At 38.0% G+C, this 113,175-nt stretch overlaps 2 protein-coding genes across 18 annotated transcripts; one reads left to right on the top strand and one right to left on the bottom strand.

Annotated features, from left to right (window-relative positions):
* The first annotated feature begins 10,136 nt into the window (after positions 1–10,136).
* LOC139138984 (crystallin J1C-like) lies at positions 10,137–19,447 on the top strand. 2 transcript variants are annotated; one of them, XM_070707642.1, is made up of 7 exons: positions 10,137–10,569; positions 13,928–14,104; positions 14,597–14,782; positions 15,173–15,329; positions 15,528–15,718; positions 16,586–16,725; positions 17,506–19,447. In XM_070707642.1, the coding sequence occupies exons 1-7, from the start codon at positions 10,500–10,502 to the stop codon at positions 17,593–17,595; spliced, it is 1,011 nt and encodes a 336-aa protein (XP_070563743.1). In that variant the 5' UTR covers positions 10,137–10,499; the 3' UTR covers positions 17,596–19,447. The 2 variants fall into 2 exon arrangements, with proteins under 2 accessions (XP_070563743.1, XP_070563742.1); XM_070707641.1 differs by lacking the exon at positions 10,137–10,569 and adding an exon at positions 13,270–13,565.
* A 4,357-nt stretch (positions 19,448–23,804) lies between these two features.
* On the bottom strand, positions 23,805–107,798 carry LOC139138985 (polypyrimidine tract-binding protein 1-like). Of its 16 annotated transcripts, none has more exons than XM_070707645.1 (17): positions 107,674–107,798; positions 106,604–106,637; positions 63,770–63,892; positions 50,262–50,411; positions 48,627–48,773; positions 47,194–47,401; positions 46,713–46,771; positions 46,346–46,514; positions 43,959–44,054; positions 42,313–42,437; positions 39,340–39,373; positions 38,185–38,277; positions 36,166–36,263; positions 35,477–35,595; positions 34,747–34,821; positions 29,005–29,068; positions 23,805–27,767 (listed from the first exon to the last, which is right to left on the bottom strand). In XM_070707645.1, exons 1-17 carry the CDS (start codon positions 107,682–107,684, stop codon positions 27,699–27,701), a joined length of 1,674 nt encoding a protein of 557 aa, XP_070563746.1. In that variant the 5' UTR covers positions 107,685–107,798; the 3' UTR covers positions 23,805–27,698. The 16 variants fall into 16 exon arrangements, with proteins under 16 accessions (XP_070563746.1, XP_070563744.1, XP_070563755.1 ...); XM_070707643.1 differs by having other exon boundaries at positions 42,313–42,458; XM_070707654.1 differs by lacking the exon at positions 63,770–63,892.
* Positions 107,799–113,175: the final 5,377 nt, after the last annotated feature.

Here is a 113,175-nt window from a genome sequence, read left to right on the forward strand (position 1 = left end):
CCCAATTTACACAAAAAGGTACATAATGTCACTTTATAATCATGCACCAAGTAGATCAAAATTAAGGTTTCAAGGCGGATTGAGTTCTTTGCAAACATGACTTTATCTATTAATGACAGATAATAATATTGACGAATTCACAATGTTACTGTAGTAGGCTATGCCTTCATATAATCGCTACTTCATGTTCACCTGTGTTCTTGTATGGAGGCCTTGAAAGCGTCGAAGTCGACAAACAACGATAACATTTGAGGAAAATGATACTTGTACATTTTGGTATCTACATCATCTCCTCACAGCTGTAATTAAAAGTGATCAAAACCAACCTGGCTCTGAATTAGCTGTTAAGACTTTCAACATTTCTAAAATTGCATTCACAGATGACTCAATACGCTCGATATGATCATCATTATTTGAACAAAGTTGACGACGATGGTCGGTGACCGTTGGCTGGCCGGAGCAAACCATTAAGTAGACGGCAACCAGTATGAAGAAAAGCAGATCCGATATCTTGAGATTTGTCATCTTGAATTCAATGTCGAACGATTTCAGCTCCTGGAAAAGGCATGAGATTTGATCAGCCCCTGAATTGTGTTTGAAGTAGTATGCGCCTCGACTCTGAAAGACTTAAACGTTTCCTCAAACTTTCCTCAATGAAACTTTCAACTAACTCTATGGGGAAAAATAAAATTTTAAATTTTCGAAAAACTAAGACAGTGAAAACTTAATTTTCTTACATCAAGAACTTTAAAACCTCAAGTGGTAGATCAGAATAGAATGTGATAAAATTTGAAAGTCCGAATATCTGTCCCCGAAGCGCGTTCTGCCTTAAAGGCCCATCATTTGAAGAGTCCTGTCGAAATGCCAGCGATCAACTTCTGAACACAACCTGTGTGTAATGCCTTGTGTTATTGTCGACAACAGAACTCATCTATCAAAAGAAACACAGCACACTGTTCATATTGCATTTCAAAATTCAACACACGGAAACGTGTAGACAATTGTTTTAGAGAACTCAGAAGTAATGAAATTATTGTCAAAAGAAATAGTTGGTGTGCTGCAAAGAAATTTAATGTGAATACATACAGAATAAGCGTCAGAGGGAGCCATCATATGTCTAAATTTCATAGACTCGTCTTCCATGTGATATGCAACAATTGTAAATCTCGTAAATTGTGAACATTGACCGAGATCACGTTTTAATGGATGTTTTAAACATAAATCGGTAGTTGGAGTTTTGTAAAAGGATAACAATGGTTCTCCAGATTGGCATTTCAGTGAAAATGATCTTACCAGTCAAAGCAAGTTATGGACTGTCAATGCTTACCTTGCAAGTTTAAATCAGAGGCTCTCATAAAATCAGACAAGTTAAACAGTAGCCAAGGTAGAAAGTATCTTAACGTCAATTGTTTGTTCTCTTATTTCCTTATTGACCTTTTTCGTACGATAGGTCAAAAGGAACGTGAGACTTGTATTCAAATTGAATTGGCGGATACCTTTGACCTCCCCAACACATGGCTTTGTTGGCGGATACCTTTGACCTCCCTAACAGATGTTTTATGAAATAGGTGAGTTCTTTCCATGATATATTGGTTAAATAAAATTAAATACTCTTTGCTACTACCGAAAAACGGGAGCACAAATTCAGCCAAATTAGACATGAGTTGGCATGGCTTTGTCCCGTCAGTCGTTTTGGGCACAATACTGTGTTGAAACCATATTATGTAGGCCGAGTCTATTGACACCCGGGTGTCAATAGCCATATAGAGCTTCTCCTGGCTATTGACACCCGGGTGTCAATAGCCAACCGGCACTCTATTTGGCTATTGACACCCCTCCCGTTTTTTCGCCAGTCAGCCTCCAAATTCAACCAAACTTAGTTTAATTATTCTGAACAACATATAGGTCTACACCAATGGGCCATGTACAATAATCTTCACTATTTAAGTTTCATGATATCAAGTCTACTTCTCATAGTAGTGCAAACCAAGCTCACCAAGAATTGCTTCATTTGATGTATAGCTGCATGCTTTTAGGATGATTTTACCCACTAATCGTTGCATTCTTTGAAGACTTTCTAAGTATCAACATTTTTCCCGCATATTTTTGCTCTGACGTATAATATGATTCCATAATGTCAAATCATAATCAGTTCCTTTAATGTTTGCAAGATTTCCAAGATTGCTTTCATGGGAGGAAACAAACTGTCAAATTTTGATCTTATTCCATATTATTTCCTTATTTCCGTGTGTCCATATTCCATATGAGTATGGTGAGAGAGATTACGTGACGTCCATTAGCCTAGATACTTATCACCGATGATTATTTATTTTTAACTTCACCAATCGTCCATTTTTGTATTTTTAACTTTCTTGTATGTAAGAAATGTAAGAAACATAGAACAAACAAACCGAACCACCAAACGGATTCACAACGAGATCAAAAATTAATATACTTGCCTCGCTACTCGAAGAGCAAGACCACTAAAATGCATTAAAATTAATTTTCACAAACACAAACTAAGGAAAGAATCTACACTGCGACTGATGAGAAACCACACTCGGGTTTTCGAAACGCAAGCGTCAAAGGGCCACTCCATCAACATTGTAACACCATAGGGCCGGCTGCGTCTCGCCATAAGCTTTCCCCACACAAACAAAACATTACCGTACACACTAATCCAAACTTCCCTACAAATATCCGAAGCGAAACAAACATTTCATTAACACAAACAATCGGATAAGAATGTAGGAACACATTTTTGCAACGAATCAAACACAAACTCGACACAAAAACATTTTGGATAGTTAGGTGGGGAGCCTCTTTCACATTTTTTACATTCGATTTTACTATTTCTGCCTAGCAGATTTAAGTCGAAAGTGGGCAAACCGAGAATACCCTTCAGTATCCCTCATCTATCATCACGAACGCAATAACAAACCATCATTACAACAATACAAAAAAGTGGCGGAAAACATGCTATGGCTACGCAAAACCGAGTCACCTATCTTTCCTTAAAACTAAAAACAAATATCAGGATCATCGGATCCGACACACCAACCAATCAAATCACTTGAAATAACAACCAATCACACAGAGCCTTGATGTGATAACCGACCAATCACAACACACTCCTATAACAATAGCCTTCCTATCTATCTACCATAAACTGAGTCTTAATTTGCCTCCTCCGACATACATTCGCTAGAATGTAACTGAATCAACTAGATACACTAAACCGATCATCGGATGACGGAGACCCGACCCTCATCCCAGCAACTCAGCCGAACTGCAGAAACATCAGCAGTAAGTCACCAATTTTAACATTCTCAAACCCTTGTACCACCACAGATCGTGTCAGCAACGAAATCTTCAGCCACATGAAAAAACAAGAAACCTGCTTCAACAAATGTACATAAACCAACACAACATCGAACAACAACTGGCATCAATCCATAGTTGTCTGCAAGAAATAGTGGTCCCACGAAGCTTGCAATTCAACGTAAGAGCACAACTACCGGGCCATAAACCAGACGAAGCTCTTACAACAAAGTGGCGTCAACAAGAAAGACACAGTGGTTTTAAATTTGTTGAGTCAATCAACAACTGTCTTCCACTGCATCAAGAAGAAAACAACACACGAATCGACAACACGATCCAGGCAGCCAACGATACAATCAACGAAATCAGCGACGCTGGTGAGAAGAAAAAGGCAAAACAGCTACTCACCAAGCACATCGAATCAGCGAAAAGAAGCATAAACAAGGCACATCGCCAAAACAAACGTACCAAGAGTTACACAAAAACCCATACCAAACGGCCCTTTTCAGGGCCACCAAATTCTCCAAAAAGAGAACTACCGAAAAAAACAATAAATAAACATCCATAAAATTGGACTCCACGAACAACACAAAAAACAAAAACTTGAAAGCTATCTGAAGCTGCTAAACTCGCACTTCTAGAGATACCCTTTCAAACAAGGAAACAAATCATTTCGCGTGCCCAAAGAATCGCGATAAACCAGCTTGCAAACAATAGACAAATTACCATAAAAACCCTTCGACAAGGGTAGGAGTATCGTCATTGTCAACACAAAAGATTACGTACACGAATGCGAAAGGCAATTACGAAACATTCAGTATTACACACAACAAGACAGTGACGACACAGAACAAACAATAAACAAAGTACACGAACTATTTAACAAAATGTACGACAATAAACACATTGATCATGATACGTAGAAGTGTCTTGATCCATAAAACATAAAAATCCGTACCCCGCAGTGGTACTTATTGCCCAAAAAATCAAAAACCTTCGAAAAATCTAAAAGACACACTAGTCAAAAACAAAATTTACAGAAGTAAAGAAACATAGAACAAACAAACCGAACCACCAAACGGATTCACAACGAGATCCAAAAATTAATATACTTGCCTCGCTACTCGAAGAGCAAGACCACTAAAATGCATTAAAATAAATTTTCACAAACACAAACTAAGGAAAGAATCTACACTGCGACTGATGAGAAACCACACTCGGGTTTCGAAACGCAAGCGTCAAAGGGCCACTCTATCAACATTGTAACACCATAGGTCCGGCTGCGTCTCGCCATAAGCTTTCCCCACACAAACAAAACATTACCGTACACACTAATCCAAACCTCCCTACAAATATCCGAAGCGAAACAAACATTTCATTAACACAAACAATCGGATAAGAATGTAGGAACACATTTTTGCAACGAATCAAACACAAACTCGACACAAAAACATTTTGGATAGTTAGGTGGGGAGCCTCTTTCACATTTTTTACATCCTGAAATGTATGTATGTTTTTAATCACACGCCACAACTTCCCTTTGATTCCATTATTCTACAATTTGTACCAAACCCACCTCTCCAAAAGCTGTCATAAGCTTTCCAAAAGTCTAAAAAAGCAAATGAAAATTTGATCAATGGTTCGCCCATTTTTCCAAAATCTTTGAATTTCACCAAAAATATTTAATTCAACTAAATTTGTTACCTCTTTTTGTATGATTCTATTGTACATTTTTCCAATAATTTAGCCCAATAAAATACCTCTATAATTATTGAGATTTCTGGTGTCACCTTACTTATGTAGTTGTTTAATATTTTCCCCCCATTCTTTCCTTCACCCACTTGTCTGTTTCCTGCTTGATTTCTTTCTTTCATTTATTGCCATTTTAATTCTGTACAAACCACGGTTTGGATAAAGTTTGTATTTGTTTCCTACCAAAAACATTATGGTAAACTATGATATTCTTCACATCATTGGTGCCTGCATGGATAATGAATGTTATCATAATCCCTCATGTAGACTGCCATATTCTGTACTAGCTCCATTTTTCACATCAGGAATGTATTGAAATAGTATGTATGGTTGACAACGAATAAAACAGGAATGAGCTCACTGTAAAAAGGGAGAGTGTACTCACATTGTTAAACAGGGAAAATGGCTTTGAATAGCTTAGGGAACCGTGTGTCGATAGTTTTGATATAATTTGGAAGATGTAGGCAAACAATTGTACTGCACATCTCATTTAAAAATTCACAGTATTAGATGTTTAAGAAAAAACAATTCCATATAAAATATTTGTGGCATTTTGTGATCTTATGCTGATGAATATTATTTCAATTGGCTCCTGCTGCATAGCTTGGTGACAATTCAAAGTCCTTTGCATAGGACTCTCAATCAAATAAGCAAGACTGTTCGAAACGAATTAAACACAAACTTGACACAAAAAACATTTTGGATAGTTAGGTTGGGAGCCTCTTTCACATTTTTACATTCGATTTTACTACTTATTTCTGCCTAGTTAAGTCGAAAGTGGGCAAACCCGAGAATACCCTTCAGTATCCCTCATCTATCATCACGAAAGCAATAACAAACCATCATTACAACAATACAAAAAAGTGGCGGGAAAACATGCTATGGCTATGTAAAACCCGAGTCACCTATCTTTCCTTATGACTAAAAACAAAAATCAGGATCATCGGATCCGACACTCCAACCAATCAAATGGCTTGAAATAACAACCAATCACACAGAGCTTTAATGTGATAACAGACCAATCACAACACACTCCTATAACGATAGACTTCCTATCTATCTACCATAAACTGAGTCTTAATTTGCCTCCTCCGACATACATTCGCTAGAATGGAACTGAATCAACTAGATAGACTAAACCAATCCTCGGACGACGGAGACCCGACATTGTCTATATAATGGACGCATTTAGTTCACTTTCAACTTTAGAGATGAAGTCAAGAAAGGACCGACAAGTGACCAAAAACTCATCGACAAGTTAAAATAAAAAACGATTTTTCGAACTTTCGCCATTCAAACACTACTTTCTACTTTCTTTGTAAATATAAACAGTTTCGAAATAAAAGAACAGTATCAAAATACAGCGACAAAGAGATCTGAAGCTACGACAACTAAAAGTATAAAGAAAGAAACCGACAAGTGACCGAAAAGTCATTGACAAGTTTAATGGGTTTTTTTTTTGGTTTCCGGCATATGTGACACCTTACTTCAAGATACGATTTCATTGTCGGCCAATATTTCGTACAGTTTCTTCGTTCTGTTCAGTCGATTGTGTTAATATTCACCAAAATAGTAGAAAATGACATTTTGAAGCCCAAACATCGAAAAAGAATGATAATTATCCACCTTATCGATCACTTGTCGGTCCTTGTTAGTATGGCCAATAGACCTGCTTCAATACGCGATTTACTTGTCGGCCAATATTTCGTTTAGTTTCGTCAATTCAGTTCGGTCACTTGAGTAAATATCACAAAAACAGTAGAAAATGACATTTTAAAACCAAAATATCGAAAAAGAATGGTTTTAATTCAACTTGTCGGTCTATTGTCGGTCCTTGTCGGTGTTTAGTATGTCCGCATGTTTTAAAAGGTTCCGCAACTCGGGTCAAATGTTGTTCGACAAGCTTGGCCCGCGGATAAAAATTATTGACCCTAAGCTGTCGATATGATTCCACAACATTACACAGTTACTTTACCCCATTAAAGCTGTACCCACGACAGCAAAAAAGTCGGCATCAACTTGTCTGAAACAAGAAATGGACAACGTAACTTAGCTCCGTTTTGAAGCTATTCGACTAGGGTCGCGGGCCGAGGGGTGTCAATAGCCATATAGGGCAGCTCCTGGCTATTGACACCCGGGTGTCAACACAGGGTCCGGCGAGCAATATTCGTCTAGAAATTATGAATATGATCAATAAATGTCTTGTATTAAACTTTTTTTCATTATACAAGCCTTACCTGTGTCTAGTGTGTGCCTATTACTTTACCCTAGCTATCTGTGTATAGTATTTCAAAGAAAACAGTCTATATCTGTTAATTGCCCTCCCTAATCCCCTTCATTAATTTGTTCTGCCGATCGCCAACGCGGGGGCTTATCGCCCTGACCAAATACCTCGTTAGCAGCTCATAAGGTAGTCCGTCTACTACCTTATGAGCTGCTAACGAGGTATTTGGTCAGGGCGATAAGCCCCCGCGTTGGCGATCGGCAGAACAAATTAATGAAGGGGATTAGGGAGGGCAATTAACAGATATAGACTGTTTTCTTTGAAATACTATACACAGATAGCTAGGGTAAAGTAATAGGCACACACTAGACACAGGTAAGGCTTGTATAATGAAAAAAAGTTTAATACAAGACATTTATTGATCATATTCATAATTTCTAGACGAATATTGCTCGCCGGACCCTGTGGGTGTCAATAGACACTCCGTATTAATGTAACATGCAGAATGCTGTTTGTTTGTCTTGTAGGCACTGTTATTGCCTTCAAAAGGAGTCGAGTGCGTAGGGTTATGCAGGAACAACCAACTGCAGCGTATCATTTGACATTGGTTTAAATTCAATTTGGCCAATCAGCATGATTCACAACGTTGACATGTGTGATGTATTCGGAGAATATATTGACCGAAATCCTGTATATTGTAAAGGCTGTGAAACTATTCATACGGTGACATTTCGAAGATGACCTTTAAATAACGGGCCTTTCACTAATTAGGGTTGGTGGCTGGACCGGAGGAAATCGGTGCATGTCAGAAGTTTGAAATCGTGTCCTCCCAATTTCTTTTTGCCTTTTTTCTTAAATATGACCCTCTCCTTTTACCAACTTGTTGAACATTACCCAACCCTATCACCAGTTTTACTGTGCCCTTGAAAAACATTTCGATTTTGAAGCATATAATGTCGCTCATGCAGTTACCAACCACTAAGTTATTCCAGACACTAAGTTATTTTGACGCAGGAGAATCAAACAATCAAAGTACATCATTTAATAATGATACAGTGATTTCCAAGTCGTACGCTCTTAAAAACTTTATAATTCGCATATTTGACACCCCCTCGCCGACAGGTTTTTAGAATATGACCCTCCTCCATTCCTCCGGCCCACCCCCATAATAAATGACAGCTCCCTAAAACTCGCGGGAAAAAAAATACATTTTACAGTACATGCAAAGAAAGGCAAGTGTTCCAATAGGCAAGTGTTCCAATATTTAATCACATACAGAAGTGGACAGTATTTTCTTTTGTACTTCGGTTATCCTGCTGGCAACATTTCCATTTAACTCCTTTGCACATGACAACTTGCTTCGTTGGCGCAGCTATCCTGGAACCCTTAGGCTCTGATCGTGTTCGATCGTATTGTCTGTAAACTCGCTCAAATTTGATTCTACGCAACCTTGTGGAATTTAAGACCTCGCCTCAACATCGAACTTTGAAACAAGGTATGTGTTTTTTAAGTTGGCAGAAAAATCTAATACGCTACAGAGAAGGTATTTGCTATCGTTTATAAAGTGGTGTTCCTTCGTTAGGGACATCGAAGGGTTCTTAGCAACGAAGTTTCAATTGTTCTGGCATATATGGAATGCAGTTTACTCCCAAACTTGTTATAAAATAGTCTGCTATGGGAATCTTGCTCCTTAAAATTCCTCAAGGTCAATGATGTCTGTTTATAGTTACAGTAATCCTTGTGATGGTATGTGGATTATATTTTAAGTGAATGATCAACTGCCATTTTAATCGGTTTTTAAATTCAACATGTATCGAGGCCATCGAGTTGATAAATATTAACCTTCCGTCGTAAGCTTTGCGATTCTGTATACAAACTATTGAGATCTCAGAATTAACATATTCATGAATTATATTTCACGTTATTCAATCACCGTAAACCCATATAAACGTGAAAGATGACCTTTGCCCCGAATTGGGTTTATATCACATAGATACTCAAGAAAAGGAAGGGCCGCTTTTTTCGAGTATCTGGCATCAAAGAAACACCACACATACAATTTTATATATATATAAAGCGAGAATATTTGGCGTTAAAGATACACCACTCATCCAAGTTTTATGTGAAAACCGTTTTTAAGTTCGGGGAGAGTGAAGCATTTTTCGGGGACTTAAATGTTGCAAAACGAGTGTGTAGGGGATATTTGCAAATTCGATGACTGCATCATTAGTGCTCCCAAACACTGCACTCTCTCAGCATATTCTGCTGTCTACCTTCTGAAGAAGTCTGTAACTGCGCTTTCTTGTTCAGATTATTTTGTCATGAATATTCATGTCTGCGTAGGCTTATTTACCGTCTCCAGAAATAGGTTTACTGTTATTTTCATGACAAGATTGTGTTTTTTCTTCGGCCTGTGTGTTTATGGTAATCGACCAAAACCAAAAATGAAACGAAATAAAATGACGCACTCTGTCTGCAGAATTTCCCGTCGCGCGTTCCGTTATGATCGATTGCATGCAATGAAGCCAGGACCTAAGCAGCGCCCTCTATCGACATTGATAAGACACTTCTCGTTCCCGATAAAGTACACACCTGAATACATCCTGTATTTTATTATTTTAATATCGTCAAGAATTACATGCCAACGGGTTCAGAGCTGAATATCCATTTTTCTCTAACTGAATTGATAATAATTCCCGACAGGCAGAGTCTGAGAAAACATTCCACGCTTTGTCGTCAAAGTTTAACATGCAATTCGTATGCGCTTCATATCGTCAGTTCATGTGAAAGTGAAACAAGGACGATCATAGATTTGCCATTCGTGGAATTCAGCTGGGGTATTTCCAACAACTATGGCAAAATCTTTTTCCCCTTAACTTTTCATGTTTAAGCTTTCGGATTCATGGCTGTGACACCGTTTAATAACTGAATATAGCTGCGTCAGCTACTTCAGTTTTTTTTGATAGAGAAGGGGAGTTCCATGAGTAGCTTGGTTTGAAAAATCAGTTCTGATTGGTCAAGGTCGACGTCGTGAAAAGTCTAGCGCCGCACGACGTAAATACGCAGAATCGAAAAGCTTGGGGAGCAAATCGAAAGTATGCGCTAGCAAGCCTATATATAGGTGTGTGAGTGTATCATAGTTCAATTCGGACCACGACTGAGAGCCAGACGGATCGCAGAGCAGCTACTATCACTCTAAAGGATGGCCGATCAAAGCGTCCAATCTCGACAAAAGTCTGCCATTATCGGATCGGTGGTTGCCGATGCGGCCGGTACGTATGTGGTAGCGGTTTATTGAGTACCTTTCTTCAATACTGAGATTAATATTCTGTGTTACTACATTTACAGCCTTGATTGTTCTAAATATTGGAAATTTGAAAAAAAAAATGGAATCATACTTTCATTTTCAAGCTAATGTTTTTTCCTGATCTTACAATCTCAATCTTGTTATAACTGGATGTTCCGTGGGAAATTTGTTCAATACTGAAAGTTTCACACACTTTGCCGTCTATGGGGAAGCTTCGATAGGGTATATATAGATACATATGACATAATGATCTAGGTGATCTTATCTGATCAGCAGCAGCTCTCCGTCCCTGTACGCAGACTACTCACAGTTGGCCGTCCCGTCGCAAGTCCGCACGCAGAGCGCCTTTAGCACACAGGTTTTGCAGGTCTCTGAGTTTTGAGTTGAATCATTTGTTTCTACAACTCTCCTCCCATTGTCCAAACCAGGACGCTATTTATTTCTGTTCGTAATGTCCTCAGTGACACCAGTGAACTCTGAGCTAATAGTGCTGAATATGACAAGTACTATAAGACTCGGAGATGGACCATCCTATCTTGGGAGGGGTGGTCATACTTAAGGGGAATAAGTCTTCAGAGCAAACATTGCAAAATTTTTGCAGTCATTCTGATTGTTCACAAAAATAGGCAGCATGAGGGCGGGCTAATATAACTGAACGAAAATATTGAAAAAAATGTACGTATGTATGGCAAAGTACAAAAAAGACAATTTGTATGTAAGAATTATGACCGCCTTCCTCTAAGATACAATGACGTATCCCTTACTCGCGATAGATTGTTTAAACACTGAGCTTTACCCTGAAATGATAAACAGTGAATTGTAATAATGCATTAATAAAAACTCCCTGAAGTAATACATATGCTTTTGCTGCAGCAAGCTCATAACCTGTTCCTTTCGTTTCAATGTTTCCAACATGTGCTTGTCAGAAACGTACAACTATGAATATCAAACTGATTACAAAATAACTGTCCCTTCATCATTGTCTCGGTCTTGGAATCAGACGGACGTTTGAGGCGATAGTCTCATCTCTCCTATAATTGTAAAGTCATCAACTCACATTTTATCGGAGTATGTTGCGACACCTGGCGGGAAACGGTTTAAATCTGCATACTGTCGCGGTAAAACGACAATTTTTACGAATACTTCTTATTCTACTTTAGACGTTACTTTTCGCTTCAGATACAGCCATGAACTTCAAATAATTACATCCTTCAATGTGTGAATATGAGGGAATCGGCTTTTTTTGCTCGGCAATGTCACAAAACAGACCAGATCACGGCAATGATTCTCTTCGCGGTGGGTGTCGCAGAACGTGATAATTTGCATACGACTCACTTGACCTGTGACGTCACCATTGAACGGCCGGGGACGTTTACAGAAATGATGTCACACTATATCACCCATCTCGTACAATTTAACACAATATCTGCCCACACCTGTCCGTAGACAGGTACAGTTGTCCAACTTCACATCGAGCCAAAACAAACAAAAAGGGAGAAAAGAAAATGAAAATAAATACCATCACTTGAATGTGTTTCCTAAAAAATGCATGATAACTGGCCGATAGGTTATATGAGCAAAATTGTTTGCAACTAGGCGAACAAACTTTGATTCTCATTAAACCAGCCTAAGGAAATGCATGCTTAAATTTCGCTTTAACTCGGCTCGTCGCCATACCGAATTGTGAACAAAATAATTTATCGATTTTTATTTAGAATATAAATATCCGAAATCGTGACTAATAAATAAATCTGACGAGGTCGAAATGTTTCATGTGTATTTAATACTTCGTAAAGGTAAATGTTACTCTAGAGTAACCGTGGTACAGGGTAGTACTAGGTTGCTTGGACCCCATCTGCAGACCCAAGGTGAGTACAAGGCGGGCGCTGTCACATTTTCATTCCAGCGTCTTATCTGACTGAAAGCTAGTGTATCGTTTTCAATTACTATACACGGAGAATATTATTGCGACAAGTTTCCCGATTGGCGTTACGTCACAAACCAGCACATTTCTTTCAAAATCGAAAGATGAAATCGGTGCAGCAGATAAAAAAGAAGAACGTGAGACACCTGTGACTGCTAACTTCAACTTGGTAAAAGGTGCATGACTGTAATATGTTTGAATACAGTAGATTCCGTCTACCGTTTTACTAAATAGCCATGTTTAGCCGTGTAATAATCTCCTGTGTGGTATCTTTTGCGCAAAACCGAATCGACGTGTCATGTCTTTCGCTTCCTCGCTGACTCGCCGTTTAGACCTAATACATTCGCAGTCGATCGGTGATTGCTTAGCTTCGACGGTTGTGCAAAATTGGCTCAATGAGGTGTACAGTGCACCGCGTCATTCCAACATTTGCAACTCATAACCAAGACAATGCAAGTTTGTTAAACATTAAAGGGTTATTGAGGAATAAGGGTTGAACTATCAATTTCTCCTTACAATTCCAATGGTTACCTGTTCAGCGAAAATGACTCAATCTTTATTTCGGTTTATGATGTGATCATATGTGTTAGTCAGATTTTCTAATGAAAGACATGTAATGTTTCTCTTTCTCTTTCTCTTTGGATAAAATTCACAGAGTGCATATTATCATGTATCTCTTTCGAATTTAACATCGTGAATTCCCCGATAGCTATTTTTAGATGGTACGTCAAGGGTCATTATGCATAACGTCTTTTACTTTCGGTTCAAGTCGCAGCCACGTCATCATTAAGCCACTTCTTTACCAGCATTCGACTTCGACTGTTATCACATCGGAGGACGGACACTGGTAGGGTACAGGATGAGGTCCCATCACCGAGTACTTGCTCAAATCGTTGTCGGTCCAGTTGTTTTGGCTTACCTCGGTCTTTTATTTTATATTTACTCACCCGACGAGTCATCCGCATTTCAAATAACTGAAAGTGCTAAATCTAGGGCTAGGGCATCGGTTCTCGGGGCTTTTGTCGGTGACGCGGCCAGTAAGTGGGGTTTTTGATTTTTTCCCAGTTTTTAGCGGCAATCCTATAGTAGAACGAAATTCTTTTGTGTATATAGTAACAATAACATGGATGATTTTTCCATCTGTCAGTCGTGTTAGTGTATTGAACAATAAGCTGTCAAGGGATACAATCAGTACGAACAGAAAGGGTTGTTTTTTAAAATCATGCACCATTTGTGCAAGCTTACTTCACCAACCACGGTCATCGTTGCACTCTACTTTTTATGCAAACTGTTATTAAGTCAGTGTGATGCCATGATGTTGTATATAATGCGATACTTGTCAAAGTGAAAACGAAAGCAATTAAATAACCTACATTTTTATCCTCATTATTGTCAATAGGTGTGCCATTGCATTGGTTCTATGACGTCAAGAAACTCGACGAAGTTCTAGAAGGACGCAGCAACCCTGAGTTCAGGGAACCCTCAGCCAATCCCTTTTATGATATTCCAACCGGAAGCAGTAGTCTCTATGGAGACCAGGCTCTAGCAATGTTGGAGTCATTGGTCGAGTCCAATGGTAGGTTTGCAATTTTCTTCAAAAAATTATTGAATTAAAACTGGATAATTATAATATGGAAAATGTACATTGCCTCATTTGCTGAATTATTAAGGTAGACTGCGCCTTGCGGACAGGTATTTTGACTCAAATTGTTTCAGTTCTTTTCTTATCTACGAATTATTGAGGCTCATTTCAAAGCTCTTTGAGTAAGAAAATTTTTACCGTCTTAGTTTTCCGAAAGTCGAAAATTTTATCCCCCATGGAGTTAATACAGTGATGACGGCCATAATGAATTTCAAACGTCGGTTAATATTAGATAATTGTTTCTCTAGTACCACACTTTGCACAATGACCCCTGGTATTTACTCTTGATTCAGTGAGAAAATCGTTTAGCAAAAGTTTTAAGTTTTTCAGTTCCGGAGCGCATATTCCCTCTATGTATGCTGATTTATGTAAATGATCGCAATCCTGATTTCTTTGATTGGTTATTATAATGATTTTTTCACAAAGGTTTGGACACAAAGGACTATGCTGAACGCCTTTACAAGCAATTCGGTCCAGGCACAGAATACGACAATCCTGAAAATGCAAAACACGGCACGGACCAGGACATGCAGTTGCCAATCAAGGGACCATGGAAACCACAAGTTATCAAACACTTTGAAGCAAACTTCATACAAAAGAAAGCAGTCACAGGTGAGGAGTGTCCTTGATTCACATGTTGACAGCACCAGATGGTAATGAATGTTTGTTCTCTTGCGGGCATAGTACAACAGCTGATCAATTATACCAATGAAGTGTTGACTTCCATTGAAAAGTCCGAATGTCAGAGAATCAGAAATGTTAACTAGACGACGAATTCCGATGCCGAAATATCTGTTATCGTTTTTCTTTTCATGAAACATAAGAACCGCAGGATCAAGAAAATGTCGCGCCTACTCATAGAAATGTGTTACTTTTGCTCAAGGCAAGTATGCCATATTCATAAATTATTTCCACACAAAGTAGACTTTAAAAAATGATCGAGACGTGACAAGCTAGAAACACAATCTGGTACAATATCTCTTCCTTTTAATCGGTCAACAGGATCTGAAGTGAAACGAGACATGCATGCAGTTTGTATCGTACCTCCACTGGTTGCGAAATATGCAGGTGACCCTGACCTCCTGTTAAAGGTCAAGTCGGCTGTTGAAGTAACCACAGTAAAGGAAGAAGCCGCGGTCGTTGCTATGGCAGCCACCAGGTGAGTCATGAGAATCTATAGGTCAGAGGTCATGCGCTAGAAAAACTTTTTTGATGTGACTTAATCAGGAAATGTGAGAAGAAAAAGTGTATATATGTTAGCCGATAAAAAAAGCTAATGGTACAAAAACATGCAAATGATATAAACCCTTGTGTCGACTGACAAAATGGTTTCTATTTTCTTTTAAATGAACTCTAGACTACTGGAACATTACGTCTTACATGGCTCCGACGAAAAAGCTGTTGACAAGGTGATTGCAGAGTTGAAAAACCCCGATAGACGTCATCCCCAAGCCAAAGATGCCGAGGTAGCTGATGAACTGGAGATTGTCTTGCAAGCAAAGGAGAAGTCCAACAGAGAAGTCGCTGGTGAATTTGGACGCAGCTGTAGTAAGTACATTACCTGTTACAAACGTACAGCTACATTAGATAGAGGTGGGGGAGTCGATTCGCGAGAAATGTATCTAAACGTGTATATAATTCGTCTCCAGTCATGGCATGAGTCGTCGAATATCAGATTTTTTAGGAGTTACGTTTTTTCCCAAACTAAACTACATCTACTTGTGAATGTGTAGTCCGTACAAGGCAGATAGCATTATAGAGTTTTATAGGGTTGTTGATGAAAATTGTTGAATAACAAGAAACTAGTAACTATTAAAGTTAACACACCACTGTACTGAAGTGGAAATCTTACTCTGACAGAATTTCTATCCCGTATTCGGTACCTTGATTTTTAGGTAATTTGATGCTGCAGCTACGCTGAAAATCTCAAATTTACATATCTGCCCACTGTTCTCAAGTGCCGATCGTACTTGCACAAGGCTAAACTTATAAGGTTTTCTAGTTGGAGTCGATATTTTTCCAAATGAAACCATTCTTTATTCAAGTTGCTATTTTGATAAAAACATGTCGCATTCACGGATAGTCACGTATTTTGATATTAACTTAAACTATTTAATAATAAAAAATGTAGCTTCATGAATCAACGCTTTCACTTAAAGTATAATCGCAGAGTGACTTTCCTTTGTGCTGTTGATTTGCCACCCTCCCAAAAACTACCCCCAAAACAAACACGAAACAAAAACAAAACAAAACAAAAAACCTCCGGTTATCCTGAGATATCTTGATATCTTAAATGTTCAGGCACGTTTATAACATAAAAACCGTAAAATTACAAGTTCACTTTGTCAGATCTGCGTATATATACCTAGACTGAAATTACCCATAATAACTCCCTTCATTTTCTTATCCCGCTAGATGTGCCTGACGCATTCAAGGTAGCCGTCCATGCCTTGATAACAAAGCCAGATTATACGTCGGCCATTCGAAGCACCCTGTACGCTGGTGGAGACTGTGTCAGTCGGGCTGGTTTCGTCGGCGCATGCAAAGCCGCTCAGGTGAGTGTTCATCGCCGTTGTACAGATTGACTGGTCTTTCCATAGGGAACCAAGAAATCTGGTTCTTGTTGTTGTTATTGTTGACCAATACAATTCAACGAAGATAGCTGCTTTGTTTTGGTTGTTTCAAACGTAATGTAGACGTCATAAGCAACGCTGCAAGGACACTATCCAGACTATCATTCTTTGACCCGATGTAACTCTATGCCAACGTATACTCTCTTCATAGTTTACAAGTCTATGAAGAGAGTGTACGTTGGCATAGAGTTAGGCCCCTACATCGGGTCAAAGAATGATAGTGTCCTTGTAGCGTTTTTTATGACATCTACATTACGTTTGAAACAACCACAACACACCGTTATCTTCGTCGAATTTTATTGGTCAACAACAACAACAACAACAACAACAACAAGACTAATAAACATAAACAACAATACAAAGAACAACGACAACAACCAGATTTCTAGGTTTCCTATGGTCGTTCAACACGCTGCAAGAAGATCGGTTGTCCATGCAGAATAACGTCATTGGAATATCCGGCCATCAAATAAAAACTTTACTGGCATATCATGATACTGATCTATACAATGATAGAATATTGTCACTAGTATACATTATCTGCGCGCACCGATGTACCAATGTTGGTGACGCTAAACATTTAATAATAAAGATTCAATTTTGTGGAACACCCGATCCGATAACAGTTGGCTTGTGCTATGATGTTGATGTGTATGTAGATATATTGTAACGATCCTTGGGACTTCTGGTTTCTTGTTTCAGAATGGAGTTCAAGTTATCCCTGAAGACTGGAAAACGAAGACATTCAAGTACAAGAAAGCCCTGGAGTTAACTGACAAACTAGTCAAGTAAACGCACTATATGCTTCCTTTGGGTGGCTGTAACAAAGAGTGTAGAACATGGATGTAATGTCACTATAAACATATATCTCACAGTACAGTGTGTAAATTTGTTATAGAGCCGCAAATTATACAAAACCAGAATTATATTGCTCATTTGTTATACTGGGATACTATTTTTTTTCTTTTGCTTTTTTTAAATTTTAAATGGCGCATATCAGATATTCAACTGGCAGGATTTTGAATTCAATGCAACATAATCATTGTAAAATATTGATCGTACCTATTTGATCTGTGCATCATGGCCGAAGTAACAGCGTTCAGACGTTGCCATTGAAGTTTAAGACAGTTTTAAGAAGCTTTTCTACACATTCAAAGAACTCGAAACAGCTAGAACTAACAATACCCTGCACAAACTACCTCTGCTCTCGAAAACACTTGAAGTCATCAGTGATGTTCTTCATGTCTTTTTTATGTTTTTTGTGTTCTGAGGAGTCAGAATAAAAACTTTGTATTACCAATTTCATCAACCAGTTACGATATAGACAGTGAAATAGTATTTCATCTTCTTTCATTTGCAGATGGAACAAATTGAAATTGGTTTCGAGACTTTAGTCTATGTCACAATATGTATATGCAAAAGTTTACAATGGCATTTTTTCATTGAAAACACTCATGGCTCACATGATGTAAGATATCACCATGTAATTCACTCAAACACTGCTCCTGTAGCAAGCAGGTATAATAAGAGATAACAAGATTAACGAACAAATGGATCGGTGATAGTTATATATTTTCTTTTCCTTCGAATTTCATTCCTGTAATCCTTGGAATAAATTGTTCGACGTCTTGTTATGATAAAAATAACATATGATCAACTTGCGCCCTCTTTCCACTGCTTTGTTACACCCTTCGACAGAAAGTGGCCTGGTGGTTTGGTAAAACCCATCCGAGGATGGAATGAAAGATATATTAGACGTGCTGTTTGTGCACTGTTACTGCAAATGCTTCATTCTGTCAACTGTGTACACAATTTACGTGTTCAGAAACAACATTTACTGTTCAGTTTTTCTTTTTTTTTTAATTGTCTTACGCGACTTTTTTAGAAAAAAACGGTTGATCTCCGACATTGTAATGTCTTTTCGTTGATTAGAGTTTGTGTATTCAAAGTGTCTTTAGAAATCGATGACAGCTCCACTAGCGTCAACTTCTGTCACATTTTGCGTTAGTATTGTACTGTTTACAAAACGTGATGTTCTGTTTCCAAAAGCATCTTTAAATGCCTGGTGTTCAACTTGCAAAAACAGCCCGAACGTAAACAATAACCAATGTCATCGTTTACAAATGAATTCTATACCAGATTAGAACTCGTTTGCCAACAATAACGTTACATATTGTACGCAATGGACTGTTTTTCGCAACGGTAATGTTACGCATTTAAACATACTTGAGGGAGACGAATATAGACGAATATAGAACAAAATTAAGGACAAAATCGCCGAAAGTTACAGCTACTGAGGGCGCTCTTTCAATAACCAGCAATATACAATGCGGACAAACGACAATACTGTATTTCATTCAAGCTCTATCAACTTAAGACAATAAAACTTCAACTTAAGACAATAAAACTATTTCATTCAACTTCTGTCAGCTTTGTTTATCATACACTTGAAGGTAAAAAGAGTATATTTACACATGTTATTGGCAAACATAATTGTAAAAAGAATGTTAACGAGACGCGTTCAAAAATATCAAACTCTGAAACCAGCGTAGCTCTGAAAGCAAGAAAAAATAATGTAATATGATCGATGTAACTTTTAGTTTGAACGAAAATGTTGATGAATAAAGTCGTTAAATTCACAGCAGTACTTCAACAGACACTTGTCTCTTGCTTCTTTAGCTAATTTGAGAACAGTTTTGGATTATGCCTTGTCAGTGATGGTAATAATAAATAATGATAATGGGTTCTTATATAGCGCTCATATCCACAAGTTCATGTGATCAAGGCGCTTTACAATTATTATTACCCCTGGTCACTGGACCTAATACGATACCATTCAACTCCCTTGGGAGCAAACAACAGCTCACATGTGCAGCCAATAATCGCAGCAGAGCTAAACGCACACATTACAACCACTGTCCTACCAGGTACCCATCACTCCTGGATGGGGAGAAGCAATGAGGAATAAAGTGCCTTGCTCAAGGACACAACACCATAGCCATGCCGGGGATCGAACTCACCATCCTTTGATCGTGAGTCCACTGCTCTAGCCACTAGCCCATGATGCCTCCCGTGACACATGGTCATGATGGTGACACAGGTGTCAAAAGTAGCCAGTATAATAAGTCATTCAGCGATTAGAAAAGGTTTAGCTTCAAAAATGCCATAATTTAATTTGTCATTCAAGTTCATCAGTTTGTCTTCCAAAAGTTGCAGTACAGAGGCAACCAGTTGTAGCTTTGCGATCTCGATTTTCTGACGTTTACCTACACTCAGCTTGTCTATATCGGACTTCGTCATACCTTTACTAATTGCGGTATTATGATGTGTACTTGCTACCTTCAAATTCATATCAAGGCGAAAGTTCATAATGGTGTACCGCAAGAACGAATATTGTAGAACCAATAAGATTTGACCATACAAAGTTCTTGTTAACTTTTAATGTCAGTCCGAAAGTCCAAACTACCATAATTATAGTGACGAATGATCACATATAACCAGGATGTGGGAAATTTGTCGGAACCTTAAAAACATGCCTTAAAAAAAAGTTTCATCTTATATGCCCGTAAAATGAAACGGTACGTTATGGTTAGGCTTTGATGTCCACAACAACGCCAGAAAACCAAAAACGAAAGTCAAAGCTGTCTTCGATATTGTGGCGCTGTACTAATGACTGTGTTTACCATGATGGTCTGTCATTGAAGAAAAAATTAATGCACTCCAATTAAAGTGGCTTATGAAATTATTTGAGAAAAATCCAGATAAAGGGACCCCTAAATGGGCCAGCTTATCAAAATATTTCATAGCGAATTATGACAATAAACTGAATAGTGATTATCACTACCCCATCTCGATTTCAAAGTGAACAACAAACGAACCCCAATGGTGTATGGGGATATGTTAAATATGGTCAAAGAGTGGAATTTTAAGGATTAAGGATATCTGGAATGATGACAGAAATGACTGGCTCCAATAATCAACAATGGGAAATAATTGCAAAAATTAGAGGAGGTACAAATAGGCATGTGTAAGAGGAAATTAAGACAGAGTATGAAACACTCCTCAATGCTATTGCAGATTCCTGGAAACAAGTTATCACTTCTAACATCCAAAATGAAGAGATCTATGATATTTTAGACTTAGAGATTTATGGTCTGACAAAAAAAAAGTGATGTCAAAACCAAGTCACTTTATTTGAAATTAGTTGATAAGAAATGGCATGCAGTCAAAGGTCAAATTGGTCAAAAATGGGTTGCGAATCTAAGTCTCACTGACAGTTACAAAGCTACTCTATTCAGCCGTCTTAATTCAACAGGAATTGTCAGCAATTTAGTAAATGATTTAAATTGGAAGATTTTCCATCGAGGCCTAGTCACAGGAAGCTTGGCCAAAACTTTCAATTTAAGTGATGGGAAATGCCATATTTGTGGCCAAGAAGAAACACTGGAACACATCTTATTTGAGTGTAAATATGTAAAAGAAATCTGGCAGAAAAGTATTTCCTTCTTTGTCAGAAAACACAACTTTGATAATAATATCAATATATCAAAAGATTAGCAATTGCAGGAATCGAAAATGATAATAATGCAACATGTGACATTATTTACTGTATTACTTCCTTTGTAAAATATACAGTTTGGAATATTCGAAATTCGGTTACTCTTGATGGGATTAAAGTTTCCCTTCAATCCTATGTCATGCAATTGAAATGTCATCTCTCCTCATGGATGAATACATTGTATTTCACTTATAAGATGATGAACAAAACTGAGGATTTTATCACAAAGTTTTCAAGCCTTGTAAGACTTGAAGGAGAAGAATGCATCCTGAATGCATTCATATGATGATCTTTGTAATTAAACAGCTAATTATTTGGCTTTTTGTTTTCAGACAACACGCATTGTAATTTTAATGCATTCACAGTTATGTAGATTTGTTTTATTTATGACTATGTGGAAATAAATGTATCTTTTTCAAAAAAAAAATGATGGTCTGTCATGGGCACCACGACGCGTCCCCGTCCGTGGCTTGGTACAAGTTGTTATTACGGTTGGATGAAACCTTAGCTCATAGCGCCTCCAACGTTGATATGAAGATGTTCCCGATGTTAAAGTGGCACTCCAACTTGGTAACATTTTTAAAACACAGGGGTTCTCTCTGTGGCCTCTCAGCTAGGCGACTGATGCCGTATGTTGTGGGTTCGAATCCGATTGAAAACTAGCGGTATTTAATGCCAAGGGTCGATATTTGAAGTGGCGACTGCGCGCGGATCACGAGATATCGATAAAAGCATGTCCTCAAAAAAGTAAAAGTTTGAATTCCGGTGGCCCGCCTAAATTCAGCTTCCGAACATCGAACATTCGGCACTGGGGCCATTGTCAACTAAGCCATGGAGTACGAGTCCGGGGTACGAGTCTACGCTCACGCTGCTGTACGCCACAGTACCACTCGCATCGGTGATCGCTCATGCCCCGTGGGCGAGAGCTGAGTCTTACTGACTGGGAGAAAAAACGGAAAACAAAGTTTGCTGATTCCACCAGAATTCGCATAGGTGACTTGCACAGATACGTGCGGTTGATACATAGCGGCCGCTGCGTGTTATGCACGCGTATCACGTGGCGGCCGCCATGTATTGAATCACGTGTAACCGTGTGGCAGACGACAAAATGTAGTCATCATAGGCGGCTAATATTTTACACGTAAAAACTGATGCCTATGTGGTATTGGTTAAAAATATAATAGAACTGACTGAGAATAATGAAAACGACAAAAACTGAGGAGAAGTTTAAAAAAAAAACTTTCCTGAAGTGAAGGCATAATGCTGTATATAAAGTCTTCGCAGTGGGAGGTAAAATTGCATTGTTCAAACTTATTATGGACTCCCTAGAATATCGTCAATCAGCACAACAACAAACCTTCGGGGGGGTTTCGGGTCAAAATCAGAAACGATCGTAAAACTTCGAGATGTGAAAAATACGCTCGGGAAATGACATGTTTTTATCGATATCTCGCGATCAACGCGCAGTCGCCACGTCAAATATCGACCGTTGGCATTAAAAAAATATGTTTCAAAAATGTTACAAAGTGGGAGTGCCTCTTTAAAGCATCGACTTATAGGATTGCGGGAAGATTGTCAAAAAAGTTTGTGCAACAAAATTAATTGAAGAAAAGCTGCTGTCTAGCTGCTATTGTGAGAGAATACTTGAATTCCTGGACACAGAGAAAGTGTGGAAATATGTAAATATCTTGAGCTGTGGATGTGTTTACCATTATAGTTTGTAAAAAAATGGGCTGTATACAATATTGCATGTTCTTCTTCTCATCATTCCCTCACATCTATTCACTGCAAAAATCCCCCTGACCTGAAATATGGCTGAGTTTGACGCAAGCTACTTTCGTTTACAGACCTATACACTAGAGTAATCATAGGAAACATGTACATCCTTTCATTCAGTTAAAGGTATGCTGTCACCTGTTCCAATTTTGCCAGTTACCATGGAAAGAGAAAATCTAACCAATCACACATTTTAAGCGGGTGGCCGCTTTTTAATAACAGCGCCCTCACATGGGCATTTCGAATACCAAGTAGTGCTCCTTTGACCATATATGGGCATATTTAGATTAAAGATGACTGTATACCTTTAACATCTCTAATTCAGGGGATTCATCATACATCTGCAATATCATTGATCGCAATTTCAGATTCGTTACTAAGTATAGCTGCATATGCGCAACATTTGACAATGCATGCCAAAAATTCCGACAAATTTTGTTGTTACAGCTTGTAGTCCAAGCCATAAATTTATATGAATTTAAGTGTGACTTTTTGAAGCCATTGTAACACTAGCAGATTTTATTTTCATTGTTTATGCAGAAAATGCAGACAAATATTTATTTATGCATATTTATTATAGAAAAAAATGACGTCATTTGCGATCAGCGCTATTCAAGGAAAAAGCTTCCATCCTCCTTTAGTGAAGTACAAATGCCAGACACCAAGGTTACAAAAAAATCATATTTACCATTTTTATTTCTTTTTTTCCATTATGCAACTCATATATCAAGTTGTAAAATCTCAAGTAACATAAACTATGCAGATCACCAAATCGAGGAAAAAACACAAAAGTCTTGTGAATATACACAACTAATGATCAATAAAATCAGATCTTTTGATTATACAGAAATCTCTGCTCTCCAATGAATACACAGACAAAAACAAACAAAACAACTTATCAAAAAAAAAACATCAGTTGCTCGTTGTCAAAAGCCATATAAAATCTCCATTTTGTACATGATATACCTCATTTTCAAATATCCAGATTCTCAAAATAAATAAATACATACGGGTCTTTCTTTTTTTTGTCCATGGTTTAAGATTTAACCGCTGACTATGATAACATGAGATCAAAGATCAATAAAACAGTAAGAGAGCCTCATGTGGATACCCATCGTTCCTCAGCTGAGACCAAAGCCTCAAAGCATTTCCTTCAATGATATGTACTCAGTTATGTAGCTTTGCTTGACAATTTAGTTTAGTTCAGAGAGAGAGAGAGAGAGAGAGAAATAGATAGAGAGAGAGAGAGAGCTTGAACGAACACAGGAAAGCGCCTAAAGGTATATAAATGAAAAATACGAGAATTTGAGAGCTACTCAAAGTGCCAGAGAAAGGTGGCACATGTGAAAAATTGAATGACATCGAGACGGTTCGAGAGAGACTACAGCACTTTAAATTCAGAGAACAACAAACAAAAGAACATTCAAGAGTAAAACGCTAAGTTAAATCAAGAAAGGGAAAAAATTCTGTGTATATGTCAATTTTTATCAAATATCTAACATTATGACAAACAAGTTAAGATTCTCATTGGCGAGATTTAATTATCTGGGTAAACACTAAAAATTCTTATACAAGACAACTAGAGAAAGATAAAGATGCCTAAACAGAAATTCTTGAAACAGTTTCAAAAAGCTTTGTAAGAAGTCTACGTACAGAAGAAACTTTTGACTATCGTACGATGTCTGTCACCTTTAACCTCTCGGGGTGAACAGACAAAAGGCCCCGTTTAAATTTACACCGCGTAAGCAATAAGTGCAGAGACTTGTCTTCTTGTCATGGATTTTGGTGTCGCACTGTCATTATTCAGTGTTTGTCATTTTCAGGATTTGACTATCTGACCTCCTTTCATCGGCAGAGTTCAGTTTGTATGTAACAGGATACTGAGCGCGAGAGTGTCATTTCAAGACATGTTGACTAGTTACTCAAATTGTGAAACTATGATCACTTTTTTTTATTCTCGATGAAAATTGCTCATATTCTATCTCATTTACCAACTTATCTTGGATTCAAAGTAGGCAAAATACAGGGATATAAAACTCAAAACTTTTTACCATTTGGATTTGGTTCAGGTTTAATGATATGACTGGGAGGTGGTTCATAGGTGACAGGAGGACAGATGGATTGTTCACTTTTTAAAAGTTTAGAGTTGGGTAAACAGCTATAATGTGCTGATAATGTGATTGGCACAATTTCAAAAGTCTTGTTGCCTGAGTAGCAAATATTGCCTCGCTTTTTTTCGCCCCTAGCATCAGCTGATAAACTATTGAAGAAGCTGCAACAGTGTAGCAAACAAAATGGCCAGTGTAGCAAACAAAACTCAAGCAAAGCAACAAAGACTAGTGTAGCCAATAAAAACTGCTACAGTTTAGCAAAAATGTTAAAACAAACTGATGCACTATAGCACATAAACTTCTACAGTGTAGCCACTAATTTGCAACAGAATGGCAAACAAATTCAGCTGACACCCCTACTTCAGTTGCTGCCCATAAACTGATGTAATCAATAAACTGCAACAGTGTAGCAAACAAACTGCTACATTGTAGCAAATGACAACCATGACAGACAATGCGACACAAGTATCTCCATTCAATGTGTAACGTGGCCACAATTTCTCTGAGTGACATCAATCTTCAAGTCAAAAAAAGGCACTAGAAATATTTGGAATTGAACTGTTTTTTTTTTTTCGCAGCACTACTATTCAATAATAGAAAATCAGTCCTTAGTATTAATTACAAGAAAATGACAAATCTGAAACATACAAGAACTACCAGTAATGATTCATATGACTAGTGGTTTGATATATATAAATAATATACTCCCATAACATACACCAAACTTTCAAAAATACCAAAATATATAGTCAAGCCTTGGGATAGTTTTTGTTTTAACTTGAAAAAATCTCATAAACACGAATGAATGTGTTTGCCCTTATGGAATAACTGAAGAGATCATATTCAGCAGTTCAGTGAGTAGAATTTCCACCTTATGGAATAAGATAATCCCCCTAGGAAAACAGTAGGATTATGTCAATATACATAGGGGTGAAGTTTGAAGATTCAACAGCTATGGCAGCCACTTGTTAGTTTTGTTGCTATTTTTACTGTAAGACTTTGTTAATGTCAATCTGATAAAACTATAATCACCGACCAAACAGACTTTGAAGAAGGAAGTTGAAAACATCTTCAGACACAAGAAAATGGACTCTTTTCAGATGTGATGGACTGGTGGAAAACACCAGCATACATGATTGTGAATCCTTGATGAATAAAAAAAATCACTGCATAAAAATTTTCCACACTAGACACAGAGAAACACAGAGAAAGGTCACAACAACTCCCCCTGTTGTGAAACACGCCATGTTGTCATTTTCAACACTTATCCCCCCTTCATAGAAAGAGACATGTCTTTACGCAAGGTAATCCACTGATCTGGCCGGAATTTGTAAATGCCCTTTTCGCATGTGTCTCTATTGCTCACCTCCCATGGTAAATGATAAAAAATAAAGTGCTCATAATCACATCGACAGTGAAGCCCCCTCACCCCTTCCCCCTGCATATAGGTTTCCCCTCTTCAATTGAAATCAGTGGGGCTAAACCACAGTGGAGGGGTGGAAGGATTGATCACATACTCAACATTTGTTCAAGAAATATTTTCACGTAAAAATGGCTGCCTTAGCTGTTACTCACTACAAAAGGGGAAACCTACAATGTTAAGATACACACTGCAAAAAAACTGACAGAAGAAACAAATAAAATTGCAAAATACAATTTATCCAAATATAAAATTCTCCTATTGTTCTACTCTGAGTGGAAAACTACTTACACTATTCCATATTACCCTCGTGACAGAGGGTGTGGTAAAAATGACACAAAATAGTTCTCTAGCAGTCTATGGAGATTTGGATAGGGGGACAAAGGTCGCATGCACACTGACCTCATGACGACCTATCGGCATCTAAACATAAACAGTTCTGTGTAAAGTTTATCATTATTTCTTATTTTTTACATCACTTTTACTGTACAATATATATCAGTCCCCCGGTAAAAACATGGCCAAAAATCATAGCCTTTGGAATGGCATACAAAATAGTAACTGTGATCCCATCAACATTTTCACTGACCACTGTATGAGGGCGCCAGACATCCATCATGAAAAAAACACAACTGCAAACAGACGATACAGTGTATACTCGAGAATATTGCTTGACTTTATAAGTATAATTTAAAAAGGGAAAAACGTTAAACCTACCACAATTATAGTCCTTACTACTATATCCCCAATTATAAAGGAACCTTTCTTAATTCATTATTGCTGGTGAAATTTGGATAACCATTATTGGTAATCAGAAGCTTATTCTACGTATGATGACAAATATTTTGTAAAAAAATCAAATGAAATAAGACATTGGGGTCCAGACACAGTGGTACGGTAAAAATGTTGATATTTGGTCTCTGTTCTTTGGTCTACATAGACTGACTAAACTACCGTCGGTCACATTTCAGCCTTCATCTTGTGTTGTTTTTTTTTCTCAAAAGGATGCACATTAGAAAAAAGTTATCTTCTAGATGGTGGCTTTTGAAAACGATACCCTCAGGTGACTGGAATTGCTCAGTTGGTAATTGTGCATAGCCTGTGAGGAGGACAAGAAATGACAATGAGCGGTCACACACACACACCGATTCACATACAACTATGAACTACAGTCAACTACTATGAATCAACTACAGTCCCTCAGAGGGACTGTAGTTGAACCCCTTTATTGTGTACATCCACAATCTCTGTGAGGCACTGTGCTTGAACCCTTTTTTGTTTAGGCACAGTTGGACTTGCACATTTTGCATGAAGGATAAAATGTTCTCTTGCTCTATAGCTTTGCATACAGCCAGTTTTTTACAGATTGATAAATATTAAACAAGTGATTATTTTTGGACAGTAAAAAGTAATGAATTATTCTCATGGTAGTGAAATCTGTTCATTTTGTATTATCTATTAACAGATAGTTGCACGGCCAATCAAAAATTTGCTTTGTAAACAGTATTTTCATACAACATTTTCCACAGTTGATGGTTGCCATGTAAGTCTCCCTGTTTCATTCTTTATTACTGCCTAATATTAGTCACTATAATTTCTGCCACGGTATAGATAACAAAATCCCTGTTTCATTCCTTATTATTGTCTAGTATTAGTCACTGTAATTTCTGCCACGGTACAGACAACAAAATCCTGTCTACCAGCCTCATTATTTCTTTCCCCACAGCTGTGGCAAAGCTACTCTCTCTCTGTTTTACAAACATGTCCCGACAATTCCCTCATCTCTGAGTTCTTATCTCCGCAAAGCTGGGATAAAACCCTTCCAGTGTTCACAGCTGTCACTACGGCTGTAGTGTGTATACATAAAGTATACATAAAGTGTTTTTACAAACATTCAGATCAAAATAAATCTTATCGTACAGTAGTTCTGTTCCTCAGGTGTGGCAAAAAGTCAGAGAGGAGGTAAGCTCTTTAACTGTAACAGCTGTTACTGAAATCCGTATTCAAATGATTGTCAGTAGTTACAGCAAATCTAAGTAACTGATTCGCTTGAAAAAATCACAAAGCACTAGGTTTCAATAAGGTTTCAATTCCAATATCATTTTTTACTGTTTTTGACAAATTTTTTTTTGATATTCAAATTTGTGAAGTTTAATTGTAGGCATAACCTTACAAGGAAACAAAAAAAGTTGTCTTGTGTATTTGTTGCTAGAAAAATATCTTTAGCAGATCCTTCAAACTTCAATGGGATCATAGTATTGACTTCAAAAGATCTTTTTGTGATCAAATTTTAATTTTAATCACATTAATTTGGAGGCTCACTGAGAATGACTTACCACGAGTGCCGTCACAGCTTCCTCTACTGATCCCATCTGTATTAAGGCCATTTTACGATCTTTTCTGTATAGGGATGAAAAAGAGTGATATCAGACATATGACTGGTAATTTTAAAGCAAATGTACCAAAATATTAAAGAATTTTCCTTGAGTTAACCAATAGACCAGTGGCCATCTTGAATTTGACTTAAATAATGATACATTTTACGCACTGTGATTTATTGCTGGCGCAAATAAACTTGGAACACCGAAGTCCCTATATACATAGGAAAACCGCTGGCGATATCCCTATATCGCCAAGTGATTAGCCAAAGCGGTATCGCTAGTGAGTTAGATCATCTTACAGTTTGTTTATCGAAAACACTGCGGGGTGCCCATACTGCATGTGTTTCATAGACAAAAAGGCATAGCAGAGGCCGTTCAATTTGCGTGAATGATGGTACAAGAAAGGATTGACGTTTTGAGTAAAGTTACTTGGGTAAATTTCGATGAGCAGGGAACCTGTTGAAGCAACCGTTTTGACAGACTTTCCCTCAAAATGAAGAAAGAGTGTAGGTTAGAAAACGGTAGGTGTTGTCATTGAGCTCGCTATCGTTTGGCTTCGTTTCGTTGTGCAGGCGTGTCATCATAAATGCCGTCATTTCCACTATCTCACAAAAATTGTAAATTACGCCCGGTATTGTGGTTAAATCTGTATTTTTAACTTTCATTTTTATAAAGTGATCAGCTTACGTTGAGGTTTACAATGTGCGTCTCTTTCTTATATGTTGTACATGGACCTTTATTCACGTTTTACACCCATCGAGCGATGTAATATCTCGAGCATGTACTTCGACAATATCCATTCAAAGCGACAGTGTTTCCTTGAGTGAAATTCAAAGTCGCTAAATTTCTAATTTCGTTTCGAAGAAACCGGTTTGTCCTTAGACCCTCGTTTCTCAAGGATCTATGGTTTGTCGACCGGTGTAAAGTAGATGCGTATTCTAAGTGAGGAATAGACGGTTGTGAACATAACCAATCGTACCGGTACGTTGTACCGGTACGTTATCGGCCGTGCGAGTTGCTGGGTAAAACTTCCTGGCTTTGACGTTTTTTTATCCGACATGTCGTAGCGAAATTCTGTGAGAACTAATACTGGCAAGGTTTCGGTTTTCGGAGAATTTCAGTGTATCAGCTGATTATCAAGTTGAAATAAAGCGCGAGCGTGGATGGTCCGACTTGTTGCTGCTGGCGCACGGCGTGGTGTGGCGGGGAATCTCTGTTACAAGCATCCAACTGTCGGCCATAACCTCTACGGTCGCCATCGACGGCTTTCGTGATTTTGAAGAATAAACTAAACCGTAGATAAAGCTAGACCTTTTCTCGGCTTTGTTTCTGAAAACCTCTCCTCAGAGGCAAAGGCCACAGTCGCGAGTGGAGTGATACGTACCGGCCGCCGCGTAAGTACTATGCATATAATAATTGGAAGTTGGGAAACGGAATGGCCGTTTTACGCACCCCTCGCCGAGTTTGGAGGCCGATTTCCCTCACAATAAGCCTCAACTATATACTAAACCAGCATCGATGGCCTCCAATACATCTTAGAATTCATACCTACAAGCCTCTTTGCGTCAAAAACGACCTTCTGTCCGTTGTTGGGTGCGATTTCTGTGTTTTTGACGTGATGGAACACTTTCATTCTACAGCTGTGGGCGGGGTCAGACCAGCCGCGCTGTGATTGGCTAATTTTTTTCCGATCGACCCCATGATGACCTCTCTTGTTTAGATCGCTCACGGCCCGGTGGTTTCAATCGGGTTCGAACTCACAACGTATGGTATCTTGTCACCTAGCGGAGACATTAAAATTAGGCTATAGAAAGGGATTGCTGATAGGCATATTCGAGAAGACTGTTACAACCACTGCGGGGCGAAACTATGCCCGAGTGTCTCATATTCTGCGAAGCATATTTTTACCTCGGAGCACTTTTTGGCCGGTTGCTAGTGACGACAGCGAACACATTGTATCAATTTATTTTCGATAGAATATCGATCGAAATCTGCTGGCGTATCGGCTCATGCGTTCAGGTCACGTCATCATGAATATGCCCACAATAACCCGTATATATTGACTTACATACCATAGTACCAACGTATCCGTTGGTTTCTTGAACTTAAATTGAATCGTCGACACTCTTTACAGTTTTTGTGATGTGTTTATGTTTCAGCACATTTTGGCGCACATTTCATATCAATTTCCAATAAACAATATCGATCGATAACGTTCACCGCTCGATGACAGTGGACACTTTGCGCCCGTTTGCCTCCGTTCTGTTTTATTTTTTCAAATTTACTGGAATTTTTATCGTTGATATTCGCCCAAATTTGGTCTATATTACAACAAAATGACAGATATTTGGGCTGTACAACTTATGAGACGCATACTCTGCATATGTACACGCCGTAAGATCGCCAAATTATGGACGGCAACAGTCCGTATATTTCAGTGATCGGAATAAAAAAATGCAAATAAAACATTTTCATGGAGAAATTCATCATTATTCATTCAATTTCATCATTATTCGTTCAAAATTGAGGAATTTGCACCGGCGAGAAGTGTGCAGCCTGTTCGGTGTATTATACGTCATTGTTTTCTATGGGAAATCAAGCCTATTTGCCGCGTTGTAAAATGAAAAATATATCTGAAAAAAAACCCCCAAAAAACATTAATCTAATTTTTTCATTTCGCTTTAATTCTTAAAGTGTTTGAGATAACACAGCTGATGAAACTTTCGTTTTATTTTTTTGAGTTTCCCTCTTATTTTTATGAAATGACAAGTTAACGATCGTTTGGCTGTTGACTGTGTTTTTCACCTATTGTGTATATGAATAATTAATTATCGCATAGCTATTTTCAGATGCCAAAATGTCATAATTGAAAGGTCAACATATAAGGAAATTGAATCTGCAACGCTTTCATCAATATTAAACTGTGCAGGGAGAAAATTTGGCGAAATTTTAAACATAGAGTTGAAGGCGGATTTGACTCTCTGTGCCCGTTATGATGTGTGGTGAAGACACTGAATCATGTACGGTGCTCACTGCGAATGTACTGTGATGTCGAGTTCTGAGACGTGAAGGTACATTTCACCAACTGTGTTTAACTTGAGACTTCCAACTGTGTGGTTAAGTTGCCGCTCATCTGTGTTGATGTATCAACTTCGTTCGGTGTCTCTCGGCTGTCTGTTCTGTACAAGCATTCTAGTGAGTCTGCAGTGTTTTGTTGGTGTTTTTTTTCTACACAGGATGTGTGTGTTTCGCACTGGGACAAGCGTTGTGACAGGGAGGACGGCGCGCTTGGAATTAAAATCCTGAAATCGGTTCTATATACAAGACAGTGAAACAAAAATTACACATTACTATACATTAAACGCAAACCACCAATCTATGGACGCGTCGCGGACGATGTGTACGTGTGGAATTGCTTTCCCTTTACTATATTTATACAGGGTCATAGCACTATCGATTTGCCAGTGTCTCGCCATTTATTCCAAACAAAATAACTACAATGATCCTGTTATTCACCATATCGTAATATAAAACAACTTTGGTAGAGCAGGTGTGAAGTAGCCTTCATTTCCTATATGAGTTCGAACCGATTGAAACCACCGGGCCGTATTTATGCCTCAAACGAGCGATCAAAACAAGAGAGGTCATCATGGGGTCGATCGGAAAAAAATTAGCCAATCACAGCGCGGCTGGTCTGACCCCACCCACAGCTGTAGAATGAAAGTGTTCGATCACGTCAAAAAACACGGAAATCGCACCCAAAAACGGACAGAAGGTCGTTTTTGACGCAAAGAGGCTTGTAGGTATGAATTCTAAGATGTATTGGAGGCCATCGATGCTGGTTTAGTATATAGTTGAGGCTTATTGTGAGGGAAATCGGCCTCCAAACTCGGCGAGGGGTGCGTAAAACGGCCATTCCGTTTCCCAACTTCCAATTATTATATGCATAGTACGCGGCGGCCGGTACGTATCACTCCACTCGCGACTGTGGCAAAGGCGACGTAAACCGTGTCCGAGTCTCGGCCTTGACATGACACAAGAAAGTCATAGTTCAATCACATTTATTGCGTGCGTCATACAGATGATATCATTATTCATAGGGGTATCCGATTGAAGTGGGTACATACTATTCTCAAGAAACGTACGATGAAAAAGGACAGGCTAAATAAAAATGTTTCAATCATATCATCAATTGCAAAGAACGCTGAAATGCTGCAGATTTTAATCGCTATGGCAAAGTTTGTTTTTTGACCTCAACGTTATCCGATCGAGAACGTAAACTTAGTTTGACCCAAAGTTTGAAAATGTATTTTCTGATCTCCCGCGGCATGGCCCGCAGCCCAGCCAGTGACGTCGACGTTTCGTACTTCGAATTCTGAGAGCTACATCAAATCGCCACGGTCAGCGGACAAGAAATTACTATTTTCAAATCGCTATCACCAAAAAATTACAGAGAAATGAGACAACACGGTGAGAAAAAAGGCATATCATCAATGATGTTGATAACCTACATTTTGCTTCAAAACGGTACCTTTTCAAACCACCCAGATTCCCGATACCAACTCGCCCGAATTCATTGACATTTGTTGGGCGAGCCAACGATATATTTTTCCTGCAAACGTAAACAGACTTGCACTGAGCACTGAAAGGAATAGTTGGCGATATCTTTACCGAAACTGAAAAAAATAGCTGAAGAAGTAGCCATCTCTCAGGCAGTACACGGCCAAGGTAAACCTGAGCGTTCATATTCGACTAATGCCAAATGGAGCATTTTCAACGAAAACGGCGATGTCTAGGCGATGACTTATTTTTAAAGTTGAAGAAAAATGCTTAAAAGTTTGGTTGTGTTAGTCACTCTATCGAAATATTTTTGTTCCAACTGATAAAATCATAGACAGCCTCGATTATACCATCCATAATTAATATACAGTCGGCAGGGGGGATGTGAATTTTAACACAAGGAACGCGGTACGAACGAACGTGTAATCTCAAACAACGAGCGAGTTAGTTTCGGGCCAATATGACTAAAATCAGATGTAGGTTCCCTGGTCATTGAAATTTACCAACGTAACTTTACTCAAAACGTCAATTCTTTATTGTACCATCGTTCACGCAAAATGAACGGCCTCTGCTAAGGCGTTTTGTCTATGAGACACAGCATGGGCACCCCGCAGTGTTTTCGATAAACAAAGTGTAAGATGACCCAATGCACTAGCGATACCGCTGTTGGCTGATTACTTGGCGATATAGGGATATTCCCAACGGTTTTCCTATGTATATAGGGACTTCGGTGTTCCAAGTTTATTTGCGCCAGTAATAAAAAACATCAGCATGAGATTTACTCTTGATTTCAAAGATTTTAAATAATCAACAAAGAAAGGTCTTCTTGCCATGTATGCTTGGAGCTGCAAGTTGCGGTTAAATATGATATAATATGTATGCAACGCAAGACGGATGGTTTACTGAACTAAGTAGCAATGCACACTGTGTAGCAGCAATATTCATTTGAATGTAAATGTTCAAGAAGACGTGAAAAAAGTGGTTTAATTCTAGGCACATCGCTACTAAGAGCTACTTTGTATAAATTTCGATATGACAACATTCAGCAGTATTTTCAGCTTGCAGTTTTTCTATTCTATATTCATCAGGACCTGTCCTGGGATTTTATTTACATAGCTATATTGACAAATGACTTACTGGAAAAACTTGAAGGCTTTCACCGACCCATGTCTACTGAAGGCACTTGTGATATCTTGCTCTGTAACATTTGGACTGAAAGACAAGAGTATAGAGATTACAAAGATATTCTTGCGGCAAATCTCTCTGGGTGAATCTACAAAGACAGAGAAGTGAGCCATAAAAGGGATTATAGCTGTCACTATTCTCAAATTTTTTCATTTTGGAAAACATCATTTCATATTTTTCTGTTGAAAATACAAAGTATTGGCCTTGCACACACACATCACAGTTTCTAATATACGCACTGTTATTGTTGATAGATTAATACTATTCTTGACTAAAATTCAGTTGTCCATGATAAAACATGACATTAAACACATACAGACTGTGTTGACGAGAGGGACGCTGGGTACTTCGATATGACTAAGGCAGAAGATTAAGAAACTGTACTTCAAGAAGATTACAAGAAAACGGAAAATAAAAAGGAAGTTACTGCTGATGGAGCTTGATCGACAAAGCACAAGCGAAGAGCAAGCAGACCTGACTGACATGAAAATACACACACACACACACACACACACACACACACACACACACACACACATATACTGCAAATGAGTAAGTCTACTGCCCTCTACAGTCCAAATAACAACATTGACAGTTGGCGTTCACTACTGCAATGCACAGCAGAAATTATCTACTCCCTATGAATATTTGTTCACACATACATGAGAAGGACTTGACTTACGGAATGTTTGAAAGATGCAAGGTAGCTGAGGGTGGGTAAATGTTCATGAAGTTCTTTGACCCTGGTTTCTTAAAACGATGCAGCGGAGAGCTTGTAAAGTCTTTTGTCAACCCTGCGTCCTGTGTCCAAAGATACAATGATGGAGACATTATTAAGCCAAGAGTTCAGCGTCATGTGATTAACTAAGTACCCACTCTACTGAATCATTAACAAGGTCTTTTTTTACACTCTTTGAGCACATTTGGATTAATGGCATCCCTTCATTCTTATAGATAACTGGTATTTACTGGCAAGTAAACATACAAACATTTGACAACTCAATCTAGTGTGATCACTTTCTTGATTAAACACAAAGTATATCTTTCTTCATATCACAGCTTCCATTGATGACATCCCCCTTGTCCATGACTGAGTCATTTGCATAAATGTACATTCTGAAAGCATGATTGGCTGGGTCAAAGTCTGTCCTGACCAATGGGCTCTCTCAATCAAGTCAACAGTCCAAGTACAAGTAATGTATTCTGAGGTGTAACAACTAAAGAGATACACAACTAAGGACTGAACAGACACACTATCTAACACACACAACACATTAAATACAATAATTAATTGCAATAGAAGTCCAATAGGAACTACCTCATTCATCACTTGGCAAGTATTTTCATGAGTGTGGTGAGTGTTCTACTTACCGGCTGTCCCTCTTTGGGTAGCTGTACCAGTTGATGTTTTGACAGTGTAATCCTGAGTGGCTTGCCAAACATTTTCACCCCGTTCAAATGTGTCATTGCTGTGATGGATGCATAGAAAAAAAGGAAAACATAAAAGATCAAAATTTCTACAAATTTCACGTGAAAATGTCCCATGTTTAATGCATGCACTGTGCAATATGTGAACTGGGAGAATGCTCTTTACAATAATCTGAATATTACATCTGATTCAATAACAGAACATATTTGTTAGATATTCCAAAAACATCAACCCTTCTCCTAAACTACAATACAAAGCTAATTGCACAAGGAACTATATCAGTTGCTAAAAGACACTCTGCTGCTTCCCTGAAGAACTAAATTTACACATTTATTTAATCATTCAGAGCTATTCACATTTTATGTAATTATTCTGAGGTACCCTCCATAGTCACTTTGAATAGCTTGTTGAGCAGGAACCACTCAGCATAGCAACTGTTATTATCTAGTTATTGTACTCTGTGAGTACCAGAGTGTAAATACTACCGACTGTGTGGAAGTACACAATGCTACCAATTGAGATATTTTATATCATTTTGTCCGCTGTGACGTTTTTAATTACACTGTTTTTCTTGTCAATAATTTTGATGCTACAAATTACTCACTCCACTATTTTGGATTGAAATATATCTCAACGTTCCCCGGATACCGATTTTGACTTGGTCTTGCTTGAATAATAATCATAGAAGTAAGCTTATGTTAAATTGGAAAGACACTTTTACAGGATGGGACAATATTGACAGAATCAATGGAGAAACTTTTACATATAAGAATGGACATACATTACCATGTTATGAGATTACCATAGTAAATCCCTATGTTTAATACTAGTAGACATAAAGTTAATCTTCATGCCTAATGATATACTTAGTTTTGAGTTAATCTCTCAAGAGCTTCTCTATGGATTAACTTGATTGTTTGTGGCCATTTGGTTAAACTTTGTTTATGAGAACTCACACTGAGAAATCCATGGGCCCTGCATGAGTTGTGAGAAGCTGTGAAGCAATCTATAAGGTATAATTTGGATTGCTAGAGTGGCAGTGACAGAGGTTCATGGATTGTCAATGTGCGGATGTTGAGGTCAATTAAGCTCACAGCTTTGTTACAGTTAAATGCAAGCCAGCTCATTAATACCAGATACAAATGCACTGGAACGAGACATAGCTCTGTATAATTATGATTACAAACTCCCTGACATTACTGCTGCTTTGAGATTCAAAAAGCAAGTGTTCTGACAATATATCAGGATTATCTGATCACCATGAAATACATGACTTACATTTCAAGTGTATGTGTATTTATAAAGAGTAATTTAATTTACACCGTGGAGTTACATATCACATCTACCAGCCTGGATTTTCTTAAACAAGAGCTTTAGATCTAATGCATTCATCATCTGTAAACTCAACTATCACTCTCTCTCCACATTTTTGTTAAACACCACGTCAATGCAATACCTCTCAAAATGTGCAGTCAAGTGTTAATTTTTTGAACGATATAAACATTGCCCTAATATGATACAGTTGTTGTAAACTTCCAGGGTGAATAGGGAAAAACCCATGTCATGTTTATTAAATTAACCCTTTCATCACCATGGTTTAGCCAAAACCCATTGTTGTCAATGGTGATTATGGACCCCTTAACACAGAATTGGGGTGAACAGGTTAACTTGGTGAGCCAAAAGGTAATATTTTTACTTTTCCACTGTTTGAATATTATTTTTTAATATAACTTGTTATCTATAAATTATTTTTACTACAATGTACATTTACTTCAAAAGTTGTTTTCTGCTCAGCACTGCAATTATTTCAAAAAATATTACAGTATGGCTACTAGCATTTATATCTCAAGGATATTATAGATTAATTCATATTTGCATGGACGCTACAGTCCTTTGCACTTGTAATGTAAAATGTTTATATTAACGGTGATAAAATAAATAAATGAAATAATGTTACCTACCTGTCTGTGCTTGGTGTGGTTCAGCCAACTGTACTAAGGCAGTATCTTTCTTAGCAAATATGATTTTCACACGATGGACATCACCGTAGACCCCTAGTAACAAGAGGAAATTGTGGCACGTTTTATGAACTATCTGGTACTGGGCTCTTCAGATGAGATGGACAAAGTAAACGACAAACAAACAAACAAACGAAAGAGACATTCTCGGTAGGAATAGGTCCCCTCTCTGATAACAACATGTCTGACCATACAGAAAGAATATCAATGCCGAAATAATAAACAAACTGTGACAAAAACAGGAGAGGGGGTGAATTCAAGATGGGTTTCAGAAATTTGGTTATTAAAGTGCAATTTTTTTTAACAACAGAAAATGAAGAGATTAATTTTTTTTTCTTTGCTCTAGTGAATGTCAAAAGCACACCAAAGACTAAACAATTAGTTTTTTTTTTTGATGATGATAGTAAAGCGCAAATAAACAGCAGGCCAAAACATAAAAAATACATCGAGGTATAAATATATAGAGAAGTTAATCTTGTTGAAAAACAGAGAGAGAATGACCAACGACAAGTTAATATAAAATCATGCAATAATAAATACAGAAAAAAAGATAAAAGTGCAGCAGTCCAACTTCATGGTGCGAAAATGGCTCGGTAACTAGATGATTCCATCAATCTTTGGCTCAGCAATTCACAAAAATTTTCTTTTGCAACGTGTATTGCAAATTTCTCTCTACTGACAGGAAAAGTGTGGTTTATCATATTTCTTGACATGTCATGCAAAATCCACACATTTTTGGAAATTTTTTTTTTCAGTCCTCAAGTGATGGCAAGTGCAAAATAAAATACACAAACAAAAGCGAAACAGTGCAGCAGACTAAAAATACTCAATTCTCACTTTGTTTAATATCTGGTTTTCTTTTTTTTTGTACAGACACTCATGCAGTTGGAAGCATGCTAGTCTTAATCTAGACAAACCCCTACAAGATCAAACTAGCATAGGCTAATCCAAATTCCGCATGCAAGGTACTTTTCTTGTTTTTTTTTAATATTCTTAAAAAAAAATTTGTCTTAACACAACTACAATAGCTATGAAAACTACTATAACTACTGTTGTTAAATTATGACTCGAGAAAAATAACATAAAAAGGGTGCATACCAAAGAGAGTAAAGAGAACTTCAGGCGTGACCAGCTACGTACGTACGTACGACACAACACAGGTAGAGGCAGAGATGGGTAAGGCATACAATATACACAGGACACAGTAGAAGGCATAGAGGAGAGATGGAAAGATGAATTGAGATGGTCAGTGTCAGCTCATTCCATAAGCCATTCCATGTGTGGAAATATGGAATTATTAGCAATTTGGGGGGGTGGGGGGTTATGGGGGTATAAAAGGTAGTCTGGATCTTGATCTTTCTCGTTCGTTGTAAAAAAAAAATGTAAGTAAGTCTTTTGGAGAGGTTTGTAAATTGGACATCTGTGCCAGAGCTATGACCATGTTAAACCGAGGGGGAAAGATGTGACCATGGCATCCAAAGGAGCAGTATGTGGGAGGTAATATTGATAATGATTATTTATCAAAACAAAAGCGAGAGTTTGTATCCATTTCAATGCAATTATATGATATTTTTTCCCGCATGTTCAGGGAGTGATTTGCTGTGTTTTTTGTTTTCTCCAGTTAAAAGAAGCAATGTCAAGAGTGTGTTGAACACAAAGTAGTAGAAAACTCGGTTAGATACTACGCTGTAAGCTGTTATGGATTGGTTAGCCAAATGAAACTGGGTTTTAAAACACTGTGTGATAGACAACAGAACAGCCATAACAAACTATCCGACATGCTAGTTTTCTATAGAGCCCCTGGCAAAAAGCACTATGACATCTATGTATGCCCACAAGCATATGAATAGCATGTACACAAATGTATATGACAAAATTAATCAAGAAATGTACATAATAACAAATATATCAATGTATAGTTAGTAAAACTAGCATGTCTGAGTTTAAGAAGCTGTTTTCTTTTTCTATTAAGCCTCCCACATACAGCCAAGTCAAGCTATTAAATTGGGTTCTTGTACAACTTACACCAAAGGATGCAACCATTTGTGAGATTTTCCATTTTATCTATGACTAGTTTTGCACAATGAGACGAGAGATTTAGTGTGAAGATAAAAATTACTGATTTGTTACGCCAGACAAAAACAGCACAATGCCAGTTACTTCAGGGGGAAAATTCCGATACCGGAATGTGAAGGAACACATCATTTTACTGCTTGCCAGAATTTAAGAAGACAAAATGAGCGATGGATATAACCCTGGCACAGATGATAAAAGTGTGTGTGATCATAGACAGCAACACCTGTTATATTAAACATGATTTTTTTTTGTAGTGTGTATAAGGCGTCAGTGACAAACAGTATAAAAAGCAGGGTGGAGGGAATCAGTGAGCAGGCAGCGCACCATACCTAAAGAGATAGAAAGTTGGAAAAAAAAAATGATGGAAAATGGTGTGCCGGAATACAAAGAGAAATAAAATACATGCTGACGGAAATAGACAGATGTCCCTATTTGAAGTAAGCTGAAAAAGTGATTCAAATTTAATAACATGTTATTGACAAACAAATGAAAACAGCATGCTGATGGCACAGTTGAAAAGCTGTATGTAATCATTATATAATTAACAAATAAATGGGGTGGAATCACCAAACAAGAAACACTCAGTAATGGTGAACAGTGTGTTGTGAGGAAGTTAAGTAGGCATGCGCAAACCCTATGTATGGATCTACAAAATTGAGGGAAAAAAACTTGCAGCAACATAAGCACAGAGGTGATTTTTTTACATGTTTTAATGAATAGCCCCATCTCCTTACATAAGCAAAGTAACAATCACGCTGAAATTTAGAACTTTTTCACAGCCTGGTGTGTTAATCTTTTTATTAATTTCAGTTATTGGCATTTGAATGTGACCATCATTGCAATTATCATTTTGTTTTGATCTATGTAAACTTTGATATGTTCTCGTTCCAAAGTTATAATCAACACACAGCTTCTGACAGATTTTTGCTTGAAAGTTTATTCACTGGGATTGTTTTCGGCCGTGAAAAAGGTGTAAACTAAGACAAGCAGCATTGTTATGTTAATCCTAGATGTATCTGACTGTCGTTGTTGTTGTTGTTGTTAACTGGTGAAGATATATGGATCATGAGGAGGCCGTGAAGCCTGGCAAGATTGTGGCAATAAGAGACGGTGAAGCGTTGTAGTCATGGAGAAGTCTGAAGGAATCGTGGATAGCCGGGTAAACTCCATGATGAGTAGAGGAGCCACTGAAGATAATTCATAACAGAAGATCCACGGATTTTCATGCAGGAAGACTCAGGGATTACGAAAGCGGCAGTTCAGGAATATTCAATGTGTCAAAAAAAACATAAAATAATAAAAATAAATATGAGATTTTTAACACATGAGAGAATTCTGGAGTGAGTTACATGAAGTTGCAAACTGGAAGAGAGAATAAAAATTGCATGGGAAATTATTAAGAACCAGCAATTATATTCTACAAGGCATGATTATAATATTGGGTATTTTTTTAACAATACTAATTATAGAAGCCAGAGTAACAAAAGCAACACAAAAAGCAAGAATAAAAGGGGGGAAATAAAAAAAATACGAAGAAAATAACAGTAAAAAAGAAAACGAAAAGAACATATGATGTGAAAAAGTTCCATCACAATGGGGATATCTAGTTGTGACGTGAACGATGAACATTCACTATAGCACCATGAGTTCTGATAGCAATGTTATGAACTACTATGAATAAAGAATATAGAACAGTCTACAACAGCTCCATTTTAACCGAAGGTTAGATATATCATGATAGTATGCACACTCTTTTCTTGTTTTTCTTTCATTTTTGTTCTCTTGGAGAATCACATATACGACTTTTATCACTTACTCTTGTTGTCACAAGCACTGCACTAAAACTCCCAACAATACCGCTACGACAGAAAAGAAAAGCTGTCCCCGAAATACACATCTAAACTAGTGGCTAGTTCTCTACATAGGAGTAAAGAATAAAAACAGAATGTCTGATGTGGAGAAAGATTAAAAGGAATGGGTACTGTGATGACATACCTCTGCGTTGAGATTGCTGACTAGGAGCACACATCCCTGCTGCATCTGACCGGCCATCCGGAGTCCCGCGGCGGCAGCCGCAGCTGCAGTTGGCATTGCCGGGAATATCCCTGGCATTCCAGGAACTGAAAAGTATTGACAGAGATCTGGGGGTCAGTGTAGACTGAAATCCGACGCTATTAGCAGGAGTTAAAAATAAGGTACAAATACAAGAGCTGTAAAAGTAAGAAATATCGACGTGATCTTAAGAGCAGAAAAATAACTTTCGAAAGATTATCTGAAAGTCACAGGAAAATTGTTTTTGACAGAACACTTATAACTGATTTGATTCGCTCACACAGTAAATAACACTGATAAAAAGGTGTGATCTGATCCTGCGTTATTGCTCTTACAAGATTCAAAACACTGCTTGAACTGGTTTGAATTACATGGATTTGAAAATCTACATCTTGATGGGCATGAGGCTTGAACCAGTCTCAATGTACATGCTAACACAATTTTCAAGATAAACTGGTGCAAACTGAATCAATGTGTTTTATCACAGAACACAATTACAAACATCTTCTGGTCATTAAAGTTTTGAAGCAGGTAACTTATCATTGATGCCCATTGTCATATCATGAGACCAAGCATGTTTGATCTGATTTTAAAGACTCTGTGTTGCATCCATGAACAATCTTGTAACTTTTATCAACTTCCTCACTTTAGTTCTATCAATTATTTCCACTATAAACTTAACTAATGAACTTACTTAAACATTTTTTAATACAGTGCACAAAGAAAGTGCAGAAATTTTCACAATTTTTTCTAATCTCTGAACTGATTACAACCGATTGATAATGTCTATACAAACACACCTTGAATTCACTCTTTGCAAAATCTTAGCAGAACAGACTTCTTTTGACTCTATAAACCTGACTGAACCAGTTAGAACCAGTTGGTTCCACCTTCTCTATGATACATCAATTTTGCAAGTGGTCATTTTGCCAAACCTGACTGAACCGGTTAGAACTAGTTGATCCCATCTCCTCTACAACACATCAGTTTGCAAGTGGTCATTTTGCCAAACCAGACTGAACCGGTTTACCAGTTGGTCCCATCTCCTCTACATCACATCAATTTGCAAGGGCTATTTTGCCAAACCTGCCTGAACTGGTTAGAACCAGTTGGTCATATCTCCTCAACAACATATCAATTTGCAAGGGCCATTTTGCCAAACCTGCCTGAACTAGCTAGAACCAGCTGATCCCAACCACGCTGAGAGCGCAGTATTTTGCGTCGACTATTCTTATAAGACCTGTCTGAACCAGTTTGAACCAGTCAATGCCATCTACACTACAGCAAAGCAATTTTATTTGGTCAATGATTTGCACCTGCGTTAAGTCCTACAAATGGGTATTTGCGCAGTTTGTGTGACATGCACTACCGAATCAGAGATGACAGTTGGAGAATCGTTATGAACAGGTGAGAAATATTTTATAAGCCACTTTTCCTGACTGGCCTACAGAGAAAGAGAGAGACAGACAGACAGATCTTCAGAGGTTCTTTAATCTTCAGCTAAAATTCAAGGAAGGAAAAAAGACAGATGAGGAAAAAAGAGGCTATAGAATGCCTACTGAGTTTGTTATTATGGAAATAATGAATACCTGTAGCACCCGCGTATCCAGCCAATGCTGGGTTAGCAAAAGCAGCCCCTGTGGCGGTAGCAAATGGGGTGGGCAACATACCAGGCGCTGCACTGCCTGAAAATACAGGGGTGGGGATAAGTTAGCAAGAAAAAACACATGTCATATGTTGGAAGAGAAATTAACAAAAAAAAAGCGAAAATTTATGATCAAATGTACAATGGTCTGAAAATCGAAGGTGTGTATATGTTGCAATGTTGCTTCGATTCGGTGAATGTTAATGAAAATCACAGAAAAAAAAAGTGCATATGAAAAAACATTACAAGATGACATTCTAAAAATGTTAATACTGTGGTTATACAGGTGTATTGCGAATCCTGTGCGGGTATTTGTTATATAATGAATGATTGCAAACCTGTTGGAGAGAGAGAAAGAGAGAGACAAAGAGAAAGAGCAAGAGAAAGAAAGAAAGAGAGAGAGAAAGAAAGAAAAAGAAAAAGAGAATAGAAAGATTCTTTATAACTTTTACAGATCATGTATGTCTCTAATCCTCTATTTTTGCATGTTGGATGGGGTGTTTTCACAACACACATGATGCTGAAATAGGGAGTAAGTGATGTCATGGCAACAGAGGAACAAGTAAAAGAACTCTTACACTATAACAATGCATTGGAAATGTTGAGTATATGCAGATAAGCAGTCATCTCTGGGGCTATCTATTTCACAAAGATGTCATCTTTCGGATATTTTCACAGAACAAACATTTTTAGTTACTTGGTTTTTGATGCAGACAAAGTGAGCACTACCAAATAATTCCTACGATGAGATTGGTACTAACGCCAGAGATGACTGTCGGTGCAAATGCTAGCGTGAGCATTTGTGCTGATTGTGTACAACTTTGTGACTCCCTCAACTTTCTGTAAAGCCCATCCTAAATTTTGATAATATTCTTGCTAGATTTGAGGAACATGCTCCGTATGAAGACTTCCTTTGACCAACTGCATGTCAGACTGTAACATTTGCTATGTAGTTTACAACTATGTTTCCTGATTACAGAACTGTCCCATGATTTTGAAGTTTGGATTTTCAAAATTCAAATTAGGCAGAGAACATCAAGAGCAAGTGTAGAGTAAAACAGCATACAGGACAACGTTTCTTTCTGTACAATATTATTGTCTATTACTTTTACTGATCTACAACTGAGATGGAAAATGGAGTGGAGCTGCAATTATAGCAAAAAGAAGCTCTTCACATTTGCAAGTATCAGACCATGTCAGTGATTGAAATTCCTTATCCCTGGTTCAACACAACGCAAAACACAGATAATATCTCTTCATCACTATGACCTGTCACAGGACAGCGCAGTGAACGCAAGTGCATGCTTGACTGATTCGGATATGTCATAACAGTCTGAATATTGGCCCTTTACAAGAACATTGTGTATTAAAATTTGTTTTAAAACAAAATTTTGCTTTTTATCAAGAACCTTTCTCTGTTATATCTCGAAAGTACTCACCCCTGGAATTAAATAAATATTCCTGAGTTATTATGCCCTAAACTCTCGCTCAGTTGCTTGGTTTTTTTGGATATGTATAATTTTCGATGACTTTTGCTCAATAACAATGTTATTGGAGGAAGGACAGCTTTTAGCTGCAGATCAATATAGGGCATTGCCTTACTAGCTTATACAGAGGCTGAGAAAGTCAGAAAGAGTGTACAAATGCCATTCTCCCCACTGACGGGTGAAATGGAACATTCCACCGAGGTCATCAGCAGGGGTGAAAGTTGCATGGTTTTTACAAGTAAGCATGATGAATGAAAATGCGAGTGGGACATGTTTAACAAGCTGTATGTCATTCTAAATAGACAAGCAAATGAACTGAGTGCGGTTTGACTGTGCAGGTGAAAATACAATTGATATGAGAACAAAAAGCACAGAGATCAGTAGAACTGCAAGAATACATAGCAAAAGAGAGAAAAGTAAGTATTTTCAAGTTCAAGATTCCATGAAAGAACTAGGTGTAAATATCTGTCACAACATAAACCATCACCAGAATATCACAGAATAGATTTGTGTGATCAAGCAGTTACTCAGTTACTAGTTCAGTTGTTGAAATGTTAGTGCCCACTAGTGCATATACAAGTCAAGATGGACATCAGCGGTGAGATAGAAAGAAGTTAAGATTTTTGTTGAGATACACTGAGAACCAGTTCAAACCAGTCAGATTGGGTTAGAGTTTTATTTTTTGCCTGTAGGATTCACACTGCTTCAATCTGGGGGAAAACCAGTTCAAACCAGATGTCTGGCTCATCGACTGCTGGGGAATGTAACTGGCTCCAATCTGATCCGCTGAAACCTGTTCAAACTGGTTTCATCCAGATCGAAGCCTACCGTACGGCAGACCTACCATAAGCCATTGCGGGGTCAATCGGAGGCTGTCCGTCACCTGAGGGTAGATCTGGCCTTGTGTAATCACGACTCTTCTCGTTGTTGTACTTCACATTGAGGGTAGTCAATTTGGAATAGTCAATGCGCAATGTGCAGCAAGCATTGTAGATATTCTGTCCATCGAGAGACTGGAAGTAAAATAAAAATGTTAGAAGCCTCTGCCTCTCTGAAGTACGATCATTACATTTGAACATTCATTTATTTTTCTGCTTTGTTCAATTCGCCCACCGTGCCTTGCTTGCTTTACTTTGTCTTCCAAGACTTCCCAGGAGTCATTTCTTTTCGTCAACAAACTTGCCACGACTTTTCAAGAATTCACGACTTACCAATTTGGCAGCTTGCGCAGACACTGAATCTGCAAACTGTATCAAGGTCTGGAAAGTGTCTGCACAGGGAATAAAAAGACATGCGAATTTCTAACAATTGCTTCTATAAAGAAATCAGCATTTATCACTGCTCATAGAAAAGTACAAGAGACACTGTTATACATAACCAAATGCTGGTATATACCAATAGTCAAATGTAATTGAGTCCAAAAATTCTTTCAAACACAAAGAATAAACGCATCAAGACGAAGAACATAATTCAGCTGTTTCCTGCATCAAGGTCACAAATTCGAAGTCTGGTTCCTGGTAGAGCGCCCTCTAGTGATGAATACGCTCAGACACTGACGATATAACTGTCATGGGCAAATTTATGTGGAAAGTTTTCATTGCTAACAAATCACTGGAATCATGAAACAAAAAGCCCACATGCAAAACATTGCACTTCATTTTGTGACTGGCATGCCAGAGTGATTTCACTTACTATTTTTAGTGAATGTGATGATCTTGAGGACAGCGCCAAACTTGGAAAAGATCTGGTGTAGGATGTCCACGGTGACTGGATAAAGCATATTTTCAACAATAACTCTGAGAACTGTGTTCTGCCCACCCAGGGTGTCTCCCGGCTGTGCACCGTGTGATTGAGGCATGAGTGACTGGGCTGCCGCAAGCGCAGCCTGAGCTGCTGCCGTCTGAAAGAATACAGGACAACATCTATGGTATTGATAGTGCAACACACTGAAAGTCACTCTGCCAAAAACATCAGTTTACACGCTTTCAATTTTCTGTTCAATGCCAAAATAAATGTGTTCACTGACAGAGCAGTATGTCATGGTAAGAAGTTAAGAAATGGCTTTCATTTTTGGTCGTCCCTACCACTATCATGGTATATATGCTGGCACTCCAGGCTAATTCAGCACTCCTGTATATATTTCATCAAACACTTTCATTGGCATAAAGTTAGGATGTGAATTAGAAACGGATGTTTAGACTTTGTACGATACTTTTCTGGTCTACTGCTTGTGGGGGCTCATTTTAAAGCTCTTGGAGTAAATGATGTTATTACTGTTTTGTTTTTAGTGAAAATCAGAATTAAAATTTTTGCCCATAGAGTTAACACAGGGATGGCAGCCATTTTGAATTTCAAACACTGAGGCAGTGGTCAATGTAAGGTAATTTGTGTATCTCCTAAATCTGCATGGTAAGCTCTGACTTTTATGTTTGATTTGGAAAGAGAATAGTTCAAAGTTTACTTAAAGAAAGTTTGAGCAACAATTTACACCTTTTAGTTAAAATAGTTTGATACGCTACTGCAATTTTAAATTCATGTGTCAAGGGAAGAAATTAGGTAGTGTTGAACTTGAAACTGTTGGATTTCTTGCCTTTTCTTGTATACCTAATGTGATAATTTTGCTTTCCTCTATGAAATGCATCATTGAGGAACAGTGCAGCCCTCAAGGATAAGCTGTAATGCACGCTGCCGGAGGAGAAACTGAATTTGTGTATGTAAAGGTAGAGTTTCATTTCCACTATGGATGAAACACAATGATTTGTGGGTAGTTGAAAACCCCTGCGATCTAGTTCTACTGAGAACTGCCATGTTAAGCTCTGACGAGGAATAATCGAGTTTCTAGATGTAGTAGGTATACCATCATTGGAGTAAGTGAATTACAATCAAGGGAATAACACACTCCTGATGCGATCTCCTTGATGTAAATGAAATTTACACAGATTGTCAAGAGTGATAGACATATGCCCATTAAACCAATTCACCCTATTGCCTCATTCAAATATACAAGACTGTATCAATCAGATGTCATGATCTGATTTCAAGAATAAATAGATGGATCACATAATGCTACGGTTAACATGGCTCACAGAGTTCCAAAATTAATTGAAGCGTAAATCAAGGCTCACCTGTTGGGCTGGTGCATTTTCTGTTTTCAATTCTTTGTGATTTGAGAACTGTACATAAACCGGTTTACCCCTGACGTTGGCTGTGACATGGGAATAGTAATTCACCATTGTTGTGGCTGCCGTTTCATTCTCCATTTCTAAAAATGCCTGTACGAGTAAAAAGAGCAAACATACTGTATTCTTGTTTGACCTGCATGAGTTAAACCAGAACATGTACATCACACATTCTCCTTCCAATATGGCCGTTTACAAATGTCATTGTTCCCTCATCTATATTCAAAAATAAATATTTGTCAACAAATTCAGATTACAAATTTGGAAATTACACATTCAAGAATGACAAAAATACAACTTGATAGGTGACTGCTTATGTTACAATCAACATAAATGACATGACGAGCTTATACTACACGCTGCAACAACAGCCATGCATGCAATACTGAGAAAATTTGTCCATATTTCAAGCAGCGGTGTCCGATGTCGTGCACCTGCAGCTACATTTGGTAATAAACTTGTACCTCTACCCTGAATTGTATAATTGGACACAGGTTTAATTACAGATGTACAAATTTAATTTTGTGTTTTGCAATAACATGAACAAATCTGAATAAAACATCTAAAAGCACCTGAACAAGCTGTTGCAAGGGTAATTCTTTTCTGAAAATGTTCAAAAAGACAATATTTGCACTTTTTCACATTTTGAACCAATCAATTCCATACCTAGTGGCACAGTGATCAGAGAAATATTTCTGAGATGATTGTTGACCAAATACGACAAAAAATATCCTCAGCATGCAAATTGTTAATTTCATTGAGATATGAACCAAATTTGAACATGACCTTACCTATGAACCTTTCCACTATAATTTTAAAGCTATTTGATGAGCCACTGATGAGATCTTCAAAACCCAAAGGGACATAAATATACACCTCATAAATCGCGGGTTATTTTAATATCAATGACAGCACTTAGGAATCTAAAAACTGTCTTGCAAAACAATTGGATATGCAGCTTCTGATATTTTTCTAATCCAAAATGAACAACTGTACACTTTACCTAGCCCTGTAAATAACAATTATGCATGGCAAATGAAAGCTTAAAATGTCAGAGATGAAACAAAGAGCATGTTTTTACACCCTGAACTTTGTTTCATTTCATTTTGCATTACCTGTACCTGTTGAACTAGCGAAGTTCTCAGAAGCTTTTCTGTGGCTTAACTTAAATAACCTGGAAAGACTGTACCACAGGAATCAGAATCCAAAATGAATGGAGTTTTTGGAATTTCTCTCTTAAGAGGAAATTTAACCAATGACATATTAAAGACAGGTTTGCATGTTAGCTACTTCATGAGTTCCTCTTTTTAAAAACTTATCTACAGATAATGTAATTTTGCGCTACACAAGGACAGATTGAGACTACCATCACAAAGGTTTGTCGTGTTCCGCTGTCCATTTTCTAGTATGTCTATATTAATCAAGACTTCTCATAACTAATATCAACAATGTTCAAGGTGTTGCAAGTCATGTCAAGTCAATAATTCTCTATGCCTGCATGGACTTTGGAATTGCCAAAACTAAGGCAGGAAGAGATCCACAGTCACTGTCACTATGATGATAACTGAATAAAGAGCTCACCTGGTTTTTACCCTTCAATAGTAGAATGTTGGTCACCCGACCGAAAGGCACACCCAATGATATGATCTCAGACTCTGTGGCGTCACTAAGTACATTACGAATGTGAACAACACGCGAGGCTTTCCCAGCGTTCTTGTTATCAAGCTTCACCTGTGAGAGAAAGATGAGAAAGAAATGTCAAAAACAAATATTCTCTGTATCCACAAACTTACACGTGTCAACTTCAAATAGTTAAATTATTGAATCTTTGACTCAAGAGAGCACACTTTGGTTATAACCTGTGCACCCCCGTTTCTCAGCGAACAGGTTCAAAACCACCATTGATAACAATGGCTATGCACCAAACCAGGCTGATGAAAGGGTTAAATCATTTGTCCCTAACTCAAGTTTCATTCCTTTTGATACCAATTCAGCACTTCCTCCTGTAAATGAAATCTTCACTGACTACACTTGAGATGAACTAATTGCAGTAAAAATAGAAGCATTTTAAGTTTTCTACAAATTTAGTTTCCTATGGATGCAGCAATATATATGTGTCTGTGTGTGTCTATGTGTGTATGTGTGTAGGTAGGTATGAGTATACTAGACAAGTTGAGAAATTTACATGAGAATTTACACATCACAAAAGACTGGCTACTCAAATTACCCAAGGTGCAATTAACTTTAGCACATGACAGAAAGACACTGATCACTGATCAAAACATCTTTAGTTGAGAAACCGAAACCGATCAAATGTATCAGCACAAGACAGTACATCCCATTGCCATAACATATGCCTAATCACCATGTTAAATATGTTTTTTTACACATTTCACATGTTGCCTTTTCTTATGATATTTCTATTGGGAGTAATCATGTGTCTATGCAACATGTGTCTATGCGACTGAGGGGCTGTTGTTCATCAAAACTGTCATACAACAAAATGTAATTCCTTCATTTTGGAGGGGAGGGAATAAGTCTCATATTTGTTTTACATGTGTCAAAACTGTAATAAGGATTGTGCTGTAGCCAAAAACACAAACAAACAAGCAAAAAATCAGACTATGACACCATACAAATATGATATGATGGGTCTCTTCACTGATGTTCTCGGCAAATAACCCAAAGTGTGATACATTGTGTGACACATTGCAAGCTTATTTGCCTGTGGCTTGCTACTATGGTCATTTTCAATGTAGAGACCCTGGGTTGTTTTCAATATTCACAAAATGATAGTCAAGCCAGAATTTTTAGATGAGTTTGATGTGGTTCATCAAGCCGAAAGGAAAACAGAAGAGAAGACAGAAACTCGACAGAAGAGAAAGAACAACAACACAGAACACGGGACGTGTATTCATGTGCGGTTTTAAAAGTACGGACTCAACTCAATAAGATTATACAGTTCCGACACCGTACTATCTCTGCGTTCATCAAGAAAAATATGTGACAAATTATGACAAACTAAAAATCAAGAAACAAAATGTGATCTCTGATAGAAGAATACAGACCACCTGGAATTTTGACAAACTGTAAATGCTAAGTTTATCTATAGTATATTTATGTGGAGATTATAGCACTAATTAGCATTGAAGACTGGTTGGTTTTCTCCATACATAATAAACCAATTTTGCATCAAGGAGTTTCATTTGGAGAAAAGTATCAACATCACAACTGAGGAATTACGTCCTGTACATTGGCTTTTATGATTGACAACCCCTATGAGTCTAACGCAACAGGTGTCTTTCGACAAACAATTATTTATAGTGATCACAGACTACAGACGTCAATAGATCTAGCAGTCTTGATGGCCAAGAAAAGAATAGAATAGAAAAGTCTTCAAATTAATGTCGCCGTTATTAATGTTTGGAAATGGTAAAACCAGGGCTGTATTTATTATGCATGTATGCAAGCATGAATAGAACGGATAATGGAAAGTGGAGGCCAATGCTGCATTTTCAATGGCAGTCCCACCCTTATTTGCATTTTGATCATTGCCCTGGTAGATACACACATACATACAATGCAACAAAACGTTTTATGCAGGTCCATTGTTGTCAATTGCTCTGCAACAATACAGATGTGGCGCACAATTGCTACTTTATTTACTCCCAATATGGAATTGTTGGGCCTGCCATTAAAACACAACACAAGATGGCCGGCAGCCCAGTTAAATTAATTTGCTTTATTTCATTCAAACAGCTTCATCCAGACCTCACAAATGAAATCTAAATATTGTATTAATGTCAACTGGACACGTGTCACCAGTTGATCACATTCATTACATCCCTCGTTGTGTTAAAATGACTGCAGTTAATGATGTGGAATAAGCCCAATTTACAACAATGTCTCCATAAAAGCCCCTTTTTTTCCTTTTTTTCAAGGCATTCAATATTTGTTCTGCTCTGTTGCAGAATAAAATGCGAAAGGCAAAAAGAAAATGTCTACCCATTTTTTTCATTCTTTTGGCAAACCTGAAATTTGAGGACCAGCATATTTATGAAAATTGCATATTTGATTTAACAATATTCAGGGTAAGACGAATTGTATTTTATAGTCATAAATTTGACTGATAGCTCGATGAAACAGTTCAACTTAACAAATCCAACAACGGTGGACTTTCAACATATTTAGCAGTCAAAGTATAAATTTCACTTGATAACTAGGGATACACACTCACAAATTACTATGTAAATATCATGGCATCATAATACATAATCGATACCTATTAATCAAGAGGACACGTGCCACAAACCCCACTTACACTGCAATCAGATAATCTGAAAAATATTGCCGAATATATTGTGAAATATTTATTCCCCAACTCACGGGTTTTGTGTGATCTTGAAGCAACAGGTGTGATGCTGGTTACTTTGCAAAGAGACAACTATGAATGTTTGGTGATAATAAATAGACATTATTTTCGTAAATGCACTCAACCTGAAAAAACCTCGTTATAATTCTTGCCCTCATAATTATACCCAGAATGTATTCCAAATTATCTTTTCACTGACAGCCAAGCCAGTCCAGTGTTTTGTACTGTCTGGGGGGAAAAAATAACTCTGCTGTCCAGCAATGGGTTGTGATGAAGCCCGTGAGAGGCAACATCATGGAGTATTACACTGATTGGATTCAACAGCATCTTTCATTCCTAAGAGCTGACAACTTCTATTCACCGGATCACTCTCCCATATGGAGTGGCCGGTTACACCCTGAAAATGTGGCAATTTGCGACAGGTGCTGAAAATAGCTAACCAGTTGACAACCATTCATCTGCACATATGCATTCCACTCAACTGCCCAGACTATCCCTTTCTTTCTGGTGAACACTCAAATCTTTCAACGCAAACATAAATTCCCACCATTCCCCTGCAGGTGATGACAAAAAAAATAATTTTGGACAAAAATATTTTGAAATGAATTTACCTCAGTGTAATTGGCACCACTATCCTCCAGCATCATCATTTGGACTCCTTAAGCTGTAGTGAATTAATCTTTACTACCTATCTATACCAAATTTTGTAATACTGCCCCATTCCAGCACAACTGTGTTAATGATTTATGTTATAATTGTCCTATCATTTAAATGTTGCTAGACACACACAGGCTTTTTTTGCATATAGTGCCAAAACACCAATTCAGAAATCCACCACAGAATGACTGATGCACTTTGTTGACAAATTTTCAAGCCTGCTGTCAGTACGTAGAGACAGACGTGGCAGTGTATACAATGCACAAGTCAATGACAAAAGCCACACTAGCTGATACCGCACAGCTATTCATTCACAACAGATCTCATTACATTGTCATAAATAATCCCCATCTTCTTTCAAAGCCCTAAACTTTTCCATGGAAACGTTTGACTTTTTTTCACACAATTGGCAAGATTTTATTTGAATACTAAAGTGTCACTTTCATGATTTGTTCAATGTGCTAGTGTTTTTATTTTTACAATTAAAGCCATTCACGTTTTTGAAGGCACTGACAGTGTTTGCAATACTTATTGCCTGACATGAGTTGAGATGAATTTCATCACCATGGAAACAGAAGTTTGTAATTTCAAAATGTTAATATTTTATTTGATGATATTTTTGGCAAATTTGAAACGTCACATTTTTGTTGGATCTAGTAGAAGTATCCCTATGAAACACCGAGTTCAGAAGATGGTTAAATTATAATATACCATTTTGGGGCAGTTTTGTTGAAAAGAATGCCAACATTACACATTTGACCTTTCAAAAAAGTGTGGATTCTTGACAAAATCTCTGGTTTATCGAAAGGAAATATATCCAATAATTCAACACATTTTTTCTTCAGAAAAAATTTTAGCAAGTCAGAGACATATGGTTGGCATGTCTGCAAATGTGCACCTTCGTATTTGTGAACAGTGTTTTACTGTTGAAATGTTTGGCTGAATTATGTCAAAAAAAAAGTCTACAATTGAGAAAATTACAGAGTGCAACATTGAAAACAGTTTGTTTGTTTGCAACATTTGTTAATCCTTTCCTAAATATTTTAGGTGACACAAGTATTTGCCCTGAGGTGCTCTGTATGAATCTTGAGAATATTGTTGGCCATTGTGGCTCTTTTAGTTTTACATTTGAAGATGGTACGTCTGGCTAGCTCTGATAACTTTGAAGGACAAACTACGCTTGATGTTGAATCCAAGGTCTGGAAACACCTTTGTTGCGTGTGAACACGTTGCACAATCCTTGCCCACGCAGAAAATGTTATGGAATCGGTGACCTAGAGGGCACACTGCCTCTGAAATGGAGGTTGCCATGGCGGATCAGCCGACCCTGCTCAAACATGTACCCATTTAATACAAAAAGTACAAATAAGCTGCTAGGGCTTCTTGGTCATAGCTCATACATGTGCTGATGAACGGCACTCATCCGCGGTTTTATTATCAGTATTCCTGTCTTTTACAAATTCTGCTGGCTTCAATATTGAAGGGCCACACAAATATTTCATGAAGCGGAACAACAGCACGTGTAATCAAAAGCCCATCTTACGACGACTTTTTCCCAAGATGGAATTTATAAAGTGCCACATAGTCCATAAAGGGAGGCTGTACGTCTATCTCAAGATGGTAAACCAATTTTGCAGCAATTGTGCACAGCAAGTGGCCTATCTCCATCAGGGTAATGAGCCATTTGGATATACATATGCTGCTTGTAAAGAAAGAAACTAATGACCTCTTCTTGGTTGTTTTACATGTATGTTGTGCGGGTCACATCAATATGCCTACGTCACACATCCGAGGACCCTCACTGCCAAAGCCTCATTGAATTTGAATGCAATTGGACTTTCTATGTTACTATCCATCAACTGACAACAGCTGTGTCATCTTTACGAATGACTAATGAGCCCGCTGCCAGCTGGTGATTTTGTCATGGTGTACACCTCAGGCCTGGTGGCGGCAGCGACTGCAGTAAAAGAACTACCAGCATCAGCTGTCCTGCAGGCCCTTATGCACTGAGCTTCATGACTTTGATAGCTGTCACTTTATGTTTACAGTTGCTACAACAGAACTGCTCACACCTTCCTGACTTAAGCTGCCTGTGCGAGTCATCTGTGGCAAATTAATTACACAACCATTTGAGTAAAAAAACCCAAGCTTCTGTCACATGCAGGCCTTCTGATTGGTCAATGCAACATGGTATCCATGACAATAGTAAACAGCATCCTGTGGTAGATTTGAAGCATAAAGACACTGCAATTGCAGTGAAACATTACACCTCATGCAGTTAGCAAGGTGGTGACCCTAGCATAGCTGCTTTTTAACTGCATGTGTTCCAATGAAAACTGATCTGTTATAATCTATCCCGCAATCATACAGTGATAATGCAGACAGACATCGTTTAGAGAGGGCCTAAATTCACATTTATACTTCCTTATTATATACATAAAATCTTGAGGTCAGACATTATTTCTGCCCCTGGTAGATTTTGTCTTCAATAATACAACTAGACTCAATCAACTGACAACTGATCATAACACTATGCTGTTCCTTTTCCAAAGCAAACCTGATATACCCCATTGTGGTGACTTGGTGTCATAAATGCACTGGTTTGTAAGAATTATATCCCTAGCTTGCCATTCTATAGTCTTCCCAAGAAAATCCGAAATTTGAAATTCTTGTTGACTTTGTATCAGTGTATGCAAACAATTTCACAGGAATCAAGAAATGCATACAATTGTATCATAATAGATGTGCTTTCCAAGCTTGCATAAAATACACATGTAAATATTGCACAGCAGGTGCACCAGCATCCTTCTGAGCAGATAGCTGAAACAGTTTTCCAGGTACCTAAACGATTTCTGCACTAGCCTTGGTAAAGTCGGTTCATCTTTCACGGCCGAATTCACCTGAATGCAATACACATGAACATAGCTAATCTCCATACCCATAGGCCCAGTCTTTCGCTATGCTAAAAATATCACCTGAGTACCTGGCCTTTGAGGTCTGTATGACCATCTGTGAGCTTTCAATCATTACTTCTTAGTGTCAGTTATTTTCTGGTATATGTATGTTCTATTCATGCATATATAATATAGCTGTTAAAATTAGCCCTAGCTCAGTTGTCATGAGATATCCACACTGTGACCTTACATAACAAGAGCATCTTGACCTTGTATTTACACATTTATATGGACACGGAAACTTACGTATTTAGTACATATAATACAGCGTATACAGTATATTCTACACACGTCCATCTAATATCACAAATGTATGTGATGACACTGTGTATCTACATTTATTGTCAGTTATAAACAGAAATCCACACTGACAGTGATATTATAATCAATAAAAAATTGCCAGAATTCTCTCCAAATCTGTTTAGAGACACAGGTCACACAATCTCCAATGACTAATGACTTCACGTAACTAATCATGAACAAGCCCTTTCGTTGAGGTTCAAAGAGCAGAAACTACATACGTCTTGACTTGTGGCATCCATGTAGCGCTTTCATGTTATGAAAGGCAATCACCCTGTACTATAGAATGTACAAGGTTGAGAATCCATTGCTGAGGGACAGGGCAGGGGTGATAGCACTGAGCACCAATTAGATGTACCTGAAGTATACACCATATGGCTGGTACTGGTGGGTGTGTTTACCTCTTACATAAACATATGAGCAAATGATCTTTCACAAACTGGAAAGGGGAGGGGTAATCAGCAGTGTTGAAAGACTAATCTTACTGGTTACAATCATCATTGCACCTGGTGTACATCTACCATTTTCACAATGCATGCCTAACTAAGGATAATTATTGTCTGATGTGAACTTTATGGGTCGGTATGGACCTGTGAGGGCAACTCAACCTAACTGCAAGTTAACTTTCTCTACTTGTAAAAGCTTTTATATATCAGTAAAGGCCATGTCTACACTTATGACTGTGAAGATATGCTGTGATATCTCACCGAAGCCGAAGGGACATTCCGACAATGTAATGAATTCTCAATAGTTGTGACTGCCGGTGATAGATTCCAAACTAATGAGTCAGCATTGCCTTGGCAACAGTTGCTATGGTTACATTTCATTTAAATCTGACCACATGGTTACCCAAGAAGAAAATTCTGCAGTTACAAAAAGTTTCCTTTCATATTTTCCTTTTTATTTCCAGAAGTTTGCAGTTTTTTTTCATCCCTGCATTGTAGCATAGACCCCATTCTCAAAGATCATTCACTGAAAGATTGCTGCACGATGGGGTCATATACAAATGCTATCAAATCGTTTGGTTATTGAAATAAAATATTTTCAAATTGAGGGAGGTGTGGGTAATGTACCTTGGCAAATACACTGCTTCATAGTCATTTACTAAGGTCCTTGGCTGTATTTTCACGACTAAGATTAAATCAAAGCACATATCTCATCTTGCCTCATAATGTTTTGACTTCTTTTCCCCTATCCTGTTAAAGGTATACTGTCACCTGTTCCATTTTTGCCACAGTTACCATGCATAGAGAAAATCTAACCAATCACAGATTTTAAGCGGGTGGCCGCTTTTTAAAAATAGCGCCCTCACATGGGCATTTTGAATACCAAGGAACGCCCCTTTGACCATATATGGGCATATTTAGATTACTGGTGACTGTATACCTTTAAAGACCCAATAGCTCTAACTTTTGATGAATTTTTGTCTCATAATTTTTTTTCCTCAAAAATTCCCTGTTCTAAAAGCTCCCATCCCCAAAGTATGTTGAGATACACAGAGTTCAGCTTGTCAACTCAGCCTGTACATGTGTAGGTTGCATTGTTATTATTGACTGGTCCTCACTAAAATTCAACTGTAAACAAAAAACAGTGCATAAGTGTTGACAAAATAAATGGTAACGGTTTCAACCTTCTTCAGGTAGTTGGACAAGAAACTGTTGTTAAAAGACCAAAATAATTGTACATAAAAATCATCAAAACTTACAGCTACCTCTAAATCTTTAAGAAACTGGTCAAAGATGCTCAAAACAGCAGGACCAATCAAACTAATGTAAAAGTAATGATGTTCAAGTTTGGAGATGTCGATTTCTACATGTGTACAAAGGCAATGCGACATGGTACCCTGAAAAAAGCCTTCCTGATGTCATGATAATTTACCTATGAAGTGAGCACACCACCCCTCTTCCCTTCCAACTGAAATGAATTCACTGGACAAGGAATCAATATGCTGCTCCCTCATACAATTCCTGGTTGCATTCCACTTGCACGGTTGCAAACAGTGCATACAGCTCCGTGTGACTTTTCCTTTTTTCTATCCGCCGATAAATTTACCTTTTTTAAAATTTGGGCGTGTAGCAGCATGAACAGAGTGTCACTAAGAGTTATTTTCTCGACTGATTATTCCTTTTGAAAACGCACCATGGGGTGGGAGGGAATTGAACATGTGTTCCAGCACTTTGTAGATTTTGCTGGGTCATGCTAATTTTATACATGCTTTGTGATGCCTGGGCTTGGAACAGATGGACAGCCATTCTGATCAAGGATACAAGGACTGACCGTCCGAACCGTCTTTCATTGCCACTGTTGGGCTGCCATGTCAATTTGCTGGAGAGTGATGCCCCAGTTGATGTGCCAAAGTGCTGTACGGATGAAGGATCTTTCTGTATGCATACCCTACATCAAGTACCACCAAAATTCTGGGCCTGCCTTCACAAATCCAAAGTGGCAGATGGATTCCACAGAGGCTTACATATGGCTGGCTATAAAATTCATAATTATATCAGCCCTCTTAGTGGTGGATTTTGGAGTATAAGACTGTAATGCCTCCTGGTCTGAAAGCTTGTACATTAAATATATAATAGAGCTGAGCTGAGCTGAACAAAATCAAATTATTAAATTTACAGTTATTTCATTATTCTATGATATTATGACCTCACACACAATGACAATTTTTATGCATTTTACTATCTGCTCATTGAAAATCAAACAACAGTGAACGTCTAAACTACTCTGAATTCAAAAGCCTCAATGATCTACATACCCTCAGGAAATCGAAACTTTCAAGGAGGTACAAAATGTAAGTTGTGACTTCATAAAACACATTTAATTTCCTTCCTGCAAACTAATTAAATATTTTCTTTTCTCCTGTGTTTTGTTAAAGCAGGTTGAAAATGACCTTACCGACAAGCTGGCTAATTAGAATTCAATATGTTGGCTTCCATGTAATAGTCTAAATCCAATAACACCACACTACGGTTGCAGAAAATATTCCCAACATTTGTACTACACGTGTCCTGTCTTGCAATTCTGTTCAATAAAATTTATAGTCATGTTGTGACTGTTATTGATGAACATCTTCAATTCTGCTGAGAGGATATTAATCTTAGTCTCCAAGAATGAGTAAAATAGTTCAATCGATGTACATTCCTCCTTTCCGACTGTCACCATGGTAATTAGAATCGTATTTTCATGAAGCTCTGTTGTCAGCGTAGGATACTTATTATGGCTTTCACAGACGGGGAAATGAGATCAATACATTTTTGCAATTAAAACGGAGTAATCTACATGCTTTAATACTCGGCATGAATATGCAAATGTGCAGTTTCAGTTTCATTTCAATAGCATGTTTATTCCAATTTTCTGTAAATTTGTAATCTCATCTTGATCAGCCATATTGCCTTGCATGTGATCGGCGAGAAAAACTACCCCATTCAAAAATACAAACGGAACAGATGTGGCTGCTGAAAGGAACTGGCAAGGAGAATTACTCACAGATGTGTACCTGTTACTATACTCTACAAACACCTCACTCTGATAACCCTATTCTGCATCCTGATACATAGTGAATGACTGATCCTCAATGTCATTGTAGCAAAATACATTTGTGGCATATGAAAATCTGCAATGGCAAATGCTACATACAAATTATCAAAAAGAACAAGCTACAACATGAAAGTGACTATATATATATGTGTGTGTGTGTGTGTGTGTTTGTGTCACATTAAAGTGAGTAACCATGTGCATAAATATGTGTATGTAATTTATGCATGTATATGAGTGCACATTTTTAACAAGACATCTTTTTAACATATATATATATATATATATATATATATATATATATATATATATATATATATATATATATATATATATATATATATATATATATATATATATATATATATTCGCACACACACTAAAAAAATTTAATTTTCTCTTTCACAACATGACTACTTTCAAGTACCAAGTAAACTACATATCACAGTAAGCGGACAACAACAAAACACACACACACACTTTCACTATACTACACTACGCACGACTCTTTTGACAGCCATTCAAAAACTGACTTGGAAAATAATCAGATATAGATTAAAATAGATCAATAAACAAAATAAAGGAGGAGCAATGTTGATAAATGAATGAGTTTCTGGGAAGGGTGAGAACGAAGCATGAAAGGCAGAAAGTGCAGCACAGAAATTGTGGAATCGAGAGATTTCAATTTATGGACAAATTGTTGAATGGATGAATGAATGCTTGAGTGTCCTGTATATGAGTGAGACCACTGTAAATAATTCAAAGCGTATTTTTTCTCCTTGAACCTGCGTGGATTTAGTTTAGTCCATGCATTACTGTATTTCTCAGACATATTACACCGTGTGGATTTCAGGTGATGAGGCGTACAAACATCATAGCCGTGGTGATGCTGTTGTGATATGGCTCTGGTACTAGTTGAGTTGCGTGTATGTAACCTTTCGCAACTTCTCACTAGATCTGCAGATGAAAAATAATCCTGTACAATGCAATGTGATTGGTGGCTTGACTCTAAACTCTGAGTGAACTGTTTTCACTCCAAAGTCTTATGCATGGCTGAGTAATTCATGTCTTGTAGAGTTTCTGAAAGAGTTCACCCTGGAATACCGTTACTTGAGTCAAAATAAACTTGGTTATTATAGTAAGACATGCTGTGATAGCTCATGATAAAACGGTATCCTGTCAGGGGGACAAATTCTCCACTCTGCTCACATGGGAAGGGCTGGGTCATCATTGTAATCATATATTCTGTAAAAATACACCACGATGAATACAGACAGTTCTAAATGGACAAACATGAATGACACGTTGACAATTCAATTGCAGAGTTATCTCAGAGTCTGCCAACAGTGGAAATGTTATAGAGTATTCTTTCTTTTTCTGAGTCTTTTCACAGATTTTTCAAAAACCAGATTGGCAACATACCATACAGAGAAATTATTCTGCCTTTTTTGTAGAATTTACATCATCAGCAGCAGATATAGCTCAGGTACAGAGCACATCATTTTCATCATTTGAAGGAGTATTATACAACATGTCATGAAACAATACAGCAACATTTGTCCTCAAGTTGTCATGGTGATGAACTCTAAGTTGTGTAACATGAAGAATTTTACCAGCAAGGATGATAAGTCCAAACAGACAATTTCGTTGAAATTAAAACAACATGGCCAACTTTACACCTTAAGTAGATTTACAAAACCATAATTTACAGGGTTTCAATATATGGCTTATGCTCTCCATTGATATTTGATTGTATCCTTCTGTTTGTAGTTAGTCAGCAAAAGATGCAATCTCACTGATTTAGGTGCAATAGCCAAATTCATTGAAAAAAAATTGAGGATTTTTTTTTGCCAAACCTTCACAACTATATGATTTCGGAACCATAGTACAATTATCCTTATTGTTGTGTTTCAGGACAATAACTTGCTATAATTAGCATTCATTTGTGCCGGGGAGGAATAAGTACAAAATAACTGTTCAGATATATATAATGGGCATTGATCAATGTAGGTATTATAATATCATCTCATTATAGACTAAGTAAGTAACTGTTAAATACCTCTTCATTAGTTCATTTTATTTACTGTGAATATAAAAAATTTGAATCTAATATATAATTCACGCCTGTTCACCATACACACATGACTATTCCCTGTCACCCCTGATGTGACAGAAAGCAAAACCTGCAAGCAGAAGTGGAGCGGTCAGTACGGTCTCTGTGAAATATCATCCCAATTAATAAGCCATCAGTGGACGATTACCCAGTACCACCAGAAAAATTCCAAATAACTGAAACAAATTACACATCGGAAGTTCGCATTACACAATTGCAGTCTGCACTATGTGTGAGTAACATGATGCTGTGAACTGAAATACAAGATGTCTGTAATACTAGATCTGACAATCATGTTGTGTAGTTGCTACAGAATTCTTTAACAACTGTTCACAATTAATAAAATTGCTCGATTATTCTGGTCAGCCAACTGTCCGACTGTCTGGAACTTCTCTGCAGCTTTGGTATGATGACTCAATCGTAAGTTTTAAATTCTCATGCCAAAACTACCGAGAAATTCTATACAAAATGTTGTATTGTCAAGGCAACTGTTACAGACCATTATTGGCAAAACCTTAAAGGGCAGTTGGACTGCTGGATCCACAGAAAGGGGATGGAAAGGTGGAAAGTAAAACAAGAAAGGAGAAACTGGTATCTTGGCAAGGAGGAAAAGGGAAGATGTGTAGGAACATAGAATGAGAGTTACACGAGCTGTCCTGCTCAATTCCCGATAGACTTGCTGTGGACAAAAATCAAACTTCAGTATATTTACCTCCATATAATTTTCATGAATGTTACTTTATTGCAGTGAGTGATAAAGTCGATATAATTGAAACTGAATTGAAAAAGATATCTGTCTGGTTTGTGACATGTCTTCGAAGCATAATTGACCATGAAACACTTGTTGTAATGTCGGACGGCTAATATTTGCATGAGAGAGGTACACATGCTTCTGAAAATTTGAGTAAATTTTTCCTAAGCTCCAGTCAGATGTGTATACAGTGAGAATAAATAAGATAATTTGGTAGCCAAGACTTTGCTATATGTTGGAAAACTTAGACAAAAATCTATGAATATTTAGGCAGATTCAAAACCTGTGCACTATTAAGAGACATCTCCATGGATTTACAGATCAACGAAGTACATACTGTAGCATGTACCATTTATGCTTTCCATGTAAGAGATGCAAAATTGAGTGGAAAGGCAGGCTCACCTTTTTGGCATCGTTTGAATTGGTAGGTGATATTGTGCCAGTGGGACTGGCTGCTACTGCATTTGCGATTGCTGTGGCTCCGTTCTGTCCAGTGGATTGAGGTAACAGTTCATCTGAACCCCTCTATAAGAAAAACAACGACAAAAGAATGGAGACCGACTTCAACATTAGTAACAAAAACACTACTGAGCATTTTCACCATTGCTACGTTACACTTGATTTTACCCTGTGAGAAAAATAAATTAAAATACAGGACAGTCCTTTAACCAGCTCTAGCATTCACTTGGTGCAGTATGCGGTGGAAATCATTGGTGGGAGGGTGTATGAATTCAAGTTTATGATGAACAAGATTTCACAACTTGTCTTTTATTAAACGCTAAAGACAATAAATAATGGAGCTGAGAAGTGATTTGAGTTCAGATCAGATCAGCAGATGGGCATATTGCAGTATTTGAAAGACTGCCTGTGACTTACAGTAATTAATTCCACCAATATTGAATGATAGGGCTGGCAAAGTACTGCACATGAACAATAATAACATTTCCTATATTGCATTATACATTAAACCTGCACATTTTGAATCAGATATATGTGCCTCACCATAACATGGTATACAACATCAGTGATCTCTTTTTACTGTGTGTATGCTTGTTAAAAGTAGACACACTTTTTTGAGTCTTGTCATGAGTGTGTCGAGGTGAAAATTTCCAGGACAACTTTTTTGCGCGGTTGTCTTCATTTTGTATTTCACTTAGTATGGCTGTGTGTAGAGGAGCGAATCATGCGGAAGAAAAACAGGACAGGCTAGAGACAGCTCAGAATACATAGCAAGAGTGACAGAGATAGTTGGGTTGAGTTAAAGTTCAGGACACAATGTGATGATACTGACATTTTCACTTCGGTCACACAGACGGGAGACAGACACACAACACAAACATATTAAATATACAAACCCACATATCAATGTGGGTTGCACACATTGGACACCGATTGTAAAGCTCATCTTCAATATATGTATATGCACATCGACAAACCCTAACACACGCCAAAACATATCTCTTCAGACAATTATACAATTCAAACTCCAATCACCCATTACTAATGCAATTCAACACACCATGGCAGTATCATACTGATTTCACTTCATATTCATGCCAGGGAACAAATTATCACAAACTCTGTTTTTTTGTTTTCGTCAAAAAGTCTGAGTACCTCACTCAGAATGCATCTTAAAGGTAGTGTACACTCCACGAAATTACTTGCACTTGGTAAAGTAGTTTCTAAAAGTTGCAAGAACAGAATTCCTATACACAACTGATGTCAAACATTCAACAGCTTGCAGTGTCCTGATGTGCAGTCTGATGTTATCTCAGGAGATCACTTTACAAAAGCCATTTAATTGATTCATATCAATTTATCACATGACCATGACATTAATTACAAATCATCCTGCAGAATCTCTGATAACTTCTGAATTTTTATGGGCATTCCTTGGAAAACCATGACACCAGTGAATGTCAAGAAATTTATGCATACTGCACATCTGTTCTATTATTTGTATGCAGATTTTACCTTTGTGACAAAGATCCTCCATCATCCAATACTATTTATTATACCACATTTGCAACACCATGCCACAGTCCCTCCACACACCGGTTGGGAAACGCCTGGGTCCCTATTGTTACGATGCACCTCATGGTTTGATAAGACGTCTGTGTTTGTAATTGTAGGGCTTCATTTCGGTTTGAATACAATCCACCCCCACACCAAAATAAACACCACATTTCATGTGATACCAGTCGGAAAAGTTTATTATCAGGCACAATTTAGACTTGGATCACACATAAAAAGATTCCATACTTCTGGAGGGACTGTGACTATGCACAATATTTCAAATTTGTGAAGAATGCCTCAAAAAAGGTGGAAAATCCTAGCACCCTGGTGCAACACAAGCTGAGAAAGCTATTAGGAATGTGTTGTGACAAATATTCAGTCACTCTTTTACAAGCACAAAAGAATCAGCTGAAAACGAACAGCAATTGATGACTTGGACCTCCCCCCACGGGAGACCACACAACAACTGTGAATCTGACCACCAGAGACAAGGAACATAAAATCTCACTGAACTAAGTGTCATTATTTCTTAACCATGAGTACTGATATTGACAGGAACACCTGTTAGAAATTCTCTCTACTCTACTGATCTATGACACTAATAGTTACCAAATGTCTGCACAGAGACATACATCTGCCTTCAGACTGTTTGGCACACGTTACACTACATGTGCGTTCCCAATGTGGAAATTCTGTACATGAGACAAATTGCCACTGCTTGCCATGTCATTCTTCGATGATATCACTAGCCTTTGATGACACCATCATTTTCATTTCATTACTGAAACTGACAATACAGTGAGCATGACCTTGACATACAGACAGCCTAGGGTACAGCTGGGACAGCCATGAAGCTCTGGCTATGATCCTGTATCAAATGAATGTACACACTCACACAACCAGGGCACTTTTTTTGCAAGCCTCTTGGGCAATTGCTAATTCATATCAGGTGTGATCAACACTGCCCTTACAGTTCTCATCTTGTAGGATGTTTTGCATGACATGTTTAGGATAATTCCGATGCTTTGCATGTTCCCCGAGGGGTTCAGGTATGAGACTGTAATATTACATGTTGCTGATGAAATCAAAAACCCTTGGAAAATATACAACTGAAATGGAATCACATTTATATCTATGATTGCATTCAGAGTCATCAGTGGACTGACAAACATACATCATTGAAATAGAAAACTCATTTAAAAATGAGAAAATCCTGTAAGTCTAAAAAGGAAATAAAAAGGCACCACAACACAAAATGCAAGATACTATAGCTGTATTGAGAGTACCAAATGACAAAGTTTGTTGGAATTGTCAGTCTATTTTTATCTTAGTGCTATGAATCTGTGCAACCACTGATATTATTTGGTAATACCTATATAACACTTTAGCAACAGACTGAAAGTTATATTACAACAGTGCTTAAAATCTCCTTGCCCTAAATGCAGCAAGTGCCATTTGCCATGCACATATTCAATCTTTAGCCTCTGAGGATGGAGCGAAAGTTTTTTGACGATTTCTTTACATGGTATCGTTCATTCATTTTGATAATTGAACACATGTACATCCTTTAACTTCACATTCCCTTGCTTCTTGACTTCAAGTACATTGACAACACTGACCCCCATCCCCTCGCATCCTAACTCTAACAAGTTTTTGAACATGGCCTAGAGGGGTGGACTGAGTACATTGATGCTACCCAGGTGTCTGCATAGACTAGCTGGGTAATCCCATTCACCTCGGTTCAGGTAATTGAACATAAACAGTACAGGCAACACACTGCAATAGATTGCTTTCCGTATTCTATTTCCCATCCACCTGCTTCCCCACTGGAACCATGGAAACCAGATATTGCTTCCGTTACCACCACTCATTTTCATATGAATAATGACAGATCTCATGGTGCAAACCTCTCACCTTATCAAACCAAGCTGAGATGCAGCAATAGTAAATTGTAAATTCCTGTTGTTGAAATGGTAGTCACAAAAAGCTATTAGGGTAAGTTACCAGCTTGCACAGACAACTTGCACACTTCACAGTCCATATACGAGGCTATAAAGTTCATTTTGCAGAAGGCTTTGTTTCCTGCCGCTTGTGGAAGAATATATTACACTTCCATCTTCATGCATTTTCTGGTAACCTTATGGATTGACTTGGATGGAGCAGAGGTCGCTCACCTAAACCTAAGCCAGTACACGCCACATTTCATGTTATCATTTGCTTTTCAGTGACTAAATATGAGAGGTTTACAGGAGCTTGGCAACAGCACGATGAAAAGCTGGTTAAGTTTGAGTAGATAAATCACAACATTTGTGCATCTGCAAATCAAATTTGACTGTCACCATTCCGGAACCAAACTGGGAACGATTAATAGGTTTGGTGAAAAAAAGAATCATTTTTGAGCAAAGCGCAAATACACATAAACCTTACCAAGACAGTATTAGACAAACACGTTGTCAAACTCAAGGGGAATGTTTCTCATCAGCAATCAGCATTGTAATGATGGCAAATGGCCCATCAATCTAATCACACATTATTGGCATCTTGATGCTATCAATTGAGGTAATATAGCAGCAATGTTACAGCTGAATTCAAAATCACTGCATTTCTGTTCCCCATCCTTTACTTAACCCTTCCACAAAGAGACATTGGTACACCCCTATTGTATTCAACTAGATGGTTGGACCTACGTACAGGGAAATGGGAGTGCAAGGGGTGATGGACATAGTGAAATGAGACATGTGTAAGCTTAGCTACTCATATTTCTCAAGTCCCAATTGCTTTGCACTATAGCCTATCAAATAAACAGACACTGGGTTTATTATACATTCAACATTCAATGCTGACAGGCCTCCTGAACTGAAACTTAACAATTGAATATATAGAAGCACATGAATGCTATGTAAAGTTTAATTACTTGCTCCTTTTAGTCCTATGCAAGTACCCAACTACAAGAAAACACACTTCAAAAAACTTGCGTCAGCAAATGGTTATTTCCCCAAAATAAAGCTCTTCCCCTTCAGCTTCTAATTTTTAATTATTTTTGCCTGTAATTTTTGATTGGGAGAATGAAGAATCAATATTAACAGCATTTAACAGATTCATCTGTTTATTAAAAGTTGGAAGATTTCAGACAGACCAGAGAAAGAAATCACTTCAGAAAACCAGAAATTTGATACGAGGGTTTTTTCTTAAAATGAAAGTGCAGCCTTGCGTTTTATCAACCTGGAGATATGGACAGACTTGAAATGAATGATTTTGTGACATCCGTGCTTCACCATCCTCTTAGATAACCAAGCCACCATCAAAATAAATTACACAAATTGTCTGGAAACAAACCAGCATCATCACTTGAACACACACACATCATTAAGGGATACAGTATTATTCCAACAGCTGTAAATCATAAGGTATTGGGGCCAGAGCAAATCTGGGAAATGGGAAACCTTACCAAAGTTCGCTTCCGAGAAAACAGGGCTCCCTTTGTGGGATACAGTTCCGAAATGTCAGCGGAAAGCATCACCAGGGGTTTCTCTAAGACCATCCCACAGTGATGCAAGAATACCTTCAGAAAATATTCAACAAACTGTAGGAGAAACCATTTCACGTAGGGGGAGAACTTGAGAAGGACGGGAGCCAGGGGGATGATTCCATACATGATCAAATTTCATTACATTTACATGAGATGTAAAATTGCAGTGGTTTATGTTTCTTTCTGTAAAACAAAATGTGATTTTATTTACCCTAAACCCCTCAATGCTTGTACATCAGATATGCTGCAATATTGGAGATAAAATCATGCAAAACTGACAATTCACTGAACATGTGTTTTGAGCTGTTCCACTTTTGTAGCTCCATTACTGTTTTATCTCATGGGGTAGATATGTGAATGAAGCAGGATATAGGATACAGTTAGGTATTCAATGTGCACTTGGGAGAAAAAAGCACTCATACAAGATTGAAATATGCAAATGCAACACTCCCAGAATGGGCAAATAATCAAGCATTTGGCTTCAAATAAACCCGCTTGTGCATCTATTTATTGGTAATTCACCCTGGAATGGAAATAATGGTGGCCAGAGAATGGCATTTTTTTCTCTCTCACTTTCTGCTAGTCCTCATCTTTCGTTTAGCAGGAAGGGGCCTCAACAGAGAATCACTAAAACACTTTCTTTGTTGCCATTTACACTAGTTTATCAAAAATTCTGATAGAATTGAAAATGAAACTATTCATGCTGGATTGCTCGGATTAAAGACAAGCTTGATTATGATACTAATTTTTTTTTAGCTAGTCATTTCAGATATTGATAATGAAATGCAATTTTGGCATTTTATGAACGACAGCTACAATCTTACTAAAATAACAAAATATCAGATTTTCATAATGAATGTTATCCGTTTGAGGTCACGGCAGCTATGTGGAATACTGCAGTCTACGTTACTGCCATGACAGGGGTTGCCATGACAACAACCAAGATGCTATCAGGTCTGGCTTTGTCGATACAATCTTGTTCTCAAAAGAACCCAATCTTGTTCTCAAAAGAACGAGTTTCAATCAATGGCTTTTTTGCAGCGCACCAATCCTGGAGAGAGTAAAAGACATCAAACTCTGTGACTTGGGGCATTTGCCAAACAGACGTACGCTGGGGTAGAGAGGGGATGTTTGGTTGGAACTCATCCTTATTATTCAATGTGTGACATGTGGGTTCAATTTGCAACAAGGGCACTGTGTTTTTTTCACTACCGCCGTCATTTTGATCATACCACTTAGGGAGCTACTGGTTTCATTATCTCAACTTTCAGGCAGATTTACATGTCAAACATATGTTGAGACATCATATCAATGCATGTCATGTAAAGACCATTTTTTTGGCTGTAACAAGATTGTGCATATGGTTGTTCACCGCATCTGTACATTTCAAGTCACTATGAATATCACATTTTTCGAAAATTTTGCAATACATAAATTTTCATGTAATTAAATGTGTGCAGCGCAGTATGTGAACAATTTGGATAGACTCTGCCAGTGTGTAAAAATTGAAAGTTGAAATATTCAAACAAACAATGCATGATTTTTTGGAATTTTTTCCGCTAAATAACAGAAGACTGATGTCCCTCAATAAAAGAAAGGTCTTCACTTTATTGCAAGATCACCATTGCAGACCACAAAGAGGTCCCGATACAGCATTTGATTTGAATATGTTGCCCTTGTGTCTAGTTGCAGTATTTATTTGCAGGCTGTATGGCTGCACCATGGTTTGATTGAAAAACATCCAGTTTAACTGTCATACTCCTCATCAAAACACAACTATCCCTTGAAATGGCAGAAGGATGGGGTGTCAATTTAGTTATTTGGACAAAATGAACACACACGTGTCAAAAATATTTACACTGTTATCCATGGCAACCAGTGATGCTGTCCATATGTCTGCAGGAATGGATTTCTATATTGCCTACATGTGGCAAATCTACATGAGTACACCCAGAACTCATCTTGCTATATTTCACTTAATATCGTTCCCTTTGTGTGCCAATATTAAGACAAAACCAACCGTGATGCAGATGGTGTTGAGCTATCCAACCGACGCCTTGCTAATATGTTGTGACACTTACAGTCTTTGTTATCACTCCATCTATTACCATGGAATGTCCACCAGATAAGTATTCTAACATGCTTCACAAAACATCCTCATATACTTCACAGGGTGAGATTTCTTCTGCAAGACAACAGCCACTACAAAACACATTAACTTTCTGGACATCTTTCTACAAATATGCTATTTTCATATGTTCATTCTTTTTAAAATTGTCAATTCAAACAATGTGTGTTTTGCTCGTGAGGAATTTAATTTTTGTTAATCTTCCTGCCCGGCAAAACCCAATTTTCATCAGTTTTGTGTTCTAAATTAATAAAGTAAGGAAATTTTACATGGTCAATAGGCTTTTAGTACTCCCTTGACAGCAGTTAAACTGACTCTTAAGAGTTATTCGGTACATTTCATCAATTAGCAGAATTGAACCTTAGTAATAATTAATGACTTCAAAGTTATCTGTGTTCGCAAAATTACCACTGCCCTTGAAGTCTATTGACAATTTGTACATTTTTGAAGGACCTAAAAAAGTATAACCTTTACATGGATATTCCATTTCCAATTGTGATAAGACTATTTCTTTTCCTTTTCTGTTTAATTTCCCTTGGGAAAAGCGTAAATGTGTCAATTGTGAAAGGTATCTTTCTCTCGCACAAAGAAAAACATTTTCATAATCCTAATGACTTTAATTTGTTCTTAATTAGTACTGTTAGGTCAAAGAGAGATGATGACATCTATGGCATTAGCATTTTCCCTGTTACCTTTCAAAATATTATTATTATGAAAATGTCAATCTGTCTTGTGACATCGTTCATCAACAAATGTTATCACAATAAAATGGATTTTTTTGACATTTCTCGCTTTCATAATTCTGGATTATTTGCAATGCACGCTGTTCGCGATACGGCAGAGCTATACAATGAAATCGACCGTATTCACAAATACCTATTCAAAGGAAAATTCCAGTTGCATTGCAAAAACACAAAAATCTACTTCCATGTCCTTCTCAGGCAATGTAGGAAGTAAAAGAAAGTTCTCACTGAAGTGATTATCATTCTTCCAAAGGAAAATAATATAGAGTATTGAATGTCTATGGATATTAGAACTCTTAAGGCTGTTTGTATAGCCAGTGTCAAAATCAATATTACTCTTTGCTGCCAGAAAGAGAGAAAAATTACAATGAAATGATCAATGAATGGATCTGAATTCGATCTCCAGCATTCATTTATTGTGTGGTTTTACCTTTTTGATGGACGGAACATTTACAAGTTACTTTTTTGTTAGTTGAGAGTTGAGCTTCAATTTTCTTAAAACATCAAGTTTGGTTTGTACTTTTGATAAGGGCTGGACAGACACATGGTGATGGAGACATGACTGGCACATATTGAGACCAAATGTACGAACGCCAATGAAATTCTGAATGTTCACTGTATAACTCTGTTGGACTAGATCAGACACTTAGAGAGATATAATTCATAATCAATACCACACACTGATGAAATAGATTATTCTAAACTGTTGCATCCCTTCTTCCTGCATTCCTTCTTCGTAATTTTGAATTTCTCTGAAATATACCACTGTGGAAGCAAAAAGTATTTTCAAATGCTTATAATAACCAGAATGGCTTTACTGAGCCACAAGTACAAAAAGATTATTTAATATTTCATAAATTATTAACAGACTGTGAGACAAGTGATGAAATTCAAAGTATCAAGTTAATGAGTATAGCATGAACTTGTGTGACTTAACCTGGGGAGTTGTTTATTGAAATTTTATTTTTATGCGGCATACCTGAGTCTCTCTTATTAACTCTCTCCAAAAGTGCACACTTTGATAGTTCAATGTACATTAAATTTTGTAGACTTCTCTCAGGTATGCTTAGTTTCTCGGAAGCAGGACCACTTTTCTGAATCAACTTGATTGTTATTGCTCACCTTGGCTGGATTTGATATCTTAAATCCAGGAAAGCAAGGAGATAAGATCCAAGCAAGGAAATGGTGCGGAAGATTTGTTATGGAGAGTATTTCTCTAAAATCCAACCCAAAAACTACATCTCTGTGATTTGACCTCAAGTAATTACCTATCATTACATTTTCTCACCCTATTTTCAAGTAGAGTCCTTAAACATGTCAACAAGTTGGTTACTGTTCTGTATGGACAGGTTCACAGGGTCAAAGAATCTTTGGCCAACAGACTAGTCAATATATGTGACATGCAAAGACAATTACACCAACACAATGCTTACATAATTTTATACCATACTTTTGGAGATCCAAAGCTCCCATCGAATGTCACTATAGCTTTGTGTGTTCCCATCTCAACCTCCCTATCATCTTATGGTTTCATCCACTTCAGTCAGCTGTCTGTTATGGTTGCCCGCATTTACTCGATACACACCAAATGAAAATATTTCATTATAGCTATTGGTTATGGTCTGTTAACATTCTGAATAGGTTTACAAACATTTCATGCTCTCACTGAAATTAACTTTGTTTTAACAATGCACTATTCTCAGGGGGACTACATGTCATTAGAACCTAGAAAATGGTCAAATAACTGCATGCCTGGTGCAAATTAAAAGAATTAAAAGGGGAAGGACTTGAATTTCTCTGAAAATTGGCAAAAGGACTGTCTCATTTACATTTACAACAAGGGCTTCTTCATAGTACGAAGACTTACAAATGTTTTCCAATCACAATGTGTGTGTATACAGTGTATATGTGTATATATGTATACAGTGTGTGTATGTGTGTGTATATATATATATATATATATATATATATATATATATATATATATATATATATATATATATATATATATATATATATATATATATATATATATATATATTAAATGGATACCTGAGCATTTTGGTTTCTTGCAACAGTGAGGTGTTAACAATGTATAAACAATGTAAATGAAAAACAATTTGTGTCTGCAGATGCTATTGTTTACATTTTTTGCCTTTACCTCCCATGCCTAGCCTGGTCTCTCCTTTTTCTAGTCCCCTTATATAAATTTGTTTACCAATATATGAAAATTAGTGCATTGATGAACTTTTAGTGTTTGGTTTTACCAAAAATTCTACAGGACCAACATTGGTGAGATGGGCTCCCATTAATTGTACACACAGCAGACAGACAACCACACAGTTCACCTGCAGACTGATGTCTGTTGACAAACAGTCTTCATCTCACAAAGGTAACATGTAATGGAGATAGAGTCACACCATGGTAATATATCTTGTCACAGTGAAAGGATGCTATAAGTCATGTCCCATACCAGCCTGTCTTCACAAAGGCTGTTACATCTCAAAAGACTGCTAATGCTTTCTACAGACAACACATAGATAGTACCCAATAAACCGACAATAGCAAGCACTTTCTTTTGTCTGCTTCTAACACTGATAGGGTGGTTTTTATCAAGAGTTCCTATGGTCATAAAGTCACTTTACCAGTTCCCCCTAACCTAGCACACCAATCATGTGATGGCAGAGCATGCAGAAATGTTGCCACAGCTTCCCACCAAGTTACCATGGCTACAGAATCTTAGCAACAACGCAGAGGAGGAAAGCGGTGAATGAGATCCCACACTGAGCACAGATGAAGAGAGTTAGGAAGAATTAATTATCAACACAGATTATTAAGATGATCTTTCTTAATCCTTGGACATCAATTTCATTATAATAACTGTTGGAGAAATCTATTGCTGGTTGCACAACTAACTGCAATGTGGTGGAATTTTACAACACAGTCTATCGCACTTGAAAATGATGGTGACAACTGTCGGAGAAACACGATAAATTGGACAATTTGGTTGCCAGGGTTTAAGTGTATGTGATATTTACTATATTGTGTATCCACAAATGTGCATAACTGACGGCTAGAAATGTGTAAAAAGTCAGTATTTCTGTCTGTGTATAACAGTTGATGTTGATTAAAAGTCATCAACATGTCCATGTAATGGAGATGGAGGCAAAGTCTTTCTTTCCAACATTGTATCGCCTATAATACAAAGATCCCCAATGACAGTTCTGGTTTTATAAATGTTGCCATACAGTCACCTTTTCACCTACACCATTAGTCTGACATCAAGTGTAGCCAAGGGTTGTGAAATCTGAAACGCCAAGTGCAAACAATGACCCACATTCACTCAATTCGCCGCGACACAACTGAAGCCCCAACCTGCCACTAATGGAAATACAACCTGCACGGTCAGAGCTGGACAGTTTCCTCCCAGGTTGGTGTGGGTGTGTCACCTTCCATTTTTTGGGGGTTGATCAAAAGGTATTGATGTGGGAATTGTGGCTCAATTTTGCAATTTTGTATGATACTGATGTCATATGGTTCAAACAAAACAAGATTTACATGCACACAGCAACACTGCTGTCCAGTTATCTTGATATACTGTCATGATACATTTGTTCACCAAGTATCATGTTCTCAGTGAAACTGTATACACACAACCACTTTCACACTGTATGTGAGAACACTGTACATATGAAAAGTGAGGTAATATTTTGATCCCCTTCAATATAAATTATGCCCGCCATTGTCAGCATTACAATCATTCCCTGATGTGTTGTTGTTTCTGAGTGAAGACATCAAAGAGGTGAAATAAACATGAACGTCCAGCGAAGCTGACGATAATGGGTGGTGCAGTGTTCACAGCTATTCTAACGTATTCTGACCTCACAGATATCATTGCACTTTGCCAGGTGCACCAACCACAGCACAATGGCTATGCATTGAAGCCTTTGTGTCCCACACTCCAAATTTAGATAAAAGTGGACGTTAAAAAAATTGAGAGAGAAAAATTCACCTACCATTTCAATGACGGTGTAGACACTCATGGCTAATTAGAGAGTCGCTGAATTTACAGCTAGCGATTCAGAGAAAAGCAGAGAAAGGCCAGGGGAGTGGACCAGCACGCTGACATAAAGTGGGCCAGATGATAAACTGTGAAGCGTTTGCCGTACCAGCACCAGCAGGGGGAAGTGTGGAAGAGAGGCTATTACGCCGATTATTTGTCTAATTTGATATGCATGTTCGCCTTTTCTAATTACAAAAATGTTGCTTGTTGGACACACAGGTGGAAACCCATTTAAGAAACAAGGGGGGGAAATAAATTGGCTACCCTGTCATGCATGCAGCATCTACTTTTATTAAGAGCTCCTTACAAAAAAAGGAATACAATACAATCTGCAAGCTGAAGGACACACAGACAATGCTATTTTGTATATGTCATTTCCCTTGTCTAGTCACTTGGATAATCTATTTATACCTAGAACAATCTAGAAACAGACTTGAACAGACCACTGTCGTATTTATTTCTAAGCCTCCCATTCATATTTTCGTGATTTTTTGGGGATGTGTAGCGTGTGGTGTTCGTTGTCAGCACACCACAAGGTATCGTGTCGAGTACCAGGTCAACAGAATCGCCTATGAATCAAAAGTGACACACCATCTGCCAGAATATGCATTGGCAGCATGCCATCAAAGGGCTTCTACTTACCCAGAATATTCAATTAAAAGTCGCTCAGTTTCTGTGCGTATGAAAATTAATGATCACGGGGACATCTTGTTGGGATATATCACCATTTGGTGGGCAAGGTCACACTTTATTGAAATTCGGACATATTAAACCCAGTGTCTTACAACTCTGATGCATCTAAAACTGATATTATAGCCTTTTACGCAACTTCTCTTCCAATCCAACTTATGTTCTACCTTTACAGACAGACATAAAATAACTTTCCAAACACATTGTTGAATTTTCTAACTTGAGCTAAAAGTTGTTGAAAACATGGCACCTTTTCTTGAATACCTCCTTTTTGGCTTTGGTTAGAATATCATACAAGTCTATTCACGTAGGGCCGTTCCCCCCTATATTACATGCGGGTTCAATTAGTAATCATGTCAATATTTACTCATTATCATATTTCGGCATTTTTTTAAATTTCTGATATTGCTCAACAAACTATCAAAAGCAGGTTGATAAAAAATAAATATATTTGCCCAGTAAAAATTTTATGTCTTTTGAATTTCACTGATTCAATAACTTTTTTATTCGTGACTATTGAATAATAGAAATTGTATTCAAACAAGTTAAATACCAGCAGAAATTTGGAAGGTAAATTTACATCCAATTTATCAAATGCAAACTGAGTACCTTTATTAGTTTTGAACAACATAACTGACTTTTCCAGTGAAATGAACTGCTGGTTACAGCAAGTTACACAAGAGTGCAAAAAATTCGTACTTCTGAGTGATAATTACTAATTCTGTTCTTTGACCTTGGCAAGTCAATGATTGATGGAAACTGATAACTCACTTTTTTTTTAAATTCACAGAATGGGGTAATTTATCTGGTTTGGTATAATGCATTGGACAGGGTGTAAAACTCTTGTATCAAATTTTGGTTACAATGAACAATGAATATGCAAATTCCTATGTTAAAAAACTTTGCATGATAGATGAGAAACAAGGCCCACCTAGCTTGACCTTTATTTCCTGGAGTGAATTGGAAACCCATCAGGTGTCTTTCGTCATGGTATTAATGTATCAGTAATGAAAAACTCACTCAGTTCAAATGATCGTGCAATCAATCATGAGTGCATTATAAATTCCCTTTGGACGTCCGAACAAAGAAAAGCTGTGTATGCAAGTGGCTGCTAAACCACAATAAAGAGAAAAAAAATTACTCCAGTAAAAAATCCTACACTGAATAATAAAAGCGTAATTTGCATAAAACCATAATTACCATAAATAATAATAACAAAATTATAATAGATCATAATTTTTGTTTAGAATATTTCTTTGTAAATGATATAATAAATAAAATTCTTGAATTTCTTTTGCAATATAATATGCCAATGTGTTTTTTTGTTATGACAATTAATTTTTGCAAACATAATTCTGTTAGATAACAGGCCAAATCAACTGGGAGCCGTTGGTGTCCCTCACTAAAGCAACCCCACAAAACCCTGGAAACAATACGTACAAATTATCACAAAACAGAGGGTTCATTTTCCCATAATAGACGTCCTGCTACCATTCTAAATAGCAGGCATGTAAAAGTAAATTTGTCCTGGTCTTTGTTGTCATGGTAATTTATTTTTAGCCAAAAATATACATAATCTGTCACGTTTTTTCTTGCATTTGTTTGTGCATAAAAAGAGCAAATACTGAATTTATTGATGGCACCAAAAATTGTTTCCTTTGTAAAGCTCTGTATTTACTACTTCAATGGGATGTTTTGTTTGTTTGTAAAATTCAAGTGAACTCAATAAATCATTTGAAAATTTCTGGAAAACAATGCATATACATTACCAAAGTCATAACATGACCTTGTCGACATATGAAAGTGGAAAAGGCCACTCCACTTGCAAAGTCTGGGAAAACTATGGACAAACCATTAGATCTTTGAAGGAGGGGTGGTCAGAAAGGCCAGTCTGTGTGAACACCTGGGGATAAACCATTAGATCCTTGGAGGAGGGGTGGTAAGAATGAGGCTGTAAATTAAGTCTGTGAAAACCTGGGGATAAACCATTAGATCCCTGGAGGAGGGGTGGTAAGAATGAGGCAACAATGTTTTCCCAGTCTTCTGAGAATTTATCTTTTTTAAGAGTAACAGAGCATTCATCCTCTTTTTTCAGAACTTGGGAGCTCTCCAGGCCTTTATGTTTTCAAGTCACAAAAATATTCTTCACAAGAGAGAGCCCATTTCAGTCTACATAATATTTTGGAGGCTGGTTTTCAAGTACTTCTGTAGATCTGAATCACCATCATGATCTGCGACTAAATTTAGCTCTATTACATTTCGCTCATAGGCATCTGACAGTCACACTTTTTGTAAAGATGAATTTACTCTCACATTTAATAATATAAAGAAGTTAAATATATCTGAATGACTAATACAGAAATCAACTCAATACAGGAATGAGAAAGTTTCGTGGAGTTACAACAGAGTAAATTTGACTCTGATTTTTTGTTCATCAGCAAGACTTTGACATTGATGGGTCAATGACCAGAGGGAGGTCAAGTTCAGAAACTCTTGAGACTGTGTGTTCAAGATAGTGCCTTAATTTTGATGGCTCCAATGATTATATTGAGAAATCCACATGTGGAGGCAACGTGTCATACATAATTATGTAAACCATGTCTCCATGTAAAATCTAGCCCTTGCTTACAGGGTCTGAGAATTCTGGGTTCCGAGAGTGCAAAAATGATAGTTTAAATTCCCAATAATATACAAGTTAGAATGCTTGACAAAATATTACAGACAGGTCAAATAAATTCTATGCAAACTGGACAGATGTGTTTGTAGCATGCCATGCCAAAAATACAAGCTCTTTGGAGGGACACAAGGAAAGGGTATGCAAACAAGATAGTGACAATGTCACTGGTCGCTCCCATATAGTTATCAAAACAAGCTAAAATCAAGCTAAAAGATTTTTTTATCACAAATAGAAACAATTCCCCCAATAAAATAAAATTATACAAATTTCACCAGAATTTGATCAAATCTTACTGACGTCACCCGTTAAAAACCTCTACACTAAGTTTCAACTCAATCGGACGTGTGGTTTCAGAGTTAAAAAAAATTTTGATCAAAAATGAAAAAAAATAGCCAAAAAATGCAAATATGCAAATTTCACCACGATTTGCCCAGATTTGAGAAAGGTCACTCCTATGCACTTCCATACCAAGTTTAAATCAATCAGACTTGTGGTTTCAGAGAAGAGATTTTGACCAAAAATGGGAGAAAATTACAAAAAAATTCATGAAAAATAGCAAGTCCAAGATACTGACCCAAGATGTGCACAATCATTTAAGATCAGCCCAAAGTACTTACATGCTAATTTTTCATCTAATCTGCTCAGTGGCTATTGAGATTTTCAATAAAATGTAAACTTGTAAACATATATACATATGGCTATGGGAGCTAACAAACGACCCAATGGTCGACAGAGCTCTGCTGTGTTATGAAGAGAGCAACGTTTTGTGACATATGTATTGATGAAGAAGGTTGAGATCTTTGATAGCTCATTTCAGGATGGCCTGACCTAAAATGGCAAAATTAGCTGCAAAAATACAAAATTGATGATTTCATCATAATTATGTATAAAAATGTATACCAAATATCAAAGCTATCACATGAGTAACTTTTGAGAAATAAATATTTTGACCAAAAACGGCAAAAACTGACCTAAAATACAAAAATTGAAGATTTCATCAAATTTCACTATATCACACTAAGAGAACCCCCAGGAACCTGTATACCAAATATCAAAGGCATCAGACAAGTAGTTTTTGAGAAACACATATTTTGACCAAAAATGGCAAAAATTGCACCAAAAATACAAAATTGCAGATTTCATCATATATTCTGTATATCATATTTAGTTTATCTGTAGGAACCTGTATACCAAATATCAAAGCTGTCAGACGAGCGGTTTTGATGAAATAAATTTTTGACCAAAAATGACAAAAAAATTCCTTAAAAATACAGATTTGCTTATTTCATCACAATTTGAACAAATCCAAGTTGGACTATCCCTAGGGACCTGTATACCAAATATCAAAGCTGTCAAACGAGCGGTTTTGATGAAATAAATTTTTGACCAAAAATGACAAAAAATTACTTACAAGCGACCTAGCGGCCGATATAGCTCCGCTGTGTTTATGTAGAGAATAACTATTTTTGACACATGTTGATGAAGAAGGAGGAAATCTTTGATAGCTCAATGCAGTGGCCAGAAAAAAGTGGCTAAAATAAGCTGCAAAAATACACAATTGAAGATTTCATCATACTTTGAATATATCACATCGGATCATCCCTAGGAACATGTCAACCAAAGCTATCTGATGAGTAGTGTTTTGAGAATAAAATTTTCTGACCAAAAATGGCAACAATTGCCCCCCCAAAATAAAAATTGCAGATTTCATCATAATTTCAAAAGATCAAATTGAGTTCATCTATAGAAACCTGTATACCAAATTTCAAAGCTGTTAGACCAGTACTTTTTGAGAAACACATATTTTGACCAAAATGGGAAAAAATTGCCACAAAATTCAAAATTGCAGATTTCATCATTATTTCAATAAATATCATGTAGTTCATCTATGGAAACCTGTATACCAAATTTCAAAGCTATCAGATGAGCAGTTGTTGAAATACACATTTTTTGACCTAAAATTAAAATTGCCCCAAAAATACAAAATTACAGATTTCAGGAGAAATTAAATATATATTACTTAGCTCATCTGTAGGAACCTGTATACCAAATTTCAAAGCTATCAGACCAGTACTTTTTGAGAAACACGTTTTTTGACCAAAAATAGCAAAAATTGCCCCAAAATTACAAAATCGCAGATTTCATCATAATTTCTACAAATATCATTAAGGTGATCTGTAGGAACCTGTATACTAAATTGCAAAGCTATCAGATGAGTACTTTTGGAAATACACATTTTTTGACCAAAAATGGCAAAAATTGCCCCAAAAATACAAAATTGCAGATTTCATCATAATTTCAATACATATCATTTAGTTCATGTGTAGGAACCTCTATACCAAATTTCAAAGCTATCAGATGAGTAGTTTTGGCAATACACATTTTTTGACCAAAAATGGCAAAAATTGCCCAAAAATACAAAATTACAGATTTCATCAGAAATTCAATATATATTACTAAGTGCATCTATAGAAACCTGTATACCAAATTTCAAAACTATCAGACCAGTACTTTTTGAGAAATACATTTTTGACCAAAAATGGCAAAAATTGCCTTAAAATGCAAATTTGCATATTTCTTCACAATTTGAACAAATCTTAAATAGATCATCCCTAGGGACATATGTACCAAATTTCAAAGCTATCTGACCGGTAGTTTTGAAGAAGAAGATTTTTAAAGATTTTTTTACCAAAAATGACAAAAATTGCCTTAAAAATACAAATATGCAAATTTCACCACGATTTGAAGAAATCTGACTGAAGTCACCATAAGTAAACTGCATATTAAATTTCAAAGCAATCGGACAAGCGGTTTGAGAAAAGAAGATTTTTTTACCAAAAACACCAAAAAATGCCCCAAAAATACAAATATGCAAATTTCACCACGATTTGGACAAACTTAAGTGAGGTCACCCCAAGTGAACTGCATATAAAATTTCAAAGCAATTGGACTTGCGGTTTCAGAGGAGAAGGCAATTGTTGACGGACGACGACGACGACGACGACGACGACGACGACGGACGACGACGGAAAATCAACCTATTTGATAAGCTCCGCGTCGCTGACAGCGGAGCTAAAAATTCCTTAAAAATACAGATTTGCTTATTTCATCACAATTTGAACAAATCCAAGTTGGGCTATCCCTAGGGACCTGTATACCAAATATCAAAGCTGTCAGACGAGCGTTTTGATGAAATAAATTTTTGACCAAAAATGACAAAAAAATTCCTTAAAAATACAGATTTGCTTATTTCATCACAATTTGAACAAATCAAAGTTGGGCTATCCCTAGGGACCTGTATACCAAATATCAAAGCTGTCAGACAAGCGGTTTTGATGAAATAAATTTTTGACCAAAAATGACAAAAAAATTCCTTAAAAATACAGATTTGCATATTTCATCACAATTTGAACAAATCCAAGTTGGGTTATCGCTAGGGACCTGTATACCAAATATCAAAGCTGTCTGACCAGCGGTTATGAAGAAGGAGATTTTTTACCAAAAACGCCTTTTTTGGCACTAATTTGCATATTTTTGGCAATGACAACTTAATTTGAACAAAATCTCATCTACAGCCCATCATCCATGTACACACCAAATATCAAGATGAAATGTGCAGAGTTTTTGATGTTGACGGACAGACATACAGACATACAGACATACAGACATTTTCCTAGCCTATAAGAATAGCTTCCATTGCCATATATACATATGGCTATGGTATGCAAACAAGATATTGTCAGGGCAGTGTTACCCATCTCAAAGTGAGCTGTTTGCATGGAGAAATAATGTCTTTGGATTGCTGTGTGAGAGAGGTGGATAGAAACAGTATGTACATGTATGTCATATAATGCGCCATTTCAGCTGATGAGAGTGCTTTTTCTGTTTTTTTTTCTTCTGTGAAGCTCTGATCAGATCTTAGCTGACCATTTTCATTTTGACTTTTTTAAAACGAAAAACATACATTTGGAGGTGACACTAATGTATAACAACCTATTTGATAAGCCCTGTATTTATATTGATGACACCAGTGCTAAGTATGTTGAAACTACTGAGTGAGCACACCTATTTTTAGTCATCACTAAATGATGTTATTAAAAGGGTAATTTCCACTGTGTGCTAGTCACTGTATCTGAGCTTTGTGCCAATGTACAACTCAGACATTACCAATTTCAGCTTCAAATTCCAAGCCATAAATTTCTTTAAAATCATGAAATAATGACTTTTGCCATAATGTACAAAATGAGACAATGTTTTCTCAGATTGCCTGCATCAATATTAGAATTGATAATATGAAGAAATATCTACAGTGGCATAGATTGATAACTTTTTGTTGAAAAGTCCTCTGCAAATATAAAATGTACCAGACTGTATTTAGCAAAACCAGCATTAGATAGTTTCAGTTTTGTCCTAATTTGTACAAGCTACAGGAATCATTTTTCAAATGCATATGACATACTAATTTCAATCAGTCTTTCTGAGAGGATCACCATAGTACATACACACCTGATCATAAAAACTGTTGATCTAGAAAGCACTAATGAAATATTCATAGCATGAGCAAATTGACAAATACAAGTATCCATTGCCATAGCAACAGGTTTGTATCTTTCAAAGTGGCAGTAGCAGGGAGGACATGATCAAGAATGATGTTTCTCAACGGAAGATTTCAATTGATGAGAAATTCACAAGTTGGAAACAGCTGTCTGCATCAACACATGGCAATTTATTAGGATTGTCTGCCATGCATCACAACACTCAAACACAGGCATCTGATTTGAGATCCGTCTCTGCAGTCAGTTTCCATACCTCATCCGGCAGAGGCATAATGGTTTTGAATACAACAATGACAATATCTGTTTTTTATGTTCCGAGTCCTATATGATCACTTCAAGTCTATAACATGTGTTGACAAATGATTGATGAGGGCGTTTTGTATGCGATGCAGTGAAAATGTTCCCTCCCAGTGGGAAAGAAGTTGAACTAAAAAAATACAAATACTTAGCACGCCATCCCTTTTTCCACAAATTTTGCAGATCCAGCAGAACCAAGAGACTTGATCAAAACAGATAAGATGTGTCTATATTTCCTGGCAATAGGAGAAAGCCATAGCAACACTGTTGCTAAGACAGATTCATTATTCGTGTTGTAAGTGTAATTTTTCTCTCTCTCAACTTAACATGCTTTACTAATGATATCCAGTCGGGCAAATATTCTTTTGTGTTTGAGTGACAATGAAGACTTGAGTTTCCTCGTGATGTGAAGGCAAAACGTGCTTTGCATGCAATATGCAAGAAGCTGGGTACAACAACCTCAGCGAGGCTGAAACCTGTGCAGTGTATTCAAGATAAAAATAACTGGCATACCCACTCTTTCCTACAACGCCATGTTTTGTTCACTCGTTGAGCTGGCACAATAGTGCCTTTGTCAATTTGTAAAAGCCAGCATTCTTACTGGGCTTAGATGGTCACGCCTTGCAGAGTATACAGGGCTTTTAGAATCGAGCATACGGGGCAGGGCTTTCAGTCTTTCACAGAGAGCAGCATTGTTGGCTTTGAACAGATGCCTTGTCAAACTTGTGTTGAATGTTGACCCAGCGATGACGTGACCGTACCAGCAACTTGGAGCCATTGAAGCAGGAAGTCAATATGTTGTGCACTGAAATGAATTGACTTGAAAATCTGACGGAATATTGTTTTTTGTATTTTATCGAGGAAGGTTTGCCGAAAGCACTATTGAAACAGACTCAATAGAGGAAACAATGTATGAATACACATTGATAAAACATCAGCAGTAATATTGATTCCATATAGAGTCAATGTCACCTGTTTGGACAACCGTTTTGAAAAAACCCTATTTCTTTTTTTTCGTTCCGGCTGGAAGTTACACTTAATCAGTTCCAGTGAAGAGATTTTGCACTGTCCATACTGTGATATCGTTTCAGATAATACACTGAGGATCAGTGATATGCCAAGCACTAGGCTATTTCACTTCCATGGTATCAACATCATGGACTTTCCAGTTATCTCAACTTGCAAGTAGAGTACTTTTATTGTGGGCACTGCCTATCAGTTACAGTGGTTCACTGGTAATTTCATCGGGGACATTCTCTTAGTACAGTGTACATCAAACTTCAAGACAACCATATTAGAGGAAAACAGGTTCTTCATCTTTTACGTTCCTGAACTTCTAAAAAATATTGAAGTAAATTATGAAGTCCCGCACAAATTATTTAGATTTTCAGTTGGGGTAAGAACTAATCGATAAAAGGGCGGGCAGGGACATTAACTGCTGTCAAACTGGATGGTTTTACCTTTTGGATGAGATGTCACAGCACTAGCCCTGAAGGCACTTTATACTGACCACATGTTGCTAGGTTCTATTCTCTTGGTGACCTTTGACCTGAAACACATGACCTTCAGGGCTATCATGCACATTTGGCTGAATCCATGGGAAAAAAATGCCCGGCTCTCAATAAACACAGACACACAGACATGTACTGAGAACAGACACATGAAAGGACATGTAGCAGGGAAACTAAAAGCTATTCACCATGTCTCCATACAAAGCGGGTAAACAACCTTGCGGAGCCACTCCACAGCATGTCCAGGCATGCATTTGCTTTACTCACTTTCCCATGAAGTCTTTTCAATGATACATGAATTTTTCATAGACTCATTTGCTAGCAAGTGTCATAGTGCATAATAACATGACATGGTGCTGAGGTCATGACCTTTGGTTTGGCTGGAACAGAAAACAACAACTACCATTGCTGTAGTATAACTGTGTGTACAAGTTTTGCGTGATCTCTGATGAGTAACATATTGAAATAACTCTGAATTAATTCTACTGTTTCTGTACAGTAACAGATAGGAGGGGCATCATGATATTAGACTCAATGAGAATTTCCCGCGTTTTTAAGCAAGTTTCCTGAAGAATTCAAAGGTTTGCTACCATGGTTACAAAAACACCCCTGAGTGCCATGTTTACACACTTGATTCCCAGCTTGTCATCCATCTTGAAATATTTGCATACAGCACGCCACTGCCATCTCTGTGACTCAAAAAACACCTGATTTTGAATTTCCTTGCAAGAAACGGTCAAAGTCACAACACAAGGTTGGCAATTATTACATAAACACATACCCATTAAGAAAATTACTTTTATTTTCTTACTTTATTTTTTTTCAACAGAGGATGTAATTTAACACTGGGGTGACATTTTATCACATCCACTGCAAAAACGATGCAATTAGCTTACGTAAACAAAGCACTGTGAAGCCCTAGCAACAAGTTGTCGTCAGTGGCTGCCAGAGCTTGATGAGGCTCATTCAAGGGAAATGTATCGTACATCTCTGAGCATCTGATAATCTTATGCCCAGCAAGTGAAGAAAGAATGAAAAAATTCAAGCCATTTTTATATTTTGCTCTGATAGTTTCTAAATATGTATATGCGCAACATAATATTTTCCCCATTTGAAATTTGACCTGCATACATGTATTGAGAGACCGGGAAGCACTGTGCAAATGCTGTTGGCTTGCCCCAATTGATCCCTCTATGCAATATTTCCAAGTTGCAGAAGTACCCAGGGCTATTGCTCAATTATCAGATGTAATTCTAGGAAGTAGGCTCTTTTTACCCTGCCCTGGTATCTAATGATTGCTACATCCATGAACCACAGCGATTAGATAACAATGAAGCAGGCCAATGAACTGATATCAGGCAGAATATTGACTGAAGTGTCAGGCCATTTCCCTGGGAGAGGAAACAGGACAGAAATTATTAACTACACGGCTTTAGTGATCGATGCCTTGCTCTTCAGTGCCTGGCAAACTTACTCACAGTCAAACAAACCCAAAGTGAATAATTAAACTGAAATGATATCCAGTTCTCTAAAGAAAGAACAAAGTTTAGCTTCTCATAGCTGACCCTTTGAATCAAAGAGTGGTATCATAATACATTTGGCAAGATCAACCCTTCACTTCCCCATCTGCCATGTCAGTGTTACAACTGATATTAAACAAAAAACTCTCTGTATTTCCACCTTCTTGGTATGGTGTGTTACTGTAGTCTTTCATTGGCCTGTAAAGTTAAAGTTTTGTTAAAATGCAACATATAGGGACGTGGTATGCCTCACTGGATTCTAACCAAAATGACTGAACATTGAGATTATGAACTTGGCAGGATAAGGGTAACAGTGCAATCCCAACTCATTCCCTGGTTTGAGGACATTCAAATCTTGCATCCATCCATATACAAGGTGTTAAAATCAAGGTTTCAGCTAATCCAGGAAGTGATGTACCAGATAATTCTTGAAAGTAGAAGAATATCAATCATTCTATCGAGCGAGATGACCTTTGTGATAAACTCAATTCTGCTCTCTCAGATTCTAAAATCTACTGTTCAATGTACTTTTTCCTCACGATAAAGGCAGTCATTGCACCAGCTGCCTTTTCCACAAATGTACTTCCAAAAACAGAACTGCAAGTCGTGGATCCACTGCCTAGCATATGTCACATACTGTACACAACACGATCTGCACTTCCCCGTACTAGAGCTGCAACAAGTATCTGATGACTATTTGACAGTTTCATACCTTTATCACCCCTATAATCAAAAGACTGCTTTTTTACTGTAACCGTAAAATTTTTATTCGATATAATTATAAAGTGTGTCATGAATAAATGAAAATTCTTCCTTGAATCTTGAGTCCGGAGTTCAGTAATCTGACTGAATAACATAATCAATCTAAAGAAAATCCATATTAAATGAATCTTGAGGCAAAATTATTGTGTCTGTGTATACAATGACAGATGTCTCACACTGAAGCAGTGTAGTAAATGAGCTAATTTACGAAAGTCATCATGTTGACAAACGAGAAACCCATGAGTGACATGGTCTAATACGGCTGTCATATCCTGCACCAATACATAAATACACAGGTCATACATGTACCTCCATATTGCGCACAGTTACTCTTGTGATGAACTCTGCTTGGAATTTCTCCGCAAGTCAGCAGAGAGTCAATCATCCAACTGACTTAGAGAAATGACTGTTTGCTGACTGAAAGCTGATCAAAGTCCTTGGTAACTCCAAAAGAATCACAAGGCCAATACATACAGCAAGTGTATGACATCTTAGTTGTTGTAGGCGCCGTACGGTGACAGGACAGGATACGCCCAGACGTTGCTGGTCATTGAGCATGTCCAGAGCATAAGTAGACAAAAATACATGCACTGAGAACTCAAAACCAGCAGTCAAATTGTACATCAAGGGTAAAAGATAGAAAGGTTATTCATTTCTCTCTTATTTGTTTACAAAAATTTTGTTTATTTTCATGGTTGACTCTTCACATTTTTCAGATATTTCACTTGCTTATCACAAAATAAACATTAAAATATGTTTTGGAGGAATTCAGATAAAAAGGAGACACAGAAATATTATCTATATTATGATCTCACATCACAGGAGGTAGCACTATGATTCATATCAAATTTGATATGAAATTTTAGAACAGATACAAGCACCAGTCTGCTATCCTAGGGACACTGACCTACTTGATACATGTGTCCTAATTAGCATATTGATTGTGACATCATGTTGATAATATCTGTCCTCATCTGCCAATCAAATTCACTCTTGTGTCCGAAAGGGCAAGGGGGTGAAAAAGTGTCGTAATCTTGCATCATGCAATGAAACAATGAATGATTCTTCCATAGGACATCCATAAGACCAGGTAGAATCCTCAATTTGCATATAAAATATGACACCAATATAAATTCACCCATGCTATCTATGTAGTTATCCTAATCACATTCAATATCTAATTACAATAATGATTTCATATGTTTGTACAAACACAGACAGTAATTTTCTTCTTTGAGCTCACACATAAAGAACACACACAAAAAACACATAAAGAGAAGAGATAACTGGGAACATCAGTCATATGAAAATATGACTTACTTTAACCCTTTTCCTGCCAAGTCGGTGAAAATCCGCTTGAAATTCGGTTGTAGCTAGAATCTGAGCAGCCACGGCCGTTATCCTGCCAAGGCGGTGGAAATCGGGCTACTTTTTGGTACCCCTTTCCTGCCTAGTCGACGGAACTACGTGTAGCAAACCCTTGCTCGCGCTAGGGGTCGTTCGAGGACAGGTTTTGGGCGTGGAACGGCGTTTGCTCTCGAAATGGGTTCACAGAGAGTCCAACGACAAGGAAAGGTGCGGAAGCTACCCAGCAGTCCCCCACCCCGGTGGGGGACTGGTTTTTTTTGGGGGGACGAGTAGCGTACTTGGCAGGTTAGCACGTTGACGTATTCTAGCGGAGTTTGGGTTAACTTGGCTCTGAGGCACTACATAGATTGCGGCCGAAATTGACCGTCTCGGCAACGCTAATCTGTAAGGCAACCGCCTAAGACCGCCTCAGCTGGCGGTGCAATTTTTGCCAATGGGGCGAGACGAAACTGTCGGGCTTGGTCCTGATTGACGGGAGGCGCGGACGGATTTGCCGGACTCGGCTTTCTGTAAGGCAACCGCCTAAGACCGCCTCAGCTGGCGGTGCAATTTTTTGCCAATGGTGCGAGACGAAAATCACGGACTTGGTCCTGATTGACGGGAAGTGCGGACGGATTTGACGGACTCGGCTTGATTAGTCCCTGACATGGAACTGATCCGAACGGACTTGAGCGACATTTGTGAAGGGTAACCACCGCTTTTAACCGACTTGTTACCTTCTCGAAAAGACTACCCACTCAGATGTCGGACGTTGTCGGCTGCACTTGGCTCTAGACGTTCAAGCCGTGCAACGAAACACACCGCCTCAGCCTTGCCATTCAGGAACATGGCCTCAAAATTTGATACCATTGTTCACCGACTTGGCGGCTGTGGTTAGGTGCGTGAACCGTTGTTCACCGACTTGTTACGCCTATGTTGTCCCTGTGAAGTTCGGCTAACGGCCGAGTCTAACGGGAGTTGGCAGACCTGTGTTTGGTTTATACCGTAGTATGACCGACTCAGGTAGAGGTACCTGTCGGTATATTCCGAGTTTTACGCACTCGGGCGTCAATGACGGGTCGTCATCACCGCTGATGACGTAGACGTGCTGGCCACGTTATTTGAAGGAGCCATGTTTGCCCAACGGACGAGGCCGAGACAGCTGTTGACAATTTTGGCATCCTTCATCTTTGACCGCCTTAGTTGGGTAAGCCGCTCGGCAGGCGACGGTTATGACCTAAACAAGCCGCTGAAGCACTGTTCGTTGCCGTACAAGAACGAGACGGCCAGTCCATTACTGCTTAATGGGCGATCTGTCGGGTTGGCTTGTCACCGACTTGGATGACAATACGCCCTGCGCAGGCGTACTTAGAAGGGACATGAGGTTAAAGAGACGGGTTTCCCATCCGTACTAAACATGGGCTTGGGCCAACGTCCTTGGATGGCAGGTGCGCATGCCACGTACCCAGCTGGACGGAATGTCAAGTTGAGATGCTAATGACATTGACTATGTTATGCTAAGTGCTCGAGGGATTTGCATCGCAAATGAGTATTATTAGCATATCAAATGGTGCGGACAGGCAATTTACATGACGGGTAGGAATGTCAGCGCCGGTTGGTGGACTGATTGCCGTAGGTCCATTATAATAACAGGTGGATGCATATATTAACACCCCTGCGTCCAATCATGTCCAGGGCTTTGTTTCCCTGTGGCTTTAAAAGGGAGGGACCTGCTAGTCTGTCGACACTGTTCCAGACATGAGCTTGACGGACCGCAAAAGTTTTCTGAAGGCGAGCAGACGACTGAAGCTCAAAGATGCAGAGTCTCCGGCGGTAGTGGTAGCGATCGTTGTGATTTCCCTAGTAAACGTTCTAAGAAGTCGGGCAAGAAATGCTCCCGTAAGGCAAAGCCATCTCCGGCTGAAAAACCCAGTGGTAAGCGTAAACGTAAGAGCGATCGTTCTGCCGATGAGGATGATGACGGGTCACCGGTTGCCAGTGGTTCTCACCCGGCTGCTCCGGGAGAGACTACTTCACCTGCAGAGACTACATCTGCTCTTGTGGGAGATACTTCACCTGCACAGACTACGTCTGCTGCTGCTAGTGAGACAGTGAGTAATGAGACGGCTGATGCCATTGGTTCTCCCCGGCTGCTCCGGGAGAGACACCACCTGTTGCTACTATGAGCCCTCATCCTGCGTCAGGAGAGGTTCCTGTGCCCAGTGCGAAAGAGCTTGAGTCCTCGTCATCAGCAGAGGCTGCCGAGCCCGCTCCTGCCATAGTTTCGTGTGCTGCGATGTCCCCGCCGAAAAGATGGTGCGGAGGGTTCGTTATCAGGATAGCCCACCTGATTTGAGCCAGATATGATCCTTGATGCCGCTACGGGCGAGTTCAGGCCCAGACGCCCAGACGACGGTGATATCACCGCTGAGTCCGACTCGGAGGTTGACGAGAGGATGCGGCAGAGGACGATGACTTTTATGACAGGCAGTATGTAGGTGAGGCAAGCTCTGACGACGATGATGACGTTGCTGCTGTGTTGGCGGAGGACGACACCCCTCCTGTCTGGCGTATGTCGGAGACTACCGATGCTAATATATTTGAGGAGACCGATTTTGACCATGAGAGAGGACCGACTTTCACCTTGCCCAGCCACGCCCGTGAGCTCGATTACTTTTTTAAGTTTATTCCAGCTACACTGATCAGATTGGCCAAGGACGAGACTAATAAATACGCCAAATTCCACCAGCGACATATCGCTAGGAAAATAGATAAATACTGGCGTAACGCTGACTACCGAGAGGTGCAGGCGTTCATTGGCGTCTTAGTCTGTATGGGTATCGACCGTAAATCATCAGTGGAGGATTATTGGTCTAGCGATCCCTTCTGAGAAACCAGGGTATTTCTACTGTGATTACCCGCAGTCGCTTTCAGCAGCTTATGCGATACTTTCATCTGGCAGACCCAGAGAACGATCCACGTCGTGATCCTGATGAGGCACGCCGCCGACGTCGGTGTCAGGAGGATCCCCTGTATAAAATCAATCCATGGATGGAGCCCATAGTTGACGGTGCGTAAATAATTATAAGATGGGTAGAGAGATCTCCATCGACGAGGGCATGGTGCGATTTAAGGGCCGTTCTAAATTTAAGCAGAGATTACCGCATAAGCCTGATCGAGACGGTTTCAAGATATGGCAGCTGTGCGACTCCACCACTGCATACATCGCTAACTTTGCACCGTACCTAGGTGTGAAATATCGGGATCGGACTGATGGGAGACGGCAGGAGCGAGGTGTGGTGAAAAGAATTACGATGGAGCTGGTCCAGCCATTCTGTGGATATAATCACAGCCTATTCTGTGATAGCCTGTTTAGCACGGTCGTTACTGCTAGAGAGCTGATGGAGACCGGGATCTACATGGTCGGGAGTTTTAACCGCCGTAATCGTCGCACCATGCCCCCTCAATTACAGTTATGCTCAACGGAAAGTAGACGATGAGATTAAATGATACCTTACTCAATTACTAATTACATCAGACACTTTATTTCTAAAACTACACTAGTACCTCACAATATTGCTTGCGAGCGGCAAGTTCTCAAAGACAAGAATAACAAATACCAGACCTAAATGATTCCTTAACATAACAGTCGCTTTGACTGCTTCTCTGCCGACATGAGTGCCTTATCTCTTTCCACTGGTTTATTGCCGTAATCTTATACCACGATTCTAATTACACAGAGACAAAAAGACAACTCTAGTTCTTGCTGAAATGAACGTCCTCACCGGGGTAGACCGGCCGACATTGTTGAGACACTGCTCAGTAAGTGTCAAGTAGATTGGATTTTTCAATCTTTAAAATCATGACTTCTGCTTTTGCCAATTTTCATTTTCTTGACACTAAAATGCCTTAAAACAGATTACCCCTAATTCTTTGTATGAAAATGCCTCGACCTAACCCCCCTAATTCTTTGTAAAACAGGTCCACACTTACGATTGATAACAATGGGTATTTTGCCAAACCATGGTGGTGAAAATGTTACAATCAACTGCCACTCTGTAATTTGTGCTAGAGTGAAGATAAGTGTGGACAAAAACATTTGGATAAAACTGACTTAATTTGGCAATGTTATCCACGCATGGGGGTCTCTAGCTATGTACCATATCGCCAACTTTACAATTACCTAAGCTACTGATGATTAATGTGAAATACTGTCTATGTGTCCACTGTTCTGTGTATCTCTTCTAGCAGTCAAACAGTGGTGCAACTATTCTCATGCATACTCTTCCAAGTACATTTGATTGGGATGTTTAACGTTTTGTGTTTATTATATCCAATCAAATGAGACTTTGTCTATCTGTTATTCAATGGCTCAAAATGATGAGGTCAATTACAGATTTGTATAATCCTCTACAAGATATACTCGCCAAACCAGAGAAACCACATAATTATTGTCTGTCTCAAGATATCTTTGCAAGAGCTTTTCAGACAAAACGTTTGATTCATGAATGATGAAGATGTTTCATTATTTGCCTTTTATATATCTCTTTGAGAGGCACATATGTTACTTCATACTTCAGCCAACTTACAGTTGTCTTTTTGTCGCTGTGTAATTAGTATCGTGGTATAAGATTACGGCAATAAACCAGTGGAAAGAGATAAGGCACTCATGTCGGCAGAGAAGCAGGCAAGCGACTGTTATGTTAAGGAATCATTTAGGTCTGGTATTTGTTATTCTTGTCTTTGAGAACTTGCCGCTCGCAAGCAATATTGTGAGGTACTAGTGTAGTTTTAGAAATAAAGTGTCTGATGTAAATTAGTAATTGAGTAAGGTATCATTTAATCTCATCGTCTACTTTCCGTTGAGCATAACTGTAATTCCGCCGGGTAAGAGGAAGCGCCTTCCTCTGTCTGTTGGGGATATGAAAGCCACGACCAGAACGGACTCTCGTCTTAACATCACTGCTTATCAGGATAGTAACGCTCAGGTGCTGATCTTGAATACGGTCTATCCACCCTTGGAGTGCGTGCCAGTGGGGGAGGGAGACGAGCGGCGACAAGTGCCTCTGTCGCTGTATAATTATCGCCGGTACATGGGAGGCGTCGACCGAGCCAACCAGAAGCGCAAGTACTTTCACACTGGGCGCAAGAACCACAGATGGTGGACATATCTGGCATGTTACCTGATTGATGTTGCCCTGGTAAATGCATATATATGCTTCAAGCATGTACACCCTGATAGTAAGCTGACCCATAAGATGTTTCATCTGCGTGTCGGGAAACAACTCATTGGCGGTTATTGTGGGCGATCGCAGCCCAGTGTGAGAGAGGTCGAGGCCACCGTTTCTCTTGCCTCGTACATCAATCCACAAAATCAGCCGATGCACGTTGTCAGCCGTTTGGAGGGGCGGCAGAAATGCTGTAAAGTATGCAGCAGAGAGGGTAAGACCACTGCGAGCGGACGACTGTCTGAGACGTCCAAAGGATGTAGTCTGTGCGGGGTTCATCTTCACGAGGGCGAGTGTTTTGCGGCTTTTCATCATCGCATGATGCTACGAGGTAAGAGGAGCATTGGCGTGCAGACCTCTACTCACACAGCCCCGACGACACCCATCAGCAAGAGAACCCGACGTAAATAACGGACAGGGGACAGCTTCGCCTAACAGTGGCTTGACTGTATTCTGAACACGGACCATGATCACATTTTGAGCACGGTTGTGCCGTTTGTTTGTGCTTTACGATCCCGCTGATTGTAAATTGAAACACGGATTATTTTGTACAATCCCCCGATTGTAATCTTTGTAACACTGACCATGCACTCGGACGTCGAGACAGACTCTGAGATTTATTATTCGGCATAATGTAAATTATTCCCGAATAAAATACTATCTATGGATCGCATATTTTCGTTTGTTTTGTTTAGACGGATTATTTTGTACAATTCCCCCTATTATAATTTTTGAAACACGGATCTGCCACCCCGATTATAATTTTTGAAACACGGACCATGCACTCGGACGTCGAGACAGACTCCGAGATTATTGTTCGGCATAATGTAAATTATTCCCGAATAAAATACTATCTATGATCGCATATTTTCGTTTGTTTTGTTTTTACCCCCACTTTCGTTTTTGGCAGATCCGTAAGGACGCTATAGTAATGGATGAACGTGCGTTGTATCACGTGGGAGGGGCACAGCCCAACGGAGGCTGTGCTCGTGCGACGTAGACGTTGTACCAACCATCTGTCGTTGGGGTTAGTGCATAGAGCAGTTGCACTGTCCAGAGCTAAGGTGGTACAAAACTGCACCTTAGTAACAACTGCACAACTAACCTGTTAGGAAACGGTAACACTAACGAGCTAAGTGTTCACTGAACTGGCCAAACTACGTACACGCCTTCCTTCAATGGCGGAACTATGTCGTTGACACTACGTCAAAGCAGACTGCACTGTGCGACTCTTCCAAGTCGTTCAAAGTACGTGGCCAAGTGACACAACCCAGGGGAAACAGGACAGGTTTGAGGGTGCTCCCGCACCCATAGCACTAACCCCTGGGTCTTCTACTAACCCACGAGAGAGGTGACGTTTCCCCGGTGTGGCCGTGCGTGCCGGCGAACGAGCTTTACTTCCGCGAAAGTAAGCTAGAAAAGGGCATAAAAGTGCACGTCCCCCGGGGCAAACAACGCCCGTGACCTCGTCATTTTCTGGACACAACCTCATCAGCGGTTGCCCCTCTATACGGGCATGCAAAAATTTTGAAGTCTAACACGTATATGGTCGGTAATCGTACCCCGAAAATGCGGTATTTCCCGCCAAATGCCTGGCAGGAAAGCGTGCAGGAGAGCCTATCTTCTGTAGACACGGAAAAGGGGGCCGGTTTTGACCGACTTGGCAGGATAACGGACAGGGGCGCTCGGCAGGAAAAGGGTTAATGACTTTACCGAGATTCTATCAGTGATCATGTGCAAGTACACAGAAAATGACATAAATTCCAAAGACAGTATTTCAAAATTTGCCGGTATGCTAGTGAAGCCTCAAAGTGTCCAGAATGATTGAAAAAGCAGCAAAAAATATTTTCAATACGATGAACGATATGAAGAGCCATCTCCTCTCAAGCTGCTCTGCTGTGAAACAACCCCCTCCCCCTTTCTCCAAATAGATAAATTTCCAACCAATTAGTCTAAAAGGATAAGATAACTAATACAACTGTTGTAGCGGAAAAAAACCAGTCTAATGGTTCTCAGAATCATATCATGGGAATTGAATATGGTTTTGATCGGATGATTTATGACATCAAGCCATTTTCCACTGACAGCCATCAATACAAAAGTGTTCCATCCCACAATAACAAACATAGTGAAACCACTGAACAGACCTATCACAGCAACACTGTCAATATTTAGTGCTTCATCAATGATATTAATTTTTAATGTTCCATAAATTGCAATTTAAACTATGTAGTCAATGGAAAAAGTACTTAACAAACTCTTAACATATTCGACAAATCAGTTATATATCACACCTATACGGTGCATGTAGATACCATGTTGGTTTACCAAAATGCCACATATAAAATCAACTGCACTGATTAATGTCCCTATTTACAAAAGGCTGTGATTCCAATATTTGGCTGTCTTACTTTAAATTACAGTTAAAGGCATTTGAGGTCTATTAAAACATGATTTAGCATATTTTTTACTACTGTTGCCATGGCTACTCCCATATATCAAATTTTATCAGTGTGCAAGGCAGGTGTTTTGATGAAGCTCTCTGACTGTGAGCTACAATTGAATCACACTGGAAACAGTGGAAGACGACTACCTTCATCATGGGATGGACTGGTTTTTTGCAAAAAACACTGTGATACCAACTATAAAAGCTGACATGTATACTATCCTACAGGATAATTGCAACAACTGTAAGATGTGATAGATACCTTAAAGGTTCTATAAGAAAACCAAATTGTAGTTTACTCATTTTGTGATGTAATGCTTCCTTGATTCCTTCTTTTTGAGATGGACCCTTACAGTTTTACATACTGTAGATGGGTCCCACCATAACTCTTACATGAATCAACTGAAGGACAGGCCATCCCTTTGTTTTGATTAGCAATTTATGCATATGTTAATAACCAAACAAAAGAGTTCATTTTCACAACAAAAGAATGTACAAATTGTGCATTGTTATGTAATGGCAAACATTCTGTTTCAAACCTGTGGAGAACTGTAAATATATGATCTGAGTTTTCCTCGTCTCTTTTTCTTGTCATTCAGACCAGCCTGTAGTGATAATTACCTTCATTACATGGCAAAGGCCAACAATAACAGACTAAAAATCATGGATTGATAAACCAAACTTTAGCCCATTCACCACTATGGTTTGGTTCAAGCCTGGTTTGATATAGTTGAAGAAGTAAAGAGCTATAGTCATGCTGCTGCATCAAGAATGCAGGTTTAGGAAAACAAGTCACATTTTTATTATCTAAAATCTTGAATTCCAAATCAGCATGTCAGATGAAGCTAGACCTCTTTCAAAACTGAAGGGGACTTTGTTTACAGAAACCATGGTATCACAAGCAACACATTAGATATGGCTTTCTGTACACACAGTTTGACAGAGCATGTCACATGTAGTTCTTACCACTGGCTTGCACTGTTGCAGTACATTTCATAACAGAACCTGCTGTTGTACAGCATTCAAATTCATTTCAAAAGTATAATAATTGGGAAAACCATATTCTCAGATTTAAATATCATGACAATAATACTTCATTTTTGTCATGAATTAGAGACAGACACAAGCAGAACTACCAAAGAACAATCTCACAACAGAAGTATTTAGGAATAGAAATATTTCGGATTAAAAATATTTAGGATTAGAAGTCTCATCATGGAGTCGTATGAGAACTGTGAAGAATACAAAATACAGCAGAAACAGAGAGGAGGAACGGTGTATGTTGAATGCACTGGCTCATTACACTAATCGATTCCATATTGGCATTCATTATTTTCTGAACTACAGACATTTCAGCATAGCTGTCAGACTATTAGCTGATTTGTTTTTGGTCCATACACGGTTGTAATTACTTCCCAAGTAACTTGGCAACCAAGTTGAACTAAATCTTTCCACAGCAATAGACGTCAAATCACTTCCCCTTGTAACTGTTTCTTTGCGGTCAATCGACATGCAGATGAAATTTTGCTAATGAAACAAATGACCTAAAATAAATTCACTTCATTGAGTGCTGCTTTGCAAAATATGCTGGAAAATCGTTTTTTTACCTTGCAATTTCCTGTACAAGACATGGCAGGTAATTGGCTTGATTGTGTTGGTTTAACAGGTGAATGGAACAACCTTCAAGGAAGTACTAATTGTACGGTTCTTTACTGGGCCAGAGACGACAACTGTCAAGTCCATAGTTGGCGTAAATTTGAAATTGACAAGAAAATTTTTGAACGCTTACCTTAAGATAGGTTTAATAAATCTTGTTGACATTTTTGCATCAGAAAATTTGTTAGTTACTACAATTTTAGTGGCAGGAAACATCAATCTTGGACAAAAATGGATTATTCTGCCTGATTTTTTCTTCTCATCACACCTGCTTCACCTTTTTCCTACAGATAACAACTCAGGCTTGCTGTTATTATTAGGCTACAAGCACTAGGTTTGAAACCCTTCCCCAGGAAAAGGTCAGGAGAGTTTCATGGAATATTTTTCTTGGAAACTGCTCAATGGTAACACTATACAAACTGTACCACTGTGATGGCCGTACCCTGAAGAAATTTTCTCTTGATGAGCAAGCAGTGAAGATAAAACTAATCAAAATCTTGTCTGGCTCAAAGACTTTGGATGAGTGAATTTTTCATACACATATATAATCAAACACTTCAAAGACTGGCTATTCTGCAATGAGCTTTAGAAATGTTGAAAGCAGACAAAATTTTGAAATGCAAAAGTGCAACTGAATAACCTAAAAATTCAAAATACTGTGTGCACTAATCAGGTAATCATCTCCGACACAAAATTCAAGTGAGTATTGAATAAAAAATCTGATTCAATTCAATAAGATCTCTCTGATTTAGAGTAGTTGAAAGAAATGGGTTATTATAGACTGACTGTAGAAAAGGACTGCGCAATCTATACCTTTCTGTAGCTCTAGACGTGATGAAAGTGCCAGCTGAGAGCATTTGTATTGATTTCATAAGTTGAAATATGATTATATCTTTCAAGTCATTCAATCCTCAGACTTCATTTTCAGTTAATTTATAGGCATGACAAACGTGTATGTGTGAAGTTTGTGAATTTGTTCCTCGGCACGGGCTGGGTTTCAGCTTGACTGATTACTTTCAATAGACAAGGACAATTGTTTATATGGACATGCTGAAAGCAACATCTGCTGAGCTTCGATGAGTGTGCTTTGCACATTCTTACAGAAACGTACGATCACCCTTTATAATGTACTCTTTCTCCCCTATCCCTGGCTCACTTACTTGAGATTTGCGCAGATTCAACACAAACTGCTACGCTACAAACATTTTTTGGACAGTCACTTTGCCCCTGTGTTCATTTTAAAAGTGAGTCACAGTCACAAATATTAAGGTCATGAATATTATCATGGTGTGGTCTTCTTGAACACAATGGACAAGTTTTCTTATTTTCAGAGCAAATTGTTTCAATTTGTGTACACTCCGAAAATATTTCCACATCTTCAATTCGTGCATGCTGGTAGTCAAAGACAATGGAACTATCATCTATGCCATAGAGTCATGTCTTTTTTATATTTCTGAGCAATAACAATATATACAGGCACTCCCTCAGATGCCCCTATGATATTTACACAGATGACAAAAGTCATGGTATGGTATAGAAACACAGAATGACTGACCTGACAAACAAAAGTGGTACAGTCGAAAAACAAGGAAAGTGCAGACAAAATGCCCCGACTACAGATTGCATATATGATCACCAGTGGACCATGTAAACAGTTTTGCTTGACAGATAGACAAAACCCCAGCATTTGTAAATCAAAATCATCAAGGCTAGCCTGTAATTTTTAGATCAAGGCTGGATTTAAGTGGTCTGTGTGACTGATTACCAGGTCTGTTGTTCTGACATTTGAAGATGAAAAGCATGGATTTTGTTTTGATCGTAAATCATCAGAACAGTCACCTTGCCAATCAGCTGTGCAAAAGGCCCCAGATGGATGAACTCTAGCGCACACATTACCTACTTGACTTGTTTCAATCAGTGGCAACTATAGCACTATGATGTTGCAACTCAGGTTGCTCTATTTCTTAATAATGTAAGCATGCCCAAAAGAAATAGTGATACGAGGAAGAGTATGGCTGATATCAATTGACTTTTTTATCATACCTAAAAGCAAACAGGTCTTATCTCTGGCACACACCCATCACCTCATCCTGTGCCCTGTTTAAAATGGGAAGCAATGATACAAAAATAGAAACGGCTCACAACAAAGAATATGACACACGCACATATCTAGTATTTGCTTGAACTCAATTCCCATTTTGGATGGCCAGGACTGCGTCACTCATGAGAGCTGGTTTTCTGAGAAAATCACTACAAAAAAATTGTCATCTTATCACACATGACGGAATCATAACAAACGGCTGTACCACATTAGTGGCTTCACGCCAATAACATACCTAACATTGCCGAGAAACCACAACAGTGCCCTTGTCTCCTACTTTTATTATGTCTTTACTGCTACCAATATATGCTCGGAGATCAAAATTATGACAATATCCTTGGATGCTGGATTGTACTGATGTCCTACAAGGGTCATGAAAACATGCACAGTCCAACTGTGCCAAACATATTTTCTGGATGACACACTATGTAAATCACTTTCCACCGTCTGAAAAGACATCCCTTTCACTGTACTGTGACCCTTTTCATTTACCTTGGCCAGATTTAGGGTACTGCTCCTGCTGACATGTCATTTTCACAAAATGACGGTGTAGATATATATAGAGCATAATTTTGCCTTACTGCTATATCCTGGTTTGATTTTGAGAGAAAAATTTCAATATTTGACCAAAGCAAAAATCAACATTGAAGAGTAAAGTTATTTGTTTTTGCCCAAAATTTAGCTATTCAAACAAAACGAAAGTGTTATTATTCTCTCAGTGTAGAAATATCCTCTAAATAGTAATCTAATTTTCACATTAGCCAATCACTTCACATCACACCACTGTGCATACAATGGCTTTAACAAAATAATTCTGGTTACATAACACAACCACCACTTGGTCTATTGATTTTCCGCGTTTCTTTGCATATTGCTGCAGCCTAGGTGAAGCCAACAATGGCCAAAATGACACAGATAGAGAAAGGAGAGCGGAATAGTCAATACCGGCAATTCAAACCCCAGACAGGATTATATCCAGGGAATGTCGGCAAAATGGAAAATGCCACTTCTACAAGGTCATATGATGCTTGCACGGCAAACAAACTCCCAGCACAGTGCACATGAAATGGAAACCACCCTCGAGTCAGCTTTCTTCAAATTGCAAAATGTTGGAATCAGATGAGAAAACATATACAGCATCAAACAAAATCAAAACTGAGATACTTCACTTCATTACTGAAGCAGTGTTTTTAAGGTTTTGCAGAAACCTATGGAAGTTCGTGGTTTCCTTCAGGAAACCTCAACTTGAGGGGAAATGCAAATTTCTCGCCAGGTATGTGTGTTCACACTACACACAAAACAGCTATTGTTCACCAGGTGACCACTGTTATTTTGAACAGAAAGAAGCCATTCTCTGATGTAAATGAGTTGTGCACTGGTGAAACACATGAAATAACATGCTCCTTTCCTTCTTTTTTAATTTCACGTGCTAATGCAGCATGACTTGCACTGACGCATGAAATAGAATCCAACATCAAGGAAGCATCCAGCATTCCTGAAAACAGGAGTCTACATCACTGGGTCCATAATGCATCACTTCGAATACTTCAGGATAGAGTACTTGCCTAATATAAAGTATAGTACAAAGAAATATCAATGGATAAAGCATTCGCAAAGAAAAGCTAAACAAACATAAAAAAGAAATGCACACTTTTGTGGGATGAATGGGACCGAAATACTTAATACACCAGCGGCATTGCTTTTTAGGGACAATGAACAAGAATCAGATCAATAGCATAAAACTAATAGTAAGCCATAAAACTATAGAGCTGTGGACAAGCTTTGGTTTGCTCACCACTCACTACCAAACAAAGGCTTCAACAGCCCCGCCATGGGCTATGTTACCATGTACACATTTTAACACCACAGCTACACACTTTGTCCTTGTTTCTACACTCTCACAACACCATCACAGGAAAACTTTCCATCATGGGAGCTATTTAATTCTACTCCACCCGAGGGAGTCGCCGCTCACATTTTGTCGGTTGAATTAAATTGAAAGTGAGCATACTACTAAAGTGAACATGCTGTTGGAACTTCCTTCTCAAAGTTCATTTGTTTTCATATACTTATCCATCTAAATGGCCATCAGTACAACAAGTATCAGATATCTATCTTTAAAATATCAAAACTCATACACAAATAATTTAGTTGATTTTTGCTTCTACTGGTATGAAGACATTCAGGGTATAGGCATGCCTTCAAAATCATTCAAACTTGGTCAGAAGACTTGGCACCAAAGCACAATGGAAGTTGGCCCAGCATGCAGGCGTAGCTGTTTATGGCACACAGCCCTGTAAGCAGAGCTAGGAAACAGGGGATTTGTCAACATACACCAAATACGCCAAGAGGAAGGCATCGCAAGTGTACATGACAAATTTATATATTCATTCAGTCTCCAATACATGTAATATCAAACTGACGTTTGGTAAAGTTTTTGAACTTGGTTGTTTTTCCCCTTATACACATGCATGCAACCAATCCTACCAGTGTATACAGCAGAGCTGTGCTGAAGTTTGGTGAAGACAATAATACCAGTAATAAGTCACTATGGGAGCGTTCAGGTCACAGTTGTTTTGCCATTTGCACTCTTGTCGATTAGACAAAGATTTAACTGTGTTGGATGCGTGAATTATCCCCAGAAGTTGCTACACTGGTGCCTGATTTATGGGGAGTCGCTGTCACCACTGGCTGGCAAGCACTCTGTTACACATTTGTGAGAGTTTCCCCATCTACTACCAGTCACGGGGAAGTGATTTCAACATCACACAATGAATTTGTAAATCCAAACCAAAACTTGCACAGATTCATGCCTTGCCAAGCCTCAGAAACAGTCAACCGGTTTGGGTTTAGCAAAACAGCTTCAAAGACCTCCCACCCATACCAACCCTAGGTGGAAAGTCCACACCACTATCTCTTGCAAGACACGGTAACTATGGATACTTCTGGACAAAAGGCTCAACAACTAAATGAAAAGGAGTAAGCTTGTTAGACAAGGGAAAAACATCCATTCTTGATGCGAGACTTTGAATGTCACACATGCTTCCCCTATTTTATTGTGGGTGAATAGGGAATTTGTAAAGCCACTCTGACATGGGAACTCAGCAGTCAACACAATCATGCTGCGGTACTCGGTACTTGCGTAATACAAATTCTTTTCATTTCTTGTGAATGTTCCCAAATGAGTCATGTCTGTGTACTGTCTTCTTCAATCAATGACTGTTTGAATGGTAACTTTTGTAGCACAAAGAATGAACGTGGATCCATGGAGGGGACAGAATACTATCCAAAACCTGTTGTAAATACTTTTCCAAGGCTAGTGTTACATTCTTCATTGGAGGCACGAAAGCATTCTGGAGTACAGCAAACTGTCCTCAAAAATACGCTATGTTGTAATTGCTGAATAAAAGAAAACTCTTGTCCAAACAATTCATTAGAATCATATATATATATATATATATATATATACACATACACACACACACACACCACTTTGATAGTTGAATGTCACTGCAAATTTACAAATTGGAAATAAGCACTGCCTTTGCTCCAATCCATTACACAGTAAAAATTTCTACTGTTTTCAAAAGGTTAGAGATTGCTTTCTTCAAAGATTGAAATAGCCTGCCTATGCACACATGAATACCTTTCAAGCAGTCAACCCTGTGTTGCCAATGTTTTGGTCTACAGGTGTTGCCACACAGATACAGTTAAGTTCACTGGCATGGTAAAATGACAGCCACTTCTCTGAGTGTTGTGAAAGTATAAATACCCTATCAGTCTATTTTCAGGGGAACTGCATTGAGCTTTATTGAATTGAGCTGTACATACTGCATCCATTTACATAATGATGGATCTTGAAAAAAAGATTTCAGTGCATTAAATTGGCAAACCATGAGTGTTTATATCACATGAAAGACATTGTTTTAACACATCTGGAACAGCTAAGGTTTATCTTCTTAAGTGATTGCAAGACTTCGGACAGCCTTCACAATAGTACTCTTTCCGAATGAAATCCCTTACATTGTTCTTTAAGATGAGGAAGATCAATTAACCTTATCTCTCATAGCAATGCAGAGGCTATTTTCTAATTAAATATTGTATAGAACAGGGACAATAATATACAAAGCATCACACACAAGCATTCAAGAACACTTGCTCAATTGTCTTGGTTCCAACTGAGGTTTACTTTCATGATAAAATGCATACCATTGCTAGTTCCTTTCCCCTTCACTGAAAACCATGGTAACATTCCAACAATGAAATTTTTCAAATCTCAAATGAACACTTTCACACTTTTACAACCATGGTTACTTTGAAACTACTAGAACCTGGTTCTCCATGTTTTGGTGAATTCCTGAATGAAGTGATTAGACTGTTTACCGTTTAAAAGTAAATCACAGTGGAGGCACAAAATGCTATCTGCCCGTTTTGCCTGAAGGTAACACGATTGACCAGAGAGGTCAGAAGATCCAACTAAACCCAAATTACAGACAACACAAGGTCTCCATGCATGGTAGAATTGGACAATAATCCGTTCACAAAAATGCTGTCCCGCATAAATTTGTTTTGAAATTCTTGTCATTATGTTGTTGTGACACAAAGATATACTTCATCAGAGTGAAAATATCAACATGATACACACATTTTCATTTGACGATTTTTAAATTATACAAGAAATTTACATATATACAAGAGTAAAAATCCTCTGAAGGCTGAAGAATATGAAAATCTAAGTTTCTTGACAATGATGAAATTGTGTAAAATGACCACCATTCATGCTCTGATACAGAAGTGCATGTAGAACGGAGTAAAGAATTCCCAAATGTAATGTTATCTATTTCACTATCATTTAATTGAATCTCTCCTGTACTCTAAAATTTTAAGTATCCTGGAGTCACCAGGGCGGCTAAAAATCTGTTTCCACATGAATTTGGCAATCTGCCTTGAAAGCAATGACATGATCCTTACAAAGCAAAGGGGACAACAGTGACGTCACAATCCTAAGGAAAGTTTTGAGGTATAAGACACACTTTGTTTGCCTTTCAGACCACAGCCATTCCCTGGTCAAATGCTTAAACTCCACACAAAAATAGCTTTGTCTGCTGACTGCACACAATATCAATTGATTTCTCCTGGCGATATCCAGCCAAGTGTTTTCAATTGCGCTGAAAGACGGTGTTTTAAATTTCTCCCGCTCTGATCTCAGCTTTCAGAAATCTATTCACAACAGGTGAAATTCTATATCTTGGTAAAATACCACCTTCCCACTCAAGTTGCAACAAGTCTCTGGCCTATTGTGATGCATTCAGAAAGCTGTACCTCTGACACAAACACAAACGACTGGCTCACCCAATGGTGAAAGCTTATTCATAGACTCATTGTCCCTTTCAATGCCAGCGTATTTATTTTCCTTTTTTTGAAGCCCTTCTTTGTACTTGCTTTTCCCACAAAGCATCATGTACCCCCTAACACTGGCACACAAACCCTGTGCCTGGGAAACCATTTTGCATATATACTTTAAGATATAACAGCGGCTTTTAGCAAAAAGCAACTGCATTAATCCCTTTTCTGCACAAATATAATACAATTGTAGAGAAAATCAATAAATATACCCATGTACGTGTTATTGACTCTGTTTTGTCATTATTAATGCAAAAATGAAGTAATGTCAATTTGCACATGCAGAGTGCTGTTTCTAGAGAAAACCTGGTGAACAATGGGAATTATTTGGACAGTTATTTGCAAGTGGTTTTGGATGCCTGCATCACCTCAAGAGACGCAGCAAAGAAGACCTGTTGCTTGGTTACAAGATGCAAACAGGTTTCTAAGATGAAGCCATGTTTGGCAAATTGCCGATCTTCAACTCACGAACATCACACACTTTCACTCACATATCATCCTTAAAAACAATTCTTTGCCAATTACACCAACCAGCCAGCATCCATCTTTCAAACATATCCTACCTTAGTTCCCGCTGCCGATATATCCACAGCGATTCTGAAACAAGATTAATTAAAGTTGTTCGATAAGAAAGCAATTAAATAAACATGCTGTAGATAATTACTGCTAACTTTTTCCATGTTAGAGGTACGTCATAAATTTTAATTAGTAAAACGAACTACGTCAAAGCTTCAATCGATCGCATGAATTTCGCCGCTGCACTTCGTGTTTGAAGCAGCAATCTTCGCTGTTCATGTTGCTTTATGTTATGGGAAATACGCAACAGGTTTTCAACATAACCCATACGCTGGCATACGGCCACGCACGTGTGCCATCAATGAAAATTGCTTCATTCACAGTTAAATCACACTCGAACGATATAAATATGTGAGGTGAAGTAGTTGAATCATATATAAGACTCCCGCTTCTTGCCCTAGATTTTGAAACAGTTCTCCATTTTGTAGCGGCCGCGTACAATGACTGATGTTTGTGTACAAACTGACAGCCATGTCGCCTGATGCTCAGCTAAGCTTAGGAGGCCTCGCACACAATCAACACTTAGCACATTCAACATTCGAGATTAGGTACCGTGAAATATCCTATTCACAAGTCTTGGTTAAGATATAGTGAGCACTGGTGAAAAACTGGGACCATTTACCGTCAGGGTGGATTTATCTTACTTTTAGCAATGTCTTTGTGCAATATTCAGGAAGTGTTGACACCCAACGCTCAGACAGCACTGGCGAACGTCATGGCGCTAAACTGCAGATATCAACTCGCAAAGAAACCAAAACACAGAGTTCCAGACTCTTTTTACATATGTGCGACGGTGACAGAAAGTACGTGTTTTCATTCTTTGTTGATATCCCAAACAGTCGTATGTTACGACATTTCAGAACTCGTGTGAGTAATCGAATATTTACGTTATAAAACCCGATATGCCAAGTGAATGACCGTGTAACTCTTGAAGTCGTTGACAACTAAGACGCCCGAGATAAGCCGTCCCAGAAACTCCGTTCAAACTACAGAGGTGACCTCTCTACACTTACAACATCAACGATCAACGCTATATATAGCAATCGCACCAACTTACCCGTCCATCATGGTGAAAGGAGCGACCTGGGCAGAGGAAAAACCAGACAGGAAAAGACGTATGTAGAGCAGGTAGGAAAACTAAAAACAAGATGGCGGTAAATTGGACACGAGGTCAAACACGTTGGATTGTGGGTAAAATGCGCCAAGTACAAAAAGCGAAAGTATACTTGCTTCATTCTGTTTGTCCTGCATAAAGGGCATTATACACCTGCATGGTACATAGAGTGAAACTTTCATGCAATAGAGAAAAGCAAATGCCGCTTTCTAAAACACTCGCAGCTATTTAGTGAGAATTAGAAAGATGTAAATAAAAATATCAAAGTGGTCACTATTTTGCACAAAATCTCATATGAGGAGCAAAAAGTGAAAATTGAATTAACAGCAACAATGCAGGGGTGTCATTCAGTTTCTGCAGAATTCATTTCAAACATTACAGTTTGTTGGCTGTCATTACAAAAACTTGAAACTTTCTGACAGCTTTGACACATTGACAAGAGATGCTTTATTACTGATATTATTAGAAATAGTTTTTGAGTTAATATTCCAAACAAACTATTTCCCGACAAATTGGCCAGTACATCCTATTTACCTGTACTTTCTGTATGTACGCACTGACAACAGCAAGGATGCATCTAACACAGCAAATGCTGTGCCTGCATCATAAGATGTGAAAGAAATGCAAAATTTGCATGGCTTTTTAGTTGACTAATTATAAACATCACTAAAAGCATTCACAATGAATCATCAACAGACTTGGCCAAGGTCCTGGACACAGAAAAGGGGATGATTACATTTTTACTGAACAATGCCAGACAGGAACCAAATACTAACTTACTTGATGCAAATTTTTGATCAGCATATAGAAGGACAAATGTCTTTCTGGAAACTTTCCTCTATTACTACTCCTACTGTGCAGAAAATCTTGCCTGAGTAATTAACAATTTGACATAAACCGTCCTGACGGCTCATGGCTGCTTATTACACAGGGAGAGATTTTCAAAGTCAAATTCCATCCCCAAAACCTTGCAATTTTTTGCTGGTATACACTTTCTATGGTCTTTTTATTTAACAACTTCACAACTTGTTCAGTGAAAATAAAATGTGTATATATCTTACCTAGAACAAAATTTTCCAAGAACCTGATGGCTACAATTTATATTTGAAATATTGGTAACTGGAATATTTCGCCTCTCTTATCCAAAACGTTATGCAGTGACTCTAAATTTTCAATTTTGAGTATCAAAAGGAGAAAACTTGACCCCATTTACTTCCAACATTTGGTATGACCAACCCTATTGTTTTATCCATTAAAGGTTGACCTTTACATACAGAAAAGGAGATGTATTGGGTTGATATTTATAAAGCAAAATGTAATAAAAATTTAAAACTTTCATTTTTAAGGCACATATTACTTTAAATGCAGGCCCCTCCATTCTATAACATCAATTTGAATGTGTAATTTTAATTGCAAAAACAAATATTTTCAACCACCTTAAATTATCAACCAACATTCCTTGAAAACCCGGAATATCAATTTCTATGAGTAGTATTTGGCATTGTCATAATAACAAACTAAGGCTGCTGAAGAGGTCAAAAGCATTATTAAAATGCTATTTTTGAATTACCAGCATTGCCATATTTAACACAATACAATCACATTTACATGTGTTGAGTTTGCAACAGGTGGTGTGAAAAGGCCAACTGCATCAACTATTCATATTTTACCAGATTAATTACCAAATTTAATTAGCTAAATGCGTATTAAAGTGTTCTGTACAGTGAATTAATGCAAAATAAAATTATATATTGATGAAATGTTATTGTCCTTCCTTTAATGTAATTAAATGGTAATAGCAATGTATGTGACTAGTTGCATATACCCTCGTATTACTTGTTTACAAATAACCATATGACAATACCACCAGATAATTTTCTTAGGGTTTCCATTAATTTGTGCAAGGCATTTCAAATTTTACAGGTGATAGTCCTGATCTTTTGTCTCCTTTTAGACTGATTGTCAAGTTTCACACAGAATTTCTAAATCCCAGAACATGAATGAAGCCACAGAGAACAGATGCTCTGTTCCATCAATTATAGTATTATTCATGCCCAGTGGTAATGTCACAGTCAGGGAGGGATCATTAGATACTGACAGGGGTGGGTGGAAGATGTGCTGACATAAAAATTTGTTCACATTCCCAAATTTGAAAAATTATTTTGCCAAATTTACACTTTTTCATCAGCTGACGATGATGTGAATAGTCATATTTTCAAAATTCAGCATAAAAGGATAAAATTTTCTACCAATTTTGCATTTTAGATTAATTTTCTTTGACTACGCATCCAGAGTTCCATTTGGTCAAATTAAAATAAAAAATGAATGTAGAAAAACTGAGTAATACTAAACTTTAGTAAGAACAAGTGCAGAGACGATCATTTTCAAATTCAGTTTGCTTTCAAAATCGCAACAACTTGAATGCTTCCTTCTTTGCATAGGCAAGCTGTTTCTTTAGGTTTCAAGTTAGTCTGACAGAAATATTACCAATTTCTTTCTTTGTCTGCATCTTTGAATATTCAGACTTTGAAAAGAGATAAATTTTCAAGTTTTTGAACACGGCATATTTTTAATTTTGTTAAAAATTTTTATACAAAGTGACTTCAACACTTTGCAAATCCACTTTAAACTTTAATGTCAATGTACTGTACGCTCTTCTTGCATGTGTTGTAACAACCATCTCTTTTAGTTCTCTCATATAATAAATGAGACAAAGGTATTGAGAACAAAACAGTAGACTATAGTGCTTGCTTGAAACAGATATTTCGACATGGAGGGTTAGACTTGGTCTGCTGACCGGTACTAAACTTTGACCTGGGAAATATTTTATTTAGGAAGTAAAGCAAGCAAGAAGAATGATAGGTGATCAATTGTCCCAAACAGGAACATCATAAACATCGAGATAAACTACCTCACTACCACAATTTGCTTTTTGAGGTGGGGGAAAGGATATATTTCAAGGACGAATAATCTGAATACTTGTCTGATTAAACTGAATTCTATGCATTTTAACATGCAGTACGTGTATAATAATACAGGCATGCTTGGTATTTAAAAACAAAAATTGTGTTTTGTTTTAATGGTTGTAAGTTCTGAAAAGTATGACCTCGCAGATATCCTTATAACATAAACAGATTATATCATAGATTTTACAAAACAAGATCTGTCATGCTCTTTCTCATCAAGTTTAAGAATGGTCCTCTGAGTGGTTAGATAATCTAGGAAAGTTAAAAGGGAATTTTTACTGTCCAACAACTGCATTTATTTATCTGCTGTGCAAAAATTTTTGCACTTTTGGAAACATACATAGTATATAACATAAAATAAAAATCTGAACATAGATACAACAGTAATGTTTTATTGACTTGATATGACCATTAACATTGCACCAGACTTTAAAATACCTATTCAAATCACTTTTTTATTTTTTTCAGGGCTGTTATACACTGAAGAAAACAAATGAACAGATCAACAGATTAATAGATAGATTAACAGATTAACAGACTCAAATTTTTACAGTACTTTTCTAGTCTACTATTTGTGAAAGCTGATATTTTGAAGAGTGCTGCATAAATGAAGTTTCACTGCCTTATTTTTGTGAAAATCAAAAAAATGTCATATAGTTACCATGGGTAATGGCCATTTTGAATTTCAAGCATAAGTAAATATTAGATTTGTTTCTTTAGTACCAAATTTTCAGTGGTGACCCCTCAAGTCCGAAAGGTTAAAGTTTTCTTGAAAGTTTCAGCTTAAAGTTTAAATCTGTCAGTTTGAAGTGCATACTACGTTTTGGTAAAGCCCAGCAACGGAGTACATTGCACTGAATGATTCTGTGGCATTCTCATAACAACTCACATGTATGTTTGTTTATTATTCCAACAATAGCATACAATCACGCAAGATATAATTCAGAAATATCATTTAATTCTTTTCTTTCTCACAAACCACGTTGACAATTTGTCTTCACAGACAAAATCAAGATAGCCACAGACAATGGTACCATTCAAAGACCATGACTCGAGAATGTGAAGAATTACACGCTTTTGAAAGCATTTTCACAGACATGGTTTGAGAACTGACAGCTAGTTCACTTTTTATCTTGGCAAAGTGGAACTAAACCCAAATACCAACAGAATCACAAAGAGACTCTTTTCATGCCGTTGACCTTTTCTGACCCAGAGCATACTTGCACTGCAAATACCCAGAGTTTGAGGCTTAAGGATCTTGGTGTATTTGGGGAATATGATCCACACTCTATACATAAATACTACCAGCAGTCATTAGCATATCATGAATGTAGTATGGTGCTACCTTACATACCCTCTCTTCCTCTGAAAATTTTGAAAGTCAAATTGATATTTTTCTACTTCTTGCATTTCATGACAAAATTTCAGTTTTTCTCTCGCTTCTTGCAAACATCTGCCTTATTGCCTTGTAAAGGTGTTCAAGACAATTTGATATCAAAGTTTGACATCAACATATCTCAAAAAAGTACAGTGCACTTTCTATGATGATATCAGACCCTTCCTGCACTACATACTTCCTATACTTGCTGATGAAAAATGTGGTGAACAAATACCTCAGTACCTGATCTCTTGAAATGCGGCATTTTTGTTTTCTCAAAGGAACGCTTGACCAGTAACCTACAAATCCTAAGCCCTCTAAAAAGCTCCCCACAGGTCTGTTGAAAACAATGGAGTTGAATCGAATTTGGTGGTGAAGGAAAATGCCAGAGATTTGCTATTGATCAGCAGGTATTTTTCCCACAAAATCTCAATAGTGAACGCCTCCTGTTTTTGGTTCACACCATTGGGGGAAATACCACCAAAGATCAAAAATAGATGGCACAATAGTATACAAAACTTTAATGTTGGTTTTTGTCACCACCATAAACTGAGTGAGCTACGCCTAATCTGGGTAGAGACAGTGAATATTTGCACGGTTTTAGGGACCTTGCCTAACCCATAGCCCTCAAAGCCGTAAAACTCATTCACAGAGATCTATTCATATTTTTGTTTAATACACTCATAGTGCAATCCTACACAAATGCACATTCCATAACAATCCAATGACCACTGTCTGACTTCATGGTAGGCAATAAAGTTCATTTTATATACCTTTCATGTCATAATGTGGGCTTAGGGTATCAGACCGCGAAGTTCACTTTTGTTCCAGCTGCTACGTCTTGGCAACATGTAGAACACAAAGGGATACACCTGAAGACTGCAACGGGTCATATCCTCCTTGTGGTACTAATGTAAATGAAAGTGTGTCTTTTCATGACACATGATTAAAACATACCCTCTAGGATAATGCTGGTTTGTAATGTTGCACTGCATGTTCCCAGTACTCTTAAGTTTTGCCAAAAAAAAGGGGGTTCATAACTGCATGACATATCACATGAAAATTTGTATGAAAACTGCATCGGCTAACATTTAAGAGCAA

The sequence above is a fragment of the Ptychodera flava genome, chromosome 8 (genome assembly GCF_041260155.1).
Source record: "Ptychodera flava strain L36383 chromosome 8, AS_Pfla_20210202, whole genome shotgun sequence".
NCBI lineage: Eukaryota > Metazoa > Hemichordata > Enteropneusta > Ptychoderidae > Ptychodera > Ptychodera flava.

Excerpts from the sequence above, each read along its gene's own strand:
- LOC139138985 (XM_070707643.1), bottom strand. Across the intron at positions 46,515-46,712 it reads CTGCGCAAGCTGCCAAATTG|TCTCTCGATGGACAGAATAT; the intron begins GTAAGTCGTGAA and ends TTTTACTTCCAG. Across the intron at positions 38,278-39,339 it reads AGTTCTCTTTACTCTCTTTG|GGGTCTACGGTGATGTCCAT; the intron begins GTATGCACCCTT and ends TCTTGTTACTAG.
- LOC139138984 (XM_070707641.1), top strand. The coding sequence starts at position 13,388 with ATGAGGTCCCATCACCGAGTACTTGCTCAAATCGTTGTCGGTCCAGTT. Across the intron at positions 13,566-13,927 it reads TTTTGTCGGTGACGCGGCCA|GTGTGCCATTGCATTGGTTC; the intron begins GTAAGTGGGGTT and ends TATTGTCAATAG. Across the intron at positions 15,330-15,527 it reads GTTGCTATGGCAGCCACCAG|ACTACTGGAACATTACGTCT; the intron begins GTGAGTCATGAG and ends AATGAACTCTAG.